This window comes from Phyllostomus hastatus, unplaced genomic scaffold (genome assembly GCF_019186645.2).
Source record: "Phyllostomus hastatus isolate PE091 unplaced genomic scaffold, TTU_PhHast_1.1 phas_contig_98, whole genome shotgun sequence".
In the NCBI taxonomy this organism is placed as follows: Eukaryota; Metazoa; Chordata; class Mammalia; order Chiroptera; family Phyllostomidae; genus Phyllostomus; species Phyllostomus hastatus.
The window spans coordinates 2137357-2250023 of NW_025333999.1; the positions used below are offsets into that span (position 1 = coordinate 2137357).

At 41.5% G+C, this 112667-nt stretch overlaps 2 protein-coding genes across 4 annotated transcripts; one reads left to right on the top strand and one right to left on the bottom strand.

Annotated features, from left to right (window-relative positions):
* The first annotated feature begins 6477 nt into the window (after nucleotides 1-6477).
* On the top strand, nucleotides 6478-44223 carry LOC123828256 (adhesion G protein-coupled receptor E2-like). Of its 3 annotated transcripts, XM_045853055.1 has the most exons (22): nucleotides 6478-6620; nucleotides 8642-8695; nucleotides 8989-9108; nucleotides 10449-10598; nucleotides 12589-12642; nucleotides 12940-13089; nucleotides 15453-15608; nucleotides 15883-16038; nucleotides 16586-16777; nucleotides 17699-17745; nucleotides 17875-17952; nucleotides 18372-18549; nucleotides 27003-27110; nucleotides 27302-27522; nucleotides 27705-27884; nucleotides 31601-31798; nucleotides 32067-32302; nucleotides 34428-34494; nucleotides 34907-34998; nucleotides 35973-36141; nucleotides 36227-36337; nucleotides 42986-44223. In XM_045853055.1, the coding sequence occupies exons 1-22, from the start codon at nucleotides 6590-6592 to the stop codon at nucleotides 43004-43006; spliced, it is 2769 nt and encodes a 922-aa protein (XP_045709011.1). In that variant the 5' UTR covers nucleotides 6478-6589; the 3' UTR covers nucleotides 43007-44223. The 3 variants fall into 3 exon arrangements, with proteins under 3 accessions (XP_045709011.1, XP_045709012.1, XP_045709013.1); XM_045853056.1 differs by lacking the exon at nucleotides 12940-13089; XM_045853057.1 differs by lacking the exons at nucleotides 6478-6620; nucleotides 8642-8695; nucleotides 8989-9108; nucleotides 10449-10598 and having other exon boundaries at nucleotides 12595-12642; nucleotides 12882-13089.
* Nucleotides 35112-98977, bottom strand: LOC123828271 (adhesion G protein-coupled receptor E2-like). The gene is given in 19 exon segments (XM_045853086.1): nucleotides 35112-35639; nucleotides 61081-61191; nucleotides 61277-61445; nucleotides 62597-62688; nucleotides 62960-63026; nucleotides 66551-66786; nucleotides 67062-67259; nucleotides 71764-71943; nucleotides 72126-72224; nucleotides 72226-72288; nucleotides 72291-72349; nucleotides 72541-72653; nucleotides 75271-75443; nucleotides 75851-75928; nucleotides 76023-76072; nucleotides 78758-78913; nucleotides 81058-81192; nucleotides 81483-81536; nucleotides 98932-98977. Coding segments are annotated over 19 exon segments (2100 nt in total). The 5' UTR covers nucleotides 98963-98977; the 3' UTR covers nucleotides 35112-35603.
* Between the last annotated feature and the right edge of the window lie 13690 nt (nucleotides 98978-112667).

Here is a 112667-nt window from a genome sequence, read left to right on the forward strand (position 1 = left end):
TTTCCTGTCACAACTCTGATAATTTCCCTTTTTTTTTTGCAATTTCCCCTCTGATAATACCCCCCCTTTTTTTTTTTGCAATTTCCCCTCCAAAGATTCTACTAATTTTGGCCTGCTTTTTTTTTACCCTGTAAAAGACAAATCTTTTTCTGTATGATTTTGAGATACTCACAGATTTCTGAGGATCAGAGCATTCTCCCTATGGGAATATCTTTCTAATTAAAGTCTCCTCTTATCCAAGTCCACATTTGGATTTATTTGATATTAAACACAGAAATTTGCCTCTCAAAATACACACACACACACACACACACACACACACACACACACAAACCCTATGGCATTTTAAAGAAGTATAGCATTTTTCCAGGAATAGAGAAATGAACCAATGAAACAAAATAAAGAATACATTATACAGAACATACAGTGTTAAACAGAAATGGCATTTCAAGTCAATGTGTGAAAAATGGCATGAAAAGCCAGGGAAATAACAATATTCTCTCCAACAATTGGTATCAGGATAACAGTCTGTTAATTTAGGAAATATTGTTTATTGAACAAATTGCTGTTATATTAAAAACTATTAAAATTATTTTTCCTTTTTGCTATTAATATTGCCAGTGGAAATGGGATCTCTTCATGCAGGCATAGGAAAAGCATTTCCAGGGACCCATGCATGGGAGGGTGAGGTTTAGTGGTAAGATTTATTGGGGTTGAAATAAATGGCTGGGCCCAGGTTACCAGTGTCTGATTTCTATCCATCCCCCTGTGGAAAAAGTCCAGTTTTGTCTTCATCAGGCCCAGAGGAAAGGCCAGGATCCAAAAATTCTGTGCCATTGGTTCAGTCCAGTTTGGTCCCTGTCCCCATCTGGGCAGTTTAGCTTCTTTTCCTGGCTGTGCTTCAGCTGACACTATGTTGCTATGCCCAGGCTCATGCCCATGGCCCCAAGTGGTTACTAGGGCGACATGGCTGCTACAGAGAGAGAATGTGCAAATGGAAAGAATGAGAGAGAGAAAGAGAGAGAGGGAGAGATTTGTTAAGCTTGAATTATATTATTATCTTGGGCTTGAGAAGGACCAGGTTCCCTTTCAAAATAACCAATCTGTCATAGGCTGGTTTTGGGTACTCCCCCTAACTGATTTATCTCCAGGATTTTTTGTCCCTAATCCAATCTAATTTTTTCCCAAGCTAGGCTCTACTCCTCATTTTTGCCCTCTTAGTTCCTACTGTTCATGCCTCAGAGTAGAAGCACCTCCTCTGTGACATCTTGGCTTCTACTGGGTGTGTGTGCACCGGAAAATTTTCTTTTTATTGTTTATTCCATTTCCCCATGGTCTGGGCAGATGGATGGGTTGTACCCTGGGGAGATTGAAAGCCCATCCTTCTTCCCTAGATGGGGGAAGTGTGTTTTGCCCTTGGTGGGGCAAAGTTGCAATCCTCTGGAGTGCCTATGAATGCTGTAACTTCCAATTCAGCTCCTTAGTTTATTTTGCTTGATAATGCCTGATTCCCTTTACTCCCTTCCTTTATCAATATCTAGCTCTCAACACTGACAATATTACTTCTCTTTTTTCTGTTTTTGTTTATTTTTCAATTACAATTTATATCACTGATAGTCTGTATTAGCTAAAAGATTAGAAAATGAAGGGCAATATCCTAGGCAAGACTAAAGCAAAATTCATACAGTAAATGATTGAAAAAACTGGAAAAAAAGTTTATAGTGATGCTACTCTCCATTTTATTTATTTATCTATATATATATTTATTCTCACCCAAGGACATGCTCATTGATTTTAGAGAGAGGGAAAAGGAGGGAGAGAAAGAGGGAAAGAAACATTGATGTGAAAGAGAAACACCTATCAGTTGCCTCTCGAACATGTCCCAACTGGGGACAGAACCTGCAACCTAGGCATGTGCCCTGACAGGGAATCAAACCTGTGACCTTTGGTTTACAGGACAACTGAGCCAAACCAGCCAGGGCTCAATTTTATTTTGATTACAATTTTAATGGGAACAATCTTTACTCAGTTTACTATTAACATGAGAACAGATGTGTGGAATCACCAGGTGAGAATGGTGTTCAAAGATATACTCTTGTCCACAGGGTTCTAAAACTGTGCTCTGAACAGGATATACAAGCTATTCTGGCCCTAATGCACAGAATTCAACACTTTGACTGCTGGCATCCTCAGTATTTATCCTCCTTGGCAATATAGTTATCTATTCTTATCCCAAGGGGTGGCCCTAATCACATAGGATCAATGTTTTTAATAAGATTTCAATTTGGAAGGGGCAGCTAGATTATATTTTCTCTTTTTATCCAAAGACCAGAAAAGGGAAAGCCTAGCAAAACATAAAATATTTCAATAGTAACTTCCCCTACTCCAACTAAACATTGCGGAGAAAAACTGGTCACATGCTTATCTTCATCATCAAAAGTCAAGTAGGAAGTCCAGAGCTCTACCCTAACCCACCTGTAATGAAGCATTCCTTGCCACCCCAATGGGGTTGTAGCAGAGAAGCAGCTGAGCCTTTCATCACACCCAAGAGTAGAGAGCTCTTCTCAGTTATGTCAGTAGAGGCTATGTGGGCAGCAGTTGCAAGGCCTCCTTAGAACTCCAAGAAAGGATGGTGTAAGCAGCAGGGTGGTGTAAGCAGCAGGCTGGTGGGAGTGAGAACTTCCGACTTCACCCAAGAGTGACAAGGTATCCCTCCTTACCAGAGAGTCAGTGGACCCAAGTGGGAAACCTGGATTTTCACCCTCACTTCCAGCAACAAGATGGCATGGTGTCAGAGAAGTCTTCCAAAACAGAAGATTATTAAAATTCAGGGATTTGAAATATAATACCTTAAGTATCCAGGATACAATAAAAAAATCATTATGCTGCTAAGAGCCAGGAAAATCTTAGTTTAGAAACAAATTAGAATTATTTGACAAGTATTTTAAAGCTGCCATAATCAAACAATGTTTCAATGAGCAATTGCAAACAATGTTTTGTAACAAAGGAAAACATAGATTGTCTCAGTAAAGAAATAGAAAACCTTGACAAAGAAGCAAGTGATATAATGAAGACCAAAATGAATATTTTTGACCTGAAAAGTCCAATAACTTAAATGAAAACTCTCCTGGATTTGCTTAATAGCAAAATGAGACAAAAGGGGAGAAATCAATGAACTTGAAGACAGAACAATATAACTTACCCAATCTGAACAAGAGACAGAAAATAGACTACAAAAAAAAAAAAGAAGAAGAAGAAGAAGAAGAGTCTCAGGAACCTGTGGTACTATAACAAGGTATATTTAATATTTCTGTTATTGAATTCTACAGGGAGTGAGAGAACATGGAACTGAAAAATCATTCAGAGAAAAATGAATAAAAATTTTTCAAATTTTCCAAAAAACAAAAACATACACATTCAAAATCTGAGGAAACTCCAAACAAGATAAACTAAAAGGAATCCAGGCCAAGACACATCAAAATAAAACTTTGGAAAACTAAAGGCAAAAAAAATCTTGAAAGCAGCAAGGATTGAAAAATAATGATATTCATCAGTAAATGGAAAACAGTGGAAACATCAGCTAATTTCTCATCAAGAATTATGGGTGCCAGTAGCACAACATGATTCAGGTTTTGAAAGAAAAGTGTTGTCAACCCAGAATTCTATATCTGGAAAAAATATTCTTAAGGAATTAAGTGAAAATCAAGACATCTTCCTATGTAAAATTTACTCTTTCCATAACTTTCACAAATATTAAATAAAACATGGTATTTTAAGTGAATTATGTCCCCATTACATTTATATGTTGAAACTCTAACCCCTGCAATTATATATGGAGAGAAGGTATTCTAGGAGTAAAGGTAAATGAGATCAGAAGGGTGGGGCCCTAATCACATAGGATTGATATTCTTAAGAAAAAGAGACACCAGAGATCTTGACATCACCTAGATCTTGGACATCTAGACTCCATTGCTGTGAGAAAAAAAAATGTCTGTTGTTTAAGCTGTCTGGTCTGTTTTGTTTTGTTATAGCAGCCCTAGAAAACTAATAGACATGAACACATAGATAAGAGAAAATGTAAAAAGTGCAGAGAAGATTAACAGAATTTTATCACACAGGCTACAGGCAAATTTGGGAGGTATGTTTTCCTTATCTTTTTTTTTAAGATTTTATTTATTTATTTTTAGAGAGGGGAGGGAGGGAGAAAGAGAGAGAGAGAAACATCAATGTGCGGTTGCTGGGGGCCGTGGCCTGCAACCCAGGTGTGTGCCCTGACTGGGAATCGAACCTGTGAAACTTTGGTTCGCAGCCTGAGCTCAATCCACTGAGCTGCACCAGCCAGGGCTGTTTTCCTTATCTTTTTAAAAAAGTATTTATTTATTTTTAGAGAGAGGGGAAGGGAGGGAGAAAGAGAGGGAGAGAAACATCAATGTGTGGTTGCCTCTCATGCACCCCACACCGTGGAGCCGGCCACAACCCAGGCATGTGCTCCGACTAGGAATCAAACTAGCAACCCTTTGGTTCACAGGCCTGCACTCAATCCACTGAGCCACACAAGCCAGGGCTATTTTCCTTATCTTTTAAAACATATCAATAGGTATGAACCTAAGACTGTTAGGAGTATTCTTGAAGAATAAAGAACATCTTAGTTTTAGACCTGCCAGGGTTTAGGGATGTGGGGGTAACATGGAGGAGATCTTTGTGATGAATGAATCTTTATGTATCTTGATTGCAGAGATAGTTATAGGAATCTACACATGGGAGAAAATGTCACAGAACTGTATACACACAGTGTGCTAATATCAATTTCTTGGATTAAGTATTTGACTATCATTACATAAAAATGTAACCTTTGTAGGAACCTGGATGAAAGGTACACAGGACCTTTTAACATTGTTTCTACAACTTCACATGAACCTATTAATTATTTCAAAATAGCAACATAAATTTACCTTTTGAAGGTTCCTGAAAAAAATAAACATAAAATTACCATATGATCCAGAAATTTAACTTCTGGGTATTTATCTGAAGAAAACACTAATTCAAAAAGATATGTGCACCCCAATGTTAACTGCAACATTACTTACAACAGCCACAATATGGAAACAATGTAAGTGTCCATCCATGGATGAGAATATTATTTAACCATAAAAATGATGAAATGTTGCTATTCATGACAACATGGATGAACCTTGAGATCATTAGACCTAGAAAACTAAGTCAGGCAGAGGAAGTTAAATACCATATGATCTCACTCTTTTGTGAAATCCTCCCCCCCAAAAGCGCTTAGATACAGAAAACAGATTGGTTATTGACAGAGAAAAGCTGGATGTGGGAGGGTAGGGTGTAAAATGGATAAAGGAAGTGAAAAGATACAAAGTTCCAGTTGCACAATAAATAAGGCATGGAATCTAATGTACAGCATGGTGGCTATACTCAATAAGAAAGTATTGCATATTTGAAAGTTGCTGACAATGTAGATCTTAAAAGTTCTCATGACAAAAAAATTGTAACAATATGTGGTAATGAATGCCAACTAGACATTGTGGTGATTATTTCCCAGTAAACACAGTTATTGAATTATGATGTTGTACATCTGAAACTATGTAATGTTGTAGGTCAGTTATACTTCAATAAAATGTCTATTAATAGATAATTCTGTTTACTCTGACCTAAGGTCCTCAAATAGGCAAAAAAGACTAGTAGAGTGATTATTCATTTGGGGAGGTCTTTGATTACACAGTATCACATCTTCTTATGTAAAGAAACTTAAGAATTACACTCAACAATCTCACTTCTGGGAATATATCCTAAGAATCCCAAAACACTAATCAGAAAGAATATATGCTCCCCTATGTTCCTAGCAACATTGTTTATAAAGCCAAGATCTGGGAACATCCCAAGTGCCCATCAGTAGATGAGTGGATAAAAAAGCCCTGGTACATTTACACAATGGGATACTGTGTGACTGTATAAAAGCAGTAACTCTAACCTTTTGTAACACCATGGATAGACCTGGAGATTGTTATGCTAAGTGAACTAAGCCAGTTAGAGAAAAACAAATACCATATGATCTCACCTATAAACAGAATTTAATGAATAAAATAAACTGATGAATAAAATAGGCCCAGAGGCATGGATACATGGAACGGACTGACAACTGTCAGAGGGGAGGGTGGCGGGATGGGGGGACTGGAAGAAATAGGCAAGGAACACATATGCATAGCACAGACAGCAATGTGGTGAAGGCTGGTGGGGAGTGCAGTGGCTGGGTGGAGGGGAACAGGGGATAAATGGGGCACATCTGTAATAATGTCAAAAATTTAAAAAACAGCTACAGAAAAGAAAACACACACATGAAAAAACACCTTCAAGGAGGCTTCTAGTACAAGTACTCATGAAACTGCAAATCCTTAAGAGGAAGTGGTGTCTCTGAGAAGTTAATTATTGGGCAGATTTGGGGAGGAAAGCATCCAAACTAGTGGTTTCCTAAGTCACCTCCTCCAGGGCACAACATATACTTAAAACAGGGAGTGTTTTTAATACACACAGACCAAGATCAGACATCCTCCGTGGCTGTGTCTGCACCATGAGAAACAGATGTCTAAGGCTGCTGCCAGGTAGGTAGAATTATAACAGTGACAATAGACAGTTAAAGCTATCTGGGAACTCTCTACCCAGCTTGAAAATATTCCCTGTTCTTCTTCATATCTAGCTTGTTTTCCCACTGCTTTTATAAGAAACAAAAGAAAGAAATTTTAAGAAGAGTATTAGCTCATTTGTATTAACTCTCAAAGGGAAAGTTAGTGAAACTCATTCCTAGGGCATACTTGAGGACTTAACAAACATTCTCATTTTACCACTTGCATTAGTCCAGTTTCTCCAGAGGCAGAATCAATAGGAGAAAGCACATGCAGGAGAGAGGGAGGGAGGGAGATGGAGGAGAGAGAGAGAGAGAGAGAGAGAGAGAGAGAGAGAGAGAGAGAGAGAGAGAGAGAGAGAGAAGGAGAGAACACTTTATTATAAAGAATGAGCTCATGAGATAGTGCAGGCTGAAAAATTCAAGATCCACAGGGCAGGCTAATAAGCTGAAAAACCAGGGAATAATTGACTTTGCATCTCAAATCCAAGTCCAAAGGCGATTTGGAAGCAGAATTCTCTCTTCCATAAGAGGAAGAAGTCAGTCTTTTTTCTCTTCAGGTCTTTAACTGATTGGATGAGGCCCACCCAGATTATGGAGGGTCATCTACTTTACTCAAAGTCTACCGATATAAATCTTAATCTCATCTAAAAAAAAACCAAACATATTCACACAAACATCTCAACTCGTGTTTCACCAGATGTGTGGGTACTGTGGCTTAGCCAGATTGATCCATAAGATTAACTAACACACTGCCTATATTATTTGTCTCAGAAGAGTAGATGATCGAATTATCTGAAAACCCCATTATGCTAAGAAATGCATTATCTTTGTGTTCATATCATGGCAGGATGTAAAAGACAGTGAATTAGTAAAAATCAATATTAATGAGGTTAGCTGAAGTCTGATTAGTCTTTATTTCTCTCAATGCTTAGGATAATAACTGTCATCTAGTAAGTTAGGTATTCCTTATAGATTGTCCCCATTGGTTATAATTTGCTTTCTTGTTTTTATGAAAAATAGCCATATTTATCATTATCTGATTTGTGGAGAATGATTTTTCTAATAATGGACGTATTTTGGGAAGTTCTTATAAAGGCACACAGATCTGAATTTTCATTGGGTTCATGCTTACACGGATGAAATGACAGACTGATAGGTGACCCAGTTATTGCCTGTAGGGTAGAGCTTATTCCTCTGCACCCTTAGTGGTTTTCATACCACGTAGCCTGTCCAGTGACATTTCTCAGGACTGAACGGGTTGAGAAAGGGCAAACGCTGAGCCTTCAGTGTACAACAGGGGGACCAGGAGCTCATTTGGAAGCCACATAGAAGGAGGCATAGAAGCCACAGTCCTGTACCTGGAGAGGCCACTGACCCAGGAGATAGTGGTTGTACCTGCAGGTGCCTTAGTTCTCACTCCTCACCTCCCATCACCTTCCTTTTCTTAATTCCAAAGCTCCAATCCCTGCTGATACTGTGAGCTAGGGTTTGCACTTTGGGAGTCTAACTCCAATACCCACGTTCTTTTTGTATACCCAGAAAATGTACATTAAGCAAGGGAAATGATCCTGGAAAAGAAATTCTCAGATTTGTGCCATTGACAGAAAACAAGAACCTGGGTCTGGGCAAAGGGACACCAGTCTGAGGACTTTCTCCTTTAGGATGTACCCTCCCCATTGGGAGAGGTTGGGATTTCTAAGGTGTGTCCCTGTCAGCAGCTGTGTGTAGGTTCTGTCCCCTTACCTGTGATACCTGAGGTTCCATGAGGATTGTGTCTTTTGGTGACTGATTCCTCTGGGTGGGGTGTCAGGGGTTTTGAGAGATGGAGGAGAAAGACAGAGTCCTTGACTCTGAGTAAAGTACAAGAAGAACCTGCTGAAGGCTGTGGACTGCAGGGCAAGAGCCACCTTCACAAAAAGCAATGGCCATGCAGCCAAGAGTTGAAATTGGAGATTGATTCTCCTTTCTTTGTCATCTCTCCATCTTTTTCTGTCCCAGAACTGTCAGTGCTGCTGATGTTGCCTCAGGTTGCTGCAGCCCTGAAAGATACAGGTGAGTCTGACCAGACAGATCCCCATTAGTGACATTAAGCTGAGCTCTGGGTCCTCTCACCAGGTGGGAGGGAAGAAGGCTAATTCTGTGAGTGAGGCTCAGAGATGGTCTTCTAGAGATAAGGGAAGCTAAATGCCCACAGGTTTGTTTTTTTTTTTCCTCTCCTTTTCCAATAACAGCCATTTCTCCTTTCTCTCCCCTCCTCCAGTCTTGGGCCCATAGTCGTCCATGGTTTTATACATTCCCTGAGCCTTCTGACCATGGTTTCCATCCTCACTGTTCTGTTCCCACAGCCTGCATTCGATGGTGCCCTCCGAACCCTCCATGTGTCAATGCCCATGCCTGTCACTGTGCTCCGGGATTCAGCTCTGCATCTCCTGACGTCTTCACCGGCCACTTGGAGAGTTGTTATAGTATGAAGGCTTGGGGATGATGGAGGGACATAAAGAGGTTGTTGAGAAAGACTGTGGGGCCTCCTGAGCCACCGTTCCTGAGAGCAGCTCCGAAGCCCTTTGTCAAGGATTAAAGATAGGAGGCAGGGCAGGATAGCATGAGGGAAGTGGGCAATTAGGATTCTGTGATTAGTAGAAGCATATCGAGAGCTTACACAGTGGAGCTGGGCTATGTGGGTCCAAAGTCTAGCTTTACCACTGACTGGCTCTCTGACCTTCAGGAAATTATGTCTCCTCTCTTTCCCTCAGTTTCCTTGTCGGTATATTGGGAATAATCACTGTACATACCCCACAGGGATGGTGTGAGGTTTCATAATTACCTGTATGAAAAAAACTTTGAAAGATGAGAACAGAGAAATTGTCAACAAATGTGAGCTGTTTTCATTGTTATTGCTGTTATTGTAATTATTATTTTCACAGCACAAAGAAAAGAAAAAATAAGGGGAGCAACAGGAGGGAAAGAAACGCCGAGGGCCTGGAACCTCAGGCTCCCCTACCAGCTCATGCTCACCAGGAATCCTGCCCATTCACGGTCATGGTTGCCCACTCAGACTCACAACAGAGCCAGGATGGCAGAGCTGGGGTTTTTCCTTTTCCCCACTTTCACTCATTTTGCCCCACTTCTGGAAACCGCCAATCTGTTTTCCATATCTATATGTTTGTGTGTGTGTGTGTTTTAATTTCACATTTAAGTGAGATAATATTGTATTTGTATTTTTCTTTCTGACTCATTTCACTTAGCCTAATGCCCTCAAGATCCATCCATATTGTCATAAAGGACAGAGCTTCCTTCTTTTTATGGCTGAATAATATTCATTATTATTCATTATTCATTCATCTATCAATGGACTCTCAGGTTGTTTTTGTATCTTGGTTGTTGTAAATAATGCTGCAATGAACATGTAGGTACAGAAATCTTTTCAAGATTGTCATTTATTTCTTATATACCCAAAAATAGAATTGATGAATCACATGGTAGTTCTATCTTTACATAAATTACATAATTTACTCCCTCCATCTACTCCTCAAGGCCTGGAAAGGTGGATGCAGCTCCATCATGACACAGCAGAGTGTCTGAGTCTAGGTGGCCTCAGAGCAGCCAGAGAGTAAAGATTAGCAGGGGAGTCAGCAGGCTCTGGATCAGCTGACTCTGCCCAGCCCAGCCCCAGGAGTGCCACCCTGGACCTGCATTCTGTCCAGTCCCCATCACAGGGTTGGACTGTAAGCCAACTTACAGTCCTTCTCTGCCCTGTGGGAACCTATGCCTTTGAGAGGTGACATTTTGTCTTCTTGTGTTCCAGACATCAAGGAATGTGGACCATACTCAAGAGTGTCTTGTGGAGTATATTTAGACTGTAAGGACTTCATGGAGAGTTACTGTATGTGCAACCCAGGCTACAGACCTGTTTCTGAGGCAATGTTCAACATTGATCCCCACAAACCATGTGATGGTAAGAAGAACCCTGTGTCTTCTTCTCCTCATTCATCAGATTTGGGATTCTCAATCCTTTCTCCAGGCCATCAGTGGGATAGCCTAGGCATGTACCAGGTCATCCACCCTCTCTGAACCCTAAGGCTCTGAACTTCCCGGCTAAATGCCACTTAGACAATTTTGAAACACCCTCTTTTTACCACCTGATATCTTATTTTCATAACACAAAGAAAGAGGTGGCATTCAAAATGCTTTAAGAGCTCACAGAGTGTTGCATTCCAGTGCAATATTCATCTTCATCTTCATCAGTGACTGCTAGGTTGAGACCTTCCCTCACTAGAGTTCACATGGATTCAGTCACCCCAGGAGCACTCTCAGACTCCGCAGGCCTTGAAGGGCCCTGTTCAGAAGTGTGGGAGTGGAAAGAATCAAGGGCGGGTCCATGTTGCCCAGCTGGCCTTGCCCTGGTCAACACCCACACCTGGTGACACCCCTCCTTGCACCCGACTCCACTTTTCAGCTCCTCAGCTGTATCTATTTCCCCAAACAAGTCTCCACTCTTATTTAATCCAATAATTTCAGTTCCTGGGCCTGTGGGCAACTCAGATGACTGGGATGGGCAGGGTGACATAGACTACCCCACGCATACTTGGAAAGCTGAATAAAGGAAGAGGCTTCTATCTTGATGGGATTGAAAAAGAGGACATAATTGGACACCATTGCTCCAGGCCCAACTCTCTCCTGTAGAGGTCAACGCAGGTCACCTGGGGGCCCAGACCACTGGGAGACAGATGATGGAGGCTGAGCTCCCCTCAGCAGGACCTACACGTTTTTGTCCCTGGTAGGAAACCAAAGAGCCAGATGATAGAAACAGCTGCCACCCCTCACCCATCAGACCCTGCTCCCCTCTTGAGTCACTTGGCCCTCACCTACCACTGGCCTTGCTCAGAAGTGGATTCTTACCACTTCCTGCCAGTCTAGGGGATGCCTTTGTGGGGGTCAGAAGAGGCACTTCACCACCCTGGACAGGACGTCAACCTTCATTGTCCACCACAGGCTGCCATCTTCCACTGTCTGGGTGGGTTAGCCTTGCCTAGTATCATCTTTATTCTCCTCACTCCTTCCTGCAAGCCCTTTGAGGATTTGGGCTCATGGGTGGGTCCTGAGCCAGCTCCATGGGGCTTGAGTGTCAGAACTTGCATGGATGTGAGAGCTCTGTCCTGCCAGCATCACTGAAGTTCCAAGGAGAATTCAGGCTGGCTTGGAGGAGGGAGGACAAAGGCCATCACTGGGAGCCAAGATTTGTACTGCTCAGAGGATGTAGCATTCCTCCTGCTCTTGGTTCCCAGCAAAGCCTATCCTGGCCTTTGTCCAAATCCTCAGGCTAGCACACAGGTAACCATGATGTCCCCACCCCACCCAGGAGCTGCACAGGGAAGTGAGGGCACAGGGGCTGAAAGACAGGTTGCCTCAGGCCACTTCCACCGACATCTGGACAACAGAGCATCAAGGCCACCACAGTCACCCGTAGGGTGGATGCCTCCATGTGAAATGGTACCTACTCAACAGGGAGGAGAGAATGGGGTCTTCACAAAGTAGATTTCTACCATTGGAAGAGAACAAAGTATGTGCATAGTGTAGAAGTCAAACCAATCTGAGGACTTTCTTCCTCCTGTAAGATGTATGCCCTCCATTGGGAGAGCTTGGGGTTTCTAAGATGTGTCCCTGTCATTAGCTGTGTATATGTTCTGTCCCATTACCTGTGGCACCTGAAGTTCCCTGAGGGCTGTGACTGTCAATGACTGACTCCTTGGGGAGCCCCAAGAAATGAAGGGGAAAGACTGAGTCCTTGATTCCAAGTAAAGTATAAAATCATCAGAAAAGCTGCCAGAACTCTGTAGGCTGCAGGGCCAGAGCTACCTCCCCAGGTGGCAATGGCCATGTGGACAGGTGTTGAAATTGGAGCTCCACTTTCCTATCTTTATCATCTTTCTGTCTATCTGCCCCAGGACTCATTTTGCAGCTGTTTTTGACATTGACTGCCGCAGAGGAAAACCTGATAGGTAAGTTTGCCCAGTCAGGCCCGTCAGTGACTTAAACTGAGGATTAGTTGTTGAGGTCTGGGTCCTCTCACCAAAAAGTGGGGAATGGAGGTTTACCCTGCAGGATGGGCCCAGAGATGGTCTTCTGGAATTAACAGAAGCCATTTCTGCCTCCTTAAATGTCTAGAATTTTCTGAGCTCTTCCAAGTCCAATGGCAACATCATTCATTCCTTACGCCCTTCTACTTTTGGATCCCCAGTTGGTAGCTGACTTCCTTCATTTTTGGGGCCTTCTGACCATGGTCTACATCCCCACAGCCTCTGCCCCCACAGCCTCTGTCTCCAAAGACTGTGCTCTATGGTGCCCCCTGCACTCCACATGTGTCAATGCTACTGCCTGTCGCTGTCTTCCGGGATTCAGCTCTTCATCTGGGGAGATCATCACTGACCTCTTGGAGACTTGCGATGGTACAGAGACTTGGGTGGAGAGTGGAGGGCATACAGAAATTGTTGTGGGGGGAGGTTGTGGGGCATCCAGAGCCCTCATCCCTGGGAGCAGCACAGGAGCACTTTGTCAAGGATAAGAGAGAAGACACAGGGCAGGGAAGGAGGGGGGAAGTGGGCAGTTTGTCATGAATAGTCTATCAAATCCACTACCCATTTTTAAATTAGATTGCATAGTTGTTTTGTTGTTGTTGTTGTTGTTGTTGTTCTGTTGAGTTCTATGAGTCCTTTATATAGTATTTTGGATGTCAACCACTTATCACCCATATGATTTGCAAATATTTTCTCCCAAGTTGTAGGTTGTCTTTTTATCTTGTTGATGGTTGCCTTTGCTATACAGTAGTTTTTTAGGTTATGTAACCCCATTTATTTATTTTTGCTTTTGTTGCCTTTGCTTTCTATGTCAAATCCAAAAAATCTTTGCTAAGTCCAATGTCAAGGAGTTCAGCTCCTGTGTTTCATTCTAGGACATTTATGGTTTCATGGTAGTATTGTTTTTTAAAAGATCATAATTTGTAGCAAAGGGATTGAGTAAATTATCCAAAGTCACACAATTAATAAGGTGGTAGAACCTAGATCCAGGACTAAAACTGGAGTTTTTATTCTTCAATAACACAAGATCAAGAAAGGAAAGTATACTTCTTAAAATGGTGAAAATGGTAAATTTACGCTATGTGAATTTTACCACAGTATACAAGGGGCAAAAAATTTATATGATTTTACACCAAGAAATTCTCTTCATCTACTCAAAATAGTCTTAGATACATATTTATTGATAATTTAAAATCATTCCTTTGTGTTTTAAACAATTAAAAAATTCCTAAAATTTCCCAGTAGTCTGTGTAGTGAACTTATAGGTGATTTTCTTTGTTGTCTGCATTTTCTTTGTTTTCTAAGTATCTATATGGTATTTAATATTGAGTGAAAAATAAATTTTATTAAGGGAAAGAAAAAGATGTTGAGCAATGCCCAGCCAATCCATGACCCTGGAGGTATTCCTAAAAAGTAGCAAAAAGTAGTCCTTCATGCATTCGCATGTGGATGTCTCATGAAAATTTGTAGACTCAGTGGACATGGAAGAGATCCTGCTGCTACTGTAACTGGATCCCAGCTTCATGCTGGGAGCACACTTGTCAGGTTGAGTAATTTCCCACTGTCATGTCTTCCAGGGCCACACTCCTAGTTTCAGCTGTTTCTCATACAACTCTACCCCATACTCTTAACCTGGAAGACAGGCCTCCAGCCATTGTTATGATTTCACCAAGAGCAGAAGCATCCCTCCTTCTTTTTCTCTGACCTGGTGCTGACACCCATAGCCTAGGCCAGGGACCTTAGAGGGAAAACCCACATGTTTAAAGAAGAAACTTTGATCTGAAAGAGACCAGCTGAGAGTCCTATCAGGCTCTAAAGTCTTTGGTTCCCTGCATTTTGGTTCATTCTTGTGTATGTGGTTCTTATTAAGCCATTGTTTTTAGCCAACAGTGCCTAGCCCCTGCTCAGTGGGTCCCTGAGCTACTCAAAGGGGACCTGGGTCATTGGCACCTCTTTCTATCTCATGCTCAGAGAAGAAGGAGATAAGATACCAGAAAACACTTTAGTGACTCAGCTGTGAGCAGCTTCATGCTGCTTCCTCATTTCACATCTGTGATAGACTCTGATAAGGGGGAACTTTCTCCAGAGATGGAGACAAGAAGACTTCTCTGAGAGAGACATCCTGGGGTATCTTCAAAAGGGCAGACATTGGTTGCTGGGAGAGGGCCTGACAAGGAGGGTGGGGTGCAGTATACTTGGGCCACTCTGAGTAATGGGAGGTGGAGACCTCAATGGTCAGGGGCCAGACACTTGGCTCTATCTTCAGGTGTGAATGATGATATCACCCTGGACAGTCCCCAGCCATGACCCCCTCCACGACCTCAGCACTGAGGGTGGCCTTCACTGCCACACTGACCCTGACTGGAGGCCACTCCCAGGTTCCCAGTGGTGCAAACAGCACAACAGTGGAGGGTTGTAGCCTGAGTCAGTGTCTCCATCTACCACTCAAGGCCTGGAATGGGGGATGCAGCCCTCCTTCCTCCTCCATCATGACACAACAGAGTGTCTGAGTCTACGTGCTCTCAGAGCAGCCAGAGAGCAGAGATGAGCAGAGAGGTCAGTGGCCTGCAGCAGCTGGCTCTGCCCAGCCCAACCCAGCCCAGCCCAGCCCAGGAGTGCCACCCTGGCCCTGTGTTCTGTCCAGTCCCCATGACAGTGTCTGGCTGGGTGCCAGGGCCTCTGTTCTATGGGAACTTACACTGTTGAGAGGTGACCCTTTGTCTTGTTTGTTTCAGACATCAACGAGTGTGGACCACCCTTGTCAGTTTCCTGTGGAAAATTGGCAGTGTGCCAGAACATGGAGGGGAGCTACTACTGCATGTGCACCCCAGGATACAGGCTTGTTTCTGGAGCAATGAATTTCAGTCATGAGAGTCAGAACACATGTCAAGGTAAGAATGATCTCGAATCCTCCATCTCCCTGTCCCCGCAGTTTGGGGTCCATTGCCCCACTTTCTTCAGGCATTAGAAGGCCATCCAGGGCACCTACTTGATATCTGCCCTCTCTGAACCCTAAGGCTCAGAACCCTCTACAGGGTGCCACTTCCAGATGTTCAGAATGTCCCTCCTGCCAACCTGGAATCTTATTTTTACAAAATAAGAGGGGGAGTAGCATTAAGATACTTCACATTTTAGGAGGTGACCCTTGGTTTTCTTGTGTTCCAGACATCAATGAATGTGAACCATCCTCAATGGTATCCTGTGGAAAATTTGCCAACTGCCAGAACACAGAGGGGAGCTATTACTGCAGGTGCAACTCAGGATATAGGCTTCATTCTGGGGCAACAGTGTTCCGGAATGAAAATGAGAACACATGTCAAGGTAAGAACCTCCCTGTGTTTTCCAGCTCCTTGTCTGTGAAGTTTTAGGTCATTTGGCCCACTTTCCACAACATAAGAGGACTGTCCTACTTGGTCACCTGCCTTCTCTGAAATCCAAGGCCCAAAACCCTCCACAGAGAGTCATTTCTGGAAGTTCAAAGTATCCCTCCTGCCTTTCTGGCATCTTATTTCCATAAAACAAAAGAGAAGGACAACATTCAAGACTCTTTGGGAGCTCATAGTGCATTGTATGCCAGCACAATATCCATCCTCTCCACCGTCACCAGTGACTGCCAAACCAGGACCTTCCCCCACTGCAGCACATGTGAGCTCAGCCACACCATACAGACTCTCTCAGGCCTCTTGGCCTCTGACAGATCCAGTAAGTTTGTCCAGAAACATGGGAATGGGGGTTCTAGGACAGACCCATCTTCCCTGGCCATCCCTGTCCCCAACCAACAACCTTCACACCCTGGCCCCACTTCTCAGCTGCTCAGACTCCATCTATTTTTAAGTGATGTCCTTGAACCACCCCCCAATAATTTCAGCTCACCACATGAGGACAACGCAGATGATGAGGACCCAGAAGAATGTTGGGTCAGGTCTGGGCAGGATGACATGGACCCAACCACACACACGCAAACTTGAAGAGTCACATAAATGGAAGAAGTTACCGTCTGAACCAGGCTACAACAGAGGGCACCATCGGGGACAACTGCCTCACTCATGGGGGTACACAGGTCTGTGTTCCTGGTGAGAGACCAAGGGGCCAGAGCACAGAAATGTCTGCCACCCCTCATTCATCACACCCGCTCCCCTCTCCAGCCAGACAGCCCTCACTTCCACGGGTCTTCATCAGACATGGATTTTCTCCACTCCCTGCCAGTCTAGGGGATGGCTTCTTAGGAATGAGAAAAAGGCACCAGGAATGGCAGGCTGGATATCAGCCCCCAATGACCAACCAGGACTTGGTTTCACTGTCTGGGTGGCCCTGTGTTGTCCAGCAACTTCATTCTCCCTACCCCTGTCATATAGCCTCATCTGTGGAGGGCCTGCCTCAGGAATGGTTCTTGGGCCATCTCTCTCTAGATTTCTCAGGGTTGGTGTTGAGGGGAGACTGCTGCCCTGACAGCGTCAATAGGATTCCAAGGAAAACTCAGTCAATGAGCAGCCACTCTTCAGGAATTAGGACAAAGGCTATTATGGAAACCCAAAATGGATCCTGCTAGTGAGATGCAGCATTTCCTTTCCACTCAGTTCTCAAGAAAACCCACTCTGTCTCTGCCCCCACCCAAGCTGGGAGCTTCCCAGGAAAGCTGAGGGTATTGGGGGTGGCAGACAAGTAGTACTCAAGCTGATTACACCCACTTCCAGACAACAGAGCATCTAGACCACCACATTACTATGCTATGAGGCCTTCATGTGAATAAGAAAGGGGGCCCACTAACTGGTGGGGAGGAAAGCGGGGGATCAGGGGTTCTTCCAGGTGCTCCCAAACCAGGGTCTGTGAATTACCAAATGACAATCTGGGAAGGTACCAGGATAGACCTTTCAACAGACTCCATCCCCAAACACACATGCACACACACCCAACACACACACACACACACACACACACACACACACACACCCCAAATGAACTGTTGTTCTTTCCATACCAGGAGCATCCTTCCCCAACTGGACTACACCCCCTAGAATCAACAGCAAGGTGAGTGGCTCAAGCAGAAACCAAGAGGCAAAAAATACCTCTGTGTTGCCTACAGCACACATCTAGATTCCCCAAGTTCCCCCATCCACCTGGGAGTCTCTCTGACCATCTTATCTCCCCTCACCCCAGAGCTATTCCCGATTCTTAAAAGAAATTGATGATTTGGGCAGAGACTTCACATCATCCTCAGCTATGGACACCATCCAGGTAAAGATAGAACCCAGGGGAGGCAAGTGGAGGCAGCTCATAGAGGACTGGGGGAACCTTGGTTTGGGAAGAGACAAACCTCAACACAATGGTACCCTGCTCTGAGTCCCCACCTCTCCTGGGTGGGTGGGAAGAGCAGACACACAGAGTTTGTACTCACTGTTAGACACCATGTACACAGATTAGCATCTTTTCTCTCACTGTTCCTGCCCCTTGGGTTTACATCAACATTGGCATTCATGAACAGGGCTGACCTCTGAGTGGCTGGAGTGCAGGGGCAAAGACCCAGGAAATGCCACCTGGTACCATTTTTCTCTTCAAATAATCAGTTGTCTATGGCTGAGTGTGTAGAGTCTTCCTGTAGCTCCTCTGGTGTAATATCCACTGTTTCTGTGTCCCCAACTTCCCCCCCACCCAAGAACATCGTACAGGTGGTTGACAGCCTACTGGAGAACCCCGAAGACCTGAAGACCTGTTCCCTCTCAGAGCAGCACTCTGTGGCCACTAACCTGCTCTTCAACATGGAGCATGTCTTGAGAGAACTGAGCAAGTCCCCACCCAATGAGTCACTGGCCTTTAATGCAGCAGGAGGCACAGGTAAGTACTGGGGTCTGCCCTTGGCTCTCCTCTGTCCATTCTCCACCTCATTCCTCCCCCAACCTCATGGCAGCTGAGTGACCACACTTGTATCTCAGTGTTATTCTCATAAACAAATTAAAATAAAAGCTTAAAAATAAATGAATAAATTATGCAAAGTGAAATAAGTCAGACAGAAACAAATACTGTATGATGTCACTTGTATGTGGAATCTAAAAAACAAACTCATATATACAGAGACCAGGCTGGTGGTTGCCAGAGGCAGGGGGTAAGGGGTGGTTGAAATGGATGAAAGGTCAAAAGCTACAATTTCCAGTCACAGAATAAATAGGTCATGGAGATATGGAGTGCACAGAATGGCAACTATAGTTAATAACTATGTATTACGTATATAAAAGTATCCATTTGAGTACATTTTAAAGGTCCTTATAGCAAATCTTAAAAATTTAGTAACTATGTATAATGACCAATGTTAGTTAGACATATTGTGGTGATCATTTTGCAATATATATGTGTTGAACCATTTGAACATCTGAAAGTAATGTCAATTTATACCTTAATAAAAGAGAAATGAATACAATTATAAATAATATATACTTTCATAATAAAATCAATTATGAACAGATGAAATAAAGATAGTGAAGAATTTAAAATACAAAACACTTCAAAAAGAATAATTTATTTCATTTTAAAGAATATATATTTAATATTACTTGGTATTTAAAATGATTGGTCTTATTGAGGTAAAATTCTCATAACATAAAGGTCACTATTTTAATCAATTGTACAATTCAGTGGCATTTAGTTCATTCAGAGGTATAATCATCACCTCTTCATCGAACATATTTCCGTCACTCCAGAGCCAAACACAGTACCCACTCAGCACTTGCTCCTCATTTCTTCCTCCTCTAGCCCCTGGCAACCACTTACCTGTTTTATGTCTCTATAGATTTGCCTATTTGGGACATTTCATATAAATCAAATCATTAAGTACATTACCCTATTATTTAGCTTCTTTTGCCTAACAATGTTTTCAAGGTTCATCTGTGTTGTAGCATGTATTGTCAACAGATGATACTTGGCACCAATTCAAACACAAACAGGAATCCCCAATTGGGGGTGTGGTAAAGAAGAAAACTACTCAGTGCAAAATAGTTCCGTTGTGGTAGAGCAAGACTGTGAAAACAGAACAGCTGCAGGACAGCCGTGGGGCCAGGCCCCTCTCCAGCCAAACATCTCCTCTGCTCCTCAGTGGTCTGCTCTGCTCTGCTCTGCTCCACAAAGTGCAGGCCTGCTTTACTCCACTTTAGTGAGACACCTTCAGTATTGCAGCTCAGCCAGGGAGACACAGCCCAGGAAATGAGGTGGCTTATATGGACAAAAGTCCCCATTCCCAATTTCTGATTGTTCCCTTCTCATGCAAATGAGGATGCCAAATGCATACAGTTTGATTGATCCAAAGGGTACTTTCCTGATTGGTCAGAATAGAGACTGTCTGATTGGTTGCCACTGGGCAGCCTTGGCTGGATGGGGAAGCCTCAATCCCATTGGTTGAAATAGGATTCCAGGAATCCTTTATAAGGGCTGGCTCTGATGGCAGGCATTTTAGGGCACAGGCAGGCCCTTTAGCACAGAGTCCAGTCTGTGATGTGCAGTTTGCCTGAGAGGGCCCTGCACAGGAATGACTGCTAGGCTTCTGCTTTCCTTTGATTTGAGCCCAGTTAGCTACCAGGAACCCTTCTTAGTAGGTTTCTTTGGTTCCTCAGGGTTCATAGTATCATATTTCTTTCCTTTTTATGGTTGAATAATAGTCCATTGCATATGGACATACCACCTTTTGCTTATCCATTCATCCATTAATACACATGTAGGTTGTTGCCTCCTTTTGACTATTGTGAATAATGCTAATATGAATATTGGTGTACAAGTTTTGTCTGAATAATTTTTTCACCTCTTTAGCGTACATAACAGGATGAAATTTCTGAGTGATGTGGTAATTCTACATTCAACTTTTTTGAGGAACCACAAAACTATTTTTCCAAAATGCCTCTTCCATTTACATTCCCAACAGCAATTTACTAGAGTTCCAGTTTCCACATCCTCAGAAACACTTGTTGCTTCCCTTTTGTTTTGTATTTTTTTATAGCTTTTCTAGTGTATGTGAGGTGACATCTCATTATGGCTTTGTTTTGCATTTCCCTAATGACTAATGCTGTTCAACATTTTTACCTGTCATTTTTGAACATTTGAGTATGTGTTTTGGATAAATGTCTATTCAAGTCCTTTGCCGATTTTTAAATTTTGGTTGTTGAGCTATAAGCATTTGTGGTATATCCTAAGAGGATACCCTATGAGATACATGATTTGCAGCTTTTGTCCCAGTCCATAGGTGGTCTTTTCACATTCTTCATAGTCTTCACTAGTGAACAGATGCTTTGGGTATAATGAAGTCCATTTTATCTACTTTTTTCTTTTCTTGCATGTACATGTGGTATCATATCTAAGAATCCATTTCCAAATTCAACACCATGAAGATTTGCCCTTATATTTTTTCCTAATTGTTCTAGTTTTAGCCCCTAAATATAAGTCTTTGACTCATTTAAGTTAATTTTTTTTAGTGAAGGAGGTAAAGTACCAACTTCTTTTCATGTCTATAGATAACAAGGTGGCCAAACACCATTTGTAGAAGAAACTACTCTTTTTACAGTGAGGGATTTTAGCACCTCTTGTTGAAAATTAATTGACCATAGACAAGCGAGTTTGTTTCTAGACTCTCAATTCCATTTTGATGGTCTATATGTCTGTCCTTATGCTGGTACCATACTGGGGTTTTTTTAGTGTAAATATAATATTTATTTATTTATCAATTATTTTTAAAATTAAAGTTGACATTCAATATTATTTTTATTAGTTTCATGTGTACAGCATACTGGTTAGACATTTATATAATTTACAAAGTGATCCCCTGATAAGTCCAGTACCCACCTGGCACCATACATAGTTATTAAAATATTATCAACTATATTCCCTGTGCTGTACTTTACATTCCTGTGACTATTTTGTAACTACCAATTTGTGCTTCTTAATCCCCCATCCCCTTTTTCACCCAGTCCCTTAATTAAACCTCTCCCCATACAGCAACCATCAGTTTATTCTCTGTATCCATGAGTCACATTCTGTTTTGTTTATTTTGACCTTGATATTCCACATTAAAGTAAAGTCATATGGAATTTGTCTTGCTCTTTCTGACTTATTTGATTTAGCACAATACCCTCTAGGTCCACCCATGTTGTCACAAATGACAAGATTTTATTTTTTTTCTATGGCTTAATAAGATTCCATTGTGTATATGTGACCTCCCCTTTATCTATTCATGTACTGATGGTCACTTAGGCTGCTTCCATATGTTGGCTATCATCAGTAATATTGCAGTGAGCACAGTGGTCCATCTATCTTTTTGAATTACTACTTTGGATTTCTTTGAATAAATACCCAGAAGTTGAATTGCTGAGTCATAAAGCAGTTGTATTGAATTGTTTTTAGAAACTTCTATACTGTTTTCCATGGTGGCTGCACCAATTGTACCACCAACAATGCACAAGGGATTTATTCCACATCTTCACCAAAACTTACTGATTGTTGAGTTATTGATGTGGCCATTATGACAGCTGTGAGGCGGTATTTCATTGTGGTTTTAATTTGTATTTCTCTGATGATTAGTGACATTGAGCACCTTTTCATATGTCAGTTTACCATCTGTACGTCCTCATTGGAGAAATGTCTGTCACATTCTCTGACCATTTCTTAATTGGATTATTCATTTTGTTTTGGTGTTGAGTTGTATGAGTTCTTCATAAATTTTGGATATTAACCCCTTATCAAATGTATCACTAGCAAATATCTTTTCCCAATTCGTAGGCTGTCTTTTTATTTTGTTGATGGTTTACTTTGCTGTGCAAAAACCTTTTTAGTTTGATGGAGTCCCATTTATTTATTTTTTCTTTTGCTTCCTTAGCTTGAGGGGATATATCAAAAAATACTACTGTGAGTAATGTCAGAGAGTTTACTGCCTCCCTTTTCTTTCAGGAGTTTTAAGGTTTTGGGCTTGACACTTAAACCTTTAATCCATTTTTACTTTATTCTCATATATAGTGTAAGAAGATCATCTAGTTTCAATTTTTGGCATGTTTCTGACCAGTTTTCTCAACAGCATTTATTGTAGAAATTGTCTTTACCCCACAAAGGAGGTATATTCTTGCCTCCTTTGTCATAGATTAATTGACCACATAGGTGTGGGTTTACTTCTGAGCTCTCTATCCCATTCCATTGATCTAGATGTCTGTTTTTATGCCAGTACAATGTCGTTTTGATTACTGTAACCTTGTAGAAGAGTTTAATATCAAGTAGCACAATACCACCAACTTTGTTCTTCTTTCTTCAGATTGCTGTGGCTATTCAGGACCTTTTGTGATTCAATATAAATTTTAAAGTTGTTTTTTCTAGTTCTGTGAAAAATGCCATTGATATTTTTGGTCTTTTTAAATAGTAAATTTATCTGAGTGACATTGCTTAATAAGATTACATTGGTTTCAAGTGTACATTTCTGTGATACATGATGTGTATATTGCATTGTGTGCCCACACCCAAAATCAAATCATCTTCTGTCACCACATAATTGACCCCATTTTCCCTTTACTAACTTCCTGTCCCAACTTCCCTCTGATGACCACCATACTGTTGTCTGTGGCTATCAGTTTTTGTTTGTTTGTTCATACATTGCTTTCACTTTTACATCTCACACAAGTGAAATCATATGATTCTTAACTTTTTCTGTACAATTTATTTTGCTGGGCATGATATTCTCAAAGTCCATCCATGTTGTTGCAAATGGCATTTTCTTATGACTGAGTAGTATTCCATTGTGTATATCTCCTACATCTGTATCCAGTCATCTATCAAAGGATGCTTTGGTTGTTTCCATATCTTGGCCACTGTGAATAATGCTGCAGTGCACATAGGGTTGTGTATATCTTTGCAAATAAATGTTTTCAAATGTTTCAGGTAGATACTTAGAAGAGGGGTTGGTGAGTCACGTGGTAACTATTCTCCATTTTTTGCAGAAACTCCATATTGTTTCCCATAGTTGCTGTACAAGTTTACATTCCCTCCAGCTATATATGAGGGTTTCTTTTTCTCCACAGCCTCTCCGGCACTTGTTATTACTTGTCTTATTGATAATGGCCATTCTAACAGGTGTGAGGTGGTATCCCATTATAGTTTTGATTTGCATTTCCCTAATAGCTAGGAAAATTAAGCATCTTTTCTTATATCTGTGGCCATTTGTATGTCTTCTTGGGAGAAGTGTCTGTTCAGATCCTCTGCCCATTCTGTAATTGGATTTTTCATTTGTGTGGCACTGAGTTGTATAAATTCTTTATATATTTTGAATATTAACCCCTTTTGAGAGCCACTGATTGCAAATATCTTCTCCCATTGGTTGCCTTTTTTTTTCTGATGGTTTCATTTGCTGTGCAGAAGCGTTTTGTTTAATATAGTTGCATTCATGTATTTTTCCTTTTCTTGCTTTTGGGGTCAACTTCATAAACTCTCCTCTATGACCAAGGTCCATAAGATTAATACTTATGTTTTCTTCTATGTCATTTATTGTTTCACATCTTATATTTAGGTCTTCGATCCATTTTGAGTTGTGCCTCCATTTTGTTTAGTTCTTCTCTGGAGTTTTCTCTTCTTTCATTTGTGACATGTTTCCTTGTCTCTGCAGTTTGGCTATTTCTGTGTTTGCTTCTATGTATTAGGTAGATCTGCTATGTCTTGCAGACTTGTCAGGGTGGCCTTCTGTAGCATCTGTCCTGTGAGTCCCAAAGGTGCAGTCTCCTTGATTTCTTGAGCTGGGTGCTCCAGGAGTGTCCCTTGTGTGATTTGAGTGTGCCTTCCTATTGTAGTTGACTTTTGATTGCTGTTGGCACATCACTGGGTGGGGTTGACCCTCAGGCTGATTGGCTGTGAGGACTGGCCATGACCACAGTGTATGAACTGATTCCATGTGTAGGGGCTGATTCCATGGTGAGGAATTTGCACCAGTGGGACTCTGGTGTCTGTGGAAACCACCCTTTGGTTGTGCCACTTGTGGAGCTAATCAGGTACTGCTCTGTTGCAGTCTGAAGTCAGTCTTCATGTTGGTTCTGGGGCCAGTGATCAGCACAGGGCCATCCTGTGGGAGCTACAAATCTATCCATGACTGGTAGCTGCTTGTGCTGAGCCTGGAGTCCTGTGGGGGAAGCCTATGAGTTGAGGTCAGCTGCCACCAAGTACTGGGCATGGGCCTCTCACTAAAGGCCAGGGACTACCAAGGACTGCTGCTACATTCCAGCTGTCTGTGAGGCTGAGCTGCTGAATGAGCCTTTGGCTGTGTGGGAGTTGGGTGAGGTGGGGTCTCAGGGAGTCACCAGGATTGAGCAAGTGATTTTCATTAAGTTAATGCAGATTCAGATTTGGCATCAGTGCTGAGCCTTGGGCCATTCAGCAAAAGGCCCAGGGCACAGTGAGACCAGCCACTGCCTGCCTGGGGCCTGTGGACCTTTTGAGAGTTTTTAAGAAAGACTGCAGCATGGGCCAAGGCTGCCTGCCTTACCTCTGAGCAGCCTCCAGCAGTGCATGGGTACATGTCAGCTTCTTGCTGCTGAAAGAGCCTTTGGTGGGGCCTGAGTCGGGTGGGGCAGGGTCTCAGGGAATCCACAAGGTGGGATGAGTTATGTTCACCAGACCAATGCAGACTCAGACTTGGTCGTGTGGGGGAAGGGCTCAACACAGAAAAGGTGGTGCTCACCACCCAGCTGTGTGGGAGGAAGACTCAACACAGAGACAATAGAAGCTGTCCTTCCAGCCCTGACCCTGAAGCCATACAACTTAGTTTCTCCCTGTATATCTCTGGTTCCTCTGGTATCTCCCTCTGCCAGAGCCCAGAGTAAGCGCCTGCGAGTATGTGAGTCTGTGTGCAGACCCTTTAAGAGGACACCTGGCTTTCCAAAAGCCATTCATCTCACCCAGGTCGACAGAATTTCTACTGATTCTCACAGCCAGATATGGGGGCTTTTCTACCCAGCACTGGTACTTCTGACTGGGGAGGCCAGTGTGGGGCTTGGACTCCTCCCTTTTGAGGGGGGACCTCTGCAGCTGAGATGTCTATCTGAGCTCTCAGCTGCTGTACTGTGTGTGCTGCCAGCTCATCTCCATCCCCACCAGTCTTGATGTGGCTTTTTCTTTATTTCCATAGTTATAGGACCTCTGTACAGCTAGCCTTCTCAGGGTTCCCAGCTGATTGTTCTGTAATTTAAAAGTAATTTTGATGTGGTCATGGTGAGTAGAGTGTTTACCTACTTTGCCATCTTGACTGGAACTCAGCACCATACTGCTCTGATTACTTTAGATTGACAGTACGTTTGAAATCAGGAAGTGTGAGTCCTCCAGATTTATTTTTTATTTTTAAGATTGTTTTGAGTATTTGGGACTCTTGCAATACCTTATGAACTTTAAGATGATCTTGTCCCTTTCTGTAAAAAGAAATAAATAAAACGATGTTGCAATATTGATATGGACTAAATTTAGTCTGTAGATCACTGGGAGACTGTTGCCATCTCCAATCCATTAACACAAAATGTCTTTTGATTTATTTACAGTTTAAAATTTTTCTTGATAATATTTGTAGTTTTCCATGTACATATTTTGAACTTTGCTAGATAAAAATATTCCCAATATTTGGTTGAATAATTGTACATCTCTGTATATAAGTGATATTGGTCTACAATTTTATTTTCTTGTGATGTCTTTACTTGACTTTGATCTCAGGGTAATGGTAACTCCTTAGAATAGAATTCTAAGTCACAGAATTACTCAGCATTCCTTCCTCTTCTATTTTATGGAGAATTTTACAAAGGATTTAGTGTTAATTCTTTCATAAATGGCTGGTAGAACTCACTAATGAAGCCATCAGTTATGAGCTCTATATTTTGAGAAGTTTTTGATTACTGGTTCAATCTATTTACCTGTTATATGTCTGTTCTAACTTCTTATTTCTTATTAATTCAGTGTTGGTAGTTTGTGTGTCTCTAAGAACTTCTATATTTCATCTAGGTTATTTAAGCTGTTGAATGGCTGTTCATAATATTCTTTCATAATTCTTTGTAAATCCCTAACATATATATGCTATTATTATGTATACCAAATATTATGTGCAATATTGTTATGTGTGCCAAATAATACCATTATTTAAAATAATACCTATTATTCAATATATAAATATGATGTTATATAATATAGATATTTTATATAGATTATTTATATAATATATTAAATATCTATAATAGGGTATTATAGCAGCCATTGCAAGTGCAATTACTAATCTAACTCCCTTATGTAACTCCCACAATGCACAGAACTGTCCCTGAAGGTAAAGGAGCAAGGACAAAGGAATGTCAGCTTGAGTGTCAATAAAGCAAAGATGCTGCTGAACTGGGATACAGTTCAGGAATCTGGGGATGCAGGTAATGGTTGAGATGGGGAGAAGGTCACTGAGATTTCACAGTGGGACAAAATGCCCAAGGATGGGACAAATGGAAAATTGAAGTCTAAAAAAAAGTGAGGGCTATGGTGGGTCCACAAGGAAAGAGTCTACCTGAAGAAGAAGAGGTCCTATTGGGCACCCCAAGATGTCAACCTTAACCTTGCCCTGCAGGCCCTTCTGTGGTGGGCCTTATCTCTACTCCAGGGATGGGCAAGTTGCTGGCAGGGGCCCCCCTTGTGCTGGAAACTGAGGGACCAGAAGTTCTGCATGAGACACACACAGGCTTGCTGCAGGGGGTCTCCCCAGTCCTGCTCTCAGATGTCATCTCTGTCTTTGTGAGCAACAACAACACCCAGAACCTCAGCTCCCCAGTCACCTTTGTCTTTGAGCATGTGAGTCCTGTGGGATGGGTCTGTGGGTGTGGAAGAGGCCCGGGTCTTGGCACAGTCTTGGGGCTCCAGGGGCTTCCCCATGGGTGCATCATCTCCCCAGGAAAGCCTTTCAGAAGCGAGATCTGGGTCAGCATTTCTGGGCACCAGAACCACCAGCTCATACCTGTGCCCTGTTCCTACAGTCAGTGACCCCTGGGCCAAGGCAACAGGTGCTCTGTGTCTTCTGGGAGCATGGCCAGAATGGAAGCGGTTATTGGTCCACCAAAGGTTGCAGGATGGTGGGCTCCAGAGACACCAGCACCACCTGCCAATGCACCCACCTCAGCAGCTTTGTGGTCCTCATGGCCCAGTATGACGTGCAGGTGAGAGACCTAAGAGAAGGTGAATTCAATGTCTATTGCTGTGTAATAAATGCAGACAGATGTCCCACCTTTAAACACACACACACACACACACACACACACACACACACACACACAAATTTGTTATCCTGAAGAATCCTCAGGTCGACCATCTAACACAGTGTAGCTGGGTTGTCTACTCCAGGTCTCACAAGCTTGTAATGACTGTGTCTGCCAGACCTGTAATCTCATCTGAGTTTAGGAGTTCTCCTCTAAGCTCCCTGGGTTCTGGCAGAATTCAGCTCCTTGCAGTTGTAGGACTGATTTCTCACATCTTTACTAGCTGGAAGTAGGGGGCCACACCCAGCTCTGGGGGCTACCTGCATTCCTTCCCATGCAGCCCTCTCCTCTCCTCATTCTCCCACAGTATATCAGTATTCCTACCTGGAGGCCAGCAGGAGAAGCCCCCTCACATGAAAACTCAAAGTTTGAATCACTTTTTTCAAGAGCTGAGATCAGTTAAGAGCTCATCTGATTAGGTCTGACCCACCCAAGATGAACTCCCTCTCTTCAAGTCAGTTGACTGTGGATCTGAACCAGACTGCCTTCACAGAAGCACCCAGATGGCATTGGACTGACAACCTGGGAGCAGTTATGCATACACATGTGGGTAGGGTTATGGTTGTCAACTAAGATTCTGCCTACCAAAAGGATCTTCAGGACAGCAGTAATCAGGGGCAGCAGAAAGGAGGATATGGTGATGGCAGAGGTCAGAGAGGGCCGGGGAATCCAGTGAGTACAGGTGAGTTAGTGGCTGTGTTTGCCTCCTCCCCTGCCCAGTTGAGCTGGTTACTTCTCTAGTTCAATAAAACCAGAAGCTTGCTCAGGAGACTTCAGGTAAGGGGGCATTTACTGAAATAAATGTGGCACCCACATGAAAATAACCATGAAAAAGATAACAGCCACATGGCCAGATCTCACAGAAGCTTCCAGAAGTGTGAACAACACTACATGACCATGTTTCCTCTGGCCACATCACTAGATAACACAATATTTATACTTGTATTGACATACCATTTTATATTTGCTGAAGACTTAAAACATTTGTGTTTTGGAGTTCCAGCCAAGATGGAGTCATAGGTAGAAACCCTTCACTTCCCCTCACAAGCAAAAGGACAATAACAACCAACCTAAAATCAATAAACAACCAAAAATGCCAGGAAATCAAAGTGCATGGAACTCCAACAACCAAGGAATTAAGAAAAAATCAACCAGAATAACCAAACCAGTAAGGCAGACCACTTAGGCAGACTCAGAAAAACCATGGCAAGGTGGCTGGGGGGCAGGGCTGACCACCTCAGAAGAGCTGCACAGAAAGGGCAGACTTAAGGGGAAAACTGAGACTTAGAACTGACTGTGGGCTACAGGTTGGGATTGTGGCAGTGAGAGATACTTCCAGTCTGACACGGGAGTCTGTTGGAAAGTGCACTGGAGATAAACAAGCAAGCTGCATTGTTCCCTCTCTGGCCCTTCCCCCACAAGCAGCACAGCAAAGAGGGTTGCCCCACCCAGGTGAATACCTAAGGCCCCACCCCTTACAACTTAGCAGGTGCACCAAGACAAAGAAATATGACCCAAAAGAAAGAACACAGCAAAACCTCAGAACTAATCGATGAGGAGATTGCCAACCTAACTGATGGAGAATTTAAAGCCCTGGTAATCAAAATGCTCACAGAACTGATTGAGGTTGGTTAAAAAATGAAAGAACAAATGAAAGATACCCAAAATGAAATAAAGCAAAATATTCAGGGAACCAACAGTGACAGGAAGGAAACCAGAATTCAAAGCAACAATTTGGAACAAAAGGAAGAAATAAACTTCCAACTGGATCAGAACAAAGAAACAAGAATCCAAAAAAATGAAAAGAGGCTGAGGATTCTCTGGGACAACCTGAAACATTCCAATATCCAAATTGTAGGGGTGCCAGAAGAAGAAGAACAACAACAAGAAATTGAAAACTTATTTGAACAAATAATGAAGGCAAACTTCCCCAATCTGGAAAAGGAAATAGACTTCCAGGAATTCCAGGAAGCCCAGAGAGTCCCAAAGAAGTTGGACCCAAAGAGGAACACACCAAGGCACATCATCATTAAGTTACCCAAGATTAAATATAAAGAGAGAATCCTAAAAGCAGCAAAAGAAAAAGAGACAATTACCTACAAAGGAGTTCTCATAAGGCTATCAGCTGATTTCTCAAAAGAAACCTTGCAGGCAAGAAGGGGCTGGAAAGAAGTATTTGAAGTCATGAAAGGCAAGGCCCTACATCAAAGATTGCTATCCAGCAAAGTTTTCATTTAGAATGCAAGGGCAGATAAAGTGCTTTCCAGATAAGGTTAAGTTAAAGGAGTTCATCATCACCAAGCCCTTCTATATGAAATGTTAAAGGGACTTATCTAAGAAAAAGAAGATAAAAAGTATGAACAATAAAATGACAACAAACTCACAACTATTAACAAATGAACTTAAAAGAAAAGAAAAACAATGAAAACAAAAACTAAGCAAACAACCAGAACAGAAACAGAATCAGAGAAATGGATATCACACAGAGGAAGGTCAGTGGGGAGGGGGAAGTGAGGGCGGTCGGGGAGAAACGGTACAGGGAAGAAGCATAATCAGTAGGCACAGAATAGATGGGGAGAGATAAAAATGGTATAGGAAACAGAGGACTCAAACAACTTATGTGTACAACCCATGGACATGAACTAAGGGGAGGAGGGAATGGTGGAGGGTTGGGGGTTAGGATAGACAGGAGACAGAGGATGAAAAATGGGAAAACTGTAATAACATAATCAATAAAAAACACTTTAAACAAATAAAAATATTTGTGTTTCAAATTCCAACAGAATGAGAGAGAAACACTGAAGATTCTCATCTCATTCCCCTAACCCCAACACCTAGTTCCTCTTGCCTCAACCAACCAAAGTTGTTAGTTTCTCCTGCAATTTTCTGTGGATATTTTACACATACAGGGTGGGTCAAAAGTAGGCGTCCAGTTGTCTGTGTGGAGAATAACACAATATAATAAGTAGTAATAGAAGAATAAATGCTGCATTTCAGGTACTCACAACCTATTTTGTAAACCTATTTTGCCCTACCCTGTGTAAAAGTAATGCAGGTACTTGTTCTTTGGTCTTCTTCTTCTCAAAGACTTGGTGCTGTGTTTTTTTCACTGTTGTGCAAATTGTGTTTTATTTATTACATCTAGGAAACTTTCTATTCTAGCCTACAAAGAGACACTTTATTACCTTTATTGCCACATACCGTTTTGTTCTGTGAATGCACCATAAATTATACATGAACCTCTCATAGTGGGGTTTTGATCATCTCCTAATAAATAATGTTGTAATTATCTACACACAATTCATTGTTCTCACATGATAACCTACAGCTTAGTCATGCCAAAATGTGCAAAGGAAAATAAACCCTGTGAATTCCAAGGATCGGTCTTGAGTGAGGACTCTCGTATACCTCAATTTTCCAGCATCTGAATGAATTAGCTCAGAACCCTAGAAAATTCTAACAATACCCCAAAATATCTAAAATTTACCTGGTTCCACCTCCATTCCTAATTTGTTTGTACCTCCACCACACAAACACACAAAAAAAACTAAAAATGGTGGAAGGGTCAATTCCCTAGGGCAGGAAAGCATGACTGAGATCTCTTTGCTGGGTCCTAGGAGGAGGATCCCGTCCTGGCTGTGATCACCCACATAGGGCTGAGCCTCTCTCTGCTGTGCCTCCTCCTGGCAGCCCTCACCTTCCTGCTGTGCAAAGCCATCCAGAACACCAGCACCTCCCTCCACTTGCAGCTCTGCATCTGCCTCTTCCTGGCCCACATGCTCTTCCTCACGGCCATTGACAGAACAGAGATTAAGGTACTGACATCCCCAAGGACCCTTGTCCTGCCCAGGAGATGTAGAGTTCATGTGGCCATGCTGCATTGGATGCCTTAATAAAATGTCCTTGGGTTCTGGGAAGGTTAGAGTTGTGAGTAGCCAATTTCACATTGACTGATGCAACGGGATGACAGATCCTCTCTCGACAATTCCTTCATAAACAGAGTTCTCTTTGAGGTATAGGACAGGTTCCAAGGCCATGCTCCACCCTGACAATCCCACCTGGTGACTCTGACTTCTCCCCCAGGTGCTGTGCGCCATCATCGCGGGTGCCTTACACTACCTCTACCTGGCCTCCTTCACCTGGATGCTGCTTGAGGGCCTGCACCTCTTCCTCACTGCACGCAACCTGATGGTGGTCAACTACTCCAGCGTGAGCAGATTCATGAAGAAGTTCATGTTCCTTGTGGGCTATGGAGTCCCGGCTGTCATTGTGGCCATTTCTGCAGCATCCAGGCCTCAACTTTATGGAGCATCTGCCCGGTAAATTAAAGTTCACACTGGTCTTATCTTCTCCACATGACCAAGGCCAGCAGAGAACCTATGTAGTACTTTACTTTCACTAGAATATGATAAACAGAGAAAAAGACAGTAATCACCCAAAGATATCTTCCTGGTTTCATGATTACATTCTGTGAAAGAAATGTTTTTAAGAACTTAAAATTTCATTGATTTAAATATTAATTATGTAGTATGTTAATTATATATTTATATAATGTTGATTGTATTATATTAAAAACTAACACTATCATAATAATGAACACTAACAATTATAAGTTAATATATTGATAAAATAAATGAGCTGGTATATATCTTTTAGATTTAATGATTTTAATCAATTATTTAAATCAATTCTATGTTAATGACTCTATTACATTAACAAACATGGTACATAATATTAATCCCTTCTTGTATATTAGTAAATGTATATTAATATAATATTCACTACATTTATGTTTCAAATCTTCTAGAAAGCAAACTGGAAATGAAGGAATGGCATTGGTTGGTGTAACTTCTCTCTTTAGTTTAAAAGAAAAAAGGATGATTTAGAAAATAAAATTGTGATGAGCAGAGCTAAGATTTAGAGATGGCTTCTGACATGCAATCATTGTTCTGAACAGTTTTCACGTACTCAAGTCTTCCTCCCAACAACCCACTGGGGCAGAAACCAGTGTTATACAAGTTTTGTGGATGAGGAAACTGGGGCACGGAGATGACTGACATGATCCAGATCACACAGCTGGTTGGTGGCAGAGCCAGGACCAAATCCAGACAGTGTGTCATTTACATATTCCTATGCTGATAAAATTAATGTTTGCTGACATCAGAGGAGCCCTGGCCAGCTGGCCCTTCTATATAATTTGCACCAAAGTCAGCAGATCTTATCTCCAAAAGCCACAGAGTAAATATTGCAGCTTTGTGTACCATGTGGTCTCTGTTGCAACTACTCACCCCTGTCCTTGTAGCACAAGAGCCACTGTAAACAATATGGAAAGGGAATGAGTGCAACTGTGTTCCAGTAAAACACATGTACAAAGTCAGGTGGTATCCCCATTGCCCCACAGGGTGCAGTGTACAAACACAGCCTCAGTAGTGTTTGCTTTGAGTCTCCTGGTGGGTCCATTTAACTCCATGGTCCTCACACCTCCCAATTCATTCACAAGCATATCACTTGGGATCATTTCCAGTTCTATCATTTCTATTACTGTGGCCTTGAGTTACTATGTTTTCTCAAGCATCATATGCCAACCTGTGATCACTTGAGTCTCAATGTTGTCATGAGGAATAAATTATATAATGCACATGAGACTGAATCACTACTATCAGTCTATTGTTATATTTTTATTGTCATTTGTCATGTCCCCAAATTTTCTTACCTACTTTACACCTTCTAATGGTTCACATATCAGAATGAGCACAATCAGTCCTCTCAGGGACCCTTCCCAACTACATGAACCTCCTATACCCCAGACTAGGCTATTGCTCCAGCTACCTGTTCTCATAGCTCCTCACACTTGATCACAAAACTCATCATCTTGATTGTTCCTAGTGTCTAATTGGTGACCTTCCCACCCAGTTGGGGCCTCCCTGAGGACTGAGACCAGTCTGTCTTAATTGCAACTGGTACTTCAGGTCAATCACAGGTGCTAATACAGAGGAGACACAGTATTTGTCAAATAAATTATCAATTAATTCATTGATATTCTTGATTTTTCATTTTAAAATGTATATACTTGTCTGTCAGTATATTTCAGGTCCAGGACTTAAAAAACCTTTTTGGAAGCAAAAACCTGATAAGTTTGAAGATATGTAAACAACCAGTACTATCACATACATCAAGGACACACCCAAAATATCAGTTATGAAAGATAAATAAGATAAAGAAATCTATACAACATGGTGCCTGTAATTAATAATACTGTACTATATACTTAAAATTTACTAAGAGGGTAGGTCTTAGCATAAATGTTCTTACCAAAAAAACAATATTAATATTAACATTAAAGGAGGCAGAAGAAAATGTGGGAGGTGAAGGATTTGTTAATTTATTCATTGTTTATCCACAAAGGCAACTATGTTCTTCAATCCCTTTCTATCTCTGTCCTAGATGCTGGCTCCACACACAACAGGGATTTGTATGGACTTTCCTTGGCCCCATCTGCATCATCATCTCTGTGAGTAAAGGATGGCATCAGAGTATCCCTTCTGCTCAGCTAAGGGTCAATCAAAGAGCAGGTGTAGAAAAGGGGTAACAGGCAGGATGAGCAAACATTCTGGTTTTCTCAGGACCAATAGGGCTTACAGAAGGCAAAATATCTGGTTTAAAACAATGATGCAAAGGTTTCCTGAGACATTGGACTTTTAGTGCTGAAATGTGGGAATTCCTCTGTAAACTGTGTAAACTGGAAGTTGGTTACTCCACTTACAGGACAAAAGGGACCAAGACTTACTGAATGGGTGGTCACTTTTTCTATGACTGCTATGAAATGTGAAAGCTTCTTACCTGTTGGGTTAGGTGTTCAATGAGCTAGGAAGAAGCTATACAAACGTGGCATGTATTCAATATGCCTTGTGGGGTTCCTGCAGATTAACTGGGCTTTCTTTCTGATGACCATCTGGATTGTGAAAAACAAGCTCTCCTCCCTCAACAAGGATGTGTCCACCCTCCAGAACACGAGGTGAGATGGGTCAGAGGGGCACACCGCCCCACACAAAGCAGGGTCCAGGAGCAAGGCCCTATAGTCCCAATTTCCTGGTGTTCTTTCACAGGGATTCTGAGGAGACAGGAGGAGAAAGGCAACCACCCTCCCTGGAAACCTGCTCAAATACTGTGCTTTTTCTGCTGAAATGCAAGCCAAAAATATTTCATTTCTTCATAAATCCAACATGAAATTACCTAGTTACAAAGATACTGACTTTGTTCTGTAAAATGTGGATTACTTCCATGGCCCTATGAAAATATCCAAAAAACATTTACATCTTTATAAAACTCGTAGGAAATCACCTACCTGTTCCCAGAACCCAGCACTCAACTTCATGCCCACACCTTCATGGAGCCTCTTTCCTCTGTCCTCTTCACTCCTACACCTGCTAAAATCAGGTTCTTTACGCACATACCACATCTTCTGAAAGGCTTGGGATGTCCTTTGCTTTCCCCAACTTTACACAGAATGAATGGTCTCTATTCTGAGCAAAACATACCTGGGGGTAGCTCATGAAGAGAGAGAAGACAGGACCAGTACTGGATGGGACCCAGGCAGAGGTACTTTACACATCACAAATATTATAAGTGGCCATTTCTTCTATGAAACTGCAAGGTCTGTGAAGACAGAAATTGTCTTTCATATTTTTAAACCCAAGACCCAGCACAGAGTCAGGTACATAGAACATCGTCAGTAATGTCAGTTGAATGAAGTTGGGGGCATTCATAATACATCATGATCATTTTGAAACCCATATTATGAATTATCACTACTTCAGTCCAAGTCAAAATACCATCACAGTTCCTAATTGCATTTTTTTAGAGAATCATTGAGAGTAAAAATCAAAGTGGGTCACAATTCAGTCACATGCATCCATGGGGTGGAGATGAGAGTGGCCTTTATTCTGTTGCTCTTGGTACACCATAAGCTGCCCTTCTCCTTCTACCCAGGATGCTGACATTTAAAGCAATGGCCCAGCTCTTCATCTTGGGCTGCACGTGGTGTCTGGGAGTCCTGCAGCTGGGCTCAGCTGCCCGTGCCATGGCCTATCTCTTCACCATCATCAACAGCCTGCAGGGCGTCTTCATCTTCCTGGTGTACTGTCTCCTCAGCCAGCAGGTACCACAGTCCAACTCTCACCCAGGACCCTTTCTATTCTCAGTCCTCTCAGTGAGCTGACTCAGAGCATGCTTTGCCTCTACAGGTCCAGGAGCAATACAGACAGTGGTTGAAAGGCATCAAGAAAACCAAAGCAGACTCTGGGAAGTACACCCTCTCCAGCATGGCCATGTCTGAAGCTTCCAAAGACAATGTGGTAGGTCTTGCATTGCTCCCAGAGCCCTTCACAAACTGATCCACTCAAGTAGCTCATGCCCATCATACTGGACAACCTGTGTGTATAGCAGGAGATGCCCTAGCACAGCTCCCACTACCCTCACTTTTGGGCTCACTCCAAGGCATCTTCTTGTCATGGATAGAGGTCTTCCCATACTTTCACTCACTGTGTTTCTGTGCTCATCTTAACCTTGCAGATGATTATCTTCTCAGTCCCCATGTGTGTAGAACACCCACTTTCTGTGACATAGTACATGTGGTTTTTAATCTTACAGAGTGAGCATATGACATAAAAACTTCCTCATAAGCAGAGAGAGAAGCTATGGTCAGCTCAACAAGCAGGAAACTAGTGATGTGAAGCTGTGATGCTCAAAGTGTACAGTCACAGCACCACCCTTTGTCCCAAGTCATTCCAGGCTCCTCTCTATATGAAGAACAACAAACACATGGTACATGTCATCACAACAGTCAGGGAAATAGGTGTTAGGTTGGATTTCAGACTTTCCATCAGATTCTGCTACCACTTCTCATGTTTTCAACATACATGAATAATGCAAAGCCAGGATGAAGAATTGCAGAGGGCTGAGGAGAGGTCCTGGCAATGGCAATGAACATTTGTACCTTCTGGTTAACAAAACCTTGTCTCATGCTTTCTTTCACATGTTCTTCACATCTGCACTTGGAGATAAGTACTACTATGTTCCCACTTGGTAGGTGAACAAAGTGGGACTCGCAGGATCTATATGAATTGTGCAAGGTTTTCAGACAATTTGTTTTTTTCTCCCAAATTTCATGGACCCACCACGGTGCCTGCCAAGCCTTATGCATTTTACTCATCCACTTGTTTGTCCAACATTCTACCACTGCTCTTTCCAAAATTCTTCACTCCTCAAAAAGCCTCAATCCTCTCCCTCCCCTTCCCAGCAAAAGTTTATACCAGTCTCTTTTATAGCAAATGAAGTCAGCAGGATGAAGCAAAGTCAACTTTGTGCTCTCAAAATACCAGGCACTCGACACCTGGTTCATTCCCTCCTCATGCAATCCTATTGCCACAGACAAAATGTGCTTCTGGATATTAAGGCTAATCTTTATTCCATTTTGGTTCCCTATATTCTTGATTTCCCTTACTTTACTTTACTTTACTTTACTTTACTGTTCATACATTCTCTCTCTGATCCTTGCACAGTCTCACCTTCTCAACAGCATCCTTTCCACCTTTATTGCAACATGGGAAATCTCTATCTTAATGCAAATTATTAAAGGTATACACTTAGTTCCTCCCTCTCCTTCATCACACAATCAAAACTGGCATTTGCCTCCACCATTCCTGCAAAACAGCTTTCTCTTAAGTCTGCAATGATCTTCATACCAATGGATAAAATAAATATTGTTTGTCCTCTTGTTTCTGGAGAAACCCTGATTCCTCTCACCAACACAATAAAAAATTACAGGTCAGTGAACCTATTAGCATGCACACAAAGTTTATTAGTGCTAAGTTCTAGTGGGAAAGCAAAAGCAAGGGTGGCAAAAGCACAGTATGCAGGGATTGGGTGACTGGCACCTGGGTGTCCAGAGGCCAGGTGTCCAGGGGGCAGGTGGCCAAAAAGGGTTGGGTCCTTTGTGCTTAAGACTTATATAGTTGGCAAGGTGGGTTTGAGGGAATTACATTTTAATTGGTGGGTAAAAGTGGTTCCAATTTTCTGTGACTGCTCACATGTAGATAGGGGTGGGGACCTGTTAGTCTGAATCCTTATCTTGCTCTGGACTCTATTTGTCCCTTTTGTACAAGACAGGAGGCAGACAGTTAACCAAAGTTGTTTTAGGGGCTTTGGGGGCACTGTAGTTCCCCTCCCCTTACCCCTTCTAAGACTTGGGATGAATACACGGTCTCAAGGTTTTCCTTTTCCCAGTTAGTGGAGATGATACACAGAGACTTTCAAGGGCTCCCCACTGTATTATCATAGTTTACTTGTGTTGTTCAGAATACCTGGCAGCTTTATCAGACCAGGCTCAGGATTACTGGGTTAATGGGTGAGACACATCTTCCTTTGCTTTTAGTCACCTGTGTTAAGTTCTTTGTTAGACTGCAACAGTAAGGACCCTGCCTTTATTTCCCCTCTGGCCACTGATTCCACTGTAACACTCAGTACTACTAGATGCTGTGGTTACTGCCTCCACCATGAAACTTCTCTTTTGTCCCTAGCTTCTATATCACATCCCTGGCATTCTCCCTTTCTGGATGAGCTTTCTTCATCTTCTTTAGATTCCATTTATTCTACCTAATTTTGTTTTAGTAGCACTTCCATTATCACCTTACAGCCTCCTTATAGACAATCTTGTCTACAAGGCAAGGCACTCAATGAGCCACACAGAAGGAAATGATGGCCAAATATATTTCTATAGCTCTGAGTGGTAACTACGTAGCTATGATCCCCAGACATACTCTTCCCAAATGCCTGCTTAACATTTCTATTTAGATATCTCAGAAGCATCCCAACATGGCAATAGAAGAATTTATCTTTTTTTTGTTTACCAACTTACTCCTCTTCAGGGTTTCTCATCTCTTTGAGTGGCATCTCCATTCATCACATTGTACCAGTCATGACCTGGAAAATCCTTACCATTATTCTCTTCCCTCCCCTGTTCTGCACCAAATTGGTTCATTGCTAAACCATGCTAGTATTTCCTTCTCAGCTGTCACAGATCTGCCTTGTTGACACCAACTCCAACATCTCCTTCCTAAACCCAGCTGTCATCCTCACTTGGCTGGTTTCCCCCATCTACTCTTCTCCTTCTTCCAGTAGTTGCTCACATAAAAGTCAGTTTTCTTCACAAAAGAAATATTTGATATACTACCATGCAGTATAAAAGTCCCTAAAGTGGTTCCCCAATTCTACTAGAAGCAAGATAAAATACATAAGGTTTCCAATTTCCTCCACATCCTTATCAAAACTTGCTGTAGTTAGCTGTTTTTTTTTTTAATCTTCACCTGAGGACATGCTTATTGATTTTACAGACAGGAGAAAGGAAGGAGAAAGAGAGGGAGAGAAATATCATTGTGAGGGAGAAACGGATCAGTTGCCTCTCTCATATATCTCAACCAGTGGTCAAACCCACAGCCTTTTGGCTTAGGGGACAACACTTCAATCAACTGAGCCACACCAGCCAGAGCTCATTTAGATTTTCATAGCTTAGTGCATGTAAAGTGCTTTTTCATTAGGCTTTTCATTTGTGTTTCCCTAATGTCTAGTCATGTTGAGCATCATTTCACATGGTTATTAGACCTGCATACCTTCTTTGGGGAAATATCTATTTAAAGTCTTTTGCTATTTTCATTTGAGTCATTTATCTTTATTGATAAGTTGTAAAAAGTCTACATCTATTCTGGACACAAATCCCTTGTCAGACATATGATTTTTAATTTTTTCTCTCATTTTGTTGATTTTTCATACCATTCATAGTGTACACTGATACACAAAAGTTTTTCAAATTGGTAAAGTCCAACTTATCTTTTTTTGTTTATTTGCACTGTGGGTATTATATTTAAACAACAACTGCTTAATACTTATAAAATTAATACATGTTTTCTTTCTAAACACCCAGAGTTTTCATTATTACATTTAGGTATATGATTTATTTTGAATTAATTTTTGAAAATTGTTTGAGGTTTTAATATGGTGTGAGGTGCATTCTTTTTAAAAAAGGTTTTATTTATCTATTTTTAGAGAGAGGGGAAGGGGGAGAGAAAAAGAAGGAGAGAAACATCAATGTCTGGTCACCTCTCACATGCCCCCTACTGGGGACCTGACCTGCAACCCAGGCATGTGTCCTAGACTGGGAATGGGACTGGCAACCCTTTGGTTCCCAGGCCTGCACTCAATCCACTGAGCTATGGCAGCCAGGGCTTAATTGTCTTCTTCTAAAATATATTTTATTAATTATGGTATTACAGTTGTCCCATTTCCCCTCTTCATTTCCCTCCACCCTGCACACCCTCTCCCACCCACATCCCCCCCCTTTAGTTCATGTCCATATGACATAAGTTCTTTAGCTTCTACATTTCCCATACTATTCTTGCCTTCCCACTGTCTAATTTTTACCTACCATCTATACTACTTATTCTCTGTACCTTTCCCCTCTCTCCTCCTCCCACTCCCCTGTTGCTAACCCTCCATGAGATCTCCATTTCTGTGGTTCTGTTCCTGTTCTAGTTGTTTTTCTTTTTGTTTTAGGTGTGGTTGTTAATAATTGTGAGTTTGCTGTAATTTTACTATATGTATTTTTTATCTTCTTTTTCTTAGATAAGTCCCTTTAACATTTCATATAATAAGGGCTTGGTGATGATGAACTCCTTTAACTTGACCTTATCTGAGAAGCACTTTATCTGCCCTTTCATTCTAAATGAAAGCTTTGCTGGATAGAGTAATCTTGGATGTAGGTCCTTGCCTTTCATGACTTGGAATATTTCTTTCCACCCCCTTCTTGCCTGTAAGGTTTCTTTTGAGAAATCAGCTGACAGTCTTATGGGAACTCCTTTGTAGGTAACTGACTCCTTTTCTCTTGCTGATTCTAGGATTCTCTCCTTCAGTTTAATTTTGTCTAATGTAATTATGATGTGCCTTGGTGTGTTCCTTCTTGGGTCCAACTTCTTTTGGACTCTCTGAGCTTTCTGGACTTCCTTGAAGTCTATTTCCTTTGCCAGATTGGGGAAGTTCTCTTTTATTATTTGTTCAAATAAGTTTTCCACTTGTTGCTCTTCCTCTTCTTCTTCTGGTACCCCTATAATTCAGATGTGAGAACATTTCAAGATGTCCTGGAGGTTCCTAAGCCTCTCCTCATTTTTTTTAATTCTTGTTTCTTCATTCTTTTCTGTTTGATTGTTTCTTTCTTCCTTCTGGTCCACTCCATTGATCTGAGTCCCAGTTTTCTTCCCATCACTGTTGGTTCCCTGTGCATTTTCCTTCATTTCACTTAGCATAGTCTTCATTTTTTCATCTAATTTGAGACCAAAGTCAACCAATTCTGTGAGCATCCTGATCACCAGTGCTTTGAACTGTGCATCTGATAGGTTGGCTATCTCTTAGTCACTTAATTGTATTTGCTGTGGAGCTTTGATCTGTTCTTCCATTTGGGCCTTTTTTTTGGGGGGGGCGGGTCTTGTCGTGCCTGTTACGTATGAGGGGCAGAGTCTTAGGTGTACACCATGGCAGGGCAACCCAGTCGCTGGGTTGTGATGCTGTATGTGGGGGCAGGGTCCAAGATGGAACAATGGCGCTTGCTCTGCTCTCTGTCAGATTTCAGTCCCTCCCACTGCTTCCCCCAAGCAAACTGGGCCTTTCTGGTGCTAATTCCCATGTGGGTGGGCTTGTGAACATTCTAGGACCCTGTGGGTCTCTCCAACGAATTCTCCTGTGAGGCTGGGAGTCTCTCCCTGCACCTCAACTCCCACAGGTGTTTTCAATCAGTGTCCTGAGGCTCTATTTCTCAGTGCTGGAACCCTGGGTTGCTCAGTCTGCCTTGCTTCCCAATTTTGCCTGGTTTAGCTGCACGCGTATGTGGGACTGCCCAGTCAGCCAGCTGCCTTGAGTGTAGTGCTTTGCTTCACAATTGCCACCTCCCTGGGCCTTCCCATTGCCACTCCATGCCCGGGGTCTGTCAGCCACTGCCTGCATGCCCAGGGTCTGCCTGCTGTGGTCTTGTGAACCCGGGATGCCTTACGTGCCCGGTGCCACCGCTTTTTGTACTGACACCCCTCTCTGCCCAGCTGCCCAACTACGCCCTTCCTACCAGATCTGGATGAATGTGTTTATTTTAACTCCTTGATTTTTGGACTTCCATACAGTTCAATTTTCTATCAGTTCTGGTTGTTATTTTGTTTCTAAATTGTTGTTTTCTTTATTTTGGTTTTGTGAGGAAGGACAGTATGTCTACCTATGCCTCCATCTTGGCCAGAAGTCTTAATTGTCTCTTTTTATTGTTGTTCAAGCACAGTTGACTGCACTTCCCCCTCAATCACCCTCCCCCACCCTTCCCATCCCTACCTCCCACCCACAATCCTACCCACCTTTGGCTTTTCCCATGGATCCTTTATACTTATTCCTTGATGATCCTTTCTCTTCTTTTTCCTTTACCTTTGGATATCCAGATGTCCTATCATCATTTATTGAAAAACTGTTCTTACCATCAATGAATTCTACTGGCATCTTTATGAAAACTAATTCATCATAAATACAAGGTTTTATTTTTGTACATTTAACTCTTCCATCATATCTTGATTACTGTACTTTGTACGAAGTTTGAAATTGGGGCATCCACTCTACAAATTTGTTCTTCTTTTGCAAGATTGTTTCTGCTATTCTAGACCCTTTGAAGTCCTATATAAATTTTAAGTGGTGTTTGTCAATTTCTGAGGAAAATTTAACTGAAATATTGATAAGGATTATGTTGACTCTGTAGATCACTGTGGAGGTATTGTCAGTGTAACTATATTAAATCCTCTGATCCCTAAAAATGCAATATTTTCCCATTTCTTTAGTTTCTTTTATGTCTTTTGACAATGTTTTCTACTTTTCATTGTACAAGTCTTGTACTTTTTAACACCATGTCATTTTTACTCCTTCCTTCTCAGGAGAATAAATTTAACAACTAAACCAGATGATCCTGTCTCTTGGAAAATGAAGAAAACACTGAACCATCAACCTTTGGGCAAAGAGTATAGAAAATACTTTTGTGTCTGTTACAAGTCACTGATCCTGGCACCATTGTGGGAGAGAGCATGCATGAAATGTTTGACATTCAATTGCTACAGAATTGGGGTTTTGGATCCACACCACATGCTCAGCTCACTCCCAGAACAGTCAGGGAGCTATGACCCAGATCTTTGGTTGTCTTGGGCTAAGCTCTGCACTTCAACCTGTTTTTCTACAAAAATGTCCCTCAGGCATAACAAGGAAAACCATCCTCAAACATCTTTCTTATAACAGCAAAAAAAAGGAAACTAATGCTCAGTCAAATATCTGTATTTGGTCTCCATACCTACATGCCCTGACTTTTTCACTCTTCATGTCTAGAGACTTACTGATTTTTCACTCAAAAAGTAGTTTTCTTATTCACCATTTGCTTCACAGAGATCTCAGTTCCTGATTTCACAGAGCTTATATGTAAAAAAAAAGTTAGAGTAAAATCAATAGAGTCCATATATCCTTACATTTTACAAATGGAGCTCTGGAAAAGGTGTATATTCCTACAGCACATCATGTAAGATGTATTTATACATATCATTTCATCCAAAGCATGTGATCTAGGCAAGATCTACTTCCAGAGCAATTACACCTGAAAGAAATTTCCTGTGGGTTTCCACAGAACACATTTGCATAATTTGAACACCACAGAAAATGACTGTAAATGGTTATGACATTAAAAACATTCATGAGTCCATAGTGATACCTAAAACTATCAGCCAATAATTGTAAAAGACAAGATAGAAGTAGAAATTCATGATTTTTCAATACTGAGTAAATGGCACTAAATACAATGAGAAAAGCTATCGGAGAACAGACTAGTCCACACTGCCAAAACAACCACCTCACAGATTACTGATTACAAGGGCCAAAGTGCACATTTACTATAAGAAGATCTGAACTTAGTGATCAGCTTTATATTGTCAATAATGGGAAACCTGACTTTATGGATCTCCTGATAAGATGTGAAGTTCCAACATCCCATGGGTTGTAAATAATGAATTATGTGCAAATCAGTCTACCCTAAGTCTAACCCAGCCTTTAGATCGAGGGTTGGAAAACTATAACATGCAGGCTAAATCTGGGCATCTGCCTGCTTTTGTAAATAAAGTTTTATTGGAACACATCAAAGTCATTCACTGCTGGGTCATTTATGTTTCCTTTCATACTACATTGTCAGAGCTGAGTAGTTGTGAAAGACACTGCAAGGCCAAAAAAACAAAAAAATATTTACTAACTAGCCCATTATAGAAAAAGCTTGCTGGGATCTGTTCTTTCAGACCTAATTATCAGTGTACATGGAATATAGGGAACAGAATAAGAAGTTAGCTGACATCATGAGGAAGCAATCAGGCAAATCAAGAATATAGAGCACTCAACAAGCCAGGTCATCTTGACACTTCTAAAGTCAGTATCATTTTTAAAAATAGTTACTATTACTTGAAAAAGTGATTACTGGCTATTCTATAAAAGGAGGTAAAAGCAATATAACAATCCAATTCAATGTCAATTATATTGAGATTCTAATTTAGAGACACAACCATAAAAATATTTTGAAGGCAACTGGGAAATCATCTACATGTATCAGATATTACAATTATTATTAATAAATGTCTAATCACTATGGTGTAAACCTGAAACTAATAAATATTGTATATCAACTATATTTTAAAATAATTTTGGGGGTGTAATAATAGTTTCACAGGAGAATTTTACAAATCACTTAAGGAAGCTCTAACCCCTATCCTTCTCAGACTATTAAAAAAAATCCAAGAAGAAGGAAGACTCCCAAATGGTTTTTTTGAAGCCGGCATCATCCTAATCCCAAAACCAGATAAAGACACAACACAGAAAGGAAACTATAGGCTGATGTCACAGATGAAAATAGATGCTAAAATCCTCAACAAAATATTGGCAAACCACATCCAGCAATCCATTAAAAAGATCATACAGGATGATGATCTTTTTAGTTCCAGCCAAGATGAGGGCATAAGTAGAAACACTTTGCCCCCCCACACAACCAAGAGAAGGATAAGAACCAATTCAAAAACAATAAACAACCAGGACTGCCAGAATAGCAAACCACATTGAATTCTGACAACGAAGGAGTTAAAGAAACATTCATCCAGACCAGTAGGAGGGGACAGAGACAGGCAGTCAGGCAGGCAGAGAGGACCCTCAACAAGTTGGTTGAACTTGAGGGTGAGGAAGTGCTGGCTCACCAGGAAACTAAAGACTCAAAACCTCTAGCAGAAAAATACTGTGAGCATTGAGAAAACAGGAGAAGCTCCCAGTCTCATAAGAGAGTTCATTGGAAAGTAGGGCTAGAGCAGAGCAAGCAAGTGGTTTTGTTCTCTGTCTGACTCCTCCCCCACAGACAGTACCACAACACACCAGCCAAGGATTGTCCTGCCCTGGCAAATACCTAAGGCTCTGCCCAAAGAAATATGGAGACAAAGAAATATGGCACAAATGAAAGAACAGATCAAAACTCCAGCAAAAGAGCTAAGCAATGAGGAGATAGACAACCTATCTGATGCAGAGTTCAAAACACTGGTAATCAGGATGCTCACAGAAATGATTGAACTCAGTCACAAAATAAAGGAAGAAATGGGTACACAAAGTGCAATAAAACAAAATATAGAGAGAACCAACAGTGAAGGAAAGAAATCAGGACTCAAATCAATGATTTGGAACAAAAGGAAGAAATGAATAAATAAAAAAGAACAAAATGAAAAAAAGAAGAATTCAAAAAAATAAGGAGAGGCTTAGGAAACTCTGGAACAACTTTAAACATTTCCAACACCCGAATCATAGTGGTGCCAGAAGGAAAAGGACAACAGCAAGAAATTGAAAACTTATTTGAACAAATAATGAATGAAAACTCCCCCAATCTGGTGAAGGAAATAGACATACAGGAAGTCTAGGAAGCTCAGAGAGTCTGAAAGAAACTGTGCCCAAGGAGGAACACATCAAAGCACATTATAATTAGGTTACCCAAGATTAAAGACAAACAGAGAGTCTTAAAAGTAGCAAGAAGAAAGGAGACAGTTACCTGCAAAGGAGTGCCCATAAGACTATCAGCTGATTTCTCAAAAGAAACCTTACAGGCAAGAAGGGGCTGGAAAAAAGTATTTGAAGTCATGATAGGCAAGGACTTATATCCAAGCTTACTCTATCCAGCAAAGCTTTCATTTAGAATGGGTGGACAGATAAAGTACTTCCCAGATAAGGTCAAGTTAAAGGAGTTCATCATCACCATGCCCTTATTATATGAAATGTTAAAGGGACTTATATAAGAAATACAAGAAAAAAACTATGAACAGAGAAATGACAACAAACTAATAACTGTCAGTAATCAAACCTAAAAAACAAAAACAAGGACTAAGCAAACAACTAGAACAGGAACAGAATCACAGAAATGAAGATCACATGGAGGGTTATCAATGGGGGGGGAGGGTGGGGGGAGAAAGGTACAGAGTATAGGAAACATAATTGGTAGGCATAAAATAGGGGTAGATTAAGAATAGTATAGGAAATAGAGAAGCCAAAAAACTTATATGTACAACTCATGGACATGAACTAAGGGGGGGGGCCAAGGTGGAGGGTAAAGGGGGTAAAAGGAGAGAAAACAATTGGGACAATTGTAACACCATAATCAATAAAATATACTAAAAAACTTATACACCATGATCAAGTGGGATTCATCCCAGGGATGCAAGGATGGTACAATATACTCAAATCAATAAATGTAATACATCACATGAACAAAAGGAAAGACAAAAATCACATGATCGCATCAATAAATGCAGAAAAAGCATTTGTAAAAGCAACAACATCTTTGCTAATATTTCTCCTAAGGAAAAGGATGTAAAAGAAAGAATAAACAAATGGGGCTGCATCAAATTAAAAAGCTTCTGAATGGCTAAAGAAAACATCAACAAAATGAAAAGGTAACCAACCATATGGGAAAATATATTTGCCAACAATGCCTCAGACAAGAGTGTGATCTCCACAATATATAAAGAACTCACATGACTCCACTCCAGGAAGACAATCCAATTAAAAAATGGGCAAAGGACCTGAACAGACACTTCTCCAAGGAGGACATACAGAGGGCTCAGAGGCCTATGAAAGGGTGCTCAGCATACTAGCCAACAGACGGATGCAAATTAAAACCACAGTGAGATACTGCTTCATACAGGTCAGAATGGCCATCATAAAAATATCAACAAACAACAAGTGCTGGTGGGGTTGTGGAGAGAAGAGAACCCTAGAACACTGTTGGTGGGAATGCAGAATGGTGCAGCCACTGTGGAAAACAGTATGGAGTTTCCTCAGAAAACTGAAAGTGGAACTGCCTTTTGACCCAGCAATTCTACTGCTGGGATTAATTATATCTTAAGAACCCTGAGACACCAATCCAAAAGAACCCGTGCACCCCAATGTTCATAGCAGCACAATTTACAATAGCCAAGTGCTGGAAGCAAACTAAGTGCCCATCAGCAAATGAGTGGATCAAAAACTATGGTACATTTACACAATGGAACACTAAGCAGAGAGAAAGAAGGAGCTTATACCCGTTGCAATGGCATAGATGGAACTGGAGAGCATTATGCTAAGCGAAATAAGCCAGGAGGTAAAGGACAACTACCATATGATCTCACCTTTAACTAGAACCTAATCAACAAAAGAAAAAAGCAATCAATATATAACCAGAGACATTGAAATTAAGAACAAATGGACAGTAACCAGAGGGGAGGTGGGAAAGGATAATGGGGGGGAAGGGGAAGTGTTTTAAGGAACCATTATAAAAAACACATGGACAAAATCAAGGGGGGTGGAACCAGGGGAAGGAGGTGGGGATGGCTGGGGTGGGGGAGTGGTGGGGAGAAAATGCAGACAATTGTACTTGAACAACAATAAAAAATAATAGTATCATAGTTATGTAGAGAATATTCTTTAAATTCTTCAATATTTGATAAGTAAATATCAAAGTATCAAGGGTCACGACATCTGCCATTATCAAATGTTTTAGCAAGAACTTGTATATGTGTGTACACACATTAAGAAAGAATTTTAGTGTAACACTTGTAATTGTTGACTCTAGGTGAACAGTATATATGCATTTATTGAATCAGTCCAAATTCCCTTTAATTGGATCTTTGTAAATACAAGGTAACTAAGAGCAAATAAATATATTAATTAGTTATTAATTTATTAATATAAACTTTCCTAGATGTGCAGAAAATGTCTTTTCCTTTGTACAAAATTAATTTTATGACCAGATAACTTATGAAACTATAAATTTGCTTGTCTTTATGGTGATGGATTTAAAATATAAAAGTTAACTATACCTGGCTAGTGTGGCTGAGTGGATTGAGCATGAGCTTGAGAACCAAGGGGTCACCTGTTAGATTCACAGTCAGGGCACATGTCTAGGTTGCAGGCCAGTTGTCCAGTTGTGAGGCAACCACACATTGATGTTTCTTTCTCTCTCTCTTTAAAAATAACTAAAATCAAATCTAAAAGTTAACTATAAAACCAAATTATTAAAATATTAGGAAAAAGAGAGATCTGAACTGCTCTGCTTAGCAAACAGAAAATGGAAATGACTATTGCTCCCAACCTAACAATAAGAAAAATCTGGAGAAGATGGCAGTGAGATAGGTGGGAATGGAGTCCACTTCCCACTGCACATGGGTGAAACCCCTAGCCGATCTTCTGAGGACCAAACAGCCAACAGTACCCCAGCATATATGAAGATTGGAGACCAAAAGTTGTAGAGGGCATAGAAAAATCAGATGGCAAGGAGAGTGCTTCAGGACAATAAGGTTCCTGGATCCAGTGCGGGGACCAAGGAGGCAGCAGCCCCAGGCCTGGTGCCCACTGGGTCTGCTGCAGAGATCCTGTAAGAGAGCTGGGTCAATGGCTCCCTTCCCTGCCAAACAAGTTTTGAGCATCACCAGGAGAGACCTGGTAGCTTGAAGTTGCAGGGAGGGGAATAGGGACCAAATGGCAAACACACAGGGGCTGTGAGCACCCACCGAGACTGTGTGCCTGGCTGGGGAGAGTTGAGAGTTGGGCTGTGATGGGCCCTGGCCTGGATAGTCCTTGGTGTGGTTAGATAATTGGGTTCAGTGAGAGGCCAGGCCCTAGTATGGAGTGGCAGGCTTGAGCAGAAGGAATTTTTCAAAAAGAAAAAGTGAAAAATAGACACTTGGTGACTGTTTGCGGAATTCTCCTGCAGCAGCCGACATGGCCTTCTCCCCACCCAGCTGTGAAGTGCTCCTACAGTGTGGCAGAAGGCTCCACACCCATACCTGAAGCCCTGGAAAGAGTGCGCACCCACTGTGGGACCAATGGCTGATCCATCAGCCACACCCACAGGCTGGGGATGGAGTGTGCCTGACTCCTATGCCCCTGGGGAAATAGCAGAGGAGGAACACAGGGGGCATCCACAGCAGCAGCCATGGTGGAATCCCCACCCCACAGGGCCAGGGAGGCAGAGATGCCCTGCAGGTGCAGGGAGTCAGCAATCCACAGAAAGACTTAACACAGTGGGGGAGCTGAACTAGCCTGAAGGGGCGCTGAGAGTCCCTAGCATCTAGGACAGCAAAGACTGAGAAGGGGGTGCATGAATTGCCCTTAATTGGTGCACTTCAAGGACAGCGCAAGAGGTGGACTGAAGGCTTAGGCTGGTCACAGAAGCTCACTGGGAGCCCAGCAGTGAACTGAGGAACTGGGCTGGAGGCTGGTAGAGTGCTGCTCAGGAAGGGAGAAAAGCGAAACCAACTCCCCCTCAGACTGTTGCAGCCAGGAAGACCAGCAGAACTGACTTGGCCAGTTTGAAGCCAGCAAGAGGCTTTTTTTTTTCCTTTTAAAGTAATTTTATTTTCTTTTAACTCTTTCTTCCTCTCTTTCCTTCTTTCTTTTTTTATTCCTTCTTCCTTTCACTCCCTTTTTATCTCTTCTTCCTTCCTCCTTTTTTTTAAATTTCCACAAGTGAGATAATAAAACTTGGAACCGTGAAAAGACCAGAGTTGGACCCAAAAAGGGGTCACCCCAACAGCTGGGAAAGTGAGACAAATTTCATTTTGCTACTCCAGAGAACTTGCAAGTTATTGTATATTTGTGGGGGTTTTTTAATTGTTCTTACATCTTTCATTTTACTAGTTCATTTGTATTTCTTTTCTTTCTGTTTAGTCTTCTTTGCTTGGCTGGTTAAATTACATTGTTTGACTGGTTACCCTTGTTCTCACTTTCATAGTGTATTGTTAATTTACTGTCTTTCACTTCATTTGTGTTCCATTAGCACACTACTCTAGGTCCTCTTCCTCTACTACTTCCTCAACTACTTCCTCTTCCTGTTATCCAGATCACATAGAATCTGTCATATGATTGTTGCTCCATTATTATTGTAAATAATCGCTGCTCCATACAATTGTAAGTACTACACAGCACCCCTCCCAGATCCTAGCCCACTTCTATCTTTCCTGAACTTTATTACTGTTGTGGTTAACCCTATTCTCTCACACACTACACCTATTGTCTATCCTTTACTCTCACTTTACCTCAGAATCTGACCTCCCACAAGCTCACTGCTTTCTAGGTCCAATTCACAACTCTTCCCCCCACTTACAAGAGTCTTTTCTACTTTGCACCCTTTCTTAAAACTGGCTAGCTCAGTGAACTATACTGGTTAACACTATACATAGCCAAATGATCACCTATCTCTTCTCTATGGGTTGGTAATTTAAATATCATAGAGTACACTCCTGCTGACTTAAACCATTTTGCCTTTCCCCTCCAACTGATCACAAAAAAAGAGTAGGTGGAAGCTGTGAACACCAGGGTACCTGCTGGAAAAGGAAACCCACCAGCAAAGGAACCACCAACAGATAACAACAAAAGGAGGTGAAGGAAGGAGTGGAAGCCACAGTAATCCAACACAGGACCTGTCTGGAAATACAACTAAATGGTGGATAAATTACTCAGAACAAACAACTGAAAAAAAGCAAGAGAGAATCCTCAAAACCTTGTATGCATGGGAGAACCAGCTTCAAAACAACCTGCCCACACTTGCACAACAGAATACAAGAGGTGATGGATGGAGTGACCCTCAGTTAACCAGCTGGAAGGAAGGGCCTACCAAAGAAAGACCCAACAACAATCAAAACCCAAAGACAAACACAGAGCCAACATAAATAGCAGCCCAAGACCAGAGAGCTGAGGAGATCAAGGAGACCACACCACTGAATCTCACAGATATTCTAACATACAAGTTCACAACATACATTGAGGGGGTCAGAACAGATCAATTTAAGAAGCAAAAGCTAACAAGAAAACCCTCACAAACAATGGGAAGACAAAGAAACAATACCCAAATGAAAGGAAAGGAGGTAGCCTTAGAAAGAATGCTAAATAAAATAGAGGCAGGCCAACTATCAGATATTGAGTTCAAACCAATGGTTACAAGGAAGCTCAATGAGCTTGTAGAGAATTACCAAAAACTACAGGGAAATTACAATGAACTCACTGAAACTATATCAACGTGAAAAGGGAAATAGAAACTATCAACAAGGGCCAAGAGAAAATGAAAAATACAATTTCTGAACTGAAGAACACAGTGGAAGGAATCAAAATCAGGCTCAGTGAAGCATAGGATCAGATCAGTGAGCTGGAGGACAAGGTAAAAAAACACCCAGAAAGAGTAAGAAAAGGAAAAGAGGCTCAGAAAAAAATGAAGAGGGATTAAGGGAAATGCAGGACAACATGAAACATAATAATATCTATATAATAGGGATACCAGAAGGAGAAGAGGAAGAGCAAGGGATAGAAAACCTGTTTGAAAAGGTAATGATGGAAAACCTCCCTAATTTGATGAGAGAAAAAGTCACAAATCCAGGAAACACAGAGTCCCAATCAAGAGGACCCCAAAGAGACCCACTTCAAGACACATCATAATTAAAATGGCAAAATTCCAAGATAAACAGAGAATCTTAAAGGCAGCAAGGGAGAATCAGGAAGTAACATACAAAGGACCACCACCCGCCCCCAAAAAAGGTTAGCAGCTGACTTCTCAATGGAAACACTCCAAGCCAGAAGGGAATGGAGCAAGAAATATTCAAAGTAATGAAAACCAGAGGCCTGCAACCGAGACAACGTTATTGAGCAAAGCTCTCAATTAAAATGGAAGGCTAAATAAAGAGCTTCCAGGACCAAAGAAGCCTCAAAGAATATATCTCCTCCAAACCAGCTCTACAAGAGATGCTAAAGGGTTTGCTTTGAGGACAAGAAGAAAAACAGTGGAAGAGAGAGGAACACAGGTGCGAAAATATGGCAATGAATAAGTACCTATCAATAAGAGCCTTAAACATAAATGGATTAAATGCTCCAATCAAAAGACACAGAATAGTGGAATGCATAAGACACCATGAACCACACATACGCTGCCTACAAGAGATCCACCTCAGAACAAAAGACCTACACAGACTGAAAGTGAAGGGCTGAAAACAAATATTCCAAGTAAATGGACGGGGGGGGGGGGGGAGCCAGGGTTGCAATACTCATATCAGACAAAATAGACTTTTAAAAAAAGCCATAAAAAGGGACCCAAAAGGTCACTCCGCAATATGCAGGGGAAGAATCCATCAAAAAGACATAAACATTATAAATATATATGCACCCAACATAGGAGCACCCAACTACATAAAAAAAATCTTAGAGAACTTCAAAAAAGATATTGACAACACAATTATAGGAGGGGATTTTAACACCCTACTGTCAAAAGTGGACAGATCTTCCAAACAAAATATCAACAAAGATATTGTGGCATTGAACAATGCCCTAGATGAAATGGACTTAATTGATATATATATAGCCCTTCATCCCAAAGAAGCTAAATACACATTCTTTTCAAATGCACATGGAACATTTTCAAAGATAGACCGCATGATAGGACACAAAACAAGCCTCAACAAATTCAAGAAAATTGAAATTATATTAAGCATTTTCTCCAACTAAAAAGGACTGAAACTAGAAACCAACTCTAAGGGGAAAAAAACACAAAACACTCAAAATCATGGAAATTGAATAGCATGCTATTAAACAATGAATGGGTCAAGAATGAAATTAGGGAAGATATCAACACTCTCTGGAAACAAATGAAAACAAACTCACAATAACCCAAAATTTATGGGACCCAGCCAAGGCAGTCCTGAGAGGGAAGTTCATAGTGATACAGGCATACCTAAAAAAGATAGAAACATTTCAAACAAACAACCTAACCCTATGCCTACAAGAACTCAAGGAAAAACAACAAAGACAGCCCAGAGCAAGCAGAAGGAAGGAAATAACCAAGATCAGAGCAGAATTAAGTGACATAGAGACTAAAAGCACAATCCTAAGGATCAATGAATCCAGGAGCTTGTTCTTTGAAAAGACAAACAAAATCGACAAGCCTTTAAGCAGGCTCATCAAGAAATAAAGAGAGAAGACCCAAATAAACACAATCAGAAATGAAAGAGGAGAGATTACAACTGATACCACAGAAATACAAATGATTGTAAGAAATTACTATGAAGAACTATATTCCAAGAAATTTGAGAACCTAGGTAAAACAGACAAATTTCTAGAAAAATATAATCTTCTAAAACTCAATAAAGAAGCAGAATGCCTGAACAGATCAATAACACCTGATGAAATTGAAGCATTAATCAAAAAGCTTCTGACACACAAAAGCCCTGGACCAGATGGTTTCACAGAGAATTTTACAAAGCATTTAAGGGAGAGCTAACCCCCATCCTCCACAGATTATTCAAAAAAATTCAAGGAGATGGAAGACTCCCAAACTCTTTTTATGAAGGCAGCATCATCCTAATCCCAAAACCAGATGAACACATAACAAAGAAAGAAAACTTTAGGCTAATATCACTGATTAACATAGACACTAAAATCCTCAACAAAATATTCATAAACCACATCCAACAATACATTAAAAAATCATACACCATGATCAAGTGGGATTCATCCCATGAATGCAAGGATGGTATGATATTTGCAACTCAATAAACATAATACACTACATAAACAAAAGTAAAGACAAAAATCACATGATCATATTAATAGATGTGGGAAAAGCATTTGATAAGGTACAGTACCCATTTATGATAAAAACACTCAGCAAAGTGGAAATAGAGGGAGCATTCCTCAACATAATAAAGGCCACATGGGAGAGACCTACAGCCAACATCATAGTCAATGGACAAAAACTTAAAGCTGTTCCATTAAGATCAGGAAAAAGATAAGGCTGTCCACTTTCACCACTGCTATTCAACATAGTACTGGAAGTTCTAGCCACAGCAATCAGACAAGAAAAAGAAATATAAGGCATCCAAATTGGAAAAGAGGGAGTAAAATTGTCATTGTTTGTAGATGACATGATAGCGTACATAGAAAATCCTATAGACTCCACCAAAAAACTGCTCAATCTAATAAATGAATTTGGCAAAACAGCAGAATACAAAGTCAATATCCAGAAATCAAAGGCATTTTTGTACACCAACAATGAAATATCAGAAACAGAAATCAGGGGGGAAATCTCATTTGATATAACAACAAGAAAAATAAAGTACCTAGGAATAAACCTAACCAAGGAGGTAAAAGTCCTGTATGCATAAAACTATACAACACTGAAGAAAGAAATTAAGGAAGACACAAACAAATGGAAGCATGTACCATGTTCATGCATTGGAAGAATTAACATAATCAAAATGGCTATACTATCCAAAGCAATTTATAGATTCAATGCAATACCTATTAAAGTACCCATGACGTATTTCACAGATATAGAACAAACACTTCAGATATTTATATGGAACCATAAATGACCCCAAATAGCTGCTGCAATTTTGAGAAGAACAAAGCAGAAGGGATCACAATACCCAATATTAAACTGTATTACAAGGCCACTGTAATCAAAACAGCCTGGTACTGGCATAGAAACAGGCACATGGACCAATGGAACAGAACAAAGAACCCAGAAATAAACCCAAGTCTCTATGGTCAATTAATATTTGACAGAGGAGGAAGAAGCATAAAATGGAGTAAAAACAGCCTCTTCAACAAATGGTGTTAGGACATCTGGACAGCTACATGCAAAATGAAACTTGATCGCCAACCTTTTACACAATACACAAAAATAAATTCAAGGTGGATAAAACATTTAAATATAAGTCATGACACCATAAAAGTCCTAGAGGAAAACATTGGTAGGAAAATCTCAGACACTCCATGCAGCAACATCTTCACTGATATGTCCCCTAAAGCAAGGGATATAAAGGAAAGAATAAACAAATGGGACCTCATCAAATTAAAAAGCTTCTGCATGGCTAAAGAAAACAGCATTAAAATGAAAAGAGAACCAAGTATATGGGAAAACATGTTTGCCAATAATACCTCGGACAAAGGTTTGATCTCCAAAATATATAAAGAACTCACACAACTCCACTCCAAGAAGACAAAAAAAAAATTAAAAAATGGGCAAAAGACTTGAACAGACACTTCTCCAAGGAGGATATACAGAGGGCCCAGAGACATATGAAAAGATGCTCAGCATCACTAGCCATCAGAGAGATGCAAATTAAAACCACAATGAGAGACCACCACACACAGGTCAGAATGGCCATCATAAAAAAGTCAACAAACAAGTGTTGGAGAGGATGTGGAGAAAAGGGAATCCTAGTGCACTGTGTGTGGGAATGCACACCGGTGCAGCTACTGTGGAAAAGAGTATGGAGTTTCCTCAGAAAACTGAAAGTGGAACTGCCTTTTGAACCAGCAACTCTAGTGCTGGGATTATACCCTAAGAGCCCTGAAACACCAATCCAAAAGAACCTATGCACCCCAATGTTCATAGCAGCACAATTTACAATAGCCAAGAGCTGGAAGCAACCTAGGTGCCCATCAGCAAATGAATGAATGAAGAAACTATGGTACATTTACACAATGGAATTCTACTCAGCGGAGAGAGATAAGGAGCTTACACCCTTTGCAATGGCATGGATGGAACTGGAGAGCATTATACTAAGTGAAAAAAGCCAGGTGATGAGAGACAAATACCATATGATCTCACCTTTAACTAGAACCTAATCAACAAAAGATAAAAAGCAATCAATATATAACCAGAGACATTGAAATTACGAACAATCTAACAATAGCCAGAGGGGAGCGGGGAGGAGACTGTGGGTAGAAGGGTTTTCAGGAACTACTGTAAAGGACATATAGACAAAACCAAGGGGGAGGGTGGAAGCAAGGGAGTGAGGTGGGTTTGGATTTGGGGGAGTAGGAAGGGGAAAATGCAGAAAACTGTAATTGAACAACAATAAAGTAATTTATGAAAAAAAAGAAAATAAAATAAAAATCTATGTAAACTACGAAATTATTAATTTTTTGAAGCCATAAGACAGCTGAGGTAAAAAGACAATGAAGTAACCTAAAATCAAGGAAAGATAGGATCATGCAAAGATAGATTATCAGGAGAACTGTCTCATTTATGGCAGAGCTCAAAAGAAGTGATTTGGGTGAAAAACAAACAGTTAAAAATAATTCATCTAGTTTTATTTTTTGCATGTTTCTGTCCAACTTTTCCAACACCATTTATTGAATAGATTGCTTTTATCCCATTGTTTGTTCTTGCTACCTTTGTCAAATATTAATTTACTGTATAGACATAGGTTTATTTCTATACCATAGTTTTACACCATATACAAGAATAAACTCAAAATGGGTTAAAGAGAAATATAAGATTTAAAACCATAAATATCCTAGATGAAAACATAAGCAGTAAAATCTTGGAAATTTTTAGTAATATTTTTTCTGATATATCTCCTTGAACATAGGAAACAAAAGAAAAAATAAACAAACGTGGCTACATCAAACTAAAATGCTTTTGCACAGCACAGGAAACCATCAACAAAATGAAAAGATACCCACTAAGTGGGAAAACATATTCACCAAGGATACATCTCATAAGGGGTTCATGTCCAAAATTTATAAAGAAATCATATAACTCAAGACCTAAACAACAAACAATACAATTTAAAAATGGGCAAAGAACCTAAATAGACATTTCTCCAAAAAAGACATAAAGATGGCCAATAGACATACACACACAAAAAATGCTGAAGATTTATTATGATCAGAAAAATACAAATTAACACCACAATGAGCTATCATCTCACACCTGTCAGAATACCTATCATCAATAAATATACCCTGGCCACTGTGACAGTTTGTTAAAGTGTCATCCCATAAAACAAAAGGTCATGGGTTTGATTCCCAATCAGAGCACATGTCTAGGTTGTGGGCTTGATTCCTGGTCGGGGCGCATACAAGAAACAATTGATTGATGTTTCTCTCCATCTCTCTTTCTCTCCAGTCTCCTCTCTCGAAAATCAATAAGCATGTCCTCAGATGAGAATTTTAAAAATAAAATAAATAATAATAATAATAATAATAATAATCTACAAACAAAAAGTGTAGCTGCAGAAATTACTTTATTTACCTCTGAAGTTCCATGAAGGCAGGACCTGTCTGGGTCTCTCTTGATTTCTGCCTTAAACATGGTGAATAATTAACCATTTTAAACAAGTACACAATTAAACCCATAGAAATATTGAACGAAGAAATTAAGAGATCCAGACTATGGTGTGAACATTCCACTCTTCTTCATGCTCATAGATGTTCAGTCTCTGGGAGAGTCCGTAGAAAGTAGAGACTTTGCAGAAACTTAACTCAAAGTTCCCAAGGAATTGGGTCACCATTGGAATTTTACATGCTGAATTTTCAAAGTACACAGTGGGGCACAGAAAAATTCCAGATTTTTCAGGGATTGAGTTTCCAGCATGTCCACCATGACTTCTTTCACATTGCTAATATAATGAACTTCTTGAAACACACCACAAAGTCTTTTTATCCTCTCTCAATGGCTCAAAGAATGACAGGGCAGTTTCCATGGGATAAGAGAATATAGATAGAAAGATACTTTTAATTAACCTGGAAAGAGAATATTGTAGAATTTAAATATAAGACTATGGAAAGAAAACTTGAAAGTTTCCTCTAATGAAAGAAATAAGAAGTTTAAAAAGATTTTAGTCACAAAATTCCCTTGCCAGATGGATTGGTCAGGGTAAGAAAAGGCCTTACCAATTGTATTTTGTTAGGCCCTGAGGGCTTCCTTAGAAGTTTCATCCCCTTATATTTTCTAAACCACAAGTAACAGAGGATAAGAACAACTAAATGTGCTACAGAAATAGTCTATCTCTTTCAAAATGTATGTTCTGATCCCTCTGCTTCAACATTTGTGAAATGTTACCTTATGTTTGCAGTCATAAAAGAGGGCAGGTGGGAAATTAATAAAAGGTCAGAAATGCTATCTATTGTCCATTATCAAGGACATAAAAGAAGCAGCATTGAATTCTTCTGTTTTCCCCTTATCCTTTCCATCACCAATATGAGTTATTTATTCCTAGGTCTAGAGAAAGCTCAGTGTAATTCCTAGTGTTTCAGATGGGCAACTTCATATGCCTCTCTCTACTCAAGAAGTTTATAAATGTTGTGCTTCAGGAAATTATTCAGAACTGAGCACAAGAGAAAGTACATCTAACAGGTTTCACACAGGGGTGACATGATTTGTGTTTTTTGTTTGGAAAAGATCCATCTGACTTCTGAGTAAAAAGGCATTGGAATGTGACAAGAATGGAAAGGAGTGGTCAGTCAGGGGAATGTTGCAATGGTTCAGGTAAGTGAATATATCAGCCTGGCTCAGGGATGGGGTGGGGGTTGGGGAGGTGATGGATACTAAGTCAGCTGGGAATATTGGGAACATACTGAGAAGATATAAACAATAGGATTGTATAATGGATAGGTGGTAGTGGGAAATAATTGATGAGAGTAACTTTCAGTTTCCAACACTGGGCCACACAATGGATGTAGTTCCATTCAGAGAGAAAAAGACACTGTAGAAAGGGTAGTAGGAGGGTAAAGACCCTGAGTCTTATATTGGAAGGCTGAGTCAAGGTACCTTGGAGATATCAATGGAGTCAGGTAAGTAACTGGAAATGCTCTTCTAGTTCTCAGTACAGAAGTCAGAGCTAGAGATACATACATGGCTATCATTGGCATCTAAACTGTGATTGAATCTAAGGAATGAATGCTACTGCCTAGGAAGAAAGAATTTAATGAGAATTGAAGTTGTTCTGGAACCAATCCATTGGATGAAGAAATGAAGGTATGATGGAAACAAAGACACAAAAGGAGAAAGACATGGAGGAGGGGAATGGAAGTTGAATCAAGACGGGATAAAGATGGAGTGTTTCATGAGAAAGCAGTGATAAATAGCATAAGGAGTTTCTGGAAGGACCTTTAGGGACATGGAGATCATCATAACCTAAGAGATATTTGCTTTGGTGGGATGATGGGGGAGAGAAGCCATATTCACATGCAATGAGAGAGTAAATTTAAAGCAAGGAAATAGAGACAGAGAAGAGTCAAGTCTTGGTAGGTAAGTAGCTAGAAGGAAATGTTAGGCCAAGTGGTACATGTTTATAAGATAGAAAAGAAACAAACGTTTCTATGACAATTGGAAGAATACTTTTGAGAAGGTAAAGGAAGGATGAAGGGGGAAATTGATGGAGAAAGGGAAGGAGGGAGGAGAAAGAGAGAGAATGTGTGAAAAATATGTAAGGATAATTCATAAGGCATGAATAGGCACAAATGATGGGGTTCAACATGTAGTTGGAATCACTGTCTTCAGAGGCACAGGAAATAGAATCAATGATATGGCAATGTGGGGAAGATGTACACTAATGTTTGCATGGTGTGGTTGAGAGCATGCAGTTCACAGTCATCATGATAACTTGGTTTCTCTCTATGAAATAGATGGTAAGAATATTTGCTGAGAGAGGGAAAGGAAATAGAATATTCAAACGTGAAACCAGTGCTTCTGGAGGATGGTGAATAGGTGAGAGAAATGCCACATCTCCCAGGAGCACAGTTGACTCCTTTAATGGGAAAGAAGACTCAACAGGTTTAATGGAAGATGGAAGAAGAGGTAAGAAATGTAAGTAAAAGAACATCCTACATCAAAAAAATTGTTTTAATAAAAAAATAATTTTTTTAGCCCTGGCTGGTGTGGTTCAATAGATTGAGATCTGGCCTGTGAACAAAGGGGTTGCTGGTTTGATTGCCAGTTAAGGAAAATGCCTAAGTTGTGGGCCAGGTCCCCAGTAGGGGGTGCATCAGAGGCAACCACACATTGATGTTTCTCTCCGTCTCTTTCTCTCTCCCTTCCCCTCTTTAAAAATAAATAAATAAAATCTTTTTTAAAAATTAAAAAAGAACTTTTTAGATCTAAACCAGTGGTCATTCTTAGTAATCACTGCCAGGAATTTTCCATGCACTTATGGTTTGTCCTTCCTGGTTTTGCAGAGGGTGGAGGGTGCTGAAAATATCAGGCAATCTTACTAAGAAAGTCTTAAATGACAACTAATATTTACTTCTATTAATTCTTAAATATGTACATCATTTTCCCCATCTTTGCCTTTTTGTTTGGGTGGTGCTGAGTGACTATGAGATAGAGGTGGATGAAGGATAAGATAATGTGGCTCTCTGAATGGAATGTGCACCCTGCTTCAGGTCATTGATTCTCAGTCATTTAGTTAACCATGCATGGCATGTGGAAGGCATTCAATGAGTGTGCTGTTATGTAAAAGTCAAGATAACACGGTTCCTAAGGAGTAAGAGCAAAATGCATATTTTTAACTGAGATCACTGCTAATGGTTAAGGAATCAAAGAGTAAAGCCCATGGGAGCCATGCTAGGGCATCCCTTGCTGTATTCCCAGTTGTTCAATGTGAGGGGCATGAGCTACTCAAGTATATCAGTTTGAGTAAAGGATTCTGGGAACAATGTGTGATCTCACCGTGCTGGGCTTGTAAGCTTCAGGTGTGGCCCTGCTGGAGAGGGTGTACTTCTCAGAGTCTGCTTTGGACTTCCTGACCCCTTTCAACCATTGCCTGTATTGCTCCCAGACCTGCAGAGGCAAAGCATGCCCTGAGTTAGCTCACTGAGAGGACTGAGAACAGAAAAGGTACTGGGTGAGAGTCAGACTGTGGTACCTGCTGGCTGAGGAGACAGTACACCAGGAAGATGAAGACGCCCTGCAGGCTGTTGATGATAGTGAAAAGATAGGCCATGGCTTGGGCAGCTGGGTCCAGCTGCAAAATTCCCAGACACCACGTGCAGCCCAAGATGAAGAGCTGGGCCATTGCTTTAAATGTCAGCATCCTGAGTAGGAGGAGAAATGAGGCTGATGGTGCACCCAGAGCAACAGAATCAAGGCCACTCTCATCTCTACCCCATGGATGCTCCTTCCTGCTTTCCCCTGTTGGTGATTAATTCACAGGGTGAGTTGTGTTCAGCTCTGACCTTTACTGTCAATGATTCTCCACAATAGAAACGAGGTCCACGGTGACATTTGGTCCAAGGTGACATTTTCACTGTATTGAGTAGGGTTGTGACACTTCAAAATGTAAGTTCAAAAATGTATGATGCTCCTTGGAGGTCCCTAATTTTATTAAACCATCGTTTCTGAGGCTATACTGTGCATCAGGCAGGCTCTATGCTGGGGCCTGGGCAGTGAAAGTAACAGAAGCAGGATTTCTATTTTCACAAAGCTCAGTCTATTCAAATGACTGATACAACCAAATAATGACTTGCAAAATTTAGAAAGGATACTGATAGGAACATACAAGAAAGAGCATTAAAATTGCACAGGAGCCCTCACTGGTGTGGCTCAGTGGATTGAGTGCAGGCCTCCAAACCAAAGGGTCTTCAGTTTAATTCCCTGTCAGGGCACATGCCAAGGTTGTGGGCCAGGTCCCCAGTAGGGGGCACCTGAGAGGCAACCACACATTGATGTTTCTCTGCGTCTCCTTCGCCCTCTCCTACCCCTCTCTCTAAAAAGATAAATAAGTAAAACCTTTAAAAAACAATTGCACAGGGATTCTAGGAATAAAGCACTACCCATGCCTCCTGGAATAGAATTTCTTTTTCTTGACAGAGAAATGGAGAGAACCGAGGAGTCTGAACAGATGGTGGTATAAAAGTGTAGACTAGGTGCATACAGGATCTTTAGGATCTTTGTACTTTTCTCATAGGATTGCTGACAAAAGTCCAAAGAAGGTTTATCAACCAACGTCAGTTCTTCCTGCTGCTGAGGGAGACACAAGCTGGGGTTAGAGACAGAGTTTTGTGGCTGTGGAGTCAGCTGCACACCACTGAATCTGAGCCTGCTGCCAAATAAGGATCACTGCATCTCTTTACCCTGGGTTCCCTTGGCACACCCTGAGAAGGGACATCAGGGGCTGCTGAAACACATGGACTTGCTCTTGGGACCACATGAGACTGTGTGGATGTCACCCTCTTCTCCAGCTTACCTTGTATTCTGCAGGGTGGATACATCAGTGTTGAGGGAAGAGAGTTTGCTTTTCAAAATCCAGAGTGTCATCAGAAAGAAAGCTAGATTGACCTTCAGGAACACAGAGGGTTAGTGAATAAATTTTTAATTTATTACCTCTAGCCTACCCTGTCCAACAGCAATTCCACACTTCAGTAGTTTTCATACTTAGTAACAGTGTCAGAGTTTGTAGTTTTAGGAGCAGTTTCAGAAAACCAAAGCAACCCCATCAGAACCCAGGAAAATTCCCGCCTCTGTCATCCCCCCCACCAACACTGTTATAATTCTGCTCTTCTAATGACCCTCAGCTGAGGGTTAAAGATGCTCTGATGTCATCACGCACAGAGATAATGGCACAGACGGGTCCAAGGAAGCCCCATATAAATCCTTTTTCTGGGTGGAGCCAGCAGCTAAGAGAGAGAAAATTAAAAATGCATTGGTCAATATCTTAGGATCTCACTTGTAAGTATAATTTAAAGAACAAAATAAGCTAATGAACAAAGTAGAACCAGAGGTATAGAGACATGGAACAGACTGACAGCTGTCAGAGGACAGGGAGATGAGGATGGGGTGAAAGAATTGAGGGGATTAGTCAAAGTACATATATGAATGACCCCTGGACATGGACAATAGTGTGGGGATTGACTGTGGGAGCGGGGGCCGAGCTGGAAGGAAGAGGGCCAAGGGAGAAATATCGGGACAACTGTAATAGCATAAACAATAAAATATATAAATTTAAATAACTAAACAAACAAAAAGGAAAGAAACTCCCAAATACAAAAGAAAAAACAAATGAATTGGTCCTTTGAAATATAGAACAGTTATGGAAATCCATTCACTAATTGCATTCATCAACAAATACTGAACGTCCCTTCTGTGATAGGCTCTGTGTTTACTCTGAACGTTCAGTCATGAAGAAAGCAAACATGGTCTTAAATTCCACACACCTCATATCAGGCAGTAGACACACAGTCACACTGCAACTACAAAACAAAATGGGTGGCTAAGAGAATGTTACATTGGATGTCAGTTTCAGTCTAGGAAATTAGGATGGTTGGAGAAGATTTCACAAGGAAATATTATTTGAGCTGAGATTGGAACAATGAGTGGATATTACTGAGATTGTGTTAAAGGACAGAAGAAAACTGTATATGCATTAACAGTTTTTTGAGAGTCCTGTGAATCTCACATGACTTTAAGAGCTGTTCCTGACCTAGTCAGTGTAATTATTTTCATCTCTTGTAAAACCCATCTACTGAATTTTTTTAAATTATGGCTTTTATGAGATGCATTTCATATACCATAAATTTCACGCAATGAAACTATACAGTTCAGTGACCCTTGAAATATTCACAGAGTTGTGCGATCATCACAATCTCACTTTAGAACGTTTTCAACGTCTCAAAAAATTCACATTAGCAGTCAGTCCTCATTCTTGCTTCCATGCACCTCACCACCTACCACAGCCCCACAGCACCAGTGCTCTACTGTCTGTCTCCTTAGACGTGCCTGAACCAGACATAAATGTATTCATACAATATATGGTCTTTTATGACTGGATTCTGTCACCTAGCCCAATGTTTTTCAATCATGGTGACACGTTGCTGCATGTTTTTATGGCTGAATAATATTTTTAATTTATTTTAATGGCTAAATAATATTTATTCTATAGAGATACCACTCAGTTTATCCATTCACCCATTAATGGACATTTAGTGTGTTTCCAATTGCTGGCCATTTTGAATAATGCTGCTGTGAGCATTCATGGACAAGTTTTTGTGTGGGCATGTGTTTCCATTTGCTTTGGGTATATACCCAGGAGTGGAATTGCTAGGTCAAGTGGTAGCTATGTGTGTTCAACATCTGAGAAACTATCAAACCATTTTATAAAGTGGCTGCATATTTTACATTCCAACCAGCAATACATAAGGGTTCAAATTTTTCTACATCCTTGCACATGATTTTATTCTCCAAGTTTTTATTTTAACAATTTAGCATAATTGCTATGAAGTGACCTCTCATTTTGATGTTATTGATTTTCATTTTCCTAATGACTAAAGAAGTTGAGCATATTTTCATATATCTATTGGCCATTTGTATCTCTTTTGGGAGAAGTATCTGTTCTGGTCCTCTGCCCATTTTTTAATTGGATTGTTCATTTTTGTTGTTGTTGAATTTAAGAGTTCCTCATATATTTTGAAAATTAAGCCCTTAACAGAGGTGTTGTTTGCAAATACCTTCTCCCACTCAGTAAGCTGCCATTGGGTATCTACCTGAAAAATTTGAAAACATTTATTTGCAAAGATATATGCATCCTAATGTCCATTACAGCATTACTCTTGGTCGACAAGACATGGAAACAACCAAACTTTCCTTTGATAGGTGACTGAATAAAGATGTGGTACTTACATGCAATGGAACACTACTCAACCACAATGAAAGATGAAGAAGTACTGTCTTTTCAACAACATAGAAGGATTTAGAGAATAGCGTGCTAAGCAAAATAACTCAGACAGAAAAAGTCAAGAATTGTATCACTTCACTCTTATGTGGAATACAAAACTAAAAGCAACAAATGACCAAAACAAGACAAACAAACAAACAAAAATTCACAGACACAGAAAACAGTATGGTGGTGACCAGAAAAGGGGATGGAAAGAGGGAGTGAGGGTAAAGGTGGCCAAATATATGGTGGTGGAGGAGATTTCACTCTGAGTGGTAAACACTCAATACAGTATACAGATGATGTATTAGAAAATTGTACATTTGAAACCTATATAATATTATTAACCAATGTCACCACAATAAATTTAATTTTTAAAAGATTTTAAACTTCTACATGTATGTTTATAGCGACATCTTTCATAGTAGTAAAAAATGGCAACAGTGGAGACAATCCAAAGGTCTACCAACTGATGCATGAATTTAAAAAATGTGGAATATCTATGTAATGGGATATTATTTACAAACAAGACGAGCAACAGCAACAACAAAGAATGATGTCATGGTACTTGATACAACATGATGAACCTTGAAGACATCATGCTAAGTGAAAGAATCCAGTCAGAAAGACAAAATGTATGATTTCAATTATGGGAAATATCCAGGATAGGCAGGTCCATGTAGATTACTGGTTCAGGGGTTGGAGGAGTGGGTAGCAAGAAGGGGGTGTGCATGATATTGTGTATGAAGTTTCTTTTGGGGAGTTGAGAATCTTATGGGATTTCATTGTGGCATCTGCTGCACTACTCTGTCATTATTGTCAAAACCACTGATCTGTATTCTTTAAAGGAGTGAATTTTATGATGTTTGAAATATATTTCAAAAATAAGTAAAAGCATTAAACCTAGTATTAGAAGCTGAAAATAAGAGAGTGAAGCTCTGAAGCTTGACTTCCTGGATTGAATCCCAGCTCTGTTACTTACTAGCTGAAATATGTTTGGGCATTTACTTAAACTCATTGTACCTCAATTTACTTATCTTGAAATGGGTCAAATCACAATGTCTACTTAACAGTATTGTTTGAAGATGAATTGTGTTAACCAATATAAAAACTGCTAGAAAAATGCCTGGCACAGGCAAATCTCATGCAACATGCAAATCTCAATTGCAAATCCCAACTATAATACAAATTATTCTTTAGATTATTTAAATCAGCTCTACTTCTCCAAATATGAAATCAGAACCTCCTATAGCATTTAGATAAAGAGGAAGTTTACATTGTTTATAATAATGTCCAAAGCACTTTTTAAAATTATATCTTTGTTATTTCAAGGAGAGGTTTAAAGACATTCTCCTTAATCATTATAAAGATGCCCTAAGGATTATCACTTCTTTCTCTATTAATATGATCTGGAATAATCAAATGCTACATTAGTTTTACAAAGGCCAGAGACATGGTGAAGAAGATAAAGAAGTCAGAATTCGCCCTTACCGGGCAGCTGTTCCATAAAGGTGAGGCCTGGATGCTGCAGAAATGGCCACAATGACAGCTGGGACTCCATAGCCCACAGGGAACATGAACTTCTTCATGAACCTGCTCACGTTGGAGTAGTTGACCACAGTGAGGTTGCGTGCAGTGAAGAAGAGGTGCAGGCCCTCCAGCAGCATCCAGGTGAAGGAGGCCAGGTAGAGGTAGTGTAAGGTACCTGCGATGATGGCACACAGCACCTAGAGGAGCAGTCAAAGTCACCAGGTGGGATTGTCAGGGGGAACATGGCCTCAGACCTGTCCTATACCTTGACACTGGGGAGACCTGTATTGTATATGAAGGAATTGTCAAAAGAGGGTGTGTCTGCTAGTTGGGTTAGTCAGTGTGAAATTGGCTACTCACCCCTCTAACCTTCCCAGAACTCAAGGACATTTTATTAAGGGGTCCAATGCAGCATGGCCACATGAATTCCACATCCTGTGGGCAAGACAAGGGTCCTTGGGGATGTCAGTACCTTAATCTCTGTTCTGTCGATGGCCGTGAGGAACAGCAGGTGGGCCAGGAAGAGGCAGATGCAGAGCTGCAGGTGGAGGGAGGTGCTGGTGTTCTGGATGGCTTTGCACAGCAGGAAGGTGAGGGCTGCCAGGAGGAGGCACAGCAGAGAGAGGCTCAGCCCTAAGTAGGTGATCACAACCAGGGCAGGATCCTCCTCCTGGGATCCAGCAAAGAAGAGATATCAGTCACACTGTCCTGCTCTGGGGTAATTACCCTTCCACCATTTATAGTTTTGAGGGGATGGAGGGTATACAATGCAGTTAGCAATGTAGGTAGAACCAAGTAAAGGTGTGATAGTATGGGTACTGTTTGAATTTTCTGGAGTTCTCCACCGAAAAACTGCTTGACCTAATAAATGATTTAGCAAAACAGCAGGATACTAAGTCAATATCCAGAAATCAAAGGCAATTCTGTACACCAACAATGAAACAGCAGAAGCAGAAATCAAGAAAAAAAGCCCATTTGAAATAGCAAAAAGAAAAATAAAACACCTAGGAATAAACCTAACCAAAGAGGTAAAAGACCTGTATTCAGAAAACTACATAACACTGAAGAAAGAAATCAAGGAAGACACAAACAAATGGAAACATGTACCGTGTTCATGGATTAGAAGAATTAATATCATCAAAATGTCCATACTACCCAAAGCAATTTACACATTCAATGCAAGTCCTATTAAAGTACCAATGGCTTATTTCACAGACATAGAACAAACACTTCAAAAATTTATATGGAACCATAAATGACCCCAAATAGCTGCTGCAATTTTGAGAAAGAATAACAAAGTAGGAGGGAGCACAATACCTGACATTAAACTATACTACAAGCCACTGTAATCAAAACAGCCTGGTTCTGGCATAAAAACAGGCACATGGACCAATGGAACAGAACAGAGAGCCCAGAAATAAACCTAAGTCTTTATGGTCAATTAATATTTGACAAAGGATGCAGCAACATAAAATGGAGTAAAAATAGCCTCTTCAGCAAATGGTGTTGGGAGAACTGGACAGTCACGTGAAAAAAAATGAAACTTGAGCACCAACTTACACCTTATACAAAAATCTTCAAGGTGGATAAAAGATTTAAATATAAAATGTGACACCATGAAAGTCCTAGAGGAAAACGTAGGTAGGAAAATCTCAGATATTTCACTCAGAAACTTCTTTACTGACATGGCCCCTAGAGCAAGGGACATAAAGGAAAGAATAAACAAATGGGACCTCATCAAAATAAAAAGCTTCTGCACAGCTAAAGAAAACAGTATCAAAATTAAAGGAGAACCAACTGTATGGGAAAACATATTTGCCAATGATACCTCAGACAAGGGTTTAATCTCCAAAATATAAAAAGAACTCACACAAATCCACTCCAGGAAGACAAAAAACCCAATTAAAAAATGGGCAAAATACTTGAACAAACACTTCTCCAAGGAGGACATACAGAAGATCCAAAGACACATGAAATGATGTTCAATATTTCTAGCTATCAGAGAGATGCAAATTAAAACCACAATGAGATACCACTTCACACCAGTCAGAATGGCCATCATAAACAAAGCAACAAACAACAAGTGTTGGAGAGGTTGTGGAGAAAAGGGGACCCTAGTGCACTGCTGGTGGGACTGCAGACTGGTACAACCACTATGGAAAGCAGTATGGAACTTCCTCAGAAAACTGAAAATGGATCTGCCTTTTGCCCCTGCAATTCCACTGCTGGGACTCTATCCTAAGAATACTAAAACACCAATACAAAAGAACCCTTGCACCCCAATGATCATAGCGGCACAATTTTCAATAGCTAGGTGCTGGAAGCAACCAAGATGCCCATCAGTAAATGAATGGATCAAAAAACTATGGTACATTTACACAATGGAATTCTATGCAGCAGAAAGAAAGAAGGAGCTCCTACCCTTTGCAACAGCTTGGATGGAGCTGGAAAGCATTATGCTAAGCAAAATAAGCCAGGCAGTGAAAGACAAATACCATTCAGGAACCTAAACAACAAAACAAAGAAACAAGCAAAATATAACCAAAGACACTGAAATAGAGGACAGGCTGACAGTGACCAGAGGGGAGAGAAGAGGGAATTTCAGGGGAGAATCGGAAGGGCTTACAGGAACAAATTTAAAGGACACATGGACAAAAACTAGGGGGAGGGTGGTAATGGGAGGGAAGTGAGGAGGGTTGGATGGGTGGGCTGGAATGGCAGTAAAAGGGATACAACTGTACTTGAACAATGATTAAAAAAGGGGGGAAAAAAGGAATTTTCTGGAGTTCTTAACTGATTAATTTAGACCCTGGAAAAACTGAAATATAGGAGTCCTCACTCAAGATGAAGACCTGGAATTCACAGGCTTCACTTTCCTTTAGACTTCTGGGCATGACTAACTGGTAGGTTACCATGTGAGGGTCACGGGGGCACACAGCTCCAGGTTGCTGTGTGACCAAGCCTGTATCTGGAGACTCGATGTCCAGGGATCAACCCCCCACCCCAGACTCACTCATCTCATCCCTGCAACACCTCTTCCTTACAGATTAGATCCTTGGTTAAAGAAGGAAAAGTACTATGCTCTGATGCTTTTGTTTTTAAAGATTAAAATTTTTCCTCCCTATTTTTTCAAGTCATATTAAAGCCATGAGGGGTATTACAAGTTAATTTTGGTTTAAGTATGTGAGAAAAAGAGGGAGGGAGAGAGAGAAAAACAAATGTAAAAATGATAGAGGTAATGGAGGTAAAATGTTTAAAGTTGCTGCATCTGGAGCAATATGGTATTATTTACACTCTATTGTTGCAATAAATCTGTAAGATTTAAATTGTTTAAAAATAAATAGCAAGCCCTCCAGGTGATTTTGATGCATACTAGGTTTGAGAATCTTTGGTGTAATGAGATAAAACATTCAAATGGTTCTTAAATGATGTTCTGTTTCACTCATAATAAAAAAGACTTCTCCATGGACACAAAAATTCTCCTAGATGTTATATTTAACTCTCAGATGGATAAAAGATTCAAAACTTTGACAATGCCCTTGTGCTAAGGGTCTGAGGAATCACACACCTTCATGTAATGCTGATGGGAGTGTTCTCATATGTGACCTCTATATGTTGACCATGGAAACATCTACCCACATACAGTTATGAGTTTGACCCAGTGTACCTCTTAACTAGACACTTGAACAGGAAAACAATGAAGTGTGTGTGATTCATGACAACTTTATTTGTATTAGGAAATGATCATGAAATAACATGCCTACTCTGAGAAGAACTGATATGTCATTTCAGTTACTTTAGTGCAATGGAATGCACTGTCAGTAAAAATAATGGTGTGTCACTTTGTAGATTGGATTAATCTCTTAGATGTAATAAATAAAAACACAAAATGCACAACAGTGAAAAATGCCACTATGTTATTAATAAAAACAGGAACAAAAAAATGCATGTATTTTTTTATGTTTAAAAAAATCATAAAAACATGTAAGAGAAACTAACAACTTTGCTTGCCTGAGGTAAGAGTAAGTAGATGTCTGGGGTTAGGAGTGAGACAGACAATCTTCAAAGTTTCTCTTTTATTCTTTTTGAGTTTGAAACACACATATTTTAAGTCTTCAGTAAAATGGAGTAAAAACACCTTCTTCAACAAGTGCTGCTGGGAGAGCAGGACAGGCACATGCAAAAAGGTGAAAATAGACCAACTTACATCATATACCAAAATAAACTCAAGATGGATAAAAGACTTAAATATAAGTCGTGACACCACAAAAGTCCTGGAGGAAAACATAGACAGGAAAATGTCAGATATTTCATGCAGCAATATCTTCACTGATAATATCTCCTAGGGCAAGGGATGAAAAAGATAGAATAAACAAAGGGGACTACATCAAATTAAAAAGCTTCTTCACAGCTAAAATAAATATTAGTAAAATGAAAGGGAACCATATGCATGGAAAGACATATTTGCCAATGATACTTTGGACAAGGGTTTGATCTCCAAAATACATAAAGAAGTCACACAACTCAACACCAGAAGACAAGCAATCCATTTAAAAATGGGCAAATGACCTGAACAGTCACTTCTCCAAGGAGGACATACAGAGGGCCCAGAGACATATGAAAGGTTGCTCAGCATCACTAGCCATCAGAGAGATGCAAATTAAAATCACACTGAGATATCACTTCACACCATTAAGAATGGTCATCATTATCAAATCAACAAACAAGTGCTGGCAAGGTTGTGGGGAAAAGGAAACTCTAGTGCACTGTTGGTGGGAATGCAGACTGGTATAGCCACTGTGGAAAACAGTATGGTATTCCTCAAAAAACTAAAGATGGGTTTGATCCAGTGATCCCACTGCTGGGATTACACTTAAGAATATTGAAACACCATTTCAAAAGAACCTATGCACCCCATTGTTCATAGCAGCACAATTTACAATAGCCAAGTGCTGGAAACAACCAGTGAGTTTAGAGGACTCCAAGCCTCAGATAAGATTGCAGTTATTCCAGTCTTGTTAGACACTGAGAGGAAAACTCAGCTATGCCATGGCAGATTGCTGACCTGAAGAAACTGCAAAATAACAAACTTGTGTGTGTTTAGGGTGCTGCATGCATGGCAATTTACTACACAGCAATAGACACTGAACAAAGTCCCTTCCCAGGGCTCTCACCTGCACATCATACTGGGCCATGAGGACGGCAAAGCTGCTGAGGTGCGTGCACAGGCAGGTGGTGCTGGTGTCTCCAGTGCCCACCATCCTGCAGCCTTTGGTGGCCCAGTGACCACTTCCATTCTGGCCATGCTCCCAGAAGACACAGAGCACCTGCTGCCTTGGCACAGGTGTCACCAACTGTAGGAACAGGGCATAAATGTGAGCTGGTTGTTCTGATGCCCAGAAATGCCGACCCAGATCTCGCTTGTGAAGGGCTTTCCTGGGGAGATGATGCGCCCATGGGGAAGCCCCTGGAGCCCCAAGACTGTGCCAAGACCCGGGCCTCTTCCACACCCACAGACCCATCCCACAGGACTCACATGCTCAAAGACAAAGGTGACTGGGGAGCTGAGGTTCTGGGTGTTGTTGTTGCTCACAAAGACAGAGATGACATCTGAGAACAGGACTGGGGAGACCCCCCTGCAGCAAGCCTGTGTGTGTCTCATGCAGAACTTCTGGTCCCTCAGTTTCCAGCACAAGGGGGGGGCCCCTGCCAGCAACTTGCCCATCCCTGGAGTAGAGATAAGGCCCACCACAGAAGGGCCTGCAGGGCAAGGTTAAGGTTGACATCTTGGGGTGCCCAATAGGACCTCTTCTTCTTCAGGTAGACTCTTTCCTTGTGGACCCACCATAGCCCTCACTTTTTTTTAGACTTCAATTTTCCATTTGTCCCATCCTTGGGCATTTTGTCCCACTGTGAAATCTCAGTGACCTTCTCCCCATCTCAACCATTACCTGCATCCCCAGATTCCTGAACTGTATCCCAGTTCAGCAGCATCTTTGCTTTATTGACACTCAAGCTGACATTCCTTTGTCCTTGCTCCTCCACCTCCAGGGACAGTTCTGTGAGTTGTGGGAGTTACATAAGGGAATTGATTAGTAATTATTCCAGCAGTTTTTGCTATAATGCCATTTGTGTGTGTGTGTGTGTGTGTGTGTGTGTGTGTGTTATAGTATATACCAAATATTATCTGTAATATTATTAGATGTATACCAAATTATGCCATATATATACATATATATATAATGCATATATGGTATACATAAAACAATATATATGTAGCAATCATCTGAACTTACAAGGGATTATAAGAGAAACTATGAGCAACTACTCAACAACAAATTATATAACCTGAATGAAATGGACAAATTCCCACAGACCTACAAACTGCAAAAGTATCTGAAGAAGAAACACAGAGTCTGCACAGACCAGTCACAAATAAGGAGATGGAATCAGTAATCAAAACATTTTAAATGAAAACTCCAGACCTAAACTCTACTAACCCTTTAAGGAAGAATTAACTCACATTTTTTGTAAACTCATTAGTAAAAGAATGAAATACAACACTACTTAAATAATTCTACGAGGTCACAACTACTCTAAAAACCAAACCAGAGAAAGGAATCGAAAGGAAAGGAAACTATAGAACAATAACTCCTATAAACATAGGTGCAAAAATCTTCAACAAAATGTTAGGAATAAATTTATCTAATGAGGCTCAAGACTTGTACACCAAAACCCACAAAATATTGCTTAAAAAGTTTAAAATCCCTAAATAAACCAAATGACATTCTATGATTATGAATTTGAAGACTTAATGTTTTAAACATGGCAGTATTCCAAAAAGTAATTTACAGATTCAATGCAATAATAACAATATCCCATCAACATTTTTTAGCAAAAATGAAAAATATCATTCTAAAATTTACATGGTACTACAAGAGGCCCCAATACCCAAACAATACTGAAAATGAAAAACAAAGTTGGAGGATTCACACTTCCCAACTTCAAAACTTATTACTGACCTACAGTAACCAGAGCAGTATGATCTTGGCACATGGGCAGACATATAAACAAACAAAATAAAATTGTGAGTCCAGAAATAAATCCATTTATGTATGGTCAATGGATTTTCAATGAAACCCTTCAATGGGGCAAAGATTAATCTCTTCAGTAAATGGCGCTGGAGCATCTGGCTATGCACAAGCACCAAAGGAAGTGGGACCCATACTTCACACAGTAAACTAAAATCAGCTCAAAATGGGCCAAAGACCTGCCTTTAAGAGCTAAAAATAGGACAAGTAGTAGAAAACACAGAAGCAAATCTTCACGGCCTTGGATTTTGGCAATTGATTCTTACATATGACACAAAGTACACAAACAACAAAAGAAAAAACTAAATAAAATAGACTTTATAAAACATTAAAGCATAGTGAAAAGACAGTGAAAAGAATCTATACAATGGGACAATATATTTGAAAATCACATATCTCATAAGGTCTGCTATCAAATATCTAAAAACACTTAATAGCTCAATAATAAGAAACAAAACAATTCAATTTAAAAATAAGCAAAGAGCTTGAATAAACATTTCCACCCAAAAGATATACAAACATTCAACAATCACATGAAGAAATATGAAATATCATGAGTCATCAGGGAAATGCAAATCAAAACCTTAATGAGATGTCATCTAACATACACAAGAAAGGCTGTAATAAAACCAAAACAAAATGGAGTAGCAAGTCTTCCTGAGGATGTGAAGATTGGAACCCTTGTACATTGCTGGGGGCGAGTTAGGCATGTACAATGGTGAAGCCATTTGCAAAAATAGTTTGATGGTTCCTGAATGTTGAACATGTAATTACAATATCACTCAGCAATTGGACTTGAAGAACTGAAAGAGTTATTCAAACAAAAATTTGTAAACCAATATTCATAGGAAATCTATTCACAATAGTCAAAGGGAGGCAACAATCCAATGTCCATCAATGAATGAATGGATAAATAAAAGGTGGTGCATCCATATAATGAAAGATTATTCAACCATAAAAAAAGAAAGAAATATGATGCATGCTACAACATGGATCAACCTTGAAAACATTTTACTAGGTGAAAGAAGCTAGACTATAAGGCCACATATGATAGTCTATTTACATGAAATGGACAAAATCATCAAATCAACAGAAACAGAAAGCGGTAAGTGTTTGCCAACGACTGGGGAATGGAGAAATGGGAACTGCTTAGTGGGTACAGTGTGCACCTCTGGGGGAATGAAAATGGTTTAGAAATAGAGGTGATGGCTGTACAATTCTGTGAATGTACCAAATGCCAGTGAATTACACTTTGGCTATGATGGTGGATTTTATGTTATGTGAAATTTACCTCAATAAGACAAATATTAGATAATATTAAATTGTATTCTTCCAAATTCACTTATCTGTTTTAAGCCAATTCCATTTTATCTTAAATTATTCATTATAATTATTTCATCTATTGATCACTTATATTACAATAAAAATGTGTAGAATTGAAAGTTTCTTTCATTTCCTTTTCAACCTTTCATTTTAATATGTTTTTGAGAGTAACATGGACAAGCGAGCATTACCACCCAGTGTGGTGCGATTGGTCCTTGAACAGAGCAGGCAGGGCCAAGCTGGGGACAAGCCAGTTACTTCCCTGTTCCTGTGGCTGTGCTGAAGGTCAATGGCCCACTGGGCAGGCTCTTGCTCAGCTCTCTCAGGACATGCTCCAGGCCGGTGAGCAGGTTGGTGGCCACACAGTGCTGCTCGGAGCGGGACAAATTTTCCAAGTCACCTGCTGTCTCCAGCAGCTCATCCACCTCCTGTATGATGTCCTGGAGGGATAGGGACACATAACCAGTGGATCTTGTACCAGAGAAACTTCAAGAAGACTCTGCCCACTTAGCCACAAAGAACAGGCCCTAGAGATTATGTATTTGAGGATTAAGATGGGACCAGATCTTATTCCATGGGTCTTTGCCAGTGCAATCCAGCCACTTGGGAGTCAACCTTGTTCATAAATGCCAATGACAACATAAACCCAATAGCCAGGAACAAGAGGAAAGGTGTGAGTAGGTATGTGTGGGCCTAGCAATGAGTACAAATCCTGCCTGTCCTTCCCACCCACCCTGGGTGAGGCGACCACAGCACCATTGTGTTGGGCTCTGTCTCCTCCCAGAACAAGGCTTCCCCAAGCTTCTATGGGACACCTCCACCTGCCTCCCCTGAGTTCTACCCTTACCTGGATGGTGTCCTTGGCTGAAGCCAATGTGAAGTTTCTGCCCAGATCCTGGACTTTTTCATAGAAGCGGGACAGACTCTGGGAGAGAGGAGAGAAGGGCTCAGAGAGCCTCACCCCTGGTGGGGAAGCAGTACGGGGTGGGGGGAACACAGTCCCTGCTGGAGTCACTCACTTGGCTCTTGATTCCAGGGGCAGGGGTCCAGGTGGGGAAGGAGATCTCTGCTGGGGACAGAACAGAGGCTCATTAAGTGAGACAGTGTCTGTGTGTATTGGAGGCAGGGTCTAGGGTCAGGCCAGGTTCCTTCACACTGAGTAGTCTTTTGTTTATGCAGGAATCTGGGTTTGGGCACCCAGCCTGGGAGGCAGTGGCACATGTATGAGCCCGGAGTATTGATGCAGATGGTGGAGTTGTCACACTGATGCTCCCTGGAGCTGCACTCATCCACATCTGGGGACGTGAAGTTGGGGGTCAGTTCCCTCTCCTCTCTGTGTCCTGTCCCCTTCCCCCTGTGAGTGCTCCCTACCCCCACCCCTTGGCTGGAGGGAATGCAGGTCCCTGAGTGGTGGACCCAGGAGTTGTGGGAAGTGTGCAGAGGCCTAACACGTAGCAGGTGAGCCCCGCACAGATGTATAGGTTGTAAGGTATTGAAATACCCTCATCCCAGTTAGTGATTAGCTGCTGCCTGGGTCCCCCAGGAGCCTTCCCTGGATACTCTAGCTCTTTCCTCGGGACGCCTGAGGTCATCACCTATTTAGTCTCAAAAGAACTGATGCCAGGACAGCAGGGAACCCCCAGCATTCATTCTGCTGGGTTCCTGTGGGTGCCACTGAGTATGTGATCAGATGGTTTCATTTGTGGGCTTTTGGGACTGTGGGATCTGAGCTCTGAACCTTCACAGATGGTGTTTAGGCCATCGGGGGACCCAGGAACCAGCTTCCAGCCCTGGTGGCAGCGACATTCATAGCTGCCCTGGACGTTGAGGCAGTGGGTGGAGTTGTGGCAGGGGTTTTGCCCCGAGCTGCATTCATTCACATCTGAGGACAAAGCCAAGAGCATCAGGCCCTCCCTCCACTCACTGCACCAACTTCTCACTGCCCAGAACTAAGGACCCCTCCCTTAGTACACAGGCTACCACCAGGTGACCTTCAACTTTACCCTCTAAGCACATTATGGTGGCCTCCCTGAAAGATGGACACAGCAGGGACCATAGTCTCCAGTGTATAGGTGGCAAAACCAGGGGGGAAACTGAATTTGTGGCTGACTTCCTGACCAAAGACTCCTGCCTACTCCCTCCTGGGCCCCGGCCCCTGTTCCCTTTCTGGGAACAGGAAGTGACACCTCCCTGGGCTTGTATGTGACACATGAGAAAGGGGAAGTGTCTGGGGGCGCTCACAGGGACTACACAGAAAACCCCTGGCACAAAAGGCCCTGCCACCTCCCTGCTCTGGACAGTGTGCTCTGGACAGTTGCACTGTCCAGAGAGGCACATTCTTGGGCAGGGCCTATTATGTGGCAATAAAAAAAATAATAAAATCTTGCCATTTGCAAGAACATGGAAAGACTTAGAGAGTATTAGGCTAAGTGAAATAAGTCAGAGAAAGACAAATACCATATGGTTTCACTTATATGTGGAATCTAAAAAACAAAACAGCAAACAAAAGAAAAGAAAAACAGACTCAGAAACTGAGATCACATGGTGGTTGCCAGAGGGCAGGGGGAGGGAGGTGAAAATGGTGAAGAGGAACATGGTCAATGCTGTGTGAAAAGTTCACACCATGACTGATGGTTCCTAGACTTAATGTGGTGGGCATACTCTAAGGTATATAAATGTGGTGGGAAGTGGGGCTGGTGTGCAGTGATTCAGCATGTAGCAGTGACAGCACCTCTTCTGATTTTTTTGAAGGCATTCCCAGACTAGCAGGAAGTGGTGAGAATCCACCTGTGAGCAAGGCCAGTGGTGGTCAAGGGCTGGGTGACTAGAAGGGAAAGCCAGTGCTGAAGGCCCCAAGGGGTGACAGGTGTTTCTGTCACCTGGTCCCTTGGTTCCCACAGGGACAGACCTGGGAAGCTGAGTGGGACTCAGTCTCTATCTTCTGTCTGCCAATGGTCTGGGCCCCCATGGTAACTGGGTTGACCACCTTGGGGGAGGGTCCAGCCTGAGACAGTGCTCCCCTATGATGCCCTCCCTTGTCATCTGGTCCAGATGGGGGCCTCTTTGTTCATACAACAATCTAAATTTGGATCAGGGGTCGACATCACCCTGCCCACCACCAATAGAAACACCCTCTTGGGTCCTGGTCATCCAATCTGCCCTCAGGTCTGTGAACTGAAACTGTTGGGAAGTGTCAGGGCGGGTGGGGCCTTGCTCAGGGGAATGGATGGGGGCTGAGCAGACATAGTGCCAGGAGGCATCTTCTCAGGTGGGATTGTTGGTGAGGGGCCCAGCTGGCCCAGCACAGTGGGTCTGCCTTTGAATCTCCCTTCCTTTCATGATGCTGGGTGTAATTCCAGGGCCCATCAAGGCCTGGGTGGGAGTGGGGTTATAAGAGAGCTCCAAGTGTGACTGAGTCCATGTGGGTTCCAGTCAGGGCAGGGGGTCTCATCCTGCCAGTCACTGACCATGGTGAAGAAGATGGATGTTGCGCTGGAACCCAAGGTGCTGTGAACTCATGAAGTCTCTTAATACCACAACCCCTCTTGTTTCATAAAAAATAAGATTCCAGGTTGGCAGGAGGGACATTCTGAACATCTGGAAGTGGCACTCTGTGGAGGGTTCTGAGCCTTGGGGTTCAGAGAGGGTGGATGACCAGGTAGGTGGCCAGGATAGCGCTCTAATGACTGAAGAAAGTGGGGCAACTGACCCCAAACTGCAGGGACACAGAGATGGAGGATGCAGGGTTTCTGACCTTGACACGTGTTCTGACTCTCATGACTGAACTTCATTGCTCCAGAAACAAGCTTGTATCCCAGGGTGCACATGCAGTAGTAGCTCCCCTCTGTGTTCCGGCACTCTGCCAGTTTTCCACAGGAAACTGGCAAGGATGGTCTGCACTCGTTGATGTCTGAAACAAACAAGACAAAGGGTCATCTCCCAATAGTGTCCCATAGGACAGAGGCCCTGGCACCCAGCCAGACACTGTCATGGAGACTGGATAGAACACAGGTCCAGGGTGACCCTCCTGGGCTGGGCTGGGCAGAGCCAGCTGCTGCAGAGCCCACTGACCTCTCTGCCCATGTCTGCTGTCTGGCTGCTCTGAGGATACCTACTCTCAGACTCTCTGATGTCTCCTGAAGGGGCTGCATCCTGCCTTCCAGGGCTTGAGGAGTCGACAGAGGCACTGACTCAGGCTACAAATCCTCACTGTGGTACCATTTACACCACTGGGGGACCAGGAAATGATCTCCAGTCAGGCTGAGTGTGGCAGTGAAGGCCACCCTCAGGGCTGAGGTCATGGAGGGGGTCAGGGCTGAGGGCTGTCCATGGTGACACCATCATTCACACCTGAAGATAGAGCCAGGTGTCTGGCCCCTGCCCATTGAGGTCTCCACCTCCCATTACTCAGAATGGCTCAGAGTGGTACCCCACCCTCCTCATCAGGCCCTCCCCCCAGCTCCTTTTGAAGATGCTCCAGGATGCCTCAGGGGCTAGTCTTCCTGTCTCCACCTCTGGAGGAAGTTCCCCTTTATCAGAGCCCAGCACAGATGTGAAATGAGGAAGCAGCCTGCAGTTGCTCACAGCTGAGTCAGTGCAGTGTTTTCTGGCATCTTATCTCCCTGTCCTCTAAACGTGAGAGAGAGAGATACGCCAATGACCAAGATCTGCTTTGAGTAGCTCAGGGACCCACCGAGCAGGGGCTGGATACTCACTGTGGGCTAAAAACAATGGTTTATTAAGAAAAACATACACAAGAATGACTCAAAATGTAGGGACAGTACCCTGGTTGGTGTGCCTCTGTGGAATGAGTGCTGGCCTGCAAACCAAATGGTCACAGGTTGGATTCCCAGTCAGGGCACATGCCTGGCTTATGGATCAGGTCCCCAGTTGGGGGCAGGCTGGAGGCCACTGATCGATGTATCTCTCGCACATTGATGTTTCTCTCCCTCTCTTTCTCCCTCCCTTCCCCTCTCTCAAGAAATAAACAAATAAATTCTTTTTAAAAATATGCAGGAGCAAAATGGTAGGTCATATACATTCCAATCAGGTGACCAAAGACTTTAGAGGCTGAAAGGACTCACAGTGTCATGAGTCAGGCAGCTGGTCTCCCCCAGATCCACCTTTCTTCTCCACACCTGTGGATTTCCCTTCTAAGTTCCCAGACCCAGGCTGTGATTTTCGACACCCAATACAGGACAGGAGGCACTCATGTTCATTCCCCACTTGGGCATTGGGACTTCTCCACTCTGTTCTCAGGTGGTGACAATGGCTACAGACCTGTCTTCAAGTTTGATGGCATGAGGTCAAGTTGAATGGGGGGGGAGTTGGAAATGAGGTGTGCACAACAAGTAGATGTGACAGTGGAAAATTCCTTAAGCTGACAAGTGTGCTCCCAGCTAGGAACTGAGATCCAGTTATAGTAGCAGTGGGATCTCCTCCATGTTACCCAGACTGCAAGTCTCCAAGAGACACACACATGCGAATGCACAAAGGAACCTAGGAATGCCTCCAGGGCCACGGATGGGCCGGGCACTGGTCACAGCAACATCGTTATATTTTCTCTGGTAAAATCTGCTTTTCTCCAAATATTAAATAAGACATGACACTTAGAAAATAAAATAAATGTTAGAGAAGGAAACAAAAAATAATTTTAAAAAAAGGAAACAAAAAACTCACCCATAAGTCCACTACACAGAAAACTGAAAATTTTAGAGATATTTTTTCTTTTCAAACATATTAAGGGTATTTTTTTATTATCAATAAATATGTAAAGACAGGAGACATAATTTCATTCATGTCAGAGAGCCAGTCAGTCAGTGGCAAAGCTAGACTTTGAAACCACACCACCCAGCTCCACTGTGTAAGGTCTCAGCACGCTCCTACTGATCATGAAATTTTATTGCCCTCTTCCCTCCTCCTTCCCTGTCCTGCCGCCTCTCTCTTATCCTTGATGAGGTGTTCCTGTGCTGCTCTCAAGGATGAGGTCTCTGGATGCCCCACAACCACCCCCCACAATCTCTGTATGCCTTCCACTCCCCCAAGTCTCTGTACCATCACAAGTCTCCGTGGGGTCAGTGATGATGTCTGCAGATGAAGAGATGAATCCTGGAAGGCAGTCACAGGCAGTGGCATTGACACATGTGGAGTGTGGGGGGCACCAAGGAGCACAGGCCATAGAGGCAGAAGCTGTGGAAATGGAGACAACAGTCAGAAGACTCAAGAAATAAAGGCAGCCAGCTGGGGTCCAAGAATAGAGGAGAGGAAGGAAGGAAGAAAGAGATGGCTGTTATCAGAAGAGGAACAACTAAGAAAACTCTGGACATTTAGGGGGGAAATAGCTTTTCTCGCTTTCAGAAGACTTTTCTGAGCCTCACTTGCAGAATAAGCCTCCTTTCCTTCACTGGTGGTGAGAGGCCCCAGACCCCAGCACAACCCCCCATCTTACATCACTAATGGGGGTGGCTGGGCAGACTCACCTCCAGGGGCCTTGTCTGCAGGTCTTAATGTCAACAGCAGCAGCACTGAGAGTCCTGGGGCAGAAAAAACAGACAGGAGAGTTTCAACCCCTATCCACATGGTCATTGCCCCCTTAGCAGGTGGCTCTGGCCCTGCAGCCCACAGCTGCCAGCATATCCCCCAGGCTCCTGTACTTCACTGACAACTGAGACTCTGTCTTTCCCCTCCATCTCCTGGGACCCCCTGAGAAATCAGTCACCAACAGACACAGTCCTCATGGAACCCCAGGTGGCACAGGTAAGGACACAGCGGCTGACAGGGACACATCTTGAACACCCCAACCTCTCCCAATGGAGGAGTTACATCTTAAAGGAGAAAGTCCTCAGACTGGTGTCCCTTTGCTCAGACCCAGGTTCTTCTTCTCTGTCAATGGCACAAATATGGGGATTTCTCTTCAATGATCATTTCCCCTGATTAAGGTACCCTTTGAAGGCATACAAGAAGAGTGTCAATTTCGGAGCTGGAGAGACCAAAGTGTGAGCCCTAGCTCACAATATCAACAGGGATCAAAGCTCGGGAATAGGGAGAAGGGAGCTGATGAGAGGTGAGAAATGAAAACTAAGGCACCTGCAGGTAAAGCCACTATCCCCTGGGTGAGGGACCTCTCCAGGTACAACATGGTGGCTTCTATGCCTCCTTCCAGATGAGCTCCTGGCCCCCCGTCATGCACTCAGGGCTCAGCCTTTGCCCTTTATACCCTGAGAAATGGGGCACAGAGCAGGCTTTATGGTATGAAAATTACTACAGTGCCAAGGATACAACCTACTGTAAAGGCAATAACCAGTCTACCTGACAACCCATGCATGGAAGCCATGAACCCTAAGAGCATCTTTCCTGATCTCTGTGCCCTCTATACAGGGTCTTTCTTCTCAGGAGAAGGCAAAGATGAATTCCTCCTCCAGGCTACACTGCCAGTTCAACACTCTGTAAGGTGACAGAGGACACTGGTGGAGAAGAAATTTGGAGTCACACGTGTCCAAGACTGCAACCCAAACTCCCACCTGGTGGCTGTGAGACTTTAGAAATGCCACCTAGTCTTTGAACCACAATTTCCCAATGCTAAATGGGTACAGTGGTCATTATAATAGGATGGGCATTATTATGATTGCACATTAGTGAAGACTAATAAAGGGCTAGCTCAGTGCCTGGCTCAAAATAAACAGTTCACAGAAGTCAGCTAAGGGAAAGAGTAAAGAAGAAAATGAAGAGCAGAGTTCCTTCCTGTTCCTTCTTTTCCTTCCAGTTCCTGCTTTACCTTCTTGTTACCTGAGACACACCAGTGTCCAGGTCAGATCCAAGCTCAGGCATAATTACATGCTCACTTTGGTTCTGCCAGGGGTCAGAATCCATACTTCTGTTGTTCCCTCTTTGCCCACAAAATGCTCCTCTTCTCTTATAGCTGTGTGCAGAGGTGAGGAGAGCCAGGCACCAGGGCCAGACTGCCTAACCCAAAAGCCAGCATGGAGCCACCCCTCAGTAAGTTGTCTAGGTGTTCCTTGCCTACGATGCCCCATCAACTATGCTTCTTCCATTTTCTAACATGTGGCAGCCAAAGAAGGATGAAATGATATTCCATGTGTATGAATGAAGTCATTTGTTCTGAGTATAATATATGAGTACGTGCATACCTAAAAGTGTTAATATCTTCAAGAAACTAAGCCTGTTTTCCATTTTCTTTTAACTTTTTTTAATCCTTACCCAAAGACATTTTTTTCATTGCTTTTCAATTGAGAGCAAGAGAGAGAGAAACACCAGTGCGAGAGGGAAGCATTGATTGGTTGGTTGCCTCCCATATGTGCCTAGACAGGGGATGGAACTCACAACCTAGGTATGTGCGCTGACCTGGAATTGAACCCACAACCTTTCAGTTATGGGGTGACACTCAATAAAACTCAGCCACACCAGCCATGGCTTGTTTTCCATTTATTTTAAATACCGGGGGACGTAAGATGGCGGCTTTACTCTAGGCAGCGGTTTTTCTAGGCTTCTGTGAAGAGGGGGGAAACTCGCGGATCGGTGGAGAAACAGAGCAAGTGGGCTAGGTTACCAAACCACTTTTGAAAGCAGGACATCAAAAATTATTGCACTCACTGGAAAACCAGACGGTTAGGAGACGGCTACAGGACAAAAGGGGCCCAGGGATCAGCGTGGGGTCTAGGGGTGTGCAGACCCCAGGCCCGCCCGGTGCTCCAGGGTCTGCCCCAGGGCTCCCAGGAGAGGGAAGTTGCTTCTCCCTCCCCTGAATACGGGGGGTGAGCAACTCCAGGGGAGAACGTGTTGCTAGAAGGAACAGATTGGCCAGTTGGACTGGGAAAAAATCGCCCAGGGACTATGAACACCCGCCCAGAGACCCGGGAGGAGTGAGGGACTCTAGCTGACAGGACCAGGGGCAGCCTGGAAGGGCGCCTGCACCCCTAGCCCAGTGGAAGTGCAGATTGGTGGAGAGCACAGAGCCGGCTGCGCTCCACTCACGCCCCATAGGGAGGCCTGAATCGCGCCCTGCGTTCCGGGGAGGGACGTGGCGCTTGGTGCGTTCCTACAGTCGTGGCTCAGAAATTTCCAGCCAGCCCAACCGAGGGGGGAGCCGGAAAGGCGCCGACACCCGGTCAGAGTGCGGTTCGGCTGGGAACACGGAGCTGGAAACGGCTTGGCTCGCACACGTAAGGATGACTGACTCTCGCGCAATTTGATCCCGGAAGGGTCGCAGTGAGGCGCTTAGGGCAATCCTACACCCCGAATCTGAAAAGTTTGGGGGAGGAGCGTGCCCTTTTACAATCCCCAGGCAGGGCACAGTGAATCCCAAAACGTCGCGGGTGCCGCCTGAGATCATAGAGCTGGAAACTTGCAGGACCCCGGACTCCGGAAGAACGTGGAACTGAGATCCAAAGAGCCAGTGTATTCCGGAGAGCCCAGGCTACCAGACAGACTTGCTGAGATCTGGCTGGGAGAGAGAGAAGCATTTCAAAGGTCCCTCAGCCAGCTGAAGCCAGCAAGATCAGAAAAACTGGTCTGGCCAGTTAGAAACCAACAAGAGGTTTTGTTTGTTTGTTTGTTTGGTTGGTTGCTTTTTGGTTTTGTTTGGTTTCTCTGGCTGTTGTTGGTTGATTGATTTTATCTTGTGTTTTATGTGACATTTTATTTTTCAATTCTTATTATTTTTATCTCGCAATCCCTTATGTTTCTCTTCCATTCATCCTAATATTATTCTTTCCACTCCAAATTTATCTCTCCTGCACTACATCTTCTGCTTTTCTTTCCTTTTTTTAATCTTGCAAGTTAATGTAAATTTGTATTATCTTTTTCTCACTTTTCTGACATTTTTTATTTTAATAATTTTTTGGTATTCTTTTTCTTTCTGTATAATCTTCTTTGCTTGGCTGGTTACACTGTCATTTGATAGGTTCCCCCTGGTATCTCAGTCACAAGGTGTTGATAAGTTACTATCCTTCATCTGTGTTCCATTAATACACCTCTCAAGGTTCTATACTCTATTCTTGTTATCTAGACCTCATCGATTCTGCCACAAGACTGTCACTTTACTATTACTGCTAGTAAGACCTAGTCTATACAATTGTAAATGCTTCTCAATACCCCTACCTGATCTCAGCCCACTTTGCAATTTTCTGAACTATACTATTGTGGGGGTTGTCTCTATTCTTTTACTCACTACTCCTATATACTAATCTTTAGTCCAACCCTACCTTAGAATCTGACCTCCCACAGCCTCACAGCTTTCTAGATCCAACTAACAATCCTCTTGGCCCCAATAAGAGTCTTACCTTCTTTCCATCCTTTCTAAAACGTGGATAGTGGGGTGGAGGATCACGGTTAAAACTGTAAGGAGCCAAAGGATAACCCATCTCTTCTCTACTGGCTGCTAAAGTAAATATCATAGTATACTGTCTTGCTGTTTTAAACCATTTTGCCTTACTCCTCCAACTGATCCCAAAAAAGAGTAGGGGGAAGCTGTGAACACCAGGATACACGAAGGAGATTGCATCACTGAATCTCACAAATATTCCACCACAGAAGTTCACAACATAGTTACAGGGAATTAGAACAGATCAAATTAACAAACAAGAAGAAAAAAGAAGAAAGCTACCAACAATGAGAAAACAAAGAAACAACCCCCAACTGAAGGGAAACAAGGAAGCCTCAGGAAAAATGCTAAATAAAATAGAGGCAAATCAACTATCAGATAGTGGGTTCAAAACAATCATTACCAGGAAGTTCAATGAACTCACAATGAGCTTTCAGAAATTGGAGGGAAACTACATAAATCTCACTGCAAATTATATAAACATGAAAAAGGAAATAGAAACTCTCAACAAAGGTCAAGAGGAACTGAAGAATACAATTTCTTTTTTTTATTTAATTTAATTTTTTTATTTTTTTAATCATTGTTCAAATTCAGTTTTCTCCTTTTTACTCCAAATCCAGTCCTCCGTCCCACCTTCCCCACTTCCCTCCCATAACCACCCTCCCCTTAGTCTATGGCCATGTGTCCTTTAAGTTTGTTCCTGTGAACCCTTCCGACTGTCCCCTTAAATTCCCTCTTCTCTCCCCTCCGGTCACCATCAGCCTGTCCTCTATTTCAGTGTCTTTGGTTATATTTTGCTTGTTTCTTTGTTTTGTTATTTAGGTTCCTGTTAAAGGTGAGATCATATGGTATTTGTCTTTCACTGCCTGGCTTGTTTCCCTTAGAGTAATGTTTTCAGCTCCATCCAAGCTGTTGCAAAGGGTAGGAGCTCCTTCTTTCTTTCTGCTGCATAGAATTCCATTGTGTAAATGTACCATAGTTTTTTGATCCATTCATTTACTGATGGCCATCTTGGTTGCTTCCAGCATCTAGCTATTGTAAATTGTGCTGCTATGAACATTGGGATGCATAGGCTCTTTTGAATTGGTGTTTTAGTATTCTTAGGATAGAGTCCCAGCAGTGGCATTGCAGGGTCAAAAGGCAGATCCATTTTTAGTTTTCTGAGGAAGTTCCATACTGCTTTCCATAGTGGTTGTACCAGTCTGCAGTCCCACCAGCAGTGCACTAGGGTCCCCTTTTCTCCACAACCTCTCCAACACTTGTTGTTTGTTGCTTTGTTTATGATGGCCATTCTGTCTGGTGTGAAGTGGTATCTCATTGTGGTTTTAATTAGCATCGCTCTGATAGCTAGCGATATTGAACATCGTTTCATGTGTCTTTGGATTTTCTGTATGTCCTCCTTGGAAAAGTGTCTGTTCAAGTCCTTTGCCCACTTTTTAATTGGATTCCTTGTCTTCTTAGAGTGAAGTCGTGTAAGTTCTCTATATATTTTGGAGATTAAACCCTTGTCTGAGGTGTCATTGGCAAATATGTTTTCCCATACAGTTGGTTCTCCTTTAATTTTGATACTGTTTTCTTTAGCTGTGCAGAAGCTTTTAATTTTGATGAGGTCCCATTTGTTTATTCTTTCCTTTATGTCCCTTGCTCTAGGGGACACGTCAGTAAAAATATTTCTTCGTGAAATATCTGAGATTTTCCTACCTACGTTCTCCTCTAGGACTTTAATGGTGTCATGTTTTATATTTAAGTCTTTTATCCACCTTGAATTTATTTTTGTATGTGGTGTAAGTTGGTGCTCAAGTTTCATTTTTTTGCACGTGGCTGTCCAGTTCTCCCAACACCATTTGTTGAAGAGGCTATTTTTATTCAATTTTATGTTGCTGCTTCCTTTGTCAAATATTAATTGACCATAGAGACTAGGGCTTATTTCTGGGCTCTCTGTTCTGTTCCATTGCTCTATGTGCCTGTTTTTATGCCAGTACCAGGCTGTTTTGATTACAGTAGCCTTGTAATATAGTTTAGTGTCGGGTATTGTGATCCCTCCTACTTTACTCTTCTTTCTCAAAAATTGCAGCAGCTCTTCGGGGTCGTTTATGATTCCACATAAATTTTTGAAGTGTTTGTTCTATGTCTGTGAAATATGCCATTGGTACTTTAATAGGAATTGCATTGAATGTGTAAATTGCTTTGGGTAATATGGACATTTTGATGATATTAATTCTTCCAATCCATGAACACCGTATATGTTTCCATTTGTTTGTGTCTTCCTTGATTTCTTTCTTCAGTGTTGTGTAGTTTGCTGAATACAGGTTTTTTTATCTCTTTGGTTAGGTTTATTCCTAGATATTTTATTTTTCTTTTTGCTATTTCAAATGGGATTTTTTCCTTGATCTCTGTTTCTGCTGTTTTATTGTTGGTGTACAGAAATGCCTTTGATTTCTGGATATTGACTTTGTATCCCGCTGTTTTGCCAAATTCATTTATTAGGTCAAGCAGTTTTTTTGGTAGAGTCTATAGGATTTTCTATGTATACTATCATGTCATCTGCAAACAGTGACAGTTTTGTTTCCTCCTTTCCGATTTGAATGCCTTTTATTTCTTTTTCTTGTCTGATCGCTGTGGCTAAAACTTCCAGTACTATATTGAATAGAAGTGGTGAAAGTGGACAGCCTTGTTTTGTTCCTGATCTTAGTGGAAAAGATTTTAATTTTTGGCCATTGAGAATGATGTTGGCTGAAGGTCTCTCATATATGGCCTTTATTATGTTGAGGAATGCTCCCTCTATTCCCACTTTGCCGAGTGTTTTTATCATGAGTGGGTGCTGTACCTTATCAAATGCTTTTTTCTGCATCTATTGATATGATCATTTGGTTTTTGTCTTTGCTTTTGTTTATGTGATGTATTACATTTACTGACTTGCGAATATTGAACCATCCTTGCATCCCTGGAATGAATCCCACTTGGTCATGATGTATGATCTTTTTAATGTATTGTTGGATGCGGTTTGCCAGCATCTAGTTGAGGATTTTAGCGTCAATGTTCATCAGTGATATTGGCCTGAAGTTTTCTTTCTTTGTTGTGTCTTTATTTGGTTTTGGAATTAGGATGATGTTGGCCTCATAAAAAGAGTTTGGGAGACTCCCATCTTTTTGGATTTTTTGGAATAGTCTGTGAAGGATAGGGGTTAGCTCTTCCTTAAACGCTTTGTAGAATTCTCCTGTGAAACCATCTGGTCCCGGGCTTTTGTGTGTTGGGAGTTTTTTGATTACTGCTTCACTTTATTTTGTTGTTATTGGTCTGTTCAGGCTTTCTGCTTCTTCTTCACTGAGTTTTGGAAGATTATATTTTTCTGGAAAGTTGTCCATTTCACCTAGGTTTTCACATTTCTTGGCATACAGCTCTTTGTAGTAATTTCTTACAATCCTTTGTATTTCTGTGGTATCTGTTGTAATGTCTCCTCTTTCATTTCTGATTGTGTTTATTTGGGTCTTCTCTCTTTTTTTCTTGATGAGTCTGCTTAAAGGCTTGTCGATTTTATCTTTTCAAAGAACCAGCTCTTGGATTCATTGATCCTTAGCATTGTGCTTTTAGTCTCTAGGTCATTTAATTCTGCTCTGATCTTGGTTATTTCCTTCCTTCTGCTTGCTCTGGGCCGCCTTTGTTGTTGTTCCTCAAGTTCTTGTAGACATAGGGTTAGGTTGTTTGTTTGGAATGTTTGTAACCTTTTTAGGTGGGCCTGTATCGCTATGAACTTCCCTCTCAGGACTGCATTGGCTGTGTCCCATAAGTTTTGGGTTGTTGTTAGTTCTTTTTCATTCATTTCCAGAAACCTTTTGATTTCTTCCCTAATATCATTCTTGACCCATTCATTGTTTAATAGCATGCTATTTAATCTCCATGATTTTGAGTGTTTTTGTTTTTTTTTCCTTGGGGTTGGTTTCTAGCTTCAGTCCCTTGTGGTCTGAGAAAATGCTTGGTATGATTTCAATTTTCTTGAAATTCTTGAGGCTTTTTTGTGTCCTATCATGTGGTCTATCTTTGAGAATGTCCCGTGTACATTTGAAAAGAATGTATATTTAGCTTCTTTTGGATGGAGGGCTCTGTATATATCAGTAAAGTCCATTTCATCAAGGGTATTGTTCAATGCCACAATATCTTTGTTGATATTTTGTTTAGAAGATCTGTCCATTTTTGATAGTGGGGTGTTAAAATCTCCCACTATAATTGTGTTGCTGTCCATGTCTTTCTTGAAGTCCTCTAAGATTTTCTTTATGTATTTGGGTGCTCCTATGTTGGGTGCATATATATTTACAATATTTATGTCTTCTTGATGGATTCTTCCCTTGAGTATTATGAAGTGACCTTCTGGGTCTCTCTTTATGGACCTTTCTCGGAAGTCTCTTTTGTCTGATATGAATATTGCTACCCCGGCTTTTTTTTCCTGTCCATTTGCTTGGAAGATTTGTTTCCAGCCCTTCACTTTCAGCCTGTGTAGGTCTTTTATCCTGAGGTGGGTCTCTTGTAGACAGCAGATATATGGGTCATTTTTCCTTATCCAATCAGCTATTCTATGTCTTTTGATTGGAGCATTTAATCCATTTACCTTTAAGGTTATTATTGATAGGTACTTAATCATTGTCTTTTATGTATGTGTGTTCCTCTCTCTCTCTCTCTCTCTCTCTCTCTTTCTCTCTCTCTTCTCTCCTCCTTAAAGCAGTCCTTTTAGAATCTCTTGCAGAGCTGGTTTGGTCGAGGTGTATTCTTTTAGACTTCTTTTGTCTGGGAAGCTTCTTATTTGGCCTTCTATCTTGATTGAGAGCCTTGCTGGATATAGTAGCCTTGGTTGCAGACCTCTGGTTCTCATTACCTGGAGTATTTCTTGCCATTCTCTTCTGGCTTGAAGTGTTTCCATTGAGAAGTCAGCTGTTAGCCTTATTGGGGCTCCCTTGTATGTTACTTCCTTTTTCTTCCTTGCTGCCTTTAAGATTCTCTCTTTGTCTTAAAATTTTGTCATTTTAATTATGATGTGCCTTGGGGTGGGTCTCTTTGGTTTCCTCTTGATTGGGACTCTCTGTGTTTCCTGGATTTGTGTGACTTTTTCTCTCATCAAATTAGGGAAGTTCTCCTTCATTGCTTGTTCAACTAGGTTTTCGATCCCTTGCTCTTCTCCTTCTCCTTCTGGTATCCCTATTATACGGATATTATTATGTTTCATATTGTCTTGCATTTCTCTTAATCCCTCTTCATTCCTTCTGAGCCTCTTTTACTTCTCTTGCTCTTTCTGGGTGCTGTTTTCTACTTTGTCCTCCAGCTCGCTAATCCAATCTTCTGCTTCATCAATCCTGCTTTTCATTCCTTCTACTGTGTTCTTCAGTTCAGAAATTGTATTTGTGGGAGGGAAGATGGGGGCTTTACTCTAGGCAGCATTTTTCTCGGCTTCTGTGAAGAGGGGGGAATCTCGTGGATCAGTGGAGATGCAGAGCAAGTGGGCTGGGTTGGTGAATCACTTTTGAAAGCAGGACATCAGAAATTATTGCACTCACTGGAAAACCAGATGGTAAGGAGTCTGATACAGGACAGAAGGGGCCCAGGGGTCAGCGCGGGGTCTGGAGGTGCACAGACCCCGGGCCTGCCCGGTGCTCTGGGGTCTGCCCTAGGGCTCTCGGGAGAGGGAAGTTGCTGCTCCCTCCCTCCCCCGAGTACGGGGGTGAGCAAGTCCAGGGGAGAACGGGTTGCTAGAAGGAACAGATTGGCCAGTTGGACTGAGAAAAAATCGCCCAGGGAATATGAACACCCGTCCAGAGACTGGGAGAAGTGAGAGCCTGTAACTGACCGGACCAGGGGCACCTCTAGCCTGGTGGAAGTGCAGATCGGTGGAGAGTACAAGCCAGGCCGCGCTCAGGTCGTGCCCCATAGGGAGGCCTGAATCGCGCACTGCAATCCCGGAATCTCGCTCTGCGATCCCGGGAGAGACATGGTGCTGGGTGCATTCTTGCAGTGGTGACTCAGAGATTTCCAGCCAGCCCGACCAGGGGTGCCGGGAAAGGCACCAACACCCGGTCGGAGTGCGGTTCGGTGGGGAACACGAAGCTGGAAACGGCGGGGCTCCCACATCGTCGTCGGGAAGACTGACTCTCCCGCACCAGTGTGTTTGGGAGTGCCCAGGGTACCTGACAGACTTGCTGAGATCTGGCTGGGAGAGAGAGAAGCATTTCAAAGGTCCCTCAGCCAGCTGAAGCCAGCAAGATCAGAAAAACTGCTCTGGCCAGTTAGAAACCAACAAGAGGTTTTTGTTTGTTTGTTTGTTTGTTTGTTTGTTTGTTTGTTTGGTTTTGGGTTTTGTTTGGTTTCTCTGGCTGTTGTTGGTTGATTGATTTTATCTTGTGTTTTATGTGACATTTTATTTTTCAATTCTTATTATTTTTATCTCGCAATCCCTTATGTTTCTCTTCCATTCATCCTAATATTATTCTTTCCACTCCAAATTTATCTCTCCTGCACCACATCTTCTGCTTTTCTTTCCTTTTGTTTTTAATCTTGCAAATTACTGTAAATTTGTATTATCTTTTTCTCACTTTTCTGACATTTTTTATTTTAATAATTTTTTTGGTATTCTTTTTTCTTTCTGTATAATCTTCTTTGCTTGGCTGGTTATACTGTCATTTGATAGGTTCCCCCTGGTATCTCAGTCACAAGGTGTTGATAAGTTACTATCCTTCATCTGTGTTCCATTAATACACCTCTCAAGGTTCTATACTCTTTATTCTTGTTATCTAGACCTCATCGATTCTGCCACAAGACTGCCACTTTACTATTACTGCTAGTAAGACCTAGTCTATACAATTGTAAATGCTTCTCAATACCCCTACCTGATCTCAGCCCACTTTGCAATTTTCTGAACTATACTAATGTGGGGGTTGTCTCTATTCTTTTACTCACTACTCCTATATACTAATCTTTAGTCCAACCCTACCTTAGAATCTGACCTCCCACAGCCTCACAGCTTTCTAGATCCAACGAACAATCCTCTTGGCCCCAATAAGAGTCTTACCTTCTTTCCATCCTTTCTAAAACGTGGATAGTGGGGTGGAGGATCATGGTTAAAACTATAAGGAGCCAAAGGATAACCCATCTCTTCTCTACTGGCTGCTAAAGTAAATATCATAGTATACTGTCTTGCTGTTTTAAACCATTTTGCCTTACTCCTCCAACTTATCCCAAAAAAGAGTAGGGGGAAGCTGTGAACACCAGGATACACGAAGGAGATTGCACCACTGAAACACACAACTATTCTACCACAGAAGTTCACAACATAGTTACAGGGAATCAGAACAGTTCAAATTAACAAACAAGAAGAAAAAAGAAGAAAGCTACGAACAATGAGAAAACAAAGAAACAACCCCCAACTGAAGGGAAACGAGGAAGCCTCAGGAAAAATGCTAAATGAAATAGAGGCAAATCAACTATCAGATAGTGGGTTCAAAACAATCATTACCAGGAAGTTCAATGAACTCACAATGAGCTTTCAGAAATTAGAGAGAAACTACATCAATCTCACTGCAAACTATATAAACATGAAAAAGGAAATAGAAACTCTCAACAAAGGACAAGAGGAAATGAAGAATACAATTTCTGAACTGAAGAACACAGTAGAAGGAATGAAAAGCAGGATTGATGAAGCAGAAGATTGGATTAGCGAGCTGGAGGACAAAGTAGAAAACAGCACCCAGAAAGAGCAAGAGAAGTAAAAGAGGCTCAGAAGGAATGAAGAGGGATTAAGAGAAATGCAAGACAATATGAAACGTAATAATATCCGTATAATAGGGATACCAGAAGGAGAAGAAGAAGAGCAAGGGATCGAAAACCTAGTTGAACAAGCAATGAAGGAGAACTTCCCTAATTTGATGAGAGAAAAAGTCACACAAATCCAGGAAACACAGAGAGTCCCAATCAAGAGGAAACCAAAGAGACCCACCCCAAGGCACATCACAATTAAAATGACAAAATTTCAAGACAAAGAGAGAATCTTAAAGGCAGCAAGGGAGCAAAAGGAAGTAACATACAAGGGAGCCCCAATAAGGCTAACAGCTGACTTCTCAATGGAAACACTTCAAGCCAGAAGAGAATGGCAAGAAATACTCCAGGTAATGAGAACCAGAGGTCTGCAACCAAGGCTACTATATCCAGCAAGGCTCTCAATCAAGATAGAAGGCCAAATAAGAAGCTTCCCAGACAAAAGAAGTCTAAAAGAATACACCTCGACCAAACCAGCTCTGCAAGAGATTCTAAAAGGACTGCTTTAAGGAGGAGAGAAGAGAGAGAGAAAGAGAGAGAGAGAGAGAGAGAGAGAGAGAGGAACACACATACATAAAAGACAATGATTAAGTACCTATCAATAATAACCTTAAAGGTAAATGGATTAAATGCTCCAATCAAAAGACATAGAATAGCTGATTGGATAAGGAAAAAATGACCCATATATCTGCTGTCTACAAGAGACCCACCTCAGGATAAAAGACCTACACAGGCTGAAAGTGAAGGGCTGGAAACAAATCTTCCAAGCAAATGGACAGGAAAAAAAAGCCGGGGTAGCAATATTCATATCAGACAAAAGAGACTTCCGAGAAAGGTCCATAAAGAGAGACCCAGAAGGTCACTTCATAATACTCAAGGGAAGAATCCATCAAGAAGACATAAATATTGTAAATATATATGCACCCAACATAGGAGCACCCAAATACATAAAGAAAATCTTAGAGGACTTCAAGAAAGACATGGACAGCAACACAATTATAGTGGGAGATTTTAACACCCCACTATCAAAAATGGACAGATCTTCTAAACAAAATATCAACAAAGATATTGTGGCATTGAACAATACCCTTGATGAAATGGACTTTACTGATATATACAGAGCCCTCCATCCAAAAGAAGCTAAATATACATTCTTTTCAAATGTACACGGGAACATTCTCAAAGATAGACCACATGATAGGACACAAAAAAAGCCTCAAGAATTTCAAGAAAATTGAAATCATACCAAGCATTTTCTCAGACCACAAGGGACTGAAGCTAGAAACCAACCCCAAGGAAAAAAAAACAAAAAACACTCAAAATCATGGACATTAAATAGCATGCTATTAAACAATGAATGGGTCAAGAATGATATTAGGGAAGAAATCAAAAGGTTTCTGGAAATGAATGAAAAAGAACTAACAACAACCCAAAACTTATGGGACACAGCCAATGCAGTCCTGAGAGGGAAGTTCATAGCGATACAGGCCCACCTAAAAAGGTTACAAACATTCCAAACAAACAACCTAACCCTATGTCTACAAGAACTTGAGGAACAACAACAAAGGCGGCCCAGAGCAAGCAGAAGGAAGGAAATAACCAAGATCAGAGCAGAATTAAATGACCTAGAGACTAAAAGCACAATGCTAAGGATCAATGAATCCAAGAGCTGGTTCTTTGAAAAGATAAAATCGACAAGCCTTTAAGCAGACTCATCAAGAAAAAAAGAGAGAAGACCCAAATAAACACAATCAGAAATGAAAGAGGAGACATTACAACAGATACCACAGAAATACAAAGGATTGTAAGAAATTACTACAAAGAGCTGTATGCCAAGAAATGTGAAAACCTAGGTGAAATGGACAACTTTCCAGAAAAATATAATCTTCCAAAACTCAGTGAAGAAGAAGCAGAAAGCCTGAACAGACCAATAACAACAAAATAAAGTGAAGCAGTAATCAAAAAACTCCCAACACACAAAAGCCCGGGACCAGATGGTTTCACAGGAGAATTCTACAAAGCATTTAAGGAAGAGCTAACCCCTATCCTTCACAGACTATTCCAAAAAATCCAAAAAGATGGGAGTCTCCCAAACTCTTTTTATGAGGCCAACATCATCCTAATTCCAAAACCAAATAAAGACACAACAAAGAAAGAAAACTTCAGGCCAATATCACTGATGAACATTGACGCTAAAATCCTCAACTAGATGCTGGCAAACCGCATCCAACAATACATTAAAAAGATCATACATCATGACCAAGTGGGATTCATTCCAGGGATGCAAGGATGGTTCAATATTTGCAAGTCAGTAAATGTAATACATCACATAAACAAAAGCAAAGACAAAAACCAAATGATCATATCAATAGATGCAGAAAAAGCATTTGATAAGGTACAGCACCCACTCATGATAAAAACACTCGGCAAAGTGGGAATAGAGGGAGCATTCCTCAACATAATAAAGGCCATATATGAGAGACCTTCAGCCAACATCATTCTCAATGGCCAAAAATTAAAATCTTTTCCACTAAGATCAGGAACAAAACAAGGCTGTCCGCTTTCACCATTTCTATTCAATATAGTACTGGAAGTTTTAGCCACAGCGATCAGACAAGAAAAAGAAATAAAAGGCATTCAAATCGGAAAGGAGGAAACAAAACTGTCACTGTTTGCAGATGACATGATAGTATACATAGAAAATCCTATAGACTCTACGAAAAAGCTGCTTGACCTAATAAATGAATTTGGCAAAACAGCGGGATACAAAGTCAATATCCAGAAATCAAAGGCAATTCTGTACACCAACAATAAAACAGCAGAAACAGAGATCAAGGAAAAAAATCCCATTTGAAATAGCAAAAAAGAAAAAATAAAATATCTAGGAATAAACCTAACCAAAGAGATAAAAAAACCTGTATTCAGCAAACTACACAACACTGAAGAAAGAAATCAAGGAAGACACAAACAAATGGAAACATATACGGTGTTCATGGATTGGAAGAATTAATATCATCAAAATGTCCATATTACCCAAAGCAATTTACACATTCAATACAATTCCTATTAAAGTACCAATGGCATATTTCACAGACATAGAACAAACACTTCAAAAATTTATGTGGAATCATAAACGACCCCGAAGAGCTGCTGCAATTTTGAGAAAGAAGAGTAAAGTAGGAGGGATCACAATACCCGACACTAAACTATATTACAAGGCTACTGTAATCAAAACAGCCTGGTACTGGCATAAAAACAGGCACATAGAGCAATGGAACAGAACAGAGAGCCCAGAAATAAGCCCTAGTCTCTATGGTCAATTAATATTTGACAAAGGAAGCAGCAACATAAAATGGAGTAAAAATAGCCTCTTCAACAAATGGTGTTGGGAGAACTGGACAGCCACGTGCAAAAAAAATGAAACTTGAGCACCAACTTACACCACATACAAAAATAAATTCAAGGTGGATAAAAGACTTAAATATAAAACATGACACCATTAAAGTCCTAGAGGAGAACGTAGGTAGGAAAATCTCAGATATTTCATGAAGAAATGTTTTTACTGACGTGTCCCCTAGAGCAACGGACATAAAGGAAAGAATAAACAAATGGGACCTCATCAAAATTAAAAGCTTCTGCACAGCTAAAGAAAACAGTATCAAAATTAAAGGAGAACCAACTGTATGGGAAAACATATTTGCCAATGACACCTCAGACAAGGGTTTAATCTCCAAAATATATAGAGAACTTACACAACTGCACTCTAAGACAAGGAATCCAATTAAAAAGTGGGCAAAGGACTTGAACAGACACTTCTCCAAGGAGGACATACAGAAAATCCAAAGACACATGAAACGATGTTCAATATAGCTAGCTATCAGGGAGATGCTAATTAAAACCACAATGAGATACCACTTCACACCAGACAGAATGGCCATCATAAACAAAGCAACAAACAACAAGTGTTGGAGAGGTTGTGGAGAAAAGGGGACCCTAGTGCACTGCTGGTGGGACTGCAGACTGGTACAACCACTATGGAAAGCAGTATGGAACTTCCTCAGAAAACTAAAAACGGATCTGCCTTTTGACCCTGCAATGCCACTGCTGGGACTCTATCCTAAGAATACTAAAACACCAATTCAAAAGAGCCTATGCATCCCAATGTTCATAGCAGCACAATTTACAATAGCTAGATGCTGGACGCAACCAAGATGGCCATCAGTAAATGAATGGATCAAAAAACTATGGTACATTTACACAATGGAATTCTATGCAGCAGAAAGAAAGAAGGAGCTCCTACCCTTTGCAACAGCTTGGATGGAGCTGAAAACATTATGCTAAGTGAAACAAGCCAGGCAGTGAAAGACAAATACCATATGATCTCACCTTTAACAGGAATCTAAATAACAAAACAAAGAAACAAGCAAAATATAACCAAAGACACTGAAATAGAGGACAGGCTGATGGTGACCAGAGGGGATAGAAGAGGGAATTTCAGGGCACAGTGGGATGGGTTCACAGGAACAAACTTAAAGGACACACGGTCATAAACTAAGGGGAGGGTGGTAATGGGAGGGAAGTGGGGAGGTGGGGAGGGTGGGGAAGTGGGGAGGGTGGCAGGGGGACTGGATTTGGAGTAAAAAGGAGACAACTATTTGAATAATGATTAAAATTTAAAAATAAAATAAATAAATACCCACTGCATTTGGTACAATGAACCCTCCAAAATGTCCCCAGCTTAAAAAAAAAAGTCATGTTCCACAAATCACATAAGAAATATGGATATTTTCATTGAAATGTTAATCAAAATTAAGATGACCTGGAAAATATCATTTTTACTCTATCACTGTTATTACCCTTCAAATCATCCCATGACATACACAAATTACATAGGCTTAATGACAATGTTTTCTTTAGCAAATTAGAGTTTTTCAGAAAGTTTGGGTATGTACACTTCTGAAAAAATAAATTAAGTTATGTTACAGTCAATTTTATATGTCAGCTTGGCTAGCTCACAATGCCCAGATGTTTGGTCAAATCTTAGTCTAGATGGTGTTGTGAAGGTGTACATGAGATTGACATTTAAATCAGTAGACTTTGAGTAAAGCAGATAACCCTCCGCAATCTGGGTGGGCCTCATCCAATCAGTTGAAGACCTTAAGAGAAAAAAAGGACTGACCTCCTCCTCCAAAAAAAAATAGGGAATTCTACCTCCAAACTGCCTTGGAACTTGAGATGCAACATGAAGTCTTCCCTGGGTTTCCAGCCTGCCAGCCTTCCCTGCATAGTTTGCATTTCCCAATCTCCATTATTTCATAAGCTCATTTCTCAATATAATATGTACAGTAAGTTCTTATTTAATGTTAGTGATAGGTTCTTGTAACTGTGGCAAAATGACATACAACAAGACCACAGGCTAATCACTCTAAACAAGAATTAGGTTCCTAGAGTATCTCATCAATGTTATAATGAAATGATATTGAACAAAATGATGTTATTCCAGGACCTGCTATATATTCTGTTTCTCTAGTGAATCTAGTGGTAAAATGAGCAAACTGTGTTAAGGTCCCAAGTTTGTCCTAGGAATTAGTTTCACTGACTTTCCCTTTCAACATTTAATATAATTGAGTTAATATCCTTCTTAACATTTTTCCCCTGTTTTCCTTTACAGAGGTAGTAGGAAAACTAGAAATAAATCAAAGAACAGAGAAAATTCTCAAACTGGAAATAGAGTTCCAAGATAGCTTTAGAGTTCCCAGATAGTCGTTCATTTCCATTGTTATAATTCTACCTACCTGGAGGCAACCTTATACATCCATTCCTCATGGTGCAGACACCAGCAAGCCCAGCCACAGAGTGCCAATGACCTTGTTCTCTGCATGTTAAAAAGACTTCCTGTTTTAAGTGTGACTCGTGTCTTAGATTATCTGATTTAGGAAACAGCTAATCTAGATGATTTCTTCCCCTTTTGTCCACTGACTAACTTCTTTGAAACTCACAATTCTATTTCTTAACTATTTGCATGGCATTACTCATATTCTTATGGAAACCTCCTTGAGGGTGGTTGTTACATCTTTCTGATGTAGAAAGAATGTCCAACCATGAAGAATCACTCTACTAGTCTTTTTGTTTCTACAAGGACCTTGGTTCAGAATAGACAGATACCTATTATCTATTAGCAAACTTCTTTACTTTTAAGTTTTTACTTTGACATAAATATAGATTCACAGAAAGTTGCAAAAACAATACCAAGAAGTCCTGTGTACCCTTCACCCAGTTTTCTGAAAGGGTTGCATTTCAGTGTAATGATAGCCTAATATCTAAACCAAATAACTGACATTGTTACAATGTATGTTCAGTCCATGGCATATTATGTGTAGATTCCTGCAGCTGTTACTGCCACCAAAATGCATGAACATTACATCAGGAGGTTCAAGATGCAGGCCTAGGTAAACACAGCACACCTTCTTGCACAACCACATCAAAATTACAACTGAACTACCAAAAAATCATCATTCAGAACCATCATAAATCAAGCTGAATGGAAGTCCTAGAACTACAGAATTAAAGAAGAAACTACATCTAGACTTGAGCAGAGTGTGGAGATGTGGAACATGCTAGTACCACACTTATATGTGGCAAGTGAAAACTGGAAGAGATATCACAGGAGTGAGAGGTCCCATCCCAGGGTTCCAGTGCCAGGAAGATAAGTGTTAACTTCTTACTGTAAAAACCAGTGGAGATTGACAAACTGCTAGAGTCTCAGGTAGTTCCTCTTAAAGTGCCTGCATACAGACTTACTCCAAATCACTCCCTCTGAGCTCCAGCACAGAAGCAGCAGCTTGAAAGCCATCAGAGACAATGGGGAGAAACTGAATTGTCCAGCACCAGGGCAAGAACTGGGAGGCAGCGTTCTCCCAAAGTGCTGGCAGAGGCCATTGTTCCTTTTCTGAGCACTCCCCTCACAAAACCAAGAGCAGCCAGGTAGACACCATATCTGAGACTCCATCAACCTGACTCACAGTTTCCCAGCCACCCCCCACTGCCTTGGTGATTCCCTAAGGCTATGTGACCCACCCAACTTTTAGGCCCACCCAGTCTGTCTCCAGGGATTTTTCCATAAAAATGGCTTGTCTTTGTTCATGCTTGAGATCCTCCAAATTTTTCTCAAACAAATAGCATCTGACCTCTGCATGGCCTGTGCCTATTGTTAAGTGGCCACAAGGATGGCACAAGCAGCATCTAGCCTTGTTTACAGCTTGGACTCACTTGGGCACCTCCCTGACAAGCAGAAGTAGCAACCAACAGTAAATTGTGTTGTGGCTTATTTGGGTGGCCCTGGACAGAACACAGTGGTTGGCTTATCTTGGCCTGCACCTCCCAGGAGGCCCCAGAACCTGTGCACCCAGCAGACAGCTACAAACCACATCAGAACACCATCAACAAACCACCTCCAAAATAACACACTCAAGGGGTAGACTCAGCATGAACCAGAACTTTGCTGAAGTAAGTCCTACTCTGTGTATTAGGTCCCTGCAAAGCTGACTCTCCATGGTGGTCCAAGGTTGGTGGTCAATTGTCACTGCCAGTCCTTGCAGTTGATCAGCCTGTGTAAAGCCCTCCCATTGGCCAGACAACAGCAATCAAGGCTCAGCTGCAGGAAAGGAGTGTACACAACCCACTTGGTGGGTACACCTCCAGTGCCCAGATTGGATAATAAGGGAGGCTGTGCCACTGGACCCTACAGGACATTTACTACAATAGGTCACTCTGCTAGCCAGGGAGTTGTAGCAGCTCTGCACAATATGTGGAAACAAACACAGAGAAACTGCCAAAATGAGAAGACAAAGAATCATGGCCCAGATGAAGGAACGGAACAAAACTCCAGAAGAAGAACTAAACAAAATGGAGACAAGTGGTCTGCTAGATGCAGAGTTCAAAACACTGTTTATGAGGATGCTCAGTGATGTTAGTAAGGACCTCAAATTGCATTAAAAAACAGCATGGAAACCATAAAAAAGATCCAGTCATAAATAAGGATATACTACCTGAAATGAAGAACAATTTATGGGGAATCAACAGTAGAGTGGGTGGGGTCCAGAATCAAATCAGAGATTTAGAATATAAGGAAGCAAAAAATACCCAATCAGAGCAATAAGAAGGAAAAAGAACCCCAAAAATCACAATGTTTAAGGAGCTTCTGAGACAACTTCAATTATACCAACATTCATATCATGGGGATGCCAGAAGGAGAAGAGAGAGCAAGAATTTGGAGAACTATTTGAAAAAATGACAGAAAATTTCCCTAACTTGGTGAAAGAAATAGACATAAAAGTCCAAGAAGGTAGGAGAGTCCCAAATAAGATGGACCCAAAAAGGCCTACACCAAGCCACATTGTAATTATAATGCCAAAGTTTAAAGACAAAGGGAGAACCATAAAAGCAACAAGAGAAGAGCAATTAATCACCTACAAGGGAGTTCCCATATGATCCACAGCTGATTTCTCAAAAGAAATTTTGAAGGCTAGATGGGATTGGCAAGAAATACTCAAAGTGATGAAAAGCAAGGACCTACAACCAAGATTACTCTATCCAACAAACCTATCATTTAGAATTGAAAGACAAATAAGAACTTTCCAGACAAGGAAAAGCTAAAGGAGTTCATCATCATCAAACCATTATTATATGAAATGTTAAAGGGTCTTCATATGAAATTATATGAAATATAAAATTATGAAATTACAAAGGGTCTACATGTGAAATTATATAAACAAGAAAATGATAATAAATACACATCCACCAATAACTGAAAAAAATTAAACAAACAAGCATAACAGAAACAAAATCATAGATACAGAGAACAATTTGATAGTTTCCAGATGGGAGGAGGATCAGGGGATGGGCATAAAGGTGTAGAGATTAAGAAATACAAATTGGAAGTTACAGAATAATCATGGGGATGTAAAGTAGAGCATAAGGAATAGAGTAGCCAAAGAACATACACATATACGCATGACCCATGGATATGGACAACAGTGAGATGGTTGCCTGAGAGAGTGGGCAGATGGTCTGGGTGGAGGGGGCCTAAGGAGGAAAATCTGGGACAACTGTAATAGCACACACAATACAATATAATTTCTACTTTACTTTTAAAGACTTTATTTATTTATTTTTAGAGAGAGGAGAAGGAATGGAGAAAGAGAGGGAGAGAAATATTGATGTATGGTTGCCTCTCTGCACCCCACACTGGGGACTGGGCCTGCAACCCAAGCATGTGTCCTGACTGAAACTCCAAGCAACTGTGACTCTCATTCCACTGAGCCACACCAGCCAAGGCTAAAACATTCCATCAGCACAAAGATCTCCATCATGTTAGCCCAACATTCCTAAACCCTACCAAGTCTAAAACTGAGGTGATATTGTTCCTCAGCAATGCTCAAAGGAGTTTTAGATTCTTATTATTTATAAATGAATATATTCTTGCTTTGTTCTTAAAGAGGAGAAAAATATATCCCCCAAAAAGAGTAATTTCCAGTAGTCTCTATGGTACAATTATCATGATTTTCTTTGTCCACATTTTTTTCATTTTCTTTGTTTTCTACATGGCCATATATCTCAGTCTACTAGGGCTGCCATAACAAAGCAGTATAGACTAGGCAGCTTAAACAACAGAAATTTATCTTCTCATGATTTTGGCAACTGGACATCTAAGACCAAGGTGCTGGCAGAGTTGTTTCCTGATGAGAGCTCTCTCTTGGTGTGTAGATGGGTGCCTTCTCCCTGTGTCCTCACATGACCTTTTCTCTGTGTGGGTGTACATGTGTGGACATGGGGAGAGAGAGAGAAAGAGACAGAGAGAGACAGAGAGAAACAGAGAGAGATTGGGCTTACTGGTGTCCTCTAGTTCTTTTTTTTAGTCTTTTTTTATTGATTATGCTATTACAGTTTTCCCAATTTCCCCCCTTATCCCCTCTCCAGCATCCCCCTTCCCTTAGTTCATGTCCATGGGTTGTACATATAAGTTCTTTGAGTTCTCTGTTTCCTATACTATTTTTATCTCTCCCCATCTATTTTATGCCTACTAATTATGCTTCATCTTCCCTGTACCTTCCCCCCTTATTCCTCCCTTCCCCCTCCCCACTGAAATCCCTCCAGGTGATATCCATTTCTCTGATTCTGTTCCTGTTCTAGTTGTTTGCTTAGTTTTTGTTTTCATTGTCTTTTTTTTAGGTTCATTTGTTGATAGTTGTGAGTTTGTTACTGTTTGTTAATCATTTTACTGTTCATATTTTTTGTCTTTTTTTCTTAGATAAGTCCCTTTAACATTTCATATAATAAGGGCTTGGTGATGATGAACTCCTTTAACCTGACCTTCTCTGGGAAGCACTTTATCTGCCCTTCCATTTTAAATGAAAGCTTTGCTGGATAATCTTGGATGTAGGTCCTTGCCTTTCATGACTTCAAATACTTCTTTCCAGCCCCTTCTTGCCTGCAAGGTTTCTTTTGAGAAATCAGCTGGTAGTCTTATGGGAACTCCTTTGTAGATAACTCTTTCCTTTCCTCTTACAGCTTTTAAGATTCTCTCTTTGTCTTTAACATTGGGTAACTTAATGATGATGTGCCTTGGTGTGTTCCTCTTTGGGTCCAACTTCTTTGGGACTCTCTGGGATTCCTGGAATTCCTGGAAGTCTATTTTCTTTGCCAGATTGGGGAAGTTTCCTTCATTATTTGTTCAAATAAGTTTTCAGTTTCTTGCTGTTGTTCTTCTCCTTCTGGCACCCCTATAATTTCAATATTGGAATGTTTCAGGTTGTCCTAGAGGTTTGTAAGACTCTCTTCACTTTTTGAATTCTTGTTTTTTCATTCTGTTCCAGTTAGATGTTTATTTTTTCCTTTTGTTACAAATCATTGCTTTTACTCCTGGTTTCCTTCCTGTCACTGTTGGTCCCCTGAATATTTTATTTCATTTTGGGTATCTTTAATTTGTTTTTTTTTCATTTTTTAACCAAGCTCAATCAGATCTGTGAGCATTTTTATTTCCAGGGCTTTAAATTCTCTATCAGAGAGGTTGGCTATCTCCTCATTGCTTAGTTCTCTTTTTGAGGTTTTGCTCTGTTCTTTCATTTGGGCCATATTTCTTTGTCTTGGCACACAAGATAAGTTGTAATGGGATGGGGCCTTAGGTATTCACCTATGCAAGGCAACCCTCTTTGCTGGGCTGTGGGTGGCGGAGGGACCAGAAAGATAACAATGCTCTCACCTACTCATCTCTAGCGCACTTTATAAAGGTCTCTTGTGTGAGACTAGGAGTTTCTCCCACCACAGCAACCGCTGTAGTACACAGACAACTCTGAGTCTCAGTTTCCCCTTAAGTCTGGTGTCCTCTAGTTCTAAAGTCCAAGCTCCTTACTCTACATTTCTTGGTCATGACACCACCACTGCCCTGTTCCTTTCTCTCTTCCTTTCACCAGTGTTTCCTTAACAAAGTGCTTCTGTGCTGCTCCCAGTGCTGAGGACTCCAGAGACCCACAATCTCTCATGCGCCCCTCCACCACACTGAAGTCTTTGCACCCTTGTCACCCACCAGGTGATTTCTGGAGATCTCCCCAGGCGGACATATGAATCTGGGATAACAATGACAAGCAGAGGCACCAAAACATGTGGTGTAAGAAGGGCACCTCCAAGCAGAGAATGCTGTTGGGATGGAAACTGGTCAGAAGCCCCAAGGAATGGAGAACACCAGTTGCCAGCTGCTGTTGGAAAAGGAAGTACTCAAGAATGTCTGGGTATTTGCAGAAGAAGAAACAGATTCTCTAACCCCAAGATGAAGATCGTTTCTGAAACTCACTTGCAGGAAAAGGTTCCTCTCCCCACTTCCCACTGGTTGGTGAAGGGACCCAGGACTTGGCATATGCTCCCCAGCCCCCAACACTAAGGAGCGCTGGCTGGGAAGCCTCACCTCCAGGGATCAGGGTTTCAGCACCCAGTGGCAACAGGAGCAGCACAGAAAGCTTTGAGACAGAAAGACAGAGAGGTGACAAGAGTCAAGATCCACATGGCCACTGCCTCCTCACTAGTTGTCTATGATCCTATGCCCAGAGTGCGCAGAAGTGATGCCCAGGCTCCTTACACCAGGCTCCTGCACATCATATGGAGTCTGAATTTCATTCAGTTTTGCCCCCACCATCTCCTGGGACTTGCCTAGGAATCAGTCGCCAACAGTCACACATCTTCATAGAACCTCAGGTGCAACAGGTAAGGAAACAGCATATGCAGACAGCTGATGAGAGGGACACGTCTTAGAAACCCCAACCTCTCCCAATGAAGAGGGTATATTCTAAAGGAGAAAGTCCACAGAATAGTGTACCTTTGCCCAGGCAATACTAGAAAGCTGCTGCTTCTTTCAGAGTTTCTCTCCCAGGGTTAATGATCTCTTTGTTTCAAGACATATAAGTGGAGAGTGGGTTTTGGAGTCAGACAGCTGAAAATCTGAGTCCCAGCTCCTCCACTTGGCACCAGAGCCTCCCAGCATCTGGTCTTTTGGTTCCCTCTGCATTCCTTTCCTAGCACAGAGGTTCATTTCTAAGTGGGAAATGTACATGGGTGGTCTAGGGGGTGAAAGCTGACTGTGGAGATCTGAATGTCCTGTTGCCACCAGACCGCGTTTCTGTGCCTAAGTTCCCTGTTAAACTCACTAACTGACAGTCAGCTGGTCTGTCTCCTTCTTCAGCCTCTGGGTTCCTTCAGTGTTTGGGGCCCTTTCCATACATGGCCTTTTTAGGGAAACTGTGGCCACAAACCAAGGAACACCAGGGGCCACCAAGAGCTGGAAGAGGCAATGAAGGATGTTCCCCTAGAGTTTTCAGAGGGAGTTCAGTCCTGCTAACCCCTGAATTTCAGACTTCTGGTCTCCAAAACTGTGAGAGAATAAATTTCTATTGTTTTAAGTCACCACATTCATGATAATTACGCCAGCCACAGGAAATTAATACAACCTGTAACTGGGCTCTGAATCATGCATATAGGCTCTGGAGCCAGCCTGCTTGGCTTAGAATCCCATTTTGTCCCTTACTATCTGTGTGCCCTTGGGCAAGTTATTGAGCTTCTGTACCTCAGTTTCCTCATCATAAAATTGGGGTAATACCAGCACTTCCTACACAGGGCTGTGGCATGGATTAAATGACTAATATTCATAAACTATTTAGTAGAGTAACTACCACATAGTCTGTGTTCAGTAAGTGTTAATCACTGTTAGTATTGATAGTAGTAGTATTCATGTTACCATAGACAGTCAGTCCAACCACCAGGGAGTCTCCTCCATTGACCAAGCTGGCACAGGGGGAGGTTCTTACATGCAAAAAGCTGGAAGGATAACTGGATAGGAGAAAAAAAAAACCCTCCCCTCCCTATCCCTGTAAGAACCACAGGCTTGAACAGGAAGGGGGATGGTCTTTGAGACAGGAGTCCACCTCTTTCCTTTTGCACCAGCACCTATTTCACATGTTTTCTTGTGGCAGGCAGCTGAACCTGCCTTTTGGTCACATTAAAACACTGATGCTGTATCATGGTTTGAAATCAGCTTCTTTTCAACTTTGTGTGAAATAAGTTATGACTGAATGGTAACCAATAATCTATTCCTAATTTTTCCTTTTGAGATTGGAATTCTAAGTTCCTTAAGCAATTTCTTTTCCCTTTTCTCATTATACTCTTTTCTAAAATGTGACCCCCAAAGTAGGAAGTAAATGACTTCTGGCCTTGTATATAATACGTGATTTCACAAGTTGGTTTACATCATAAACTCTTGAGGTTATCATATGTAAACACCAACCTTTAAACTCTGTGAACTTGCTAGCTTTGTTTTGCACTTCTTTCACAATCTCCATAGCATTTAGGCCAAAGTTTTATATGCAGAAGTTGCCCAATAAACATGGCCACTAGTCAGAAATTGCATTTCCTATAGGAGGCTAATAAAAACTGAAAATAAGTAAGTGATAAATGTTCTCTCAAAATCAGGAAACAAACTACAAAGCATGTATTGAGCACCTTTTGTACATTAGTTATTCTACCAGGCACCAGAGAGAAAAAAGGATAAAGAAACTAAAGTTAGTATCTCAAGAAAGTCCTCCTCAGTTGTACACTATTGCCCTTCAAATCATCCCATGGTCCACAAAGAACCAACAGATTAACCATATTTTTCTTAACTCAGCTGGTAAGGGAGAGGTCCTAGATTGCTGGGACTTAATCCTATAGCAATAATCAAATGAGTAGAAAGATGAAAAATCTTCATATAAGCTCCAAGTCTTTCCCTTGACCCAAGTGTCAGCCTCTTCTCTCTGAGAAGCTAAAAAATGTAGTAAAATCCTATTTTCCCCATTATTTTTTCATTTCTCCAAATAGTACAAAAGCAAGTCAGGAAAAAAGCAAAAAAGTGGAGGGGATTCTCCAAGTGCATAAAACAGTTCTCACATTATATTGGGTATAGAGCACATTCAATGAGATGCAGGAAGTACACTGGGATCATAAGTTCCCAGCTTAATGAATCAAAACATAAACATTTCCAGTCCCCCAAAAGTTCCCTCCATTTCTTCTCAAGGTAGCCACTATTCAGACTTTCCTCACCATTGATTAGCTTTTGTTATTCACAAACATTCCCGGATAGTTTGAAATGGACTGTACATGTGGTTATAATTCTACCTACTTGGGAGAAATCATAAATAGCTGCTTCTCATGGTGCAGAGGCAATCAAGACCAGCTGTAGAGAACTTTGCACCTTGGATTTTAAGTAAAAAAAATATTCCTGTTCAAATAAACCACGTGAGAATCCATGTGTGTGAGTTTTCTAGGACAGTCAACAGAGGAAACGTCTACCATAGATCTTTCTTCCTCACGTTTTACCAGACCCACATTCTGCTTTTTTAATCCTCACCCAAGGATATATTTATTGATGACAGAGAGAGAGAGAAAGAGAGAGAAAGAAACACCAATCAGGTGCCTCCCATACATGCTCCAATGGGGGATCAAATTAACAATCTAGGTATGTGCCCCTGAGTGGGAATCAAATCTGTGACCTTTTGGTATATGGCACAACACTCCAACCAACTAAGCCATGTGGCCAGAGCCAAGTTCTACTTTTTATTTTTGTTTAAGCTTTTATTAATTTATTTTTAGAGAAAGGGAAAGGGAGGGGGAATATGAAGAGAAACATAGATATGCAAGAGAAACATCAATAAGTTGCCTCTTCTCTGCCCCCAATTTGGGATGTGGCCCACAACCTAGGCATATGGTCTGACCAGGAATCGAACCAGTGACCTTTTGGTTTGTAGGCTGATGCCAAATCCACTGAGCTACAATGTACACTGCTTATTATTCTTGGCATTACCAGTGACTGTATTGCCAGCCTATTTGGTGGTGACTTACATTTCCTATTGATAAGGGAGAAAAGGATGTGGCTGTCTCCCCAAAGGAGAGAAAGGAAGCTTCACAACTAGCTTCACAACTAGCTCACTAAAGCATTTCTGCTTTGTAAGGTGAGGATCAATCTACTGATCATTTAATAAGAAAACTTGTCTGATATCAAAAAACTAGTCACTGGTAGGGCCAAGAAACAGATCCTTGGCTCTTTACTGGAAAAGCCTCTGCTGTTTTCTCTCTTGTTTAATTAGTGTAACTAGAGTGGATGCAAAGAAAAACAGGAAGTGAAAAAGAAAGCAACTTGGGTAGGTACCTATCTCTGTGCCTGGCCACACACAGAGATGGTCATCAACTACAAACTTTATGGCATTATTTGTAAGATGAAACCTGAGGATCAAATAGCCAATAAGCACTGTGGGCTGAGGATGAAAGGAAGGACCATCTCAGAGGTGGGTTCCCTTTGAGATAAGTAACTGGGATCACATGACTATGATTATTCACAGCCAGGCTAGGGAATGTGAATTTTATCATGGGAGCATTAGACATCCACAAAAGAATCTTAGGGGAGGGATGTTTTGTAGTCCAGTGTCTGGGGGAATTGTGTCTGGGAGGGAGTAAGTTGGAGGTCAGCACAAGCCCCAGACTGCTCTACATTGGGGGTCAAGTCTCTACTTCGTCTCTACATCCACCTCTGCAACTTGGAATCTCCTTGGGAAAATCCATTCTCACAGAAAAATAAAGCAGGCTGCCAGATGCCAAAGAAGAAAGGGCTCTTCCATGAAGCTGCCAACATTGGGGTGATCATGAGAGCATCATCATTCACACCCCACATTCATGGGACATGGCTGTCATGGGGCTGATGTGGGAGAATCACAGCCTCAACTTGCACCCTTCTGAGGAGTCACACCATTGCTGGAGTCTCAAAACCAGAAGTCAGATATCTCTAGAGTCCCCAAGCCAAAAGTCCTGCAGTCTGCACCCAGAACCAGAAGTTCACAGGTCCAGGTTTCTGAGACTTAAAGATGGCTAGAACATTGGCAAGGGTTGGGATTCTCCCTACATGGGAATCTGTCAACCTGGGCATTCAGGAGTCCATTGGGCAGGACTTGACTAGACTTGGGTTGGGATTCCTGGAGTCTGAGCATCTCTGAAGGTCAGCCTGTAGTCCAGCAGCTAGTTGATTTGGGGAATCAGGGCAATAGGAGCCAAAGGGTGGAGGGACAAAACAATGTAAATTTGAAGAGGTCAGGTGACCAAAGGACTCTGAGGGACCAAGAGACAAAGCCTGGGCAGACTGACCCTCAGCCCACCAATCTTCCAGTGAAAGGCATGGTCCCTTCCTGAGGGATCCTATTGTGGGAAACACAGGACCCAAATCCAGGGCTGTCCCCCCGCACCTGGCACTGCACAGAGCTGGTGTGAAATCCCTGTGATGAACACACTTGCTGCCTACAGTCTCTCACCTCCACTCCCCTCTGCCATCCACATAGGGAAGCAGCACCAATATCCCAGCCTTCATGAGAAATGAGGATAGCTTTTTTCCTGATTGAAGAACCTTAGCTAAAATACTTTTCAGAGAAAGATACTGTGAATGGAGGCAAACACACTATGTTTGAGCATATTTGAGCTGACATACACATTTTGATTTTAATAACATAACCAAGAATATACTACTCCATTAGCAGTATTTCCTCTTAGCTTCCATGTACTTTGGTAGACTATCATTGAATCTAATAACATGGATCAACCAATGGCTTTTCTGATAAGCAAAGTTTTGTACTTTCATTGCAAAAAAAAAAAAAAGGAATAAACATAATAGCACAATGACGGCCACAAACATTATCTAAAACCCTGCTTACCTTGGTTACCACCTGGTACCTGCCTTTCCAGTATGCTCACCTTACCTTCTAGTTCAGATTGCAGAAGTACACCTCTTGGGGAAAAGTGCCCTTTGAAGGTCTGACAGGTGGAGGAGTCTTTTAAGATAATCTTTGATCCTCACACACACTCCCTTTCTCCCATTGCACAGTCTAAGAGTAGAGCCTCAGGCTGACCCAGGTGACTAGGAACTACCTAATATTAAATCCCCCGTGAATGCCGGACACTATGTTCTCTCCACTCTCAGTACAGGCTGCTGAGATGGTGGATTTCAGAGATAGAGGCTTTCACTGTTGAGATTGAGAGGAAGCAGCCCACAGGAACCTACACCCTGTTGGGCTCAGAGAACACACACACTCCACCTGGGAGCATTGGCCGCATACGAATTCATATAGACTTAGCAAGCATATCAAAAACTTATTTTCTATCCAGCACAGGCTAGGCTTAAAGGAAGTCACACTGAACAGGCTTCATATGGTCTCTGACCTCAGGGAACTTACAGAAAAGATGATCAACTCCAATAAATAATTCTAAAAACAGTGGAATGTAGGAAGAACCCTGTCTCTGACTTCCACTTTGGATTTAGAAATGTTGTGGATATTGCTGCCACCACAGCAAAAAGACAAGGCTGAGTAATTCATAAAAACATAACTTTCTTGGCACCAGCAGAAAGCTCAAGCCACAAGCAACTGACTAGCCTGACACCTAGGGGAAGAGAGGTGGACAGAGTGCTGACTCACCTGTAGCACAGGATGAAGACAGTGCCACCAGACAAGAGGGTAAGATTTCTGCTAAAATTCCTAACCAATTGCTAAAGGCCAAGTGCAGGCTGGTGTGAGTTCTCACCCGCTCACAGGCTCTTCTTGGGCCACCACTGGGCACCCATGAGGAAGGCTGAGCATAGGTCCAGAGGTGGGAGAAAGCCTCCCTCTCAGACATATCCACAAGTTCATTAGGTACATGTTCTATTTTCCAAGTTACCACAGACATTTTTGCCAGTGGTTTCCCTACCATGTAGCCTTTCCCTAACATTGAGAAGCAGTTTGTTCACTGTGTTTCCAGACATTAAGTTTCTTCACTCTTTTTCAGCTGCTTTCTTGCTGCCAAATTCTAAAGTCAAAGCCACCATTTCAGTTTCATTGCAGCAGCCTCCTCTTTCTGATACTAACTTCTGTCAGTTCTCTATCCCTACTTGACCACCTCATGTACTTATAATCCTGTGAGTCAGCAACATGAGCAGCACTCAGCAGGGCAGTTCTGACAGCCTCACCTAGGATCGCTCATTCAACTTGTCACCTGGTGGCTTCCCTGGGACAGATGATCAAAGATGGCATCACTCGCATGTCTGCTGGTTGGTACTGACCACCAGAAAAATACCCCTCTCCATGTGAGAGGCTGACCCAAGCTTCTCACACTTTGCTCTCAAGAAAAGAGGGCAAACCCCAATGTGTGTTTCTCAAGCCTCTGCTTCCTTCATGTTTCATAATGTTCCGTTGGCCAAACAAATCATGTCATCAAACTTCCCTTCAAGGCCTACAGAACTACACTCCATCTCCTAATAGGAACACAAGAGTCACACTGAAGAAAGATTTTCGAGGAGGGGTGGAAGGAATTGTGGCAACCATCTACCACATCACTATTCACCTGCCCCCATAAATTGTGAATTAGAATACAGGAAGCCACTTACTCACTAATGCAGCTAAAATCACATGGACTGACAGTAGCATGTGCTGTCAAGGATGCACAGCAAATAAAACTTTCATTCATGATGAGGGAAGTATAAATTGTTTCAACCATTTTTGGAAAATTGTTCAGCAGTATCTACTTGAGCTAAAGATATGCCTACCCAGTGACCCAGCAGTGCCATCCCAGGTTTCTACCCAAGTGAAATGAGAACGTGACCACAGTGAGACTCGCATGGGAACACTCACCTCAGCATCATTCATAACAGCAAAACCTGGGAAAAATCTAAACATCCATAAAGACTAGAACTTCAAAGTTCTGGTATATTCAGATGATGGAATATTACACAGCAATTTTTAGAAAGAATGAAGTACTTATAAAGTGACAAAGATAAGTTTCATGGACACTGAGTGAATAAAACACACAAGAGGGTATACTTGAGGTCTCATTTCTGTGAGCAGGAAAACAAATCTATGGTGATGGAAGTCAGAACATGGGTTACCTCTGGGGATGGAGCTCACATACTGGGAGAGAAAATATTTTACATCTTGATGTGGGT

Bases quoted from the DNA above. Each gene is read 5' to 3' on its own strand.
- LOC123828256 (XM_045853055.1), top strand. From the start codon at position 6,590: ATGAGAAACAGATGTCTAAGGCTGCTGCCAG. The intron at 12,643-12,939 runs GTAAGTTTGCCC...ACATCCCCACAG, and splicing joins CGCAGAGGAAAACCTGATAG to CCTCTGCCCCCACAGCCTCT. The intron at 18,550-27,002 runs GTAAGTACTGGG...CACAATGCACAG, and splicing joins TAATGCAGCAGGAGGCACAG to AACTGTCCCTGAAGGTAAAG.